We start from the raw sequence: 132,365 nt of genomic DNA, 5'->3' as shown, positions 1-132,365 counted from the left end.
TCCGTGTGGAAAGTGCTGTTTTATATTGCAATTTAAAGAGGTATGTTGGAAACAATCTTCTGATCTAATATTTAAAGCACCCACACAACCAGCAATTGGCCCACTTGCAGTGTACCGAAAAAAGCCATCCAGGTGAGCTGAAAGGTTGGAGCCAATGAGTTATTTTTTCAAATTATTTCTTAATCAGAATCAGCCTGCTAGCTTTTATGGGTAATAGTTCAAACTCCTTCCCCACTTTCAAAGGGAGAAGATGCCTGGGAGAAGGAAGTAATTTTTGGGTCAGACAGCATGTCATTTAGCTTGGGAACACAGCACCGGTAGAGCCTTCTGGAAAGATTCTATTGCATTAGCCTGGCTGGAGACCACAATGGTGAGTGATGGCTTCAGATCCTGTGCCAGGACCCTGTGAGTGTGGGTGTCAGACTGTGTGAGAGGAGCAGGAAGTAAGGGACGCTGGGGGCGTTCCAGGTCATAGGAGAGATGGTCCCCGCCCTCTGCCCTTTCCCCTGCCATAACCACAACGCCATGTGGACATGCACTTTATTCACGGATCTAATTGCCATGAAAGTGGACAGATTTTATTTATCTAAGACCACAGAAAGTGCTCAAGGCTGCACATCTCACTTTCCAAGCTGCGAATGTAGTGAAGCCAGAGGATATGTCCTTTGAGGTGGATGGGCCTTTCTTCCTTCTAGTTGGCACCTTTACTGCTCTGTGGACTCACCTGGCTGATTGTGACACAGTAAAAAAAATACATGTGGTCTTTGTCCCAGGTTTCTGGCACAAGGCTCCTAAAACCCTTAGATTCTCTGGAGTGATAAGGGAGTTTTTGCATGCTAATGAGATGACTGTCTAGATGGCTTCAGGATGGGGGTGGTGGCCAGAAAGACCAAGGCACAATGAGGGCGGTTGGAATTTTCAGGCTGCCCCCCCTCCCCCAGTCTCCAGGGAGAGGAGAGGGTCTGGAGATTGAGTTCAGTCAGTCACCAACGGTCAATGATTTAATCAATCGTGCCTGTGTAACGAGACCTCATGAAAACTCCTAAATGACAGTTAGGAGAGCTTCTGGTTGTTGAACTCATGAAGGTGCTGGGAGAGTGGGGAGTTCAGAGGGCCTGGAAGCTCTGGGCACCTCTTCCTTCTTACCGATAATAGCTCGTAAAGCACTTTTGAGTTCTGTGAGCTGTTCCAGCAAATTACTGAACCTGAAAGGGAGGAAATGGTGAGAACCCCTGACTTTGGAGCCACGTTGTACAGAAGAATGGGTACCCTGGGCACCCAGTACTTGCAACTGGCATGTGAAGTGGGGTAGTCTTCTGGGACCGAGCTCTTTACCTGTGGGGTCTGAGGTTAACTCCAGGTGGTTAGTGTCAGAATTGAATTGAATTGTGGGATACCGGTTGGTGTCAGAGAACTGGTTGTTGGTGTGGAAAAACCCCACACATTTGTTATCAAGTCTTGTAAGGAAAAACATTTCAGACGCATGTGGCCTGCTCACTCCACTTTGAGTCAATCCTGGGTAGAACCAGAACCGGGGACTCATGGCTGTCTTGTTTCTGTCCCCCGTTTGGTGAGCAGCCCTCTCAGACTGTTGTTGAATAATCCTGGGAACGTCTGTGCTTTCACTACCCATCAGAACCAGCTGACAAGAATCAGTGTCAATGTTTAAAACCTGAGTGTCTGTTTTTCCCTTCCAGAAGGGAGGGGACAGCCCAGGCAGGTGCACCCGAGAGATAAGAGTGGCAGGGACCAGTGGATTCGCTTAAGCACTGCTTCATGGCAGCCAGTACCTGTTGGGGCAGTGGGCTGGGGTAGTGGGACATGGCCCCCTGGCTTTCAGATGAGGAGGAAAGATGAGGTCTGACAATTAAGTTCGCGAACTTGCCACCATGCACTTACATTGGCAGCACTGTACCAAAGCTCGGTAAGGTTTCATAACCTTGGTATCTGAGTGTCTCACGGCTGTGTTTGTGTCGACATTTGGCGGTGTCTTGCTTAGTGGCATTCATTATTGTTGTTGCGTGTTTTTGTGTGCCGTTGCAATAATGTCTGAGCTTGAATTAGAGCAATGAACAAACATTAAATTTCTTATTAAACTTGGCAAGAGTGGAAATGAAATCAAGGACATGTTAGTCCAAGTTTATGGGGATACAACCATGAAGAAAACGGCAGTGCACAAATGGATTAAACATTTTTCTGAGGAAAGAGAACGCGTCACTGATGAAGAGAGGTCGGGGCTGCCAGTAACGAGCAGAACTGATGAAAACACTGCAAAAATTCATCAAATTGTGCGTCAAAATCGTCAGCTGACTATGAGAAGCATAGCAGACCACGTAAATATCCATAGAGAAACAGTTAGGAAAATCTTAACTGAAAATCTTGGCATGAGAAAGGTGTGTGCAAAAATGGTCCCAAGGAACTCACCAATGAACAAAAGCAAAGAAGAGTCGAAGTTTGCCAAGAACTTTTAGAGAGGCGAGATGATGTTTTGGTCCATGTTATCACTGGTGATGAAACATGGGTGTACCAATGCGACCCTGAAACAAAGCATCAAAGTGCACAATATAAGTCAGCCAATTCTCCATGACCAAGAAAGTTCCATCAATCCAAAGCAAGAGTCAAAACGATGTTGCTAACCTTTTTTGATATCAGAGGGATTATTCATTATGAATTTGTACCAACTGGAGAAAGGTTAACCAAGTTTACTATTTGGAAGTGCTGAAAAGACTGCATGAAAAAGTTAGAAAACCTGAACTTTTCGCCCACAATTCATGGCTCTTACATCATGACAATGCACCAGCTCACACAGCACTGTCTGTGAGGGAGTTTTTAGCCAGTAAACAAATAACTGATTGGAACACCCTCCCTACTCACCTGATCTGGCCCCCAGTGACTTTTTTCTTTACCCAAAGACAAAGGAAATATTGAAAGGAAGACAGTTTGATGACATTCAGGACATCAAGGGTAATACAACGACAGCTCTGATGGCCATTCCAGAAAAAGAGTTCCAAAATTGCTTTGAAGAGTGGACTAGGCACTGGTGTCAATGCATAGCTTCCCAAGGGAAGTACTTCGAAGGTGACCATAGTGATATTCAGCAATGAGGTATGGAGCACTTTTTCTAGGATGAGTTCATGAACTTAATTGTCTGACCTCCATATGAAGCAACTTTGAATTGAGAATATCCTCCCAAGCCCTACCAATAATACAGTATGAGGCACAGGAGCAAGTCATTTCATCGTTATTCACCACACTTTCAGTTGTGTCTCCTGACATTTCTGTTTCGTCTAATGGACAAGTAACACTGTTCCTATCCTGTGGCGCTCTTAGCACATCAGTGTTGTTTTTAAATCCAGCCTAATGACTAGACTCTCCAGGAAACTCCGAGGGTTGCCTAGCCAGGCCCCCGTTTTAGCATGGTCACTGGCAATAGCCTGATCTGGTGACCTGAGGTCCTGAGGACAGAGGTGCTCAAACTTGTGGGCAGGAGCGCAAGCTGGAGGGCTGCTTAAACAGACCGCTGGGCCTCCGTCCGTTTCTGATTCAGTGAGTCTAGCCAGGGTGAGGCCTGAGAATTTGCATTTCCAGCTAGGTTCCCAGGTGATACAGACGTTGCCAGTTCACCCAGTTGCAGGCTTGGAGAACCAGAGGTAAGTGGACCTCAGCTGTGAGGATGGCAAGGGAGGAACTAGATCAGACTCGGGAGCTTTTATCCAGGCCAGAAGCCACCCTTCTCCCCTGCATCCAACCTGGCTGAGTGCCTCCCTGCCCAGGCTCTTAGGGCAGGAGTGCCCAGGTTTTCCTAGTGCAGGCAGAAAACGGCCCCCTTCCAAGATTTCTTTTCTGGTTCATAGGCTGAAGGCTTTCATGCTTTCTCCAAAGGGAGGGTAACACTCAAAAAGAAGAGATCGGACATGCTTTATCCTCAGAAACAGGTTCTTACCACAGCCTTTCCTTAGCCAGCTATTAATATTTAGATATTTGCATTTTCCAGCCTTTCCTCTCTGATGATAGAATGTAAGGCTTTGTCTCCATTGAAGGGACTCCTGCCAAAGAAGGGGGCTGAGAACCTTTTGATGGGGGTCAGGGAACAGGTAGGAAAGAGCGGGTATGAAGGAAGAAGGAAGGAAGGAGGAGTACCTGGGGGCAGGACCCAGGGGGCCCATTATTTGACAGCCCCACCCAACCTCTGCCAGACTCCCTGGTGTGGAGAGTCCAAGGCTGTCCCGCTGCCCTGGCTCCCCTGCCTGGCATTCCCCCCTCTATGCCCCTCACAGTGGTATGATCCGGGTGGTTTAAGCTTCCCAGCTCCCTGGCCTTTGCCCAAGGACAGACCAACAGCCAGCCTTAGGAGAGGCAGGGAGCAGGAGTTGTGAGAAGGGACTGGATGAGAACCGCTGCTGTGTGGCTTCCTGTGCTAAGGGACAAACCCTCTCCAGCTTCAGTATTTTGTCTATAAAATGGGGATAATGCATTCTTCGTGGACTTCTGTAGGAGCTGATTAAATCACATTTGCCTGGAGCCCAAGTGCTCAATGAAAAGCAGCTGCCCTGAATAGTATTAATATTAGAGCTGGAAGCAGGGAGAGGCTACTTTCAGGGTCCCCTGGTAGTGACTGGGAAGGGTCCCAGAAGAGGAGAAGCGGTGGGAGCACCTGGGAGGAGGTCACAGGGTGGGGGCTGGACCAAGGAGACGCTGGGGCTGAGGTTCAGTGTGGCCGAGTGGGGCGAGAGAAATTCAGCTCCTTGATTGTGTCCTTTACCAAAATGTGTGTGTGTGTGTGTGTGTGTGTGTGTGTGTGTACAAGTGTGTAGCTGTGAAAGGCTTAATGATCCACAGTATCAAAGGAAGTTACACACACTAAGAGTAGTTCTATAGACACGTCTAACAGATCTTGGTTTCTAAATACCATTCTTCGATTAAAGGAACCAGGAAACCTTGCCGGGTGGGAGCAGTAAAGTACAAGATGAGCTCAGGACACCTTGTGAAGCCAGAAAATAAGTAAAATTTTGCTGAGGTGCCAACAAATGATGGGAGCGTGTCCAAAAGACACAGGGCTCAACTGGAAAGGGCTCCTCTGGAACAATCACAGAAGTAACAAATTGTGACCCACAGAATAAAGTAAGAACCCATGAGCCATACTGACATAAACAGATAAGCGCATAAACAGGGAAAGAAGGAAAGTTTTTCCTCACAAATTCTTGATTTATAGAAAGCATTCGAATTCTCGCTAATAAGTGTAGAAGGAATCACAGAACTAAAAAGGTCAGACACCAGAGCAATTAATAACTGTTTTGCACAAACCCAGTGGATGCTAAAATTAGTAAGCAAAAATATGAGAAACAGGATATTAACAGCTTCAAACCATCTCCCACAAGATAATTATCAATTACAAAGGGGAAAATGGTAACTTTACAGTGGAAAATCCTGGAAACCACCTTACCCAAGTGATCAAAGTCAATGTCACCAGTAACGGACCCATCAGCATCACGTGCTTCTTGACACAATGCACTGAGAAGGACATGTCACATCTGTAGTGTTCTTGCCCAAAACGCCTCACTTGAATTGTGTCATGATGAAACAGGAGACATCGAAAATAAGGGACATTCTGCAAAATAACTAGCAAGTACTTCTTCAAAAATGTCAAAATCAGGCAAGACAAACAAAGACTGAGGACATGCTCCAGACTGAAGGAGACTAAAGAGACATAATGACTAAATGGAACGTGTGATACTGGCCTGCATCCTGAACCACAAAAGGGACACTCATTCGTAGGACAGCTGGTAAAATTTGAGTAGTATTGTACCAATATTAATTTCTAGATTTTGATAATTGTGCTATGGTTATGTAACATTTGGGAAGTTGGCGTGAAGGGCCTATGAGAATCCTTTGTGCTCATTAGAACATTTTTGTAAGTCTGAAATGAATTCAAAATGAAAAGATTAAAAAAAATTAAAAAGTAATTGTAGATGCTGGAAAAGTCACTAAGTGAGAAAACTCCCAAATTCATCTGGCTGTGTAATCAGCTACTACTAATTACTGTTACTAATTTCCAGGCAGCGTAATGATGAGCATTACAAATTTAGTGGCTTAAAATAGTGCCCATTTATTAGTTCGCAATTCCGGGGGTCAGAAGTCACACAGTGCGACTGGGTTCTTTTCTCACAAGGCTGAAATCGAGGTGTTGCTGGGGCTGTTCCCATCAGGAGACTCTGGAGAAAAGCCCACTTCCAAGGTCATTCTCGTTGGCAGAATTCAGTTTCTGTGGTTGGAGGAATAAGGTACCCATTTCCTTGCTGGCTGTCAGCTGGGACTACTCTCAGCCTCCAGAGGCCGCCTGCACTCTTGGCCACACAGCCTTTCCATCTTCTAGTCAGCCAGGGCAGGCTGAGTGCTTCTCATGCTTTGAACACTGACTTCCTTTGGAACCAGCTGGAGAAAACTGTCTGCCTTAAGTCACCTGGGCATCTGATGTGGGACCTTAATTATATCTGCAAATCCCCTTCATGGCAGTACCTAGATTAGTGTTTGAATGAATGTGTGTACATCAGGCCTGGGAATCGCGGGGCCTTACAACAATCCTGCTTACCACAGAGAGTGATTTCTTAAACACATCGATATGAACTGGCACCAGGCTTATGGATGGGGGCGGGAAATGGGCTCCTGTAATGAGGATGTGAGCTGTCAAATGCCCCCCCAAGTCAGTCTGACCTGGCTCAGCTGAGGGATGATCCTCAGAGAGGGCCAACTTTCCCTAATAATCCTGTTTAAACTCTACTTCTGTGTACAGCCTCGACTGTGTTGGAATGTAATTAATTGTCCTCTCTTCCATCCTGTTGAAGTTTCAGAAATCAGGATTTAGTCTCTTTTCAAATCTTTGATGAATTAATGCCCCTGATGGAAGGAGAGTACCATTGTATTTAATGTTCCACTGTCCTTGCGACTTTGCACGTGCCATGCAATTCTAGCCAGGGCACTCGGGAATGTGTGCCTGAGCTGGACCAGCTCCCTGCCAGTCAGGGACAGTTACCCCTTTCTTCAGAAGGAAAGAGTAGCTGAACTGAGACTCCAAAGTCAGCGGGAGGCCTTTGAGAGCTGTTCACAGGGTTTAACTCGGGCCTCTGAAGCCCACTGAGTCCACAGCTGGCGTTGCCTTGAGGATGGAGCCATGGGAAATATCAGAGCCCTAAGTGACTGAGAACACAGCCAGCTTGCTCTTCTGAAGCCTACCCCCATCAATGTATAACCAGGCCAATTTTTTTGTGTTACCAAAAGCTTTCATCTATTTTTTCATAGCACCCTGGCACGTTTCTGACTGAAGCAGAGGCAAGCACTCACCTCCTTTCACTGACAACAAAGCTGGCCTCAGCTAGGGGAAGTGGCTTGCCCTGGTTGCTCGGCCAAAGGCAGAGCCGAGACCCAGATCCAGGCTTCTTGATCAATGCCACGGTTCTGTGTCACACTGTCCTTCTCCAGGGAGCTGTGTTCTCTCCTCCTGTCATTGTCGTACGAGTGGGACGTCACAGTCCTCAGAGGGTTAGCTGAGCTGGGGCTGAGGTCCTTTCAATCCCAGTGTCTTTAGTCTTAATAACCTATTTACGGCTAAGGAGCGAGGCTGCCTCTTTCCCAGAAATCAGACTAAACGTCTCAGGCCAACTGGTAGCTTTCCACGTCCATTATGGTCGTAGAATATGATGCTGAAGAGGAAAACAAGGAGTCTCAGAGATTTCAGCTGAGTCACATAATTACTCCTGAAGAGAAAGGGTCATTCTCCATTGTGGGGTTTCACTCCATCCGTAATAAGGACATGTTAGGTGGACAAGCCAGGCCGGTGGGGGCGAGGTGAGGTCATGTGACCAAGTCCAGTGCTGACTAGTTGTCTGCTGGTGCGTCCACTCTGGCCACCGCTTCCTTCCTCTGCCTCTGTTTCCCTACCTGTAAAATGCAGGGAATATTAGTTGTTGGCAGAATGGAAGGTGGAACTGACTCTTACAGAAAAGAAATACTGAATTCCTAACAGACAAACATGTATTTTTTTACTGTAACTGAGGGTGGCTTTTATAGATACAGAAGACTACTTGGAAGAATTTCTACTTTCCATTAATATTCATTTTACTAAAATTCAAAATTTTAGGTTTTCCTTAAACTTTTAAGTTGAACTTAAACAGCATTAATTGACATAACTTTATTTTATAAAATGTAGTAAAATTAAACAGTCACTGTTAAGGAAAACCTTGACAACTGGTCCCATTCAGAAATTTAGTTTTTAAAGTACCCTTAACAATTTTAAACTGCAATTATTAAATTAATATTTTTTACTACTTTAGTTTGCTCACAAGCCTTCCCAAGTTCTTAACCAACTAAAAATGGTGAATCTTAAGTTCACTAAAATGTTCCCATACCACTTACAATCTTAATAAAATTGTGTTGCACCTGTTAGCTTAAATCACAAGTCTACATCAATTACTCAATGACATTTTTAAAACTGGAATCACAAGGTCTATTAGATACTCAAATTTGCCACATTTTCTTAAAATTGCAAGTTCTTAAAATACCAAATAGATACAGATCACCCAATATCTCAACAGTCTGAGTTGAATTTGCTTCACATTCTGCTGCTTACATAGAAACTTTCTCAGGGTTAAAAGAAACTTACTCAAAAAGAAACAATTATGTCATTGTCAGCAAGTCGGGGGCGGGGGGGAAGTTACTTATAGACCAGAAAGCAATTAGGATGGCGAAAAACATGAAATAATGGTTTTCCAGACCTTCTGAATTGTGGGTTGTATTAATTTGTGCAATAAAATGTTGAAAGCTGAAAAGAAAGCTAAATTATAGATCTGCCACTGGGGAATTTCTCGATAGGGTCTGATAGGAGCTTTTAAGCGATTACAGAGTGTCTGCTGCTTACTTGAAGGTGGCTTCACGAATTAGTCAGGTGATTCATCTCTAAGTGGTGTCATGTTCTGGAGGCACCCAGTGGCTGTGTCCGGGGCTTTGCCAGGCCACCGTGCAGTTTCCTCCGGCACAGGGCTGCACAGATGGAAGGACAGCTAATGACTGGAGAAAAGGATAGGCCTGTGCATGGTTAAAGAGAAAGCAAGTCAAAATCAGTTCCCTGGGGCAAGGGTGCTTCACTGGCACCTTGGAGGTAATCAGAACCCTTGGCTCTGAAGGACAGATAGCTAACTCAATGGAACTACGGCAAAGGGGCAGTTTTCTAAAGAATACTGAGCTTACTCAGGAGGAAAGGCAGAGCATGCAAACCACAGGGTTAGACAACTAGCTGCTGCGGGAATAGCACCATCACTGAGGTCCTAAGGTACCAGGCAGTTCCGAGCTGGGGAGAGTAGTTTCCAAAGGAAGGAAGGGGGCGGCTGTGCAGGTCAAACCTGGTTCAGAAGAGCAGTTTGTCCCCAGGGCTCCCTCAACGCAGAACTAGTGCATTTCACCACACAGGCCAGGCATCAGGAGACCTGAGTGCTGACTAACTTGCCGATGTTGGGCAAGCCCCTTCCCTTCTCACTGACCTTGTGACTCTGAAGTGACCAAAAGGCCTTGAAAGGGCTGTGCCGGGCCTGAATTAGGGAAAGGCAGATCGTAGAGCAAAGGAGAGGGAATAAGAGCACCGAGCAGATGGACAGACATTTCGTACACAACTTTAGACAGAAGGTCACTGGCCATGGAAATTGGGTGGCCAGATACAAAACAAGGAAGAGAGAGGCTGGTAAGCCCAAGTTGCACTTGACTGCCTGGTTCCCCCACCCCACAGGGAGAGAGCCCCACCATTCATGCTGGCAGACCCACTGCAGTGCCGCAGGCCAGGTCCCCCACCCCTCATTTTATTCCTCCCTGAATCAAACTTCTGGCACCTATGATATTAGGTTGGTGCAAAAGTAATTGTGGTTCAAATGGGTAAAAATGGCAAAATCCGCAATTACTCATGCACCAACCTAATACTATTCGAAAGTGGAGTGATATTGTACATCAGCCTATTTATTTACTGGCGTTTCCCTCAAGACTGGAGCTCGGCGTCTGCCTGGTCATAGCAGGTCAACGAAGGTTTATTGGACGGATGACGGATGGATGTTTGGAAGACTGTGCTCCAAAAAGATTAGAGCTATGGCACTCCTCTGTCATCTTCAGCTCTGACACTGGTTCATGTAGATGCCACTAACTGTTTGTTAAATGAGTCAGCAGTTACCTTTGCTGCGGGACATGGATTCATTTTTCCATGTGGCTTGGACTCCAATTGTGTCTTGTCCCTCTTCGTGCCACTGGTTTTGTGAGGGCACAGGAAATGCTCAGTAGACATTCGTGAAAATGCCATCAAATACGCAATATGCTCTGTGTTCAATTACAAAAATGACCCTGGGAGCCACTCATTTTCAATTACCAAATCGTGTCATCAGTTAGGGATGCTTCTGTCCATAAGGAATAGAAAGCCTCATCTTCTGTGACTTAAACAAGCAAGGGCTTCGTTTCTGGTGTCAGCAGTCCAGGGCTGGTGCCATGCATGTTCTGTCCCACCAACCGCACCGTAGCAAGGAGGCTTCTTGCTCAGTCTGACCCCTGCTGCCATCACCAGGCAACACATCCCCATCGTTCAAGGTTGAACTGGGACAAAGGAGTAGCACCAGCTCATCCTTCCTTCACCAGGAAAGACCCCAGAAATGTCTACTTTCATCTCATTGGACAGAGGCCTAAGGTGGGTGCTGGGCAGCAGAACATGTGTTTCCTACAGTCGGGGCAGGGGATGGCTTGTCACCACAGCACTCCTGTAGCGAGGAGAGGGTCTGAGGGCCATTTAGCCCTGTTCAGAATGACTGGACCTTAGTTGGGAGAAGCATTCTCTCTGGTATATTTGAGGTGCTTCATTTCCCAGGCCTCAAAACTTACTCCAAGCAAATGTTTTAGACAAGCACCAGTCTTGTTGAAGGATTTTACTAAAATGAACTGTTTCAGATTCCCGAGATAAGCCTGAAGTTCACAGTTGACTTGCTGTCTTGTAGGTAAGTCCCACATCATGGCTTTGCCATCTGACTGAGGAGACTCAGTGGCCTGTCTCTGGTTGGCTGATGAGGACTGAGAACTGAAAGTGTCATCCGCCTCTGGCTGGGCAGGAGGAGTCTACTGGCCTTTCAAGGAAAGCTGTGTGAGCCGGTGAAACACCTGAAGTTTGGCTGTGGATAAGTGTTCAGTGACTTCAGTAAAGGGTTCATGCTCCAGAATTACTTATTTTAATATGGCTCTAAGAGCTAGAAAAAGAAAAAAGAACCTCTTTTCTCTAAGCCCTGCGTGTTTACCAGGCCAATTGTGCCTTCACTTGTTTACTAGCCTTATCGTTTGCGTAGTTTAAAACCTATTTGTGCCTATATTTTCAACATGATTTGGGCACAGCCTGTAGAGATATATTTTTACTTTAACATAGTGCCTAACAGAATGGTAAGCATTCACTAAATACTTCTTTAGTGGCTAACTGGTATGAAAATATGTAATTTCCTTCCTTTTTTTTGAAAATATGTAATTTCTGTGAATACTTTTCAGCCTGTCCCCATCAACAAATAAATTACTTGATCTGACTTAAATGATTACTCTGTGTAGGTAAGCAGAGACATGGCATCGTAACACTGGAAAAAGCAAGATATTTCGTTATTCCCCCCTTGCCCAATATTTCCAAATTGACTTGTTTCCAAAGAAAGTTCAATATCTTAATCCAGCCTTTTTTTCCCCTTCAAGCCCTGGGAAGATGAACTATTTCAACACAAATAAGCTCACTAAGGGCCATCAAATAGCACAGAGCATGGAAGGTACTGCCGAGATGGAAATGTTGTTTCAGTCTCTGGAAACAACTTCTGGGTCTGCCCGACAGGTTTGTCATTATGGAGGGGACCAGCTCTTCAGTGAGGGTTGTGTGGGTGATCAGTGGGAAACCTGAAAGGACATGTGAGGAGGAAGGTTTATTTTTGTCAGAAAACAGGCATTTGTCTAATCGCTTGGAGTTTTCCTCCAAGCAATGCCTTTATTCTTGCATAGTCATTGTTATAAAAAATAATATTGATGACATGTAGCAAAATGTGGAAGTTATAAAGTACCCTTGTTGCTGAGATGAATGATTCATGAGTTTTATAAGCAACTGTCCACTAAGAAGTCTACAGAGAATCTGAGTCTCTATTAAAGTGAGAATTATGTTTTTATTTCTTCAAGGAAAAGGATGAATTCTTTGGAGTCCTCAAGCAAAGGCCATCCTATACCATGCCCTGCCACTCAGAGTGTATTATACCCCAAGATAAGGAATATATGAGAAGACAGAGACCCATCACAGGTGTGCCCTACGTGCCATGGGCACCATTGCCATTCTCTTGCCCCAGTTCCGATTCCCTCCCCGACCCACCTCCCGAGTTCTGGACTTGAGCTGAGAAACGCCTACGCCCTTCCTACCGGGACGTCTTGACAAGGTACACGGAAATGCGTTCATTGGCAGGGCAGTGACGACTGTTCGTGCTAGGAAGTCTCAAAAGAAGACAGAAATATGAAGACAAACTTGAGAGGAACACAATTTTTGTGGGGAAGAAGCTCATCTCAGCAGGAACATTAAAAATAGGTGGACCGAGAAAAAGGCAAAGTGAGTCAGACTGTGAGTCAAAGTGAAGACGATGACTCACTGGACCAGGGGGGCTGAGGTGACAGGAAGGGAGAAAATCCTCCTCCTCCATCCTTGTCCCAGGCTCCTGAAGACTTCCTACAGGGCTACAGCTTTTATTTTTAGTGAATATAATGTTTTGACCAAAAAAGGTCTTCCCTTTGGTTTTCTCTGAAAACGTCCAGACTTATCAGATTGTTGCAGAAACCCTAACTCTTTTCATACCTTTGGATGCTTAACAAACGCTCTTAGGAAGGAGCATGAAAGAGAATGTACTTGGAAGAGCAGCACAGAGGAGACGGGAGGTGAGGGGCTCTGATTTCTGTGACCTGAGGGAATCTTGGGGCAGGGTACGGGAGGCTGGGGCTTATGCGTAACTATAACGTAAGCACATAGAGTGATGCTGGCCAAACAGCAGATGTTAAGCATCATAACCGCCCTTGAGCTTCTAACGTCACGCAGTAGCTCTGAATTTCATTAAATAAAAGTCAGTTCAGGAGGTCTTCAGCCACCTCTGATTCCTGCAAACATAGATCACTTCTTAAGAAAAAAAAAATGATCATGACATTTAGAAAATCATTTAATAAGCACCATAACCTTTGGAGATTCATTTAAGCAGCTACTTTCTTTACATGTTGTGAGGAAAAATAAGACAAGCCGCCCCGAGTGTGGAAGATTTCTGCGTGCCTAACTAATACCCACTCACCCTCTTTTCCTGAGGAAGAGAACTTGCAAGCTTTAGCAGGACACAAAGCTGTCTGAAATAAGGCTACCCCCAGCCTCAGGTGTGGCTAGCCATGCATTTGACAAAGTTCTGTCCAATGTGATATACGTAGAAACAGTGCATTGCAGGATTAAAGAACAGCTGGCATGTGACCGATTTTTCCTTCTTGTAGGTGGAAGGCAGATATGACGGATGGAACTTAAGCAGCCGTCACAGATCAGAAGTGGAAGGCACGTGCCAAGGATGGCAGAGCTTAGACAGATAGCATCTGGGTTCCCAATACCTTCACCTGTCCACCTCTGAACTGCTTATCCCGGAACTTTTCTGTGAGGGGCAGAAAACACTGTAATGTAAGCTACTGTACTGGGTTGAATAGTATACCCCCCACATTTCTGTCTTTTCCAGAACCTCAGAATGCAACCTTATTTGGAAACAGTGTCTTTGCAAATGTATTTAGTCAGGATGCGCTCTCACTGGGTTAGGGTGGGCCCTAATCCAATACGTCTGGTGTCCCTATGAGACAGAGACAGGACAGTATGTGATGACAATGGGAGCGATACATCTCTAAGCCACAAAGTGCCAAGGGTGGCCAGTAACCACCAGAAGCTGGGAAGAGGCAAGAAGTATCGTCTCCAGAGCCTTCAGAGAGCACGGCCCTGCTGACACCTGGATTTCAGACTTGCAGCTTCCAGAGCTGTAAGAGAATACATTTTTGTTGTGTTAAGCCACCTGGTTTGTGGCAATCTGCTATGGCGAGTCCAGAAAACAGTCACAGCTACGGTTATATTTTGCTGTCTTTGCTATGAGGCCGAACGTAACCTTTATATTTGAATCATGCAGAACACACTGCTTTCCTCTTGGACTCTAATGGCACTGTTCACTCAGGAACGGGAGATTTCACTGGCAAATGGCTGATATTCCCACTGACTCATAGGCGATAAGGAGTTTTACTACCAGCTCCACTCTGACTCTGCCCAGAACCTTCCTCTCTGCAGCTCCTGCAGAGATTCAGCAGTGACCACCTTTCTTCACAATTTGATAAAAATGCAGTATGAGGTAAGAATTGACAGATTACCCAGAGCTTTATTTCTCTTTCATTCTTGTTCCGTCTTCTCTCTTTACCCTTCTTCCTTCTCTATCTAACCCCTGACCCATCCATTCTGGGCAAGTAACCTTTGGGCCATCCCAGAAACGAATCTCAAAGCACTAACTGGGGAGATTTCAGACCTGGCTAGAGTCGCTATGGTAACGGGGTCTTCTATACTTCCAAATTTCAGATATATAATTGCATTAACTCAAAAAAAGAAAAGAAGAAAAGAAAAAAACCTAACAATGACAACCAGAGTTTTAGTTGGATAATTGCCATGTCTAGTGAACTAGGTAAAAGGTGCTTTCAAAGCAACTAACAAGGTCCTGGCTCTTTGCTTCGCCTCCGAATGTGAAGGCCAAGTGCAAACATGAAGAGCAAACAACCTTTGCTGACAGCCTAATCCTTCGATGCCTCTCTGTCGCAGCAGCAATGGACTGCCAAGAACACGTGGTCAAGTCTGTCCTTTTCCAACATTTATCTCTCAATGTTCAATCGCATTAATGCCTCAGATGAATCAATGACACACTTCAAATGTCCCCTTAGGTATGAAAACCCTTTTTTAGTGATGGCAGAGGTTAGAAGAGTCTGCAAAATTTTTCAAAAATAAAATCAAGTTTCCTTTAAGTGCATTGATGCGTATTATGAATTCCCTTAAACATCACAAGCCTTAACTTACTGATAAAAAGTCAAGAATAATTGTTTGTCCAAGAGTCACACCAAAAATATTCAGAGCTCCAAGAAATCGTCATCCATTCATTAAACAGATATTAGAGAGTCTACCATGTGCCAGTTGGTCCTGGGCATATTGGCAGGACAGATACTTGCTGTGCTTGTCATTTTTATGGCCTAGTGGGAACAGACATACAGCCACATAATCTCTGTGTCAAGTACTATGATACAGGCTGACAGAGGGTGTAACGGGAGCAGCGCCCACACCTACGGTGGATCATACTCACGTGTATGTGTGTACATACAGGTAGGCACAGGTGTTAGAAGGCATTAATAACCTAAGCACTAAAACCTGAAGAACAAGCAGAAATTACGTAGGGTGAGGTGGAGCAAGTGCCTGGAAGCCACACGAGGCAGAACTACGAGAAGGTCAGTGTGGCCGCCCTGGAGCAGGCCTGGGGGGTGGTGAGAAGTGAGAATGGAGAAGGGCACAGGCCATGAGATCAGGGGCTTTGTCCGGCATGTGAAGGATTCTCAGGGCAGCTCGGGCTGGGGGACCGACTCAACTAGGGGTAAAGCCTAGGCCTCAGGCTGAAATCACGGAGTTAAACAATGCATGCTGAATTAAATGGGGGTAACCCCAGCTCCCCCCCCCCCCCAGAACACCAGCTGGGGAAGGTAGCCTTTTAGCTTTGCATCCAGCTAAAACTTGGAAGTCTCTAAGGAAAGGATTTGTGAGTGAATATAAGTAGGCAACCAGAAGTCTTCCACACTCAGGGTGGCTTGTCTTATTATTTTCTTGCTGTTGTTTGTTTATCTTGGCCACATGTATATTTCAAGTGCTGAGACAATGCCTGTACATACTCGTAGTAGCTGCTCAATAATATTTGTTGAAATAATAAAACAAGAAACCGCGTTAATATTCGATATAAGGAAAGCATAGAGAAAAAAAGGAAAGACCAAGATGAGTATATCAAAGAGAAAGAAAGTATATCAAAATAACATTTCAACAAGAGTTTAAGATCCAATATTTGATTAACTGGAGTTTCAGAAAAGGAAAACAGAAAATTAAATGAAGAAGCAATAATAATACAATAATACATAATACAAGATTAATTTCCCAGACCTTAAAGACACAAGTCTCTAGATTGAAAGGACCAACCACATCATAACATTTCTGAATATTGGAAATAAACGTCCCTAAACGTCTCTAGAGAGAAAAAGACATGTCACATTTAAAGAAAAATCAGAATAGCACTACACTTCCCAACATCAACCATAATAACCAAAATAAAATGGAGTAATATCTCAGAAGTCTGATGGAATACAGTTTAAAACCCAGCCACATATGTAAGCATAGAAATTGAGGATGGGGGTAGACTAAAAACATTTTCGGATGTACAAAAACTAACAAAATTCTCATGAAGTTCCTGGGGGAATGTACTGTGTTTCCCCAAAAAGAAGACCGGATCTTATATTAATTTTTGCTCCAAAAGATGCATTAGGGCTTATGCTCAGGGGATGTCATCCTGAAAAATCATGCTAGGGCTTACTTTCTGATTAGGTCTTTTTTGGGGGGAAACATGGTATTTTGTGAATGTAAAAACACAGAAGACAGGAGACTCTAAAAATAAGGTACCCAACAGAGAACCACAGGGAAGTCTCAAGAGGCGACGTACAGTGGACCTAGAAAGTGACCATCCGGATTGGGGCAGAAGGCCAGAGCCTTCTGAGGGGGAAGTTAGGTCTCCAGGAAAATCCCAGAGCTAATAGGTTCATTGATATACCTGACCTGGGGAGAAAATACTGACTGGCAGATCAAAACCAATGGAAGAATGAGGAAAACTGAAAAATTTTAAATACATAACACTAAACAATTATTAAAAACTGGATTATTTATTATTATTCACTCTAGGATAACCTCTATTTATTATTATTCACAATTATTATTCACTCTAGGAAAACCGAAAAGTTATGTAAGGAAATAATCATAATATATTACCTCAATCATAAGGGACTTGTTTATATACTAGTAAGTTAGCAGTGACTATTGCTTTAACACATTTTGATGTAAATGTATTAGAAGAATCAGGGAGGAGAAATGGGACATGTGACTTGGGTTAAGAGGGCTTATCTTCATCTCCCATAACAGAAAATTACTAGAAAAATGTTCAAAAATAACGAATCAAGAAAGATTCATAAAGATTCATTATAGCAACTGAGTTAGAAATAGGGAAATAAAGGCCATAAAAAGACAGTTACCAGAGCTCAGTGTGTTTTCCTTTGGGGAACAGGACTGGGCGGGGGGAGGGCTGCTCTAATTTGCTGAGCTTTGGAGTACTTAGTTGACTTTATAATTATGTGCATGTATTACTTTGACAAAAATTAAAGTTAACAACTGAAAATACGAATGACAGCCCTGAAGTTACTTTTCAACCTAAATTTTGGTCATAATTATGTAAAATTCAGTTTAGAATGAATTAGAATCAACACAGTTGGCCCCTCATAAAATGCTCCTATCTATGCTTGTCTAGGGTGGTTTATTGACTTGCCATCAGTTTATTTCCGAAGTGATACAGCATCAGCCATGATTTTGTTATTGATCATGACCCTAAAAACAGTATTGTAAGTAACTGCAAAGTGTGTCTCCACTAGCTTAAGATTTTTTGCCAAATTATCACTTTGATTCCATTTGTTCCTTCTGTTTTCCCAAGATAAATCAGTAATAAAATTCCCTTGACAACTCCATAATTGGGGACCCATTTCCTCCACTTAGGTAACATCTGGTTTCAGCAAGCCACATACCTGCCCCACAGGCTGTTACAAACCCATCCACGTGGGACAGGGCCTTCGCTTATCAGAAACTTTCGAAACTTCATGTGTTCATTGCTGAGTCAGGACACTTAAGTGGTGGGAGAAAAGTCTAACAGGAAAAGGATAACAGAAGAGATGAAGAGGTATTTTTAATATCGTGTGAGAGTGCAGAGGGAAAAAGGTGGCCGCTAAAGAAAAAGCCCCAGCTGCTCCCAAATCCGGAAGTAGCCAGTATCCTGAAACAATTAAAAATATCTGCAGACCACATAACAAACTTGTGACAACTCTCTTTCTGTTATCACAGTTGTATGAACCCAAGGCATTCTACATGCAAAATATTTCCCTAAACTTCCCCTTTCTCACTCTTTAAAAAAAAGGTTTAGGTTACTTTTAAAACAATTCTATTTTGTGAATGTCTTGCTGATAACAGAAACAAAGGAAACTTAGTAAACAGCATCTCACAGAATAGGGTCTATGTGTTACTCTTCATTTAGCGAATATATCTTAACTGAGTACTGAGTAAGAGGAATACACTTCTAGAAAGAAAGTGCTAATTAGGAAATTACTAATTTTTCCATATTGTCACTATGTCCATTTATATCAAATATCATTATTAAATTCATTGGTCTTCAAAAGATCTAAACACCTTTAGAGTATCCTGCTTTAAAAAATAAAACCACACACACAGTTCCATAATTTAGATACAGCTAGACTCTTAAGGTTCTGGTCCAGAACTCACACACTTGTATATGTCACTGCTAGGGTTTCCGGGTGGGCATTCCTGCCCATTCTCAGGAATTTTTTTCACTTTTCCAGTTCCTGAATCCCGAGAAAAGTTGGTCGGAAAATAGGGGAAATGGGCTCCTTGAACCCAGGTGGTTGGTAGTATTGGCCGTCACTTTGTGGAAACGATTCATTGTGGAGAACAGAAAACAGTTTATATCTCGGGATTCACGAAAGGGAAAACGAAAAAAATTCCTGAGATCGGGTGGGAATTCCCGCCTGGAAACCCCTGTTATTGCGTTAGATCAGAGGTCAGCAAATAAAAAAGAAAGACTAATCCAGAAAACAAACTGATTAAGAAAGAGATACAACGAAGGAAGGAAATGAATGAAGAACTATCACATGAAAAATTTCCAGGATATGAATTCAAAGGACATGAATTTTCCAGACTGAAAAAGTCCATCCCCCATGCCCTGAATCACGAATGGAGATACTCACCAAGACACCTAATCACGAAACCTGACAACGGTGGCTCCAAAACCTTCCAGAGAGAAGAAAAGCAGATCATAAAGGATGATACTGATTTTCTCAAAAGCAATATAGGAAGAGGACAATGTAGCAATGCCTTCCAAATTCTGAGGGGAAAATGGGTTTTAATCAGGAATTTCATTATGTAGTCAAATTACCAATTAAGTACAATGACAGAATTAGGATATCTTCAGATGCAAGGTTCCAAGGAATGTTGTCTCCCATGTCTCTTTTCTCAGGAAACTTCTAGAGGATAAACACCACCAAAAATAGGAAATCAAGGAAATGAAGATGTAGGATCCAGCACAGAGGATCCAACATGGGAGAGACAAGGAGAATTTGAATAATCCACCGACTTCCTAGAAAATGACCCTTCCTATCCCCCTCTATTCTTTCAATTTGTTCATAAAGCAACATTAAAAAACAAATTGTTTACAGTATTATGACACTTTGTGTTATTCTCAGCGAAGCAGTTGTATACCTTGGTCTTCATTACACAACTTTTCCTGGAATTAAGTCAAGTTTTTCCTGGAACCAAGTCAGTACTCAAAAAACTGATTCCTTTTCCCTCATGGTGCCTTCTAAGAGCCTTCGTCTTCCTGCTCCCCTACGGACTGAGTTCTCTAGGCCTCTTGCACAGCTGCTGGACCAAAACGTCCTTTCACCATCATCTTGGGATTACTTTTCCGTCTCTCCTGTGTTGGGTGCCCTATGTCCCTGAATCGATCTCATCTTTTACTGGATTTACTCCTTGAGTGGCGGTGGTTTGAAGAGTGAATGAAAATGAAGGATGTGCGGACTGAGTTCAGAGTATTCTTCTTAGATACCTGCTTAGGAAAAGAAAGCTAAAGAATCGTGGCAGTGGGAGGGCGGAAGTAGCCTTATGAGGATGTATTTAGAAATATGGAGGCAGAGATTATAGGCAACCCAGCTAAAACAGTTACCATAGTTACTGCGAGGGCAGCAGAGGGCTGTTGTTTTCCATTGTAAGGCTTGGGGTGCCAATAAACCTTGCATGAGCAGCAATTCACTAGGTGCAAGGTTACTGTTGAAAAAATAGGGGGAAAGGGCGGATTCTCCAGGCACAGGGAAGAACCCGAGCAGAAAAACCTGCCAATGTTTCTACCTGCTGGAACGTAAGGAGAAGGCATGCTGGGATAAGAACAAGCACAAGGGGAAGGGACGGGACAATTCCCTGGCCTATTAGCTTCCAGTCTAGACGTGGCTACAGAGAACGACCAGAAGCTTCTTTTCGATGGGAGTAACTTGAAAAGTTGAGGTCTTACGCTGGCAGGTTAGAGGAGTGCAAGATCAGAGCAGGGAGACTAGTGGGAGACCAGTCTATTCTAGACAAGAGACGATAAGGGCCTGATATCAAGGAGTTCTGGGTTAATGTGAGAGAAAAGAAATAGATTGAACAGGTCTCAATTCAGATTGGGCTGGAATACGAGGCAAGGGGGAAAATCTAGGCTGATTCCTAGGTGTCTGACTTAGGTGATGATTTCCAAATTAGAGAGCGTAGCAGGTTTGAAACGGGAAGAGTGCAGTTTGGGACATGCCTTTGTGGCAGGGGGGAACCTCTAACAGACAGGTGTGTACAGACCTGAAGTTTTGTAACGAGGGCTGGCTGATAACGATTTGATGGGTGTTAGTCACAGCAGAAACCAAAGGCCAGGAGAGAAGGTAAACTCACCTGGGAGGAGGAGGAAGGGTGAGCGATAAAGAGAAACCTAACAGGAAAAGTGGTCAGGGCCTCAGGAAAGGCGTGGTTAAGTGTCAAATGCCATAAAAGGTCAAGAAAGAGAAGTGAATGGACTTCCTGTTAGATGTGGGTCACTGCTCTCTAACAGCAACTGAGGAAGCCTGATGGAAGTAACCTATAGGTCTAACTTGTAGTCAGTTACCATCCCCATTCCTTAAGATGCCTGGCTTGGAAAAGAAGAAAGAGTAGAGGCCCTGGAGAGAGAGAGACTGAGCTAAAAATCCAAGGGTTTGACTTTTTTCCTCTAGAGAAGGGAGCGATTTGAGAATGTTCATATGCTTTAGAAGTCAGTATAGGGAAAGTTTGAAAATATGGGAGAGGCCAAACTAAACAGTCTTATGATACAATCCAGCAATCACACTCCTACATATTTACCCAACTCATGTACAAACTGATGTCCACAAAAAACCAGCACATGGATGTTTACAGCAGCTTTATTCATGATTGCCAAAAACTGGACGTGACCAAGATATTAGTCATTGATTAAAAACGAGCTATCAAGCCACAAGAAGGTTTGGATGATTCTAAAAAACATGATGCTGAGGGAAGGAAGCCCGTCTGCAAAGGCCACATCCTGTATGATTCCAATTAGATGCCCTTCTGGAAAAGGCACAACTATGGAGACAGTCAACAGAGCAGTGGTTGCCGGGATGGGGGAAGGGAGAGATTTGAATAGAGATACAGCACAGGGGGCATTTTTTAGGGCAGTGAAACCATTCTGTATGACACAGTAATGGTGAATACAAGATATTAACACATTGGTTGAAACCCATAAAACTTCACAGCTGAAAGAGTAAACCTTAACATATATAAATTTTAAAAAACTCATTTAGGTTGGGGGATCCCAGGATGAAATGCAAAAAGTGACAAACAAATCTAAATGTTAACCTTACTGAAGGTTGGGGTGGGGAATAAAGTGTTGACTAATCACCTGAATTTCACTAAATGGCTACCGTGGCTTAACTGGGAAAGTAAAAAGCATTTCTAAAATTACCTAAAAAATACAGGCTGCATTGCCACTTGACAGCTCATTGGCTAGAAGTATCACATGGCCACCTCTAGCTCCACGTAAAAATTTAATTTTTCCAGACTTTAAAATAGAGTCATAGGAAAGAAAGGAAGAGTTTGGGAATAGGTGTTGCGGTGGGTGTCTGCCAGTCGACCTCTTTGGCTCCCCCCAAATATTCATTGTTCTTCCTATATGTACATTTTAAGTGCCCTGGCCCCCAAGAAATGACACCAAGTCTCTTCCAGTCCAAAATCTCTGGGTGAAATGCAGCTGTTGTGATCAGGTCCACAACATGTGGCCCGACGTGGTGCAGACCTACAGCCAAAAAAACAGGTCTATCTGCCCTTAACACAGGACTTAACACAGGACTTAACGTACAAAGGCAGAAAAGAACCAGGTGCCTGCATGTTCTGCGCTTGGGTCAGCACAAAGATCTTACCTAGATGGTCTTTAAACGGAACCTTTTAATTGAGCTGCTGGTCTCTGGGGCTCTGTTTGGTACCTTTCCCCCATCTCCACGGCTACCGTCTTGAGGCAATTCGAAGCAGCATCTTTAATTCCATTTCTGCAAGACCACAATCTCCAATCTGAACTCCAGCTAAGGCTGCTGCTGGGCCCCTTGGTACACTTTCAACAGCAGCAGGTTTTCCCAAATTAGCAGGACTCTAAGTCCTGCTCTCAATCACCTCTGACCACAATCTGCAAGCCCTGAAAGCTTTTAGCAAGGCTGTGCTTCTTCCCTCTGCTTTCAGAGCAGCTTCCTTTAGCCTGACTTTATTGCTCTTTTGCAGTACTTTGCAGCCTGCGTTTATTCAACACTTCTGTGATAATGCTTCCCATGTATGATTTGGTTAATCCTCCCAATTTATTCTAAGTAGGTGCAATCAGCTTTTCTATTTTCAGCCAAGGCACCTACCTAGGCACACAGCAAGTGAGCGGAACCAGGGTTTGACTCCATGCCGTCTGGCACCCACACAGCTGCCTAAGAAGTGACCAAACACGCTAACACCCGTCAGCTCCCGTTATTTCCCTCCACACCATTCTGCTCTGTACGCTGAAGGACAGTAACAGTTTGGCAAGATGTCTTGCTACCAAATAACTAGTTTCCCCAACTAACCCAGGACAGGGGAGCCTCCTGTCTTACCTCCTCCATCTTCTAGGATTTATCATTTGCAATTCCAGATTATCAACTTGTTTATCGGTCCGTTGCTCTTAGTTGCAAATGAAAGAACTCACTCCAGCCTGTCTAAACAGAAAGGGAACTTCTACAAAAAAAAAAAAAAAAAGAAAAAAATACCACCAAAAAACAAATAAACTAGATAGTAAACAGAATCACCAGACAGGTCCCAGTCTCACTTGGAGGTTTAATATAAAGCCAGACAACTCCGAAATCACACCTAGGAACTGCTCCAAAGACTGCCCTGCTACACAAGTGGCCCCTGAACACAGGCCAGTCCAGATGACAAGGTCTCCCACCACTGCCCCAATGTGCCCACCCCTTGCCAGCATGAGGACGGCCTGTACAAGCTCTGCTCCAAGCTGAAGCCTTGGGTTGGCATATCTGATGGGAACAGCCCAGGGTGGGGCCCCACCTTAGCTGTGACACAGGCAGGGAGAGCAAGTTCTAGTCTCTACCTTGGGTGGGGGGTGAATTTAAATGCAGGAAATTCCCCAAACACAGGAAGGGCTTTCTGAAGATCACAGGTGAGCCAAAGACAAATGTCCATTAGTCTGAATCTTTCTAGTTATGTTGTAGGTTTATTAATTTTTAATTTATATTGGTTTTTTTTTTTTTTTTTTTTTTTTTTAAAGAGAAGCCTCTATTTCCTTGTTTCACAAATAAAGCTGGCTGTGCTATATTGGAATTTTTGTACTGACGTTAATTTGAGTTAATATTTAAAATTAATTTCTAATTTCTCAAGCACTATCTTGCAGGAGATTTAGAAATTATTCCACTATCAGAAAATTCACTGCAAATAATGCACTACATGATGAATGCAGTTGTGGATAATTTGAAAAGTAATAATTAGAGTGGAGAGAAAGATATTCACTAAATTGTGCCCGTGCTACTGAAAATCACAGTGGAAGTTACTTGCATTTCTCTGGTTGCTGATCATAAGCATGTTGAAAAAAGCCACCTAAATGCAAATCAACAATGCTGTTACTATAAAGCAAAATAATAATGCAGGTATAATAGGCAGTTGGGAGCGCATACTTTGAGAACATTAGAGTTTACACAAATTCCACTAAGCCATCTTCATAAATACTCAGCACACGCACAGTTAGGTACTTGCAAGCCCAAGCATGGCACCCTCAGTGCTGCTGAGTCGCTAGCTCCACAGGAGACCTATTCAAGTTTCAGGGCTGCTTTTGGTTCTAATGTCCTGCAAAATGCTCAGTTATGTCATTCTTTAACCCAAGCTCATTTTACAGAATATGTGCACTTTTATCCCAAAAACCAAGTCTCCATTCAATTTTACTCAGTAAAATAATACCACAAAAGAGAAAATGTTATTCTTTTATTTATGTTAAATAAAAACATGAGAAAATCCTTTTTTAAAAAGGGTCAGAATATTCCTTATGTCTCCAAACCGAGTCCATGGATGCAAAGAAATGTTGAGTGCTTTCTTCCCCCGAAGGGTCACAACACACTTTCATGTCATAATAACCTAGAGAGACAACATCGGTGCATGGCCTTCAGCTGCCACCTCAGGAGAGTCACATGCAATATTTGGGCAAGCAGGGAACAGAACAGACAAAAGTATATTCTGGAAACACTTCCCCTCTGGCAATGAACCTCAGTATCAAATATTTTCACCTTTTTTTGCACGATCCTGCTAAAAGCCATACATACCACTGCACTTCAGTGGTACAATTTTTCATAATTCTGGAATTATATTAATTGGCAGTACAGTTTAAGTAGCTGATGTGGCTGTATTTTATAAATTTTAAAATTACATATAAGAACTAACACTACTGCAAATTTTGCCAGTAGAAATGTGACCCCAAGGAACTACCATTTCCAAAACATTATGAGCACACATTTACAATGTACCCGTGAGGTTCTGAATTAACTTGTCATTTCTGATCTACACTAAAAACTATGCTTGAATCTCTGAAAACAAATGCTAGATTCATGATTTCTATACCCTAAATCCATCACAAACCTTACAATCTGACTTAGCTTAATCAAAAATTATTCATCCATATAGGTCATGGTAGGTTCACAATTCTTCAACCTTAGCTCAGGTCGTAAAGAGTTTTCTATGATTGGAATCAATAATAAGAATTTCTCTGTTAGAGAAAGCAGACATTTTCACCTTTGGCAGAATGCCAAGATGATACTTTATTATAGAATTTATGAAGCTACAGTTTAGTAACTTGCAGATTTTATTAAAATGAATCAAAAAAGAATGAAAGAAAGAAAAGGATAACTTAATACAACCCCATACCCAAAACTTTCTAGGTTTTTGTAGTGCAAGAAATGCTGTTATCACTGAAGCACTTGAGAATCATCATGAAATCCTAGCAAAAAAAAGGTAATCACCTCAGAAGTGGTAATAAAAAAGAGAAACAACCAGAGAGGCACACAGATTGTTTTTTTTTTTTTTAAAGGATTTTTATACTATATTAAAAAACCACAAAATAAAAAAGGGATCAATCAACATATATCTTAGCAGTCCTTCTGCGAGTCTCTGTACCCAACAGCCAAACAGGCTGGCTGCCGCCTTTTTCTTCTCTGCTCAGCTTCAGCTTGCAGCTCGTGCTCTAGTTCTTAAAATCAAACTTGTTCCGCCAAATCCAAGACCCTGAATTTATCCAAATTGTAGAAACATGCTTTTACTACCCGTCCACCAAAATACCTCCCATTCAGATCAACGACAGCTAAAAGGCAAACAAGACAGTCAGTTAATACAGGAATCCTATGAGACATTACAAAAACATGTTTTAATTAGGACAAGATCACAAATTCAACTTTTTTATTCTTTATATTTAGCTGTATAACTTACCTTTAATTGCTGATTCAACCCTCTCAAATTCTAAAAATATTCGTACTGCTTCATCATCAGGGGCACCAGGAATCTGGGAAAGAAAGTACAATAGCTAGTTATCGTCTGAGATATCACTAAATGTGAGTTTTCTTCTCTAAATGATTTCTGTCAGAATAAGTATTCCAATTATCATCATATACGAACAGTAGTGGTCAAATACCAAGGAAATAAGTATAATTTGTCATCAGAATTTGTTGAACATCTGTTTACGATGGGCAGGGTGTTCGGTGCTGGGAACACACAGCTAAGCAGAGCAGTCCGGCCTTGTGGAGGCCCTGGGCCAGCTGGCACCCAAATAATTACGTGCTCAACAGCAGCGACATGATACAGAAAAGCAGCAGAAGCGAGAGCAGAAATTTAAGATAAAAAGATCTGTTTTCTAATTGTCTCTCATAATAGGTTAAATCCCTTTCTTGTGCTTCTAAGCCCTGCATAACACAGCCCCATTCCATCGGTGTAAGTACGTCTCCTGCTAATCCCCACCATGCCAACCACTTCGTTCTGCAGCCCTCCTCAGTCTCCCAGAAGCTGCGACCCTAATTGGAATATCCTTTCGTCCTATCAAGTCCTACCCATTCATTTCAAAACTCAGCGCCCATCTGATATTGTTCACAAAGCCTCTATTTGTTTTGTTGCTCTAACACTTTTCTCAACTCCTGTACTTAGTCACTACTACTGAGTCTAGCAATATTTTCTTTTACACGTGGATTGTTTTGTTGTTTCAACTGAACACAACATCCCAAATGCTCTCGATACAGTACTGGATATGTGGCAGGCACTAAGTGCACACTTGCCAAATGAATGGAACTTTCCAAAGGCATGTTCCAGTAACTAAACTATAATCGAAGTCTTTAATCACCAAATGAAACCTCAATCATAAAATGAAATTTTTATTTCTTCTCCAAATAAAATTTGAAGTCCTTCTTGTCTTTATGTTTAAAATTGTTATAACTAAGAGAAGTGTAACTAACCAACATCACCTTATATAGTGTGACAATGTTTCTTAGAGCACAGCATACCCTGTCTATTTATAGAAAATGTTTTCTAATCTGTCAATTATAATAGGTTACAAACATCAAAAGAAAACCCTCTTACTTCAAATATCACACATTTTCCAACTTTGCCATATTTTTCACACTCTTCCTTGGTTTCAACTTCCAAGTCTTCATCTACCTCTCCTGCACCAACCATGTTCTATAAACAAAAATAAATTCAAGTATCAAGTATAATTTACAAATACATGACATCGATGTGTGAATTTCATGGCTCCACCCCAAATGACAACAAAAATTTTCATCCCTGTAATACCCAAAAGTTGGTATTTCTTAAAATAAACAAAAGCATACATTAAGCTTCATAGAGTTACAAGAGCAATTATGCAAGTATCAAAATGCATACTTGTAAACTAAGCTTAATTTCTAACAATTTCAAATATTTTAAAGTAATGAATCACAGTAGTCTTAAATGTTATAGCTAGCAGAGAGACCTTAGTGAAAAGGGACTCTAAAATCAGTCTGATGTAGAGTCTATCCAAAAGTATCATTTGCAAAAGTATTATTTTCAGTTTTCTTTACCCGTCATGGTATCAGTGGGGTTGAAAGCATGCAGGGATAGGTTAAGGTGGAGTGACACACAAAAATCAAGGTAAGCAAACAGGGTTTCTTCCTTTTGCTTCTTACCCTTAGTAGGACCACTTTAGTAGGACACTTAAGTATTTCAGTTAATGGATTTGAATCTGACTTCTTGGATGCATCTGCAAGAAAACAAATCATCAGATGTGGATGCTTTAGAGTGCTGAGTCCGAGCTACAATGAATAATTTAATTTCATTAGCAACTCCCTTATGCCCCAGAGTCATATGCAAATCAGTCTCTGAGCAAAAAATGTAGCCTTTTCTGTGATGGAAGCATCGCTTTGCTTTGGTACAGGTTTTCACCATAATTTCTGGAACATTTTTGCTTTCCTGGTTATCACCTGAAAGCTTTGCTTAGTTCACCTCCTAAAAGGTTGACAGAGCACACCAATCACAAACTTTACAGGTGCAAGTCTTGGCTGAAGGTCACTAGCCCAATGCAACATGCAGTTCACTGGCCAGCCACTGGCTGACTAATTTCAGATCCTCCCACAAATCGGGGGGACTCTAGGCGGACTGGTTGCTTCCTAAAGATGTGTGCTGACAGGGCTGCCAGAAATGTTTTCTTCTTCTGTCAGGAAAGGGAGTTCAGCTAAGCTGACTCAAAGTGAACTCAATCCTGCTTAAAATGCTAAGACACGTTTGCGTCGTTCCGATATGTCCTCAGTACAGATCAGACTGTGATAATCAAATGAAAATAAAACACCAAGTTCAAATTATCTACCTCTAAGAACCCTTACAGGCTGGAAATACAGCAGCCATAACCATGGATATACTGTATAAGCCTGCGTCTTTCATGTTGTAAAAACATAACTACGATCATGTCAATTTAACACAGTTCTTTGCCTAGTAGAAGTAGGCGTGAAATTATTTTCTTGAATACTGTTCATCTTCTGCCAAAGTCTCTCATTGTCTTTTTCTCCTATGGGCCTTCCTGTCCCTACATCTGTTCTGAACAAATAAAGTGGAGCCACAGCACAGAACGGAGTGCATCACAATCAGGGAGTCTCTGATTCTGTTCAAGAGCGGGCCCCTGGGAAGACCCACCTTTCTCAATGGCCTCGCCCACAATGATCTTGCCTCCTCGCTTGCTCGTCTTCTCGACCGACAACGCCGTGCTCAGCCCCTGCTCGTGCTTCCCAAGACCCTGGCCTTCCCGAAAGCCGTACTTCTGCATGATTTTATGTGCTACTGTGCCACTGGGGGGAGGAAAAGAGGAAGATCCCTTACATCTGAAGTCATCAGCTATGGCATAACAGGACTTTATCAGCACAATCTCCTTCTGGGAAGCAGAGTGGAAATCCCACAAGCCTTTGATGAGGTCACATCTAATTAACAATGGGTCATTAGGTGGGCGCTGTGGGAATGTTAAGAATGAAGAAACACAAAAAGCTAATGCTGAAACCCTGGACACCCTGAGATTATCTTTAAGATAAGGGAAATATTAGTCTCCCTAATGAAATTTCCCCAGTACCCATTAGAAAACACTAGACTTGTGTATTTCAGCATCTGCGTCGTTATATAACTCATGACCACAGCTTATTTAAAAGTGTGCCTGTCAAAACTTAAGTATGGAGTTTCATAAAGAAGGTGATTGCATTTTTCTAAATAGTAGAGTATCCAATGACAGACTTTATAAATAGGGAGCTTTTAGAAATCCTCTATTTAATAGGTAGGAAAAGAAAGAAACTGAGGCCCAGATTGGCCGACTAGCTTAATGACGACCAGAAAAAAAGCAAGACATAGCATTTAATGGCAGAACGAAAGTGGAACCCACAACTCTTGATTCTCAGTCCCCTGTTCTATTTCTAACACCATGAGCCTTCAAACCGTACCCTCCGGATGGGCCTCACAGGTCTCAAAGGTGCCCCCCCAGCGACCACTGAGGGCTTGCACCACAAAACCCTGCTGATTCAACTAGCACTGCACTTACATTACTTCATGTATGCAAGGCCCTTAAAAAGTTCACTGGAACAAGCTATTCTAGGGCTACACAGCCTGAAAACTGCTCAACTGCAGCTCACTGCATCTTCCTTAGGCGTAAGTTAAAAGACTGAATCCCTGTTTAATAGGGGAGTCAGCAAAAAGTCAATTTTTATCATGAGCAGAAAAAAAAATGACAGCTTCATGTCTGGGTACCCCCTCGAGCATACACGCTAGGGCAGCTCAGCAAACCTTTGATGGAAACGTTGTTCCTGCCCTGCCCAATGCCGCAGCTGCTAGCCTTGTGCAGCCACGAGCATTTAGAGGAGACCAGCGTGGCGGAGGAAGTACATTTGAAGTTACAGTCATTTTAAATTAACTCAATAGCCACCTGTGGCTGGTAGCTACTACAGAGAACAGCCCAGGTTGGCAGATGGATACCACAGTCAGAAACTCAAAATCCTCTCCCAGTGCATGAACCCCAGCCACCTACTCCCAACTCTTAACTAGTCAGTGACCTTTCGAGGGCTCCAAGAATCAAAGCACAGGGAAACAGGCGAGGGCAGACTGTGTGATGACGAGGGCCCAGCATCTGTCACAGCCAGTATGCTTTTAAAGGCCACAGAACAAAGGCCACAGCGCAATGCTGCGTTATCTGATAGCCCTGCATAGCATGAAATCAACAGTAAACGACATGAAACATTGTCAAACAACATGCATGCCAACTCCAGTGTGGATTAAAAAAACAATTCCATAAGCCCCACCTGAAAGTCAACCTTAAAAGTGATGTTTACGTGTAGGCAGACAAATTTCTAATTATAGTTTGAAAGACTAAGAGTTTTTAGGCCAAAGGTAGAGAACCATGACCTAAAGCAAATGGCTGATTTTATCCAGAAAAAAAGATGTTGTTCACCCTTTGGGCCTAGTGTAAGTCCAGTCCATCTGAGCCATTTTACTTGCAAATATTATGAAAATAAGTGCAAGTAATTCTCAGAAACTACCACTACCTGGAGAGTATGTTCACCGTCTCAATCATTCCAAACTTACATTAGAAGGCTTTACGTTTTGCACAACACACACAGCACTGTGCTGGAACACCTTCCATGTGGTGCCCTCCCCATCCCCCAGCACGGACAATCAGGAAGGACGCTGTGACTGAACACACTGAGCCCCTCCCCACAAGCCCAAGAACACCCTCATTTTCCAACCAGCCACATCTACGGGAAGGGCAGCCACCACGTCCGTCACCCTTAGTCTTGCCCTTCTGACACCTGCTGAGAGGACAGCACCAGGCCCATTACCCCATGTTGGCAAGGAAGGAGTTGCCAGGTCCCGTCGGAGATCTGGGTCTGTCCTGTTCCTCGTACACCGGGGGAGGAATAGCAGCTTTGGAAGACTGGGAGCGAGGTCGTGAATCCTCTTCATAAGGAAATTCTCGGGGTACTGTTGGATGAAAACAAAACAGTTTTACCAAAATATAAAAGAATTCTGAACTGCACTCATATACATCAGTTGTCTTGAACTAATTTAACTGACATTTTTGGTTTACCACAAGGAGTGAGAAAACCAATTTGATAGCCTCTACGTGACTTTTTTAAATCACAGAGGTAGAACACTATTTTTCCGATTCTAGCTTGTTCCAGCTGTTTCTATCTCCTCCAATGTCCTTTTTACATCGTACTGAAATGTTACCCACTAGAAGTGTTCTTAAATGACAATTTTTGCCTGAATCCTTAAGATTTTTTTTATGTTCCAGGTAGATCTAATCGAACTCTCTCTTGATTCCCATAGCATCTTGTGTACCTGTCTTAAGACTAATCCTACTAGATGACTAGCATGGCACAGAATAAAGAAAGGTCTTTGAGGTTATGGACTATATTATATACCAGAACAGTGATTTTCGATCCTAGCTACCCAGTAGAATCAATAAGGAAGCTTTAAAATGATCGATGTGTGAGCCTCACTCCCAGAGGGTATATGGTTTGTCAGGTGCTTTTTAATACCTGTTGCACTGTTTCTGTAACAAGTTACAACAGTTTAAAGGTTATTAAAAAGCACCTGGGATGATTACATTTTCTTGGGATACTTTAGGCATGGTCCAATCCAGGACAGGAAAATGACCTAGATGAGATATAAAAATTCAATCCCAACCCCAAAGTTCTAGAATAGCTCACTGGGAGAAAAAACAGTGGGTAAGCATGTTTCGGCAATGTATGTGAATGAACACAACCTGTGCACTGAAATGGAAACTAACGGCAGAAAACTCTAATCAAGGAAGGCACTGCCACCTTGTGGAAGGTCATGGATTTAACAGCCTCTAACCCCTGAAGACAAATATTGTAAACTGAGGAGCTACTATTTGTTTTAACCTAACTCCAAATATGAAATGCTGGCGAAGGCCAAAGAATTTTTCAAAAAGCATCTCACTGTATAAAAATCCAGGCCTCAAAGCCTGGTACAAAAAAATCCCAGAGTACAGGGTGGAAGGGAGCAGCGGCCTCTGGACCCACACTGGGCCCTTGGATTGGAGCCAGAGGACGGGCTTTGGGGCCATTTTCCTTTACACTCAGGAAACCTGGTTGATGGAAGCTAAGATTGCCCATGACTGGGTTAAAGATCTGTATCAGAATAAAAAAGGGGAAGAAACAGATACATACACTCTTTGTCTTTCTCTACAAGAGAAGTAGGTGGTGCGATGGCAGCTCCGCCCATACCTGCAAAAACAAATTCCACTGGTTAGAGACATTGCAGACATCAGACTCCCAAGGACTGTGACAGATGCCATTTTTGTCACACCCTCCCCCACCCTCCCGTCAGAGAAGGAAAGAAATAAAAGACCTGCTACTTCATCTCTCCTGCTAACATCTAAAGAATTTAGTATCTGAATCTAGGATTGAAAATGCAGAAACCTGACAAAACCCAGAAAACAAAGTTATGTTTTTCATAGCAGGCATTCAAGAGCCCCGGAATGTAGTTAATAAATGCATTTTAAGGCTAAAGAACACAACCCAGAGAACCAGCAGTTACTTAAAAAACAGTAACGTAAGTATTTACTGACACATTACCCACCAGGCTCTTTCATACACGTTATCTCAGTCAGGCTTAGCAAAGCTCTGCAGTTGGTACTACTGTTTCCATTGCTCAGAGGAGAGAATGATCCCAGGCGAGTTAATGGGCAGAGAGAATAAAACGTGGCTCCCTGTGCTGCCCACACGATAGCACACTCATTTCCAGGATGCAAACCCCTGGAACTAACACCTGTTTGGAACTGTGGGTCTTCTGGCTCCTACAGAATTGATTTTGGGTTGTCACCACTCCCACTCACGTAGATACAAACAAACCAAAATGACTCCATTTGTTACCCGACAACCAGGGGGAGAACATGAATGCAGAGCCTAAGGAATTTTTCATTAGGAATAAACCCTCATGTATGTATTATAACTTAATCACCAACAAGACAGTCCAAAAAATAATAAAATGTACACAACAACAACAACAAAAAAAACTGATTCAAAATCATTGCTACACCAGCATGAAATGTTTCACAAAAGGAATCCCTTGAAAGGCGCTACACATGTATCATGATTAACAGGCCTGGACTGGACAAAACACTTAAGGAGAAACAGGAATAAAACTTTCTTACATTTCTTTTGAAATAGCTCCCGTTATCATTTTTTAATCTTGTCACTAAGACCAAAGTGATTATTGATTGATTCTGAAAAGATTAGCTCTAATGAGTTTAGTATAAAAAATTCAGGGTGATTACTGAAAATTTGCTACTAGTCAGGTTAAAATATAAACAGCTGTTTGTTAACAGCAGTACACATAGTGGATATAATGCCATTATTTCCCTAATATTCGATTGTATATCTCCTGCTAATGTTCAAGAAAATAAATGGCCTTCATATAGAAGGCACACTTCCTTACAAAAAAGGCAGTCCATTTGTAAGCTGAAATGATGAGACCAACAAATACTCAACCTATATATTGGATTCTGAAACAATAAAAAGCAAGCATTTGTCGATTAATGAGGTAGTGGACATGCAATGTTTAAGATAATGCCTGACACACAGAGCACACGCAAATGTTAATTCTACTCCCCAGTAAACAATGCACGTACTAAGTGTTCTTTTTCTACTGAGGCAAACTGACATATAACACTAGTTTCAGGTGTATAAAATAATGATTCAGTATTCACATGTGCTGTGAAATGATCAGCACAGTAAGTCTAGTTGACATCTGTCACCACATATAATTACAAAAATTTTTTTCTTGTGATGAGGACTTTTAGGATCTACTCTCTTAGGTCATTAACTATAGTCACCATGCTGTACATTACAGCCCCAGGTTTACTTATTTTATAACTGGAAGTCTGTACCTTTTGACCTTCATCCATTTCTCCTACCCCCGACCCCCGGCCTTTGGCCACCACCAATCTGTTCTGTTTCCATGAGCTTGGTTTTTTTTTGTTCTTGCGTAGTAAGTATTCCATAAATACATTTCATTTATATCTGCACTGAAAGATTAAGAATTCTAAATTATTATAGACTCCTTTCCACCTCAACTAGTATTTTTAAATTTAAATTAAACCCTAAATCAGCCTTGGCTATTCACTTGGGAAGACCAGGCTTGGCAAACTGCTCGTCATAGGAGTCCATGTGTGTGGAAATATACTCCGGCCTCCTAACTTTATTCTTAGGTCTTACGCTAAGGATGGCCACAGAACAACGAGGTTTTTCAGGCAAATGAAGGTCTTGGATAAGATGAACGGTGGACCTGTATTTTCTAAAGCATTTCTTCCCTCTGTGCCTCAGATGTGTCACCCTTAAAAATGGGATAATCACAGAGCCCACTCTGAGTTGCTGTGTGGCATAAAGGAGATAATATACGAAAGTGCTTAGAACAGCATCTTGTGTCTAGTAGACAAGTAGAGGATTTAAAATTTTCACTTACATCTCAGTTTGTCAACCCAACTGGTCAACTAAATCAAGGAAATCCCAGCAAGCAAAATAATGACGAAGCTAAAATAAGGAGCCTTCTATCCTCTCAAGAATGAACACTACTTAACTACTAGTGATCACTAAAGACTTCGCTCTAACACACTGACAGTTGTAGAGCTGGAAGGGGCCTTACGAAGAAACTGGTTCAAATCCTGGTCTTCCTGCTCTCAGATGACACTGGAAAAAAAAACCCCACAACGTCCCAGGAAGCTAAGTGATTTCCTCAAATTCATGCATGTTAGTGGCAAATGTTCTGGAAACGAGTACCCTGACTCTCCGTTCAGGGCTTAACAGAACTGCAGCTTAACAGAAATTCTACATTAGGATACATTGGATACAAACAACAGGTCAGTGTGGCTGTGCTGCAAGTAAAGAAAAGTGTGTGCGTGCATTTCAAGGTGCGCTCAAAAGTATCCACTTGATACATGTAAGTGGTTGGGAAGCTCCAAGGAGAATATATGTGAAAACACAACGTAAATGAAAGGTGTATGCAAATGTGGATTGCTGGGATTCCAGAAAGGAAATTACCTCTATCAATGTCAAGTGCACTATTTATCAAATTGAATATGAAAACCAATAGTGGAATTGCACCATGTTTGACACAGTATTTATGTCCATGCCTTACTTCTTTTCCTCCTCTCTCGCTCATAATCTTCATCTTCATCGGAGTCTGGATCTGGTCGCCTTGAAAACCCACTAGCTTCATGTCTGTCCTTACGCCTCCTGTGATAATAAAGGGAGCAAATGTTGATCACAGATGAAGCAAGTTAGAGATGTGAACCCAAGGACATCACTGTGACTTTCTCTTGGCTAGAAAATATCCAGATCTTCCCTTTCACACTAAACTATTATAGGAGGGGAATGTGTGTAAACAATTGGTTGAAGACTAAAGCAGGAAAAGTGTGAGAAGTGAGAAAAATCCAGAAGATAAACGAACACAATAGGTATACGAGTATAAGTAGCAACAAAAGTTTCCTTGGTATTTATCTCTTTCAATTTTAAAGCATATCAACACAGGTAATAATTTAATAATTTTGACTCTCTAGAACATGTCTTCACTTCATGAAATGATTCAATAAATAATAAGAATACATTAATATTTTATAAACTAACAATACTCGACATTTTTAAAAGAAAAAATACAAACAAATCCTTGTTACCCATATTTTTAAAAAACAAATAGTGCTCGCTTCGGCAGCACATATACTAAAAAAAAAAATAAAAGATGCATTATAAGTTTAAAAAATTCCATCTGGCTCAAAAATCATTAAAGAATAATTAAAAAAAAATTTTAAATAATTTATGATTCTAGTAGAGTCAGAGCATAGGGGAAAAATCTACTATTCTACATTAGAATTCTAAGTTACTTTCCTAACAACTCACCCAAAATGTATACTTTACATTTTCTGTGTCTATACATGAAATTTGCGCTAGAGTTTGTTTTCTAGAAATACAACAGCTACAAATTCTTAAAAACAATTTGATGACTGTTCAGATCAACCGTGAAAACGTGAGACTTACAGATGGCACTGAAGTTCATTCATTAGCATTCTAATAAGTATTTCAAACATAAATACCCCCAAATCCAAATGAAGCCTTACTTTTCTCTCTCTTCTATTTCCTTTTGTCTTTCCAGCTCCCGCTGTCTCTGTCGTTCTTCTCTTTGGCGCTTCACTACTTTCTCATAATCATTAGGAAACATAGGATCATATTCATCAGCTAAGGGAATCAAGACTTCTCCCGCAGAAAATCCACTGGGTACAGGATCCTGAGGAAGGTGAAAATGCCAAAGTAAGTGACATCCTCATGTCTTCAAATTTCATTCAGAGAATTAAGGTCAAAGAATCTAAGGGTTGGAAGGAGCCTTGATGACCATCTCTCTGCCTCCTTTGTTTTATAGACGAGGAAACAATATCTAAAGAGGTTTAGTGACTAGAAATGGCCACACACCCTCGCTAGGTGACAGCAGAACCATGACAAAGAACTCAGTTCAGTATTAATTCCATAAATACCCTATGGCATTTTCCTGAAATTCCTAAACAAGCTGTTAGCCACCTAAAATTTTAAGTGATACATTTGATATTTATAGTAAAAAACAAATACCTCTGGTGTTTAATGTATCAGTGAAAACTTCAAAAAACAAACAACCCACAAATAACACAATCACTCTTGTGGGCATTTAATAGAAAAACTTTAGATTCTGACTACATGCAGAGACATGTAATATTAAGACTTAAAAACACAAACACCATCCTCGTGGGCTTTTTGAAATCCTCTGGAATACACCCCTCTTCCCAGGTAGGCTGCCTCTCACGTGCTGAGTCTGGCACACGTGGATATAATTCCCTTCACACCGTCATTCATTTTTTTAAGGTCTACCAAGATCAGGTTCAGATGATACCATTTTGCATCTCTCTTCTATACATTTAGAAACTGGGGCTACTCTTCGAGAGGAAAGAGGCAGTCGTAACAAAGAAACCAGAAAAACAAAAGGCAACACAGAGTACAAGCAACTAGCAGACACGGGCTGGAAACGGGGTGTTCCCCTAGGTTGATGGTCGTGACCTCTACATGGATCTGGGAAGCCCTGATCTACCACATGGTGCAGCTTTCCCCAAGCGTCCATACTTTCTTCCTCCACATTTTCTCAGCGTAACTCTTCCTTATTATCTGTACAGATAAGAGGCCTTGGCTGCTGGCTGGTCTCCACAGGCGTCTTTAGACACGCAGAGGTTAGGACTGGTGTCCTTGGGTGCCCACTCTGCAGCTCCTTCAGGAGGTACACTGTCCACACTAGCAAAGGCAGGAAGGTTGTTTGGAAAATGTGTTTTGTATCCGAACCCCAAACTGATGTGATAAGGAGAGTGCATGTTCAACATCCACAGATCTAAACCCAACAATTGCTATATTACACTGTTCCGTCTGATATTTTGCATGGTGAAACAAACACTTCATCGTTTCCTTATAACTAAAAATCAGGAAACACTAGGATTCGATGAATAAAAGAAATTAGAAAAATAACTGTAATCACCTCCCTGGCCCCGTCACTGGCAAATTTATACAAATCTATTTAACACACCCAAAGGGTAGTTATGAACTTGTACTCGTATAAAAGACATTTTAAAAATGCAAAGGCACATGAACAAGATTGCCTTTTAGTTATTATTAAGACAGGAGAGGGACTAATAACCAGTCATTCAATTTATATAATACTATTATCACAAAGTTTCTGAGAGAACAAATTGTCAATACAAGAGTTAATTCTTTGTCATTTCAAAATTTGAAAGTAAACAACTTTTACTGCATAAGCCCTGCTAAGTTTAACAATGAGCCATCCTTCTCTAAATGCTATAAAAAATAAAACAGTTAGTTCGATTAAAAAAATTTTTAAAAAAATACCTCGATACTGGGGAAGGTGGGTAAAACTAAATAGTCATATATTTATATGTAGGTGAGATTGTATACTGACACAACTGCTGGAAACAAGGTGGCACTAAAACAAACTGGCCTCAGGAAATCTATTCTAAGAAAATAACTACATGCATACAGAGTTCTCTGTAGAGATGTATGTTCGAGTGCTATTTATAATGCCGACACAAAAGCAGATCTAGATGGTTCCACGCTTAGGGGGTGCTTGTGTAAATTATGATGCATTCATTTGATGGGAACATTTTACAATTAAAAATTGATTATGACAATAATGTTGTAAAGATTTTGTAGGGTATCCGATGGATACTTGTCTCATTAGGGAGACCACCTCAGGGATGATGTAGATGCCTGATCCCTGCACTGTGCACCTGAAGCTGAACAATAATCAATGTCAACTACAATTTGATATGTACATATAGTTACAAGAAGCGGAGTACAGCATTAGGAATAGAGACAGCGGAAATATAATGGCTGATGTCAAGAGGGATAGTGGATGGGGGGAGTGGGGTTATCAGTGTGTGAGGGATATAAATGATAAAAGTCTATTAAAAAAATTGATTATGAAAACTATAGAACAAGAAGGACCACGCTTATTAAATCTTGGGGCAGCAATATTACAGGTTCTGGAGTCAATACACAGTAAAGGAAGACAATGAACCAGTTTTTGAGTCAATGTAGTGAGAAAAAGTAGACAACTTATGGGGAAAAAATATGAAATGGCTAAGAATCCCCCCCCAAAACCCCTCCGCTGAGGGTGCCTGTCCCTCCTGACAGAGCATCACACAGGAGGAGTATCAGCTCCTCCAGCCAAGAAATTCTATCACGAGCTTCAGCTGTGCTCTGTCTGTCTTAGGATGGATGCGGTGGGGGAGCACGCAGATTCCAACGCACGACAGTGGAAAGACCGCAAAGGCCTACTGAAGAGACTGTGATCAGAATGACACGCATGACGTAAGACACACAGAGGGCAGGAAAGCCTTCGGGGTCAGGGGGGGCTCACCTTGAGGCCGGCTGCTGCGTGTGGCGGGGTGTCCACAATCTGCCGGTCGTCTGAAGAGCCACCTCGCTTTAGGTCGATTACTGGGGCAAGAACTGTACTCTGTTTTGTCCTCTGGCTCTAAAATCATTGACATACAAGAAAGCTGTACTAAAGCTTGAAATTAAAATTCATACTATTTGTAACAAAGTTTCTTTTTTTCGGTCTCTTATAACAAACCTTTCAGATATGTGAAAACCCTAATCTTAAAACAAACTTTTAATTCAATTATTACTACAACCACATACTAGTTTCATTAGCCTTTTTTTTTACAATACAAATTTCCTCCATTTTGTGACAGATTTATGGTAAACTTGGTCACTTTTATTTAAATTTCCATGTGAAATTAGCTCTGCCCTGGCTCTTCCCTTTGACCAGGAGGGTAAGTCTGTAACAGCACACTGCATGTGGACTAGTGTGGATCTTTCACAAGGAATGGGTGTTTTTATATCCTGTGCAAAAGATACTTGTGGACTAGAGTCCCCCACACCCCCTCAGTAGAATATAAAATCCCACTCAACCTCTTTTACTATGAACCTACAGAAAAAAAGTTTTTTGAAGGTAACAATGATCATATACCATCAACCACTGTTAACATTTTACCATATTTACTTTACCCTACACCTATATTTAATGCTGAACCATTTGAAATAAAGTTGAAGACACCAGAACACTTTATCCTTCACCTCCTAAAATTATGGACATTATCTTACAACCACAAAATACTATTACCACACCTAATAAAATCAAATAACTCCCTGTATCACTGCCTATGCAATTCATGTTCAGATTTTTCAAGCTGTCCCCAAAATATCTTTTAAATAGCCGATTTTACTTTGAACCAGGATTCTACCAAAGTTCTGCAATACATTTGGTTTCTTTAAGTCTCTTGATTTACAAGGTCCCTTTCCCTGCTGTCATCGCCGTCACCATCATCATCATCACCACCAGTATCATCACCTTTGTCTCCTTCCCTTTTTTCTCTGACACTGTCTTATAAAATGCTGCACATTCTAGATCTGCCTCCTTACTTCCTGGTGGTTTCGTTTCTTATTCCTCTATGCCCTGCAATTCTTGAAAAGTGAGTTAAATCCTGATTATATTAGTGCTTTGGAAGGGGTGGGGGTCCACGGCTAGAATACAGCGTCGGCGAGGTGGTGTGCTTCACCCTGCATCACCCCAGCAGGCACACAGGTCGGGGTGTCTGCCAGTAATGCCAAGCGTGACCAGGTGGGTACAGTGGTGACCACTTGATCTTCTATACATACCTAGTTTGCCCCACTTTGCAATTTAAAGTGTTAACATTTTCATTGTTATCGCTGCAAAAGGCTCAAAATAAGTCACCGTCCCTCTTGAATTTAACAGTATTTATTATTATTAAACTTATTAATATTAAATATTATTATTATTTTAAACACATTTAATCCAATCATTAGATATACAATTCACAAGGTGTATACCAAAGTTTAAAGGATAATGGAGGGAATTATCAAAATCGTGTATTTTTCTATTCAGTATATGTATTTTAAATCAGATACAGATGAAACCACAGCTCCATCTTTTAATTGTAGGCAATGGTTTCTCTACCAAATACCTTTACAGATTTGTGTAGGCCAACCTGGTACTGAGTAATTAATTAGTAAATTAAACAGCCTTAGAGGCTCAATGAAACATATCTTCATTTCCCTTCAAGAAAAACACATTAAATTCATATATAATAGCAATCTCAAAAAATGTTAGAAAGTTGGCAGAAATTATTTCACAATTAACTTTTTACTTTGACCAGTTAAAAAAAGCTATTTGAAATCTCAACAGATTTCCTAGTAGCTGAAATTAATATATTTGGAGAAGTGAGAAGATAATAAATAAGCATAAACAGACTGAAGCAGGTACTGGAGAGGATGTCTACGAGCCAAGGTTTCATATAAAAACCTAATTCCTTGCTTATCAGCATCCAACTCATTACTTTTCATGTGAATAAAATAATGGTACAGAAAACCAGTACATGATTCATAAGTTTTATTGGACTTTTTAACATATTTTTTGAAAGGATCTATTTTCTCAATTGTATTTTATATACACTGGGTTTTAACCTATAGTTTATAATTAGGCAACAGCTGGATAGAGAAAGTGATCCTGAAGTACACTGGACAGAAATAAACAAATTATTTATGATTTTAAAAAATGGGCAAGTAATCCATAAAGCTGAGAATTTAAAAACTGGTGATAAAGAATTGTCCCAAACAGCTTTTAATCTGTGTATCTCTAGAATACTTTGACTTCTGCCTTTTTTAAAAAAATTATTTCATTTGTAGACTTCTACCCATTTTTTTCTGTTTTAATTTTATTGGGGAATATTGGGGGACAGTGTGTTTCTCCAGGGCCCATCAGCTCCAAGTCGTTGTCCTTCAATCTAGTTGTGGAGGGCGCACGCAGCTCAGCTCCAAGGCCAGTCGCCATTTTCAATCTTTAGTTTGGGGGCGCAGCCCACCATCCCATGAGGGAATTGAACCGGCAACGCTGTTGAGAGCTTGCGCTCGAACCAACTGAGCCATCCGGCCACCCCGACTTCTGATTTTCTATTTTGTTTTGTTATCTTCCACTGAACTAAACTGCCCACTAATTATGTGTACCTAACATTTAATTGAGTTTATGTTATTAAACATAAGAATTGCTCCTTGGAGCCAGTCATTTTATAAAAGTGAAGATTAGGCCTTTAACAATAAAATACATTAAAAAAAAAGGAATAAAATACATGAAATAGTATTGACATTGGAATATAAAACTGTATTTATAAACCTTATGTGCAAATCAAGTTACATGAAACTCACAAGAATTTAAAAAAATTAAACAAATTTTTAAATGTTAAAAGGAAAAACAAGAAGTTTTGCTAATAATCTTCCTTTCATGGGGGGATGAAAGCTTGTTTTTAAAAAGGACAAAATTCTCTTTAAAAAGAAAACCTGGCATAAAAAATTTTCAACTTAGTAATGATGAATATGAAAAAGACAAAACCTCTGATCAACAGAACTGACAAAACTAATTTAAATTTTAGGACAGTATTGGTATCCTATACCTAAAACTCATTTATAATATTGACTCATCCAAAGGTAAGGACGTCAATGTAAGTATCTACTGATGATGTAGTAAAGAGAAAGGAAAATAATTCCAACTTAAAAAACCATTTATTATGGAAAATGTCAAACATAAAATTACAGAGAACAGATGAAAGAATTCTTAAGTCTCTATCCCTCGGCTTCTCTACCACCTCGTGGCCAGACCTGTTTCATGCATATCCCTATGTCCCCTGCCCCAGACTGGATTATTTGAAAGGAAACCCCAGAGATCACATCATTTTATCAGTCAATACTTCCCTCTGTATCTCTAAAGCAGTTTTTTCCAACTTCTTTTTCATTATAGCCTCCCTCCTCCACTAACCTTTTAATACATTTTTCTCCATCCATGAAACTTTAATACCACAAGATACACTACACCGGGGTGCCAAAAAAAATGTGTGCACGTGACTTTTATTCATCTATTGTTATCGGTGTACGAGTATATTGAGTATTACAATTTTCATAGTGTTTTCCTTGCTTAAAATGTGTATACATTTTTTTGGCACCCTCTGTATATCTGTTTATGTTTTTATGCGTATTTGTGCATTATACATAAAAAGAGCAAGATGTTTTTCACCCTTTCGGCCCAATATTCACCCCTTTGGGAGGATACAGCCTCCACTGGGGACACATGCTCTAAAACATAAGGGCCCTTAAAACAGGAAGTGCACCACACTGCCATTCTCATTCCTGCGAGTATTCAGCAGTGACATTTTACTATCAAATATCCAGTGGACAACTGTATTTTTAATGTTTTACATGTTGTATGATTTCCAGGATGATGCCAATGCCCGACCTGTCTACAACAGGGACAAAAACGATGCCCCGTGACTACGTACGTCTGACGGTCACAACCAAGCACGCACGTTATTAGAGTTTAGTAATTACTGCACAGCTTCCCACCTACAACAGCAGGAATGCTCCCCAAAGTGCAGACTCCCGGGGCCCCAGCCCAGAGCCAGAATTCACCAGCACATCAGGAATATGGCTACGGAAGCACCATTTTAACCAGATCTTCAGTCAATCTTACACGTACTGAAGTTTGAAAACCTGGATCACTGCTGGAAACTGAGAGCGCTGCCTGTCTTCATTGGAATCCCGGAAATAGTTCTATGCCCAGGAGTCAGGAGAAGAAAATGACCTTAAGCTCCTCACTCCTCTCTACTCAAAAGCTCTCTCTCCATAAATGTTTAACCCTACGTAGTCAATAAAAAGGCAGAAGAGTTCGCTAAAATCACATCACTTGTAACCGAGGGTGGACCCTGCTTCTGCTTCACTCCGCGGGCTTATCTTACCTTTGCTTGAGTGAGAGCTGCCTTCTTCACCTGAAGCTGAGACTGCAGAAGTTTGAAGTTTTTGGACCAGCCTTCCGTTTTTGAGTCACTGGTCTCCACTCCCAGGTCGTCATACAGGGACATCTTTTCAGTTTAATGCTGAAAGGCAATGCGGGGGGTGAAAGAATGCAAAATATAGTCAAGATTTCAAATCTTTTCGTGTTAAAATAACTCAGTGTTACAGAATTTTAGAGACCCCCTAGCTGGAACCTTCCGCGACAGAAACGGTCTGCCATCACCAATGAGCACCCTTTCTAACACATGGAGCCATACCATGTATTAGTTTTTAAATAAACCCCTAGGACGAATTTTCCTATGTATAAGATCATGTGGTCAAGTAATTCGTGAGTGAAACTGCTCTGCTCTATAGCATATAACAAGCTACAGATGGAAGTTCTAGATTCAGGACATTATTAATTATATATATCCAATTTAAAAAAATTCTATTTTGTCTCAACAGCAAAAAATAGAAACCTTACAAAAAACACCAATTACTAGCTAGGTTCCTTTAGCACAATTAGCTACTCTTATAAAAAAAAAAATTTAAACATCTGCCTAGAAATTAAAAAACAAAACAAAACAGAAATGACCTCACAGATGCTGCTATTTTATGATCGCTTGTTGAGGGGACAGTGAAAGGTTAGACCTTAAATATCCTGACTTCCTATCCTACCTCGTAGAAACTGGTAATTTTTAATGACGTTGGTTACAAGAGATAATCAACAATCCACATGTGAACGACTGACACCTAATATCCCCGCAGAATAGAGGGGGACAAGACAACAGTAGTTACCACTTATGAAGCCTCAGCTGGCCAGAGCCCTGGCACATGCAGGATCCACTGTAGATCCCGAGCACTTGGCTACACACGGGGAACGGTCTTCAGGACACAGATGTGCCCAAGGTTGTGGTGGGAAGACCCATCTCAAAGCCAGTCAGGTGAACTTCACAGCCCATGCTAGACAAGCCTACGGCCACCTTTAGAAGACCTCAACATTCTGAAACCCACAACACGGCCCACTTCTCAAAATAAGAAATCAACCTTTCTCATAGGTATCAAGAAAATAAATGATTGAAATCCCTAAATTGCAAATAAATGCTCAGCACAGGTAGCTTCTGATTTATGGACACATTCCCCAAGTCTGTGAGTCCCTGGGCCCGGACAGCATTTTGCCACAGACACCGTGTGATACAAACCCTGTTCCGCCTGGGTCTGTGTCTGAGGAAGGGAAGGTGAGACAGGCAAGAAGGAAAATATTTCATTTCCCCCCAGGGTTACCTCTGACTCGGCAAAAACTTCTCCCTGGTGTATGCTTGCTTCTCCGCTCTCCGATGACTGGTGTTCTAAGACCTGCGGCCCCAACGCCTTGGCTGGCCTGGGTTCCACGTTGTGTGGCGTGCGGGGGATGGAGGTAATGCCAACCTTACTCCCTCAGAATAACTGCTCTGGTTTTGAGCAACGTAGCTCTCTACCTGGGAGTCAGTGCCCCACTAAGCGGTTGCTGTTTCTTAGTATTTGAACCCTCAAATTACCTAAAAGCCCTCCATTTTGATTTCTACATGAAAGGCCCCCAAAGTAGCACAGAAGCAGGGTGAGTAAAGCAGGGCGCAGGGTACTGGTGGCTGACTGCTCCAATGAATGACTTAAAAATCGAGGCATGCCTACAGGTTCTCCTCATTAAGGCTTCTTTGATAAATCACCCACTTAGCTGACAGCACAGACAGAATTTCCTAGAGAGCATATCCAACAGGGAAATGCCCACTGCCTTCCGTGCCAAAGTGAACATTTTATTCAAGAACTTGGCAATGCCTTGTCACGGTAAGCTTGAGTCACTGAAACCAAATGAAGAAAAAGTAATGAACTCCATTTCTTAACTACGTATGGCCGACATACAACCGTATCTCCAGACTTTTAAACATGGGAAATGCCCCTAGGGTCTACTTCAGAACCTACTTTAATCCACGCTGTTGTAAACTCCACGAAAACCTAGGTCTAGTTGGTGGAGATCACTGTTCTATCCTCAGACTGATCAATATCCGTCCCAGAGCTGAAATAGGAAGTTAGGCCAACTGCACAGTGAACCCTCTATTTGCAAACCCCTCCCAATCCATCTTTTCCGAGTTTTCTGGCCAACTCTGACTTTGGCCAGAAGGAAGACCTCTGCACCAAAGAGCTTCAGAAGCTTTCATGTACTTTTCTCCCAGCCTACCTGGTATTCAAAACTAATCGTTCTGATCTAAATTAAAATTCAGATATCCTTAAACTTTAAATTTAACCTCAAAAACTCAGAGCAACAGCAAGAAAAACAATGCTGAATATCCAGCTTAATATTGTGGTTCTCAAAAAAAACTACTTCAGAAGTGACCACGCATCTTTTATCTAACCTAATTTGTTGAGCCCTCTTCACCCAATTGGTCACCAAACTAAAATCTAGTAAAAACTATGGGTTCATTTGTTCTTTATTCTTATAGAGCCAAGGGAAAACGAACACAGCCTGCGAAATTACAAACATAAATTATCAAAATTTGGTTGTAACCCAAACTCTCCTTTACTTCTCCCAGGATCTCTTCATAAGGAACTTGAGAACTTCAGCAAAGAAGGTATTCACAAATGTTAGAGCCCATGGAAGTGGGTTAGCCCACTGAACTCTGAAAAGATTAGCTTACTCATTTTTGCATCTCCAGTTTCAGGCACAGAGTAGGCATTCAATAAACATTTGCTGAAATATTCATCACCGAATAAAGTCTATTTGGCCATGTAAATCAGCAGTGAAACAACACAGACAATGCCCACGAGTTTCACGAGAAACTTGAAGAGCAGGCAATGGGTTCTGAGACGGTGGTAGTGGTTGCACCGTGTGTACTCAATGCCATCGTACCGTGCACTTACACACGGTGAAAACGGCAAATTCTATGTTATATATATTTAACCATAATAATAATTGTAAAAAAGAACAGGTAAAAGGGAAGGGAGAAGCAGCACTGGGAGAGGGGTGTGAGGTGACAAGCTGCTGTTTAACTCTCATACACCTCCCCACCCAGAAGAGGAAACTCACTGGAGTATTTTCCCAAATTTGGGGGTGAAAAAAAAAAAATCAAGCTGTGTAGAGGATCTCTGCCTCCACCAGAGTTCTTTCATCGAAGAATCCAACACTTAACAAGGATTCCAGGGCTGGATGAATGCGGTTTCATGAGCCCATACTTCCTCTGATTCCATTTCTAACTTGAAAATGGTTTGTTGACAGTTCCATTTGTTTTGCTTCGATCTGAAAGCTTCAGAAATCATGACTTCTGTTCTCAAAACCTTCAAAAATGCACTTTAAATATTAGAAACTGATGTCATCTTATCATCACCTGTGAGTTTTCTGTAGCAAAGTGCTTGTAAGTCAGATTTCTGCATCAGAATAAATGCAGACGAGCTTTCTTCACTTTTCTCCTTTTCATCGAATTTGAACTTCACAGGACTGCATTAGTCACAGCAACGACACATTCATCATCCACCCTCGCACGTGTGGCCTGCTGTTAATTAACCTCCGCAATGGTGCACGCACCAGTGACTTCTCGACCCAGAACAAGAGACAGGATTTGGCAGAAAACCCACCCTCAACCCATGCGACCCCCCCACCCCCACCCTTCAAGTGGTCTCCCCGGCCCAGGGTAAGCAGCAACTCGAACCCCATTCTCATTAATCCTTTGCTTTCCTCTTTTTACATAACTTTATTTACATAGCTTTATTGCATCTATTCCTTAAAAGGTGTGTATATTCTTATTTTGGCTGTTTTAAGCAGTTATGAACATACCAGTCAATTCATTCCCCTCTCCACTGTTACCGCAGAAATGAAACAAGTGCACTGACAAGAAGGCAGGACCTGAGCTTAATTCATGCTGAGATGTTTCTTAGATGGTATAACTCATGTATTTCATGAAGTCTTGTGTCATGTAATAAAAAGTAGCACTTTCTAACATTGGATATACCTTAAGAAGCCAAATCAAATGCAAATACAAACAGCTGATTTTTATAACTTAAAATACCTATTTACTTTTTTATTGTAACATCACCTTTTGATCAACACATCTTTCACGTACCAGGGGTGCCAAAAAAATGTATACACATGACTTGTGTTCATTTTTTGTTATCCGTATATATTGAGTACCCGATCTGACAATTGAGTTTGCAAATGTGTTGCAACGAAGTTGCTAACCTTTTTTGATATCAGAGGGATTATTCATTATGAATTTGTACCAAGTGGATAAAAGTTGACTATTTGGAAGTGCTGAAAAGGCTGCATGAAGTTAGAAGACTTCAACTTTTTGCCCACAATTCATGGCTCCTGCATCACGACAATGCACCAGCTCACACGGCACTGTCTGTGAGGGAGTTTTTAGCCAGTAAACAAATAACTGTATTGGAACATCCTCCCTAATCACCTGATCTGGCCTCCAATGACTTCTTTCTTTACCTGAAGATAAAGGAAATATTGAAAGGAAGACATTTTGATGACATTCAGGACATCAAGGGTAATACAACGACAGCTCTGATGGCCATTCCATAAAAAAAGTTCCAAAACTGCTTTGAAGGGGGGACTAGGCGCTGGCATCGATGCATAGCTTCCCAATGGGAGTACTTCGAAGGTGACCACAGTGATATTCACCAATGATGTATGTAGCACTTTTTCTAAGATGAGTTCACAAACTTAATTGTCAGACCTGTATTATAATTTTCATAGTTTTTTCCTTTGTTACAATGTGTATACTTTTTTTGGCACCCTCTATATGCTCCACTTAAGAAGAAACACAGTGAACATGGTTCTGGCAGCGACGTTTCAAGTGTCCACCTATGATGGCGAAGTATTTTTTTAAACACGGGCAGAAGAAGAACATGGAAGAAGTCTTCTCAGAAGTATCCCACCTACTCATCTTTCAAGTGCGTCTTTGAAGCCCTTGGTGCCTACTGCCCCCACGTAAAACTATCTCCAATTTGTTTCCCCTGAACACACTTGGATCAGAGCAACTTTTACATGTTATGCTCCCTATTGGTTGACACATCTGTCTCCCGTGAGCCCTAAAGGTAAGGGCTGATTTTATCTTCTTTGTGTCTTTAGCTTAGCACCATGCTTGGAACATTATAAGCACTTTATATTTTCTAAATGTATCTGTGAATGGATGGAAAATTTTAACTAACGTACCCACTTAAATCCCATTATGAAACAATGAGATCTGCAGAAATGCCCTTTAAGAACATAACTTATGATAAGTGGGATTCGATGTGAGTATGGTTAATTTTAAATAATATACTATTATTAACGGGAGAAAGAAATACTACAACTGTACAACTAATCATGAGTCACGGTCTGAGTTCTGAGCACCTGAAGAAGCAAGTTTGGTAAGAAGAGACCTTCTTATCACTAAATAAGTATTCATGCACCATAAAGTGAAAATGAAGCTTACGGACTATGGGAAATATGTATGGACAGAAAGGAACGGGAAGGGAACGATGAGGGGAAGTGGAAATTGGTGTCCACAAAAAAAATGTAGGTAATAAAAGGCATCTGCCTCACGTGTAAGATTTATAATGACTTTTTAAAGAATTAAAAAATCTTTTCCCTCACCTCTGACACTCTTGCCATAGTTTATAGTATTTCCATCCATTCTCACAGACTCTATTATTACCAAAATACCATCAGCTGGAGTGTATTCCAAAGTCCACACTCACCTGTAATTTAGGTGTATAAACAACATCCCTCATGGTTTACTATTATGAAAGACTTGAGGGATTATTAATTCTGGATCATTTGTTCCCTGAAGGTGATTTAAAACAAACCAGGTAAGAAGAAATGCACTTCATCAAGTTACATCTGGGGATACACAACAATTCTCCCTAAGGGTTTTATCTTTAGTGACCACAGAACTCCCCAATCAGAATAGCTCTTCACTGGTAACAATTCTTTTACACCATTGTTTTTGTCTATCTCACAATCTACTCTCTCTAAACTACACAGCATGCAGCACATTCGTTAATACAATTCGAAAAATGAAACACCCTCCGCTTGTTACCCCACAGTTCCTGAATTTCTTTATCATGGTCAAACTGTCTGTGGCCTTTATCCTATAAAAACGTGGCAACTGTTTTTGTTGCCACAAAAGGATGAGTTGCATCCTTTAAAAACTCCTCCTGCTGCTGGGAGTTACGGTCCTCATCCACCTGCATATATGCCAAATTTTGCCCTTATTCGGAATATTTTCCATCCGTATCCCTGGTTCTAGCAGTAAGTACCCTCAAGGGCTCTCATTAACCGACTAATCAAAAAACCTTCCTGATCTGACCTGACTACCTCTCCTGAACCTCTTGCCCTTCCTTACCTGTGGTTTCCAGAATGCACTATGGTTCTTCACCTCGGCTACCTTTACACTTCTTTCCTCTGCAGGGAACCTTTTCCCCAACTTGCAGGGCTAACAATACACCTCGGAGACTCGGTTGTAAGCATCACTCCCTCTTGGAAGCCTTTCCAGACCACCCTCGAAGTCCCTCGGATCAACCCAGCAGCGGTTTTTAGGATTGTTCCCCTAGAGGCCAAACTCTTGAGGGCAGGGACAGAATCTTATTTATCTCGTATATGCTGTTCATAACTCACAGTCTGGGCGAGAAGAGATGCTCAAAAAAAAAAAAAAAAAAAAAAAAAAAAAAAAAAAAAGGGTCGATGACTGGTCACCACAGCTGAAAACACCGCTTTAAAAGGACAAGAACTGGGGAACGCCCGAGTCAGGTCTTCCTTCACCTGTCCAGGTAAACCCCTCGTCTCTGTGAGATAACCAACATCTGAACTTCTGCGGTCCGGGAAGGAAACAGCTTCTTTCCTCTCCCCTCCCTGGGCCTCGGAGGAGTGCAAGTTGCTAGGCCACAGGTGACAGGCCTGGCTACCGGGGTTTAGGAACGGAGCAACTTTTTCAAAACACGACCAAGAGGGGAGAGAAACACGCTGTCGGGTCCAAAAGAAACAGAAACAGACAGACGAGAAAAAGGAAGACTGAGAAGTAAAGAGGAAGAGTTCGAGGCCCCGATGACCCGAGGCAAATAAAGGAACGTGGCGGCGGGGTGCGAAGGGAAACAGGTAGGGTCTCCGGGGTCGGGGGCCCGCCTGGCGTCCGACGGCGCCGGCGGCTCCGGGGGCCGGCCCGAGACCTCCCGCCCCATGGCGGCGCGGCCTAAAGCCACGGCCTCGCGTCCAGAGCCCCCCGGGGATGCGCTCCCGCCCTCACTCCCCACCACGCCGCCCGGCCCGCGCCCCTCGGGGCGCCACTTACCCGGCCCGCCAGGCCGACTCTCCCCATGAGCCGCGGCGGCGCTCCAGGGCCAAGGCACCGCGGGAAGGGCGCGCTGGGCGCACTCGGCGTAAGCCTGTGACGGCCGCTCCTGCAGCCGGCGCCAACCCCTACGCCGAGTCCGCAGGGCGCGCGCCGGCGCGGGGTCAAGGAGCGCGTGCGGCCGGGAGAGAGACTCGCCTGCGCTGCAGTCGCCTCGCCGCGGTGCCCCCTGCCGCCTGGAGGACCGCATTGCACGCATCTCCCCTCCGCCCGTGTTTCTCTTTCGCCAAGAGGTGTCGCAGTGGGGCAATTTGTGAAATTTCAGAATCTTAGGAGAGCCCGGCAGAGACCCCAGATGGTGAGAAGGAGAAATGGTCCAAGGCTGCAAAGATGTCTTTGGCAGCCAACTGCATTCTAATAGGAAAGAGGGAAAGAATCCTACCTAGATCTTCGTTCTCATTCATTCAAAACCATTCATATATATGCACAAAGCTGAAAATAAATCACCATAGGCGAGATGAATGGGAAAATTGCTGCAAAAGAAATGGAAAAAACACTGACATAAGTGTATGATTAAGGAAACAATAGATATGGAGTTTAGGGCTATGTAAGTGTTAAAGCCTCACAATTTAAAAATGATATAACAAGGGCTGCTGGTTGGCTCAGTTGATTAAAGCACAGTGCTCATAACACCCAGGTTGCAGGTTCCATTCCCACATGGGCCAGTGAGCTGAGCCCTCCACAACTGGATTGTAAACAAATACTTGACTTGGAGCTGATGAGTCCTGGAAAAACACAGTGTTTCCCAGTATTCCCCCATAATAATTTAAAAAAAAAACACACTATAACAAAAGTTGGGAGAAAAAGAGAAAATGCGATGTTATGTAAATATGATTTTCATATCTATAATTGGGGGTAAAAATATTTCACACTGATAAATCAAATAGTAGAGATTTAAGTATACATCTTAGTACAAAGGAGCATACTAAGAAAGAATATAATCAACTAAAATTTGGTGATTAAGAAAAAGGAGAAAAGAAAGAAATATAGTAAGGAGCCAATAGACAATCTAAAGAAATAGATGATTAAGGACATCATGTAATATTAAAATTATTGTGGTAACCCAGAACAAAAATACAAATCTTTCAAATAATCAAAACACATACACACAACTACAACCCATCAAACAAAAGCACATAGTGAAATATTTGAAAAAGTTACAAAACAGAAAGCATAACAAAACAATATGACAGAACTAAGATCAAACATGTGAATAAATGTAAATGAGCTAAACTTAACTATTTAAAAAAAATACAACTTCAGATTGGAGCACAAATCATAACACAACTTGTTGTGTTGTGTACAAGAAAATATATAAAATAGAGTGATTCTGAAAGTTAAAAAATATAAGAACAGAAAAGCTATACTAGGAATAAGCAAACATAAAGAAATCAGGGACCACAAACTTACAATTACATGGTTGATTTCATGGTAGAAAGCATTCAAGGAGAGTAAGAAGGGCATTTTATAATCATAAGAGTTACAATTCACAATGAAGAAAAAAATAGATATATCTACTCACATGCATTGAATAACACAATTTCATTATTCATAGCAAACATTATAGGAGATATAAAGAGAATGAATAGACAGAAATATTTAGTAAAGTCCTTGCCAGCTTAAGGGCACAGAGGTAAATGAGAATAGAGAAGACCTAAAAATATAATTAATTTGGTAGCTCTAATATATCAAACTCTGTACCCTAACACGAGATTACATCTTTTTAAGTGTCCTTGGAACATTCACAACAACTGGCCATATTTTAAGCCACAGATAAAATCTTAATATATTCCAATAAGTAGAACCATATGAATAATATTACCTGATCACAATTCAGTAAAACTAGAAATTATGACAAAACAGAAAATAAAACATTCTTACTCCTTGGAAGTTTTTAAGTGCTTAGATAACATTTGGATCAAAAAGGAAAACAAAAAACAAAATAGGTAATACTTAGAAAAGTATGAAAATGATATATCTGAACCCAAGCAATTTTGCTAAAATAGTACCACGAGGAAAATTCATGGTTTTAATGATTGTATTAATTAAAAAGTTAGAATAAACTAAATAAAATAAGCACCCATGTAAAAAGATAGAAATAGAACAGGATAAACCTTCGAAAAGCAGAGGATATAATTAATAGAAATAAAAGCCTAAAATGATGGTGCATAAAACAGAAAAATACAGAAGTAAAAAAATAAATTCAAGAGCTGATTCTTTGAAAATAAATAGGTGAGCTGTTAACTAAACAAGAAAAAGGGGAGAAAGTACAACTATACGAAATACAGAATAAGGGAAATGAACTCCAGATGCGAGGAAATTAAAATTATCTTAAGAGATGACTTTGTTTAGTTTTATCAAATCAGTTAGAAAAATCTCGGTGAAATATATCATTTTTAGGACAACATAATTTCTCAAAATGGACTTTAGATGAGTTATGAAATTTAAACAGACAGACAATCACAGGAGAAACAGAGAAGAAGAGCAAAGAACTACTCCCTGCAAGAGCTACTCCCTGCAAGAGCTACTCCCTGCAAATCCCTGTTTTGGGAATATTACCAGGACTGTAGGGCCAATGAATTCTGATACACTGTTTCAGAGCCTAGGAAAAGAAGGAAAGCTTAAAATTTCTTTTGTGGAGATGGCACAGTAGTGATACCCAACAAATATAGCCCAAAGAAAACTGTAGGCCATTCTCTTATGAATCTCAATCCAAAGATTCTAAATAGAATATTAGTATAGGGCCAGCCCAGTGGCTCAGGCGGTTGGAGCTCCATGCTCTTAATGCCATAGGCTGCCGGTTTGATTCCCACATGGGCCAGTGGGCTCTCGACCACAGGGTTACCGGTTAGACTCCTGCAAAGGATGGTGGGCTGTGCCCCCTGCAACTAACAACGGCAACTGCACCTGGAGCTGAGCTGCACCCTCCACAACTAAGATTGAAAGGACAACAACTTGACTTGGAAAAAGTCCTGGAAGTACACACAGTTCCCCAATAAAGTCCTGTTCCCCTTCCCCAATAAAATATTAAAAAAAAAAATTAGTATAGCATTAGGACAGAAATCCTGAGTCCTAGTATAAGGTATTCCTAGCATTTGGGGATCAGCCCTCCCAGCACCCCCTCCCCCCACCCATAAGAAGAAAACCCACTGTGCTTGGGGCTGGAATGCTGGGCTTTCAGCCAGACTTAAAATGTGGTTAATGGAAAAGGAGAGGGAAAAGGGGAAAGTCATTCTTGAAATAAGATATGTTCATTGAACATTTAAGAGATCAAATGCATTTACCAAATGCCTCTGATAATTTCTGGCTCTCTATCGAGCTCAGAGGAGAAAGGGCCTGGAAAGCAAAGACAGAAGGTGTCTGGACTAGGTCTCCCTAACCCCTGATCAAAGCAAAGGTGGATGGGCAAAAGCTCTGATGCTGAGGCCCAGAGCCTTGGGGACTTTCCAAGTGGAATCTGCTGTCTACCAAGCCGCCCTCATCCACAGGACATCTCTAGTTTGCAGCCTGGTTATTATCTCCTCCCTTTGTGGCTGGAGATTTGTGCATTTCCAAATCATTAAATCACACATTAACGGACAACTTTTTGGTTTACAGAGCATAGATGCAGTCACCTCCATTGTTGAGAAATTTTCTAGTTTAATCCTTAGGAACTCTTTCCCGCCCTCCACCTCCCATCTCTGAGAACATTAGAAACTTCATTCTTGCTTCCATTTCCTGTCAAAGGTAACTAATATTACTTTTATTTTAATGAGATGGAGGACTGTAACCCTGGCCATGCAATGAGCAGACAGGATAAACAAATTGTGGCGATTCAGAAGAAAGGAAACGACAAGAGGCTCATGGGGCCAGTCCAGGCTGGAGAGCAAACATACCTAGTGACACTAGAGAAAAAACTTGTATGATTTTTCTCCATCAGTGCTCAGCCGCCTGGAGGGAGGAGGGCAGAAAGTAGATGGTAGAATTGACCAAAAACCAGAAATTAGCATGGCAGATGTTCTAGAAAGAAAGGAGATGAGGGAGGTGCTTAGGCCAGCGGAAAATGGCTAGAATGAAACCAAAGTACACAGGGTACGTCAGACAGAGACTGAAGGAGGGCAAGAGGAGTGAAAAATAAAGGGTAGAAGGAAAACATGTTAGTTAAGATGACAGTTTGAACACAATTATAATTTGATCAAAAATGGTTATTCCCAGGGACTCTGTGTTGTGACACTTTTGACGTAACATAAAGGATGATTTTTGTTCGTTTTTATATAACTCTAAGCAGCTGTGTCAATTTTTCAGAATTTTTCCCCCCTACATTTTCTTCCTTTCTAAGTCATTCTCTACAGTTACTCCTGCTCTGTATTGTTTATAGTAAAATTTAGACACAAACTAAATAGTCGATAATAAAGACTTAGTGCAATTTTTTTATGTTGGGTGACAATTTATATGGAAGAATTCCATTTTTGTTTTAGAAGTATATAAATACACACAGAAAACATATGTAAGAGATATTTGCCAATATGGTTTTCTCTGGATAGGTAGGATGATAGCAGTTTTGCATTTATCTTTTTTCGCTTATTTGTACTTTTTGCCAGTAATTTTTTTTGTTTGTTTTAGGAGGGCTTAGCTCACAGTGGCCCATGCAGTGTTCGAACCTGCAACCTTGGTGTTACCAGCACCACGCTCTAACCAACTGAGCTAAGCAGCTACGCCCCAAATTTTTTAAGTATGTAAAATTTTCTGAACTTTAAAAAAGTGTTCAATAATTTTTACCCATTGATGTCTGTTCTGCTTGTTCGACAAGATTTTCCATAAGTTTGGAATTGTTGGATTGATTGAAAACTAATCCGTTCAGTAAGAAATTTACTTTTTTAAAAACATAATTTTGGTGCATGTTTTATGACTTTCATGTGAATAGTTTTTTAGATGCCAAGTTTACATATGCACACACCTAAAATGGTCAATAAAATTATAAAACCTTTTTATCACTTTCCAGCAGTGATGTTCCCACTCGTGGAGCATTGAGGCCAAGAGCTTGATCTGAGAGCAATGACTCCGTGGGGGTCTGTTATCTTTTCATCATGTTGTTTGGGGCCATCCCCAGAGTGTGTAGGAAGAAGCAAACCTTTTTCCAGAACTTTGATCGTGAGTACAGCTTTGAGTTACACCCTTAATGTGGTCCTCAATGTGTGATCAGGTCATCAAAGCCAGATCAGTGGCTTACGTGGCAGGATTGGGAAATGAGTTATTTTGTGAACAGAGGGTTTCGAGGGATTAGTAACCCTTTCAAGTTACACTCTCTCCCTCCGTGGAGCAAAAGCGTTGCAGAGAATCATGGTGACAGTTCAGCACAGAGGTAAAACATTCATATTAGGTTGGTGCAAAAGTCATTGCGGTTTAAAAGGTTAGAAATAATTGCAAAACGCGCAATTACTTTTGCACCAACCTAATAGAATGGTAGAGAAGTAGTGCCAACTGAATGCTGGGAATTTCAACATAAATCATCTCAGTTATCCCTATCTAGCCAATGACACACAGGTGTCATTATGAACAGGAAACTGAGGCTCAGAGAGGTCAAGTCATCTGCTGAAGTTATGCAAATTAGTAAATGGCTGAACTGTGATGAGAACCCAGGTCTGCCTGACTGTCTGAAATGAGTGTGCTTTTTAATGTCTTAAGCTGCCTCCTGATGAGAAAGCAATGTCAATAAGAGCAGGAGAGTGATGTTACACCCAGATCTATCTCCAGCACTCTACAGTTTATGAGACTTTAAACTTTAGTCTCCACACTGCCATAGGAACTGCCCTGTTCTTCCCACTCTGACAAATCATACCATTTATAACATCAAGCCCTTTCTATGTACCAGCCCTGGACTGAGTGATTTACATACATGTCATCTAACTTATTCTTCTTATAAGTTATTCTCCTTATATCTACTTATAAGAGCCCTATAAGGTAGCTGTCATCATCCCCATTTACAGATGAAAAAGGGGCAGCTTAGAGAAATGATTTGCCCAACGTCCCAACTACCTGAACCCAAAGTTTCCTAATTCCAAAGCCTAGTCTCTGAAACTTGATGCCTTATTCCACTAATCAAACATGAGCAGAGACCAAGCTCACTGTGCTAAAGTGAAAAAACATTTGTAAGTCCGAGATAACATTTTTTTTCTAACAACATTGCAGTAGGACTTAACATTCTTAAATGCTTCCTTAGATTTATTGAGTTCCATCTTGGAATCTCTGAGCCCAATTTCTTAGAAACTTGCCCAAGATCAGTACTGCAGTTCAGAAAGTTAAGAACTTTGATTTTGAACATCAAAGCCCAGGCCGAACGAACCCTCCAGTTTTAACAAGGACAGGGAGAGTTGCACAGCCTTTCATCAGGTGTCACCTAAAGACACAGATAGGATCAGAAACAGAAGTGGAAACTCCATCTTTAACCAGAATGCATCTCGGACTCTGGACTCGGGAAGGGCTGTCCCTATGCAGGGAAAGAAAAACAGCACAGGCCCTGCAGCCGAATGTCTCAGACACAGGGAGAACACAGCTCTCCAGAGGAAGAGGCTTACACTGGACTGGTGGGAATGAAATAAAAGAGATGCAGAATAGGGTGGATGAGGGGAAGTGCTTTTGTGGGAAGCTGTCTATAACTGAGGCTGGGTAGAGGAGAGAAACTGCATTGTAAGTATCCTTGCAGCTGCTGATGGAGAGAAACAAAGGCTAGAAGAGAAAAACAGATTCCAACACATATGAGGTCTGACAATTAAGTTTGTGAACTTGTTGCAACGATATTGCTAAACTTTTTTGACATCAGAGAGATTACTCATTAGGAATTTGTACCAACTGGACAAACAGTTAACCAAGTTTACTATTTAGAAGTAAAGGCTGTGTGTAAAAGTTAAACGACCTGAACTTTTCGCCCACAATTCATGGCTTTTGCATCACGACAATGCACCAGCTCACAGGGCACTGTCTGTGAGGGACTTTTTAGCCAGTAAACAAATAACTGTATTGGAACACCCTCCCTACTCACCTGATCTGGCCCCCAATGACTTCTGTATTTACCCAGAGGTAAAGGAAATATTGATAGGAAGACATTTTGATAACATTCAGGACATCAAGGGTAATACGACGACAGCTCTGATGGCCATTCCAGAAAAAGAGTTACAAAATTGCTTTGAAGGGTGGACTAGGCGCTGGCATCAGTGCATAGCTTCCCAAGGGGAGTACTTCGAAGGTGACCGTAGTAATATTCAGCAATGAGGTACGTAGCACTTTTTCTAGGATGAGTTCACGAACTTAATTGTCTGACCTCGTATACCCTAAAAATATTCTGGAGTATTCTATGAGTTTGGACAAATGTGTGATGATATATATATATATATATATATATATATATATATATATATATACATCATTACAGTATCATACAGAGTAATTTCATTGCCTTAAATATCCTCTGTGCTCTGCCTTTTCATCTCCTTCCCACCCGCAACCGCTGGCAACCACTGCTCTTTTGTCTCCATAATTTTGCCTCTTCCAAAATGTCTTAGAGCTAGAATCATATAGTATGTAGCCTTTACAGATTGGCTTCTTTCATTTAGTAATGTGCATTTAAAGTTCTTCCATATTTTTTCATGATTTGATGGCTCTTTTTAGTGTCAAATAATATTCCATTGTCTGGATGGACCAGTTTATTTATCCATTCAGCTCCTGAAGGACATCTTGGTTGCTTCCACGTTGTGGCAATTATGAGTAAAACTGCTATAAACATTTGTGTGCAGGTTTTTGTGTGGACATAGTTCTTGAACTCCTTTGGGTAAATACCAAGGAACATGATTGCTGGATTGTATAATAAGAGTACGTTTAGTTTTGTGTTAGTTTTGGCAGATTGTTTCTTTCAAGGAAGTGGTCCATTTAATCTAGGGTGTGGGCATAGAGTCGTTCATGGTATTCCTTTATCATTCTATTAATGTCTATAGGATATGTAGTGATGTCCCCTCTTTCATTTGCGATATTAATATTTTTTTCTCTTCTCTCTCTTTTTTTCTTAGTTAGCCTGTCTAGAGCATTATTAATTTTATTGATCTTTTCAAAGAACCAGGTTTTGGTTTAATTGATTTTGTCTATTGATATCTTGTTTTCAATTTTATTAACTTTTATTCTATCTCGTATTACTTCCTTTCTTCTTACTTTAGGCTTAAGTTGTTCTTCTTTCTCTAGGTTCCTAAGAGGGAACTTGGAAGATTGATTTTAGATTTTTCTTCTTTTCTAATATATTCATGCAATGCTATAAATTAATATCTAAGCACTGCTTTCTCTGCATCCCACAAATTTTGATAAGTTGTGTTTTCATTTTCATTTAGTTCAAAATACTTTTTAATTTCTCTTGAGATTTCTTTTTTGACCCATGTGTTAATTAGAAGTGTGTTGTTCAATCTCCACATATTTGGGGAATTTCCATTTATCTTTCTGTTATTTATTTCTAGTTTAATTCCACTGTGGTCTGAGAGCAGATGGTGCATGATATCTATTTTAAATTTGTTAAGGTGTGTTGGATGGCCCAGAATGTGGTCTACTTTGGTGAATGTTTCACGTGAGCTTGAGAAAAACGTGCATATTGTTGTTGTCAAATGAAGTGGTCAGCAAATCCATTATACCCTGTTGATTGAAGGTGTTAAGTTCAGCTACATCTTTACTGATTTTCTGCCTGCTGAATCTGTCCATTTCTGAGAGAGGTGTTAAAGTCTGCAGCTGTGATAGATGATTCATTTATTTTCTCCTTGCAGTTCTATCAGTTTTTGGGTCACGTAGTTTGATGCTGTTGTTAGGTAAATACACATTAAAAAACTGATGTCTTTTTAGAAACTTGACCTCTTAATCATTATATAATGTCCTGCTTTATCCCCGATAACTTGCCTTGCTTTGAGGTCTGTTCTGTTTGAAGTTAGTATAGCTACTCCTGCTTTCTTTGGACTAGTGCTAGCTTGGTGTATTTTTCTTCATCCATTTACTTTGTACATATATATACATATATATATGTATCTTTACATTTAAACTGGGTGTCTTATAGACAACAGAGTTGGAAGACTTTTGATCTACTGTTATAAACTTCAAAGGGGACGGTATTGGAAATATTTAGGAACTAAGAAGAAAGCTGTAGGCTGTCACCTTTGAGCTCTCCTGGTGAGCAGGCAGTAGGTCTTAAAATGGCTTCTGATGCTATTAAAATGGCCTATACTGCTATTGCCATTTTAAGACAGTATGCACACCTTCCAACTTTCCAGGATTTCATCACCATCAATAGTAACTTATCTGCACTATGCATATGACTCAGCTCTGGGCTGAATAAAGAAAGGGAACTTGCAAATGGGTTTGAGGTGCACAAAGTGGACTATGAGGTAGAGGAAGCCCAAGCGCATCACAAGGGTCACTGACTTGCGTGTGTAGTGACACACATGAAGCACACCATCAACTACCCAGGGTAGATTTACAGGAATGGGTACCAGCTGCAATTTCACTCACTTTCCTCTCAAAAGAATAGCCATGCACAGGTCAGTTGGAATGAAGTTCAAAGGCTAACTGTAGTCTAATTTATGAAGGTGGTGGATCCTGGGATGTTTGTGACTCCTTAGTTGCCACAGTCATCGCTACATGTAAAGCCCCACCAGTGTGTCAGGACACCGCCATTTCAAATCCTGGACTAGATGACCGTAAGACCCCTTTTACTTCTGAGGCTGTACTTCTGATTCCCTTTTAAGGGACTGGAAGTCGGATGGAGTCTGGAAGAAAGACTTTTGTAACCTGGGAGGATACGGTAAAGCCAAGCAGCAGACATGTTATCTTGAGCTGATTCCTACAATATCATCTGTGTCCATCCTCAGCCACAAAGAAAGCACACGTGTCGGATGAACTGAGCACTCTCTCTCCTTGGATGAAAAAATCTTGTTCTTTGGGCTCCCTTTCAAAAACTCTCTGGAGACAGTCTTCCTTCTGTTCGCATATTCTTTCAATGGGCAACCAAAATGTTATCAGATTTAAAATTTTTAAAATTACATTCATGTTCCAATCTGCCCACTTCTTACACATACATTATCTTCATTGGACATGTGTTTCAGACATTCATGGCAATAATTTTTGTCTTATTTCTACGTAGCTCACATTCCCTTGTTAATTTTCAGTTCAGAAGGTAATTTATTTCTAAGCTCTAGGGTTTTGTGTACTGGCCACATGCATCCTATTTAGCATCTTACATAAAAATGTCTTTTGTAATAAAGATTTCCAAAAATTACCTCCTATCATTTCTTATATATTTAACTACATACTCAGTGATGGACTATTGATTTGTTCAATGGCTTATTTATGATCCTACTTGAAGTTCTTTTTCTAGTCTAATACCTCCAAATAAGATTCCCCACAGTCCACTCTCATATTCCAAAACACACATTTTTAAACCAGAGGGTTGTTTCCTAACAGGGAGCCTGAAAATCAAGATGAAGCATGGAGCGCACATGTATGTGTGGTTAGAAAAATGATGGCGAAGACTTTGGGGCAAATGAGAGTCTTTTCTCCTGTTCCCCTCACTTCTACCTTCCATCACATTTCAAGGTAAGGTGGCAGCTCTGTTACTAAATAGTACCTGCCCTATCATGCGAAAAGATGGCAAGCATTAAGGAGGATGTCTTTATCTGAGCTGAGTATCTGTAATTGTGACCGTCAAAGAAACAGAACAAGAAGTACTAGTGAATTTTTGTCTTTTTTCACCTGTATCCCTCCTTCCTTCCTTGCCTTCATTTTCTTTATATCTAAGATTTCTTCCTTAAAAGCAAAAACATAGTTTCTCTCTATTACAAAACAGAATTTCATGTGTTTCCATCCATTTGTTTCCCATTTCTGTGAGAGTTGGTTTTTCTCTGCTCTGAGAAGAAACATTCTGTTTAGACTTGAATATCATCCTGGAAAGAAAGAAAATCTGAAACATATTCTTTAAGCCTGTACTCCTGTTAAAGACTATAAGGTGACTCTCCTGCATGCCTTTATGCTTTCTTGAGTGAGACAAGGGGATGAAATGAAACAGTCATTATAGAGTCATATAACCTCAGGGTTCAAAGAAACTATACCCCCCCCCAACCTTATTCAATGATTAAAGTTTTTCTATTATACCCCACAATGTTGGGATTTCGGGGTGCAAATTAATTTTATCTCTCTCCCCTCTGAGTTCTGAAACTGTTGTGAAATAAAAGGAGTGTCACATTGTAATTTATAGTAAATACATATTTGGTCTTTGTCCTTGGCTCTAGCACACAGCTCCTATAACCCTTGGAATTTCCTAAGTGATGAGAGCGATATAGGTGTCTTTTGTTATGTTAACGAGGTGACTTTCGGAAAGCACCTAGGGATGGAGACTGGTAACCAGGGGAACCAAGCACGTCATTGAGGGTTGGAACTTTCAGTACCCGCCCTGACCTCTGGGGAGGGGAGGGGGCTGGAGATTGAGTTCAGTCACCAACGGCCAATACTTGAATCAATCATGCCTGTGTAATGAAGCCTCCATAAAACCCCAAAGCATGGGGTTCGGAGAACTTCCAGGTTGCTGAATACGTGGAGATTCAGAAGAGTGGCGTGCTCAGAGAGCACCACCCCTACCTCAACTAGAGTGACGCTGCTTTTGTTGATTTTAACATTGGGTTTCCATATATATATATATATATATATATATATATATATATATTTTTTTTTTTTTTTTTAAGATGAACCAAGTTTTCCGACTTTAAAAATAATGTTTGAAATGAAAGCTGAGATCTGGGAATGCAGAAGACGAAGACTGAGCAGAGTTTTAGACCACCGTCGCCTGGAGAGACCCACAGCACATGGCACAGCTGTAGCCCACCCCCAGTTGACAAGCAGCATGGGCGAAACTTTTTTTGCTGTAAGCCGTTGAAACTTTGGAGTCATTCTTTACTGCACCAAAACTAATACTTACTCTCATACCTTCTCAAATCTACTAGAACATAAATTCTGTGAAAAGAAGGACATGATTTTGTTCACTGCTGTTTCCCTAAGGTCCAAAAATGGTGAGTGGCACATAATAGTTAATAAAATGTGTTGCATGAGACCTCTCATCTAATAACACTTGTCCCCCACCCCTTTCCCTCAGATGATGACCCTGCTTCTCATTTCACTGAGGAAATAAAGCAATCAAAAGAGATTCATCTCACTTCCCACGACATTTACCAGCAGATCTACTTATGACCTATGACTCACTACCTTCCCCAATTATACTAGAAGGACTGTCTGCTGGGATCTCAGGCTGGTTCTTCTATGTGCCAAATCTTCCGGCCTTTCTCTTACTCAAAAACTTTGTGCCTGTAATAATAATAATAATAATAGTAATAGTAATAATAATAATAACACTTGTTTTTGTCCTATCTCTCTCTTAAAAAACAAACAAAATATTTTTTTAAAAAAACCCTTACTAATTACAGGAGTTGGGGGGTGGGAGGGAGAGATAAGTAGGATTTTTAGGGCAGTGACACTACTATATATGATATTCTAATGGTGAATACATGTCATTTTTCCAAACCCATAGAATGGACAGCACCAAGTGTCCCTAATGTCAATTACGGACTCTGAGTGATAGTGATGTCATGTCAGTGTAGGGTCATCACTTGTCACAAATGTCCCATCTGGTGGGGGATGCTGACAGTGGAGGAGGCTGCAAGTGTGTGGGGGCGGGGCATATGGGAAACCTCTGTACCACTCTCTCAAGTGGTCAACAAAACTACATAAATTATCAGATGTACAATTCTGTAATACATCATCTGTATATCACATTGTGTGCTCACCACCCAGAGTCAGTTCTCCTTCCATCACCGTATATTGGATCCTCTTTACCCTCATCTACTACCTCCCTCCCCCCTCACCTTCTGGTAACCACAAAACTATTGTTTGTGTCTATGAGTATTTGTTTGTTTGTTTGTTTGTCTTGTTTGTTGCTTTCAGTTTTATATCCCACATATCAGTGAAGTCATAGGGTTCTCGACTTTTTCCAAAACAGAACTCTTTTCCAAACAGAGATTCCACGTCTCCATCATAACCCTACACCAATTCCTCTTCACCTCCCTCATCTTGGGGACATCTTTCACTGAGGACTCAAGCCAAAGACCTCAGTCACTCTCTTTTCTATTTTCCTTACATTCCTCAACCAACCAATCAAGCAAGCTCTTTGGGCTCTACTTTTAAAGCAGACCCCCAAAGTGGGCATTTCTCTCCATCTTCACTGCTATCCCCTGAGACCAAGCCACCAACATCTCATTTAGGTAAATGCAATAACCTGATTGCTTTCTTCCCCTGCATCTCTTCCCTCTGTCTTCTGGTTCATCCACTCACACCGGCCTGCTTGTGGGTCCTAAGACATTGAGCTCATTTGTGCCACAGGGATGCTCTTTCCCCCAAATAACTACGTGTCTTGTTCTCTCACTTCACGTGGGTCTCTGGCTGAATGTCAGTCACCTTCTCAAAGGGGCTTTTTCTTGACCTCTCAACCTAACAAAGCATCCTTTTCACCCCTACCCCTGGTATGTTTTACTTACCTGCATTATTTTCCTTTGTAACACTTCTCCCTATGGAACATTACACTATATATTCCTTTGCTCATTTGCTCATTTGCTTATGGTCTGTCTGCTGCACCAGAACTTAAGTACCATAATAATGGCAAGGGTTTTGTCTGTTTTGTTCTGAATATAATGCCCGTGCAAAGTGGCTGGCACGTAGTAGGTACTCAATAAATAGTAGTGCTAACAGAACATCAAACATGAACTCAGTAGAAAACGAATAATTCCCCTCTTTGTACAAAATAGATGAGTCACCAATGTGGGGAAATATAGGTCATAAGAGGAGAAATGTGAGTTTTTCGGTAAAAGGTAAGTGAGAAAGTTAGAAATTAGTCTTGTCTCCACCATGGATGAAATTAACCTAGTCTCAACAGATCTCAATCTCTTCACTTATCAAATCAGAAACAGAATATTTCACAGTAGTTTGGGGAGAAAAAAATGAGGTAACTCAAACAAAGTTTCGAACTTCTCAGAAAAAAATAAATTTCATCAATTCAAGGTATTGTTAATATGCCATCTGGCCATGACTGATGAACTTGGATTCCATGAATTTAACCACTTGCTAATGTCACTCTGTCACTTCTAGTTTCTTCAGACAGGCTCCTCCTTTGTTCTATTTTAATCCTCCGGGTGTCGTAAAAAAAAAAGTTTCCCTGTTATGAAATACTCCTCTGGCTCCATTACCCAGAAATTCCCTGTTTTGTTTCTGTTTGTTTATTTATTTTTGTTGTGTTTCATTTCGTTTTCTCAAGCTCTGAAACTAGAAGTTGCTGGAAAGAATTGTGGGGAAAGCTGTGAGTTTTTATGGAGGGGCAAAGTTGCTCAAAACCTAAATAAGAAAAATGTTATCCTCTTTCCTCCTTACCCTCCTTTGGTCCACACCCTCAGAAGACAAGGCTACCCAGCTCAGTTTAACCAGCCCTTAAGGAGAGGCAAGTACAGACCCAAAGAGAACACGCTCTGTTCCTAAAAGAAAGAATCTTACATCAGCTGGCTAATTGCATCCAATTCTCTGGATTCACGATTGAGAATATTGACCATCGTGTCTGCTGAAACAGAAGGTGTGAGTACAATAAACCCGTTACAAAATATTGCAGCATTGTGGACTCAGATATACCCCAATTAAATGACTTCTCCTCAGATGCAATTCCATGAAGAAAAAGCCTGATGAAAACCAGCTGAGGCTGATACCATATTAATCTTGTGTCCCCAGACCAGAACTCTTAAAGGGTTCTCCATGCCATCATTCCTTCAACAGAGACTTGCTGTGTGTTGATTATATGCAAGGAACTGCACGAGGCACTGGGCATCAAAAGGTGATTTAGAGGCATTTCCTGCCTCTGAATACACGTAGAGTCTAGTTGGAATGATCAGTTATGTCTCCAGAGACCTATAATACAGTTATAAATTTTAAAATGCCGAATGTGATGGAATAGTGGCATGGTTTAAGAGGTAGATAGACCTGAGATCTCAACATGACACCACTCCTAAATAATTGTGTGAGTGTGGGCATTACACAACCACAACGAGACTTGAAGTCTTCATGTGTAAAATGGACATTGGGATAGTACAGTGACCTCATGCAATTGCTGTGAGAAGTCAATGAGCTAATACATGAAATGCTTAGCGCAGTGCCTGCCATGTAGTATATGTTTAATCAATGCTAGTGATTTTTACCGGCATTACTGAGATGCGGAGGAGAGAGGACACTTCCACATGGAGGGATAAGGTGAGGTTTCTTTTAGGATGTGGCATTCGAGCTGGACCTTAAAGGATGAGTTAGATTTGGACTTATGGGTTTGGCAGAGACAACCAAGAAAAGAGGAGTTCAGGTTGGGGGATTAGTGAATAGTTGATGATTTTGTTTGTTTGTTTTGTTGTTTTCCTGTAGCAAAGACAGCATGAAGGAGAATAGTGGAGAATTCATGTTGACAAGATAGGCTAGGGCAAACTATGAAGGATCTTGAGTGCCAGGCTACGGAATCGGGGCTTAATTTCAAGGACATTACGGATATTCTTAAGACTCTAAGTTTTGGATAAGGGAAGGGAAAAAATGACAGTGTTCTTCAGGAAGATTAAACTTGAAGCAATGTGTAAGAATGATGGACGTGTGGGGAGATACATCTGAGTTGGGGAAGCCACCTGGAAAGCTAAGTAGACGTCTAGACAAAAAATGAACCAGGCATGCCTACACGCCGTCTCCGGATACCTAGAGCCCACTGAGATGGAGCCCCAGGACCTGCCTAGGCAGCCGGGGTAATTGATCAGTGCTGGTTCGAAAGACAAAATTTATTAGTATCCATTCCTAAACTAGAGTCACAATGGAAGAGGCAGGGGAGCTTTTGCTGATATGCATCCAGCACACACATCCTGCTCTCAAATAGAAAGCAGGAAAGGAATCTGACTTTTTGACAATCTCTGTGAGATCCAACAGGAATAGTCATCATAAGCTGCAAAATGACAGCAAAGTCAATTTTCCACTGTCAGAGACGGCGGTGTTTGTTTTTGATTCATACGAGCCAACTCTTCTCTCCCAGTGTTTTATAGGCATGGCAGTTCACACCAGTCAAGCAGTTCCTTGGGAGCAGACATGTGAGTAGGGGAGAGTGATGTGATTCACCGTGGAGTTTGGTTTTCCACAGTGCCCCTGTGCCCCATGTAGCAAAACTGGGTGGAAATTACAAGCTGTAGAAATTCAACTCAGTGTCACAATAACAGGATGCACCTGTACATTTCGTAGAATTAGCAGCAGCATACTCTCAACACCAATTTGAGAGAAATAAGACTGCTTGCATAGCACCAACAGGCCAAAATCTCAAGTAGTAGTAGTACCCTTCTGTCAATGGTGGAAGGCATCAATCATGGCAGATACGGTCCATCCCTCCACCACAGATGTGCACTGCAGACCTCCATGCTCCACTTCTCTTCATTGGTTGATTTGCTGTTGGGGGGATTATCAATTTGACATGTGGTTTGCAGCTAGTTGGGGACTTTTCTGCTCCCCCACCCCCATCATTAGATTGTTGCCTCCTTGAGAGCAGGAACCCTGTTTTTATTTGTCTTTGCATCTCCAGACCGTGGGCCGAATGCCTTATTCCTTAATCTGTCCTCATTCAATTGAATTATATACTAAAGGATGCATCTAAGAGTGCATGAACTATAAAGAAGGTAAATTATGTGAACTTAAATGGAGATTTCAGGCCCATATTTAAAAGCTAAAGGTCAGAAAGGCCTGGGACACCACTGGTCTGGGAAAAGCTCTTACCGGACTGAACATCAGCTATGTAAACGACAGGCTCTGAGCACCACCTCTGGTCATTACCCTGCTACCTCTCCAAGATAGCAACGAGTTCTCTTCTTTTGGATTGTGACTCTGAAAACACAGCTCAGCACATCATTTTGCTAGAGAAAGTAGAGTGTGAGATGAGAGAGCAAGGCTGCTTTTATGTGGTACAACTGGGTAAGGCAGGGCTGAGTGTTTAAAGGATCCATGCAAAACCCAGCCATCATTTCCCTTGTCAAGGGCCCATCTCTTTTCCTCATTGAGTAGACTGGGAGCATCCTCAGAGCAGGACATGTCTTAAGTTCTTAGATCTCCCTAATATCCTAGAGTAATGCCTCAATTGTAGGTGTTCAGTCAACATTTGTTGATGGATTACTTGACAGAAGTGAAATTCTTTTTCCGAGTTTCACCTTTCCCTTCCTTCAACTTCCCTGGTGAAGATGCTAGTAAACAATGAAATGGTAAAGAAGACAGCAGCAGGGAAGAAAAGGAAAGAAACCACAGGATCCCTCTTCCTCGGTGCTGCCTACAAAGGTGGCAGCCATCTCCCGCTAGGCATCACGGCTGCCCTGAAGCCAAAGATCATCACAAAGAGGACGAGGAAGTTCATGTCGCACCAGTCAGACCGATATGTCAAAAGTAAGTGTAACTGGCGGAAACCCAGAGGCACTGACAATAGGGTGCGCAAAGATTCAAGGGCCAGATAGTGATGCCCAATATTGGTTATGGGAGTAACAAGAAACAAAACATGTGCTGCTCAGAGGCTTTCAGGAGCTCCTGGTCCACAACGTCAAGGAACTTGAACTGCTGCTGATGGGCAACGAGTCTTATGGTGCTAAGACTGTCACAGGTCTCCTCAAAGAACAAGAAGAGCAGCCCAGCTGGCTATCGTCACCAGTCCCAGTGCCAGCTGCACAGCGAAGGAAATGAATAGACAGCTTGTGTGCACATTGTATTCAATAAAACCATAAAATTCTGCCAAAAAAAAAAAAAAAGGAAATCACATGATTCCTGAGCTGCATAGGCTTTCCTCTCGACCCTATTTCACAGAGAAAGCTGTGCTCAGCATTTTAACACACTCTCAAAGCTAATTCAACTCCAGAAGTCATGAACAAAGTCAAGATTTTGTGGAATGTTGGGGAAAAGGGTTAACACTGCAAAGCAAATTGCAAACTATTATCTTCCAGTGATTTTGGAATATCTCTTTCACGATCTTTGTTTTTTCCCCAAAGTTCCCCCTAGTTTTTCACTCTGTCCTAACCTCTTCTCACTCAATGCTACTTCTCCATCGGCCATCCAACATTTCTTTTTTTTTCTGTAGAGCAATTTTCCTCACTCTTGGCATCTCTAATGTGCATACTCAAGCCCAACTTATCAACCATGTCTTGGAGACCTAGTGTGTTAATACCTGAAAACAGTAATAAGTGGATTCAACATAGAGCTCATCTTAGCAATCTGTAGTCTCCAGTTTGACACCCTCCTCATCGATCAGCAGTTAGCAAGCATGGTACCCCATCATCAAGTGGGACTCACCATCTCTCACTGTGTTCACCTCTTTCTTTCTTATCTCTTTCTTCCTTAGCCCATCCTTTCCCCTTACTTTTTATTTCTGCATTCAATCATCATAATCCATTTCTTCTGTCTTCCTTTCAGAGGAGAATCTGTGCCACTTGGGACCAGAGGCGTTATCGACATTACCACTGACAAGCTGTAACGATGCAAGTGGAAGATGGTGATTCATTTCTCACTACCTCTTCCCCTTTTGCCTGCTACTCCTTTCCCCTCCTTTCCCCCATCGAGACTCTGATAAATAGAAAGTTTCTGTTACAAGCTAACTATTCATTAGTGGAGTATAGGGAGAGATTGGGGAACCAAGGTTTAGCACAGTCTGGATGATAAACGCCAAAAATAAAGTTCCTGTCTCCAAGGACCATCCAATTGAGTGGGAATGAGAGAACAACCAAAAGTGAACAACTAACTCCTTTCTGTTAATGGTACCACCTTTCTGCCATTCACCTAACCTCAGCCTCATGCACCTGGATTTAATCCTTTGTTGTCTTCTTCGATTTCCTCTGCTGCTCTCTTCATTTTGTTTACTACCATCTTCACCAGGGAGTGTTCAAGGCAAGGAAAAGATGAAACTCCAAACAGTGAATTTTACCTCTGCCAAAGCTCACAAATTCCATTCTCTATATACCAGGTGTTAAAAAAACTGCATTTTTCCTTTGCAAGATATCGCATTCTGCCATCAGTCCTCCTTGCCACTCCCATTTACATCACCTCATTCAGAGCCTTACTATTTCATTCCTGGAGAGCATTTTAGCATCTCTATGCATTCAATCTACCCTGCACCTTTCCTCTCTCCTGCACACTGTACCAGCTCAGGCTAATTATGATGTCAGTTGGATTATATCTTGCCTCTGTTTAGACATCTTCAGTGTCTAAAGTCCAAACATCTTATTCTGTCCTTCAAGTTTCACCCCCCTTTAAACCCACCTGACGTTTTACCCTTAGCTTCCACTCCTTGTATGCACAACTCCACTTCTGGTCGACCATAGACCATGCCGTGCTAGCACGGTATCCACCTACCAAGGCTACACCCACCCTTCCAGGACAGTTCCTAGACCTTTCCTGAGCGTATCAACCTGGTAAACTTTTCTCTTTCAGAATTTCTATTGCTCTCCTTATAATGATCATTAGTGTTTGTCAATTTTTTACTGTTAGAAAATTGTCTCAAGCCAGAGAGAAGGCAGCCTGTGTTAGAAATTTGTTGTCGATGTGAAGACCAGTTTCTTCTGGGAAGTACCAAGCATTTCTAATAGTAGAGTTGAGCAGCTTCCTGATAAACATAGACTCAGCTTGTACAGTTGATCATCTGTCCTGTGAGGAACTTAGTTACCTTTACCCAAATGTTCCTTTCTTGAACCTAATCTATCAATGTTATCTAGCTACTCTTTCTTCCTAAGAAAAATACGTATCTACCAGGAAAGAAGTCTTTGAATTAGATTTCCTGGAAAGTACCTCCTTGTCAGAGGTTTGCAAGAAAACTTTGACATGTGCTCATAAATAATTTGTCTGAAATTACTTTAATGTATGCTAGAAGCTGCTCAGTTCTATTATATTTTTATGCATATGTATCTTAACAAATAGCATTTGGACACCCACATGTATTATGCACTGTGTTAGGTGATATTAGTTCAAAAATATATTGGGTGTAGGCCTGCCCTCTGAAGGCCCACAGTTTGGCACGGAGTATTTAATCTGTGGTCCTCAGATGCTTGGAGTTCAAAGTGCTCAATACCTCTTCTGAGACAGCCTGCCAACATACTTGGTATGTGCTGGTGTACATTTTTTTCCAAGGGAAGAAACCACAGACTCCATCAGATCCTCAAAATGGTTGTTAACCCCTCAAAAGATTAACCACCAGGCTAGAGGAAGAAAAGGCACATAAATAGTGAGTTACAATGCAGTGTGTCATATGCTATGATAGAGTGAATATAAAGGATTAGAAAAGACCTCCTGGAGGAAGTGATATTCAAGTGTCTTTCCTTCTCAACTGTAAATTCATTAAGGGCAGCAGCTTTGATATATATATCAGTATAGACGTAAGCTATAGATATAGATATACTAATATATATATATATATATATATATATATATATATATATATATAGTGCCAAAAATGTATACACCTTTTAAGAAAGGAAAATTGTATTAAAATTGTAATAAAATATACCGATGACAAAGATGAATACAAGTCACGTTTGACTTCTGCAATTACAAGAGGTGCTCAAAGTGGTTACCATCAGTGTCCAGACTCTTTTGATTGTGGTGAACTACTGCTTGAGTAACGTTGACCAGTGTCCACTTGTATTCATTTTATTTTTTGGCATCCCTGGTATAATATATTTATCATATATATATATTCAGGATAAGATTTTATACAGTTCAGGACAAAATAGATCTACTTTCTTCTCCTCGCCTTCCATCTTGTCTCCGCATGACACAGTCAAATACCAACTAGAAAGATCAAGGTCAATAAGGACTGAGAACTGAGACTGAAAGTTCAGCTCAGTGCAAACTGTAAAAGTCAACTAAGTTATTTGTTTTACATTAGTCCATCTTAGTACCAAGAATTGATCCTCTATTTTTGTCAGAAAAATTTTTTTTGGGGGGGCTTTGTGATATGGTATTTAAATTTTTTTCATTAATATAAATATTTTAGAATTATAATCAATTAAATATTAAAGTTATTTGTTCTGCTTTAGGACCGAATTGTTCAGAACTGGAAGGAGAAGAGGAAGGGTCTACCACTAGCCCTAGGTGTTGCTTAGCTCCTTGAATGTCAGGCAGTATCTTGGCTCAAATATCAACATAATTTTTATTGGAAACTTAAAAATAGTACTTGGAAGAAACCTTGAACAACAACATGTGAAGCAATTGAATCACTTAGCTACATTTATTGATTAAAGCAAAATGGCAGAACCCTTATATTTTGTAAAGATAGGGTAAAACATTTTTTATTAGAAGCTCAAAAAAAATGGTGGGTTTTTTTCCACTTATGATGCATCGGACTGAAGCTATTATATTATTATGGCTGTTTTTATGTGATTGAGATTTGTTGAGCCATTCCTAAGCGAGCCTGTTCTTCCATGGGAGATCACTGATACAGGAACATATGATGTTTCATCTGTCCACTAAGACTAATTATATTAGTTAGGGTAAGCCAAGCTGCTGTAACAAAAGACCAAACAATAATGTGGCTTAACACGCAAAAAAGTTTACTGTTTTCTTACACAGCAATTTGAGGTACAGTTTCCAGGTCATAGGTATCTGCGCTCCAGAAACTCAGGAACCCAGGCAGGCACGTTGCTACCATTTTCAACACCCAGCTTCCAAGAATCCCTTCATCATAGCGTTCCAGCCATCAGGAAAGAAGAAATGCCAGGGTTTCCAGCTAAACAAATGAGACAGAAGAGCTAAACATCACTTCCGTTTTTTAACATTTCTTGGCAAGACCTTCATCACAGAACCACACTTAGCTACGGGAGGCTGGGGAATGTATTCTGTTCCTTTGCCCAAGAAGAAGGGAAGAATGACTTTTTTTGGTGGACTACTGGTAATCTCAATCACACCATCATAGGTGGTTGTTGGTTTGTCGGTCTCTGGTCTCTGTCACATAACTTGAGTTTTCATTTCATCACGTGTTTATGATCATTATTCAGTTTGATGAATACCCAATATTTACACCACACAATCATGTTGACTTCGCTGTGTGACTAAAAGTCTTTTACATGGTGTTTCAACCGGGACGGATGTAAATGAGCAACGAGTCCTAACATTCAAAGAAAAAAATGAAAAAAATCCAACCTGAAATTTCTTAAAAATGGAGAAGTGAGCTTCCCATGGTAAACCAACTGGTGATTTTTTGGAGCAGTGTGAAATTTCTATGTTCCTCCTGTTTCCCCAATATACCAGTGCAGGATAGGATGTAAGAATTGTCAAATGTGGCCTCTGATATGGGGCTCTAACTTAGCAACACTCTTCATAAAAATTATAGTTGTTTGATTAAAAAGACCCCCCCAAAATCACTATTTTCATTTTAATGACTTGTATTTAGTTTTTAATAATAAAAGTGTAAAATAAAATATTTACTCTATTTTGCTAATATTTTGTTACTTTGTTACTAATAAAATAAAATGGATTTGGCTCTTCTAACTATTATGAGGACGGGTTGGGGGAAGTTCTATTCTAAAGTAAAAAAAATTATGATTCAAATTTTGATTGTTTTATATAGCAATGAATTAATATGTGAGATTAATTTTTGCTGTCTACTTTAATCCATAAGTATACCTTATGAGTCCTGGTTAATATTTCTTTGATCCTCAAAAAATTTGTAAATACATAACACTAAATTTAATTTTAGTTTAACTTCATAGAAGAAAAAGAAACTGATATAAAACTGAAGATATTAATGAACTTTAGGTAATTATTACTTTCCAACAAGAAATATTAATTCCTAAGATGTTCTAGAGTTTTAAAAGGCTTGGAAGTCATTGTGGCTTTGTTTGCTTCTTTAGTACATCTGTGCTCATTCTCTAAGGTTGTCTGGATTTCACATTTTGGCCTCATTTTCCTTTTACCGCCTTACTCTTGAATAGTGGCCACGAGCCTTCCTCTTCTCCTTCCATTTCTGAACAATTCGGTCCTAAAGCTAGGGAGGCAACTGTGGTGTCAGTGGAAGGTAACACAGTAACCCAGAGTGGGGGGTCACAGCCCAAGGGGGTGAGAAGGGTGTCACCATGGGGAGACGATCTAGAATGAGGAGTCAGGGTCCAAACAGAGTGGAACAGGGGAACCCAAAGGGAGCAGTCCAGTGGAGGAAGTCAGAATTTGATCAGGTTGAAATGGGGGCCACAAAGACAGGCAGATACACAAGGGCTATCTAAGTCCAGGTGGAGCGGGGAGGGGGTTCACACATGGAGCTGGTAGCAAGGGGTGTCAGAACCAAGCAAGTGGAGGGGGTCGTCCCCAAGAGGCATAACCCAGCATGAGCTTGCAACACCCAAGCAGGGTCAGAATGACATCCATGGGAGCATGGGTGCTAGATTGGTGAGGGGTGTCAGAGCCTGACCAGGATGAGGAGGCCATTTCCTCAGAGTCTGGGGGTTGGCTCAGAATGGGGATTCATAGCCTGTGCAGGGAGAAGAAGGTGCCCTGTGAGAAAGGGGGTGGAGGGAAAGATGAAAGACTGGGCACATACAAGGGGACTGGTGAAAAAGTAAATAGGCGAGGGATAATGAAAAGCAAATCTCCCACAGTCAGGGAAGGGAGTTACAAATACAGGAAAAGACAAAATGAGATTTTAGCCCTATGGTGTTAGGTTGGAATTGGGATGTTGGGATGGATCAGTGTAAACTTGTGGTTTTCCATATGTGTAGGTGGACATAGAAATATAGATACAAAGGTGTGTGTGTGTGTGGGGGGGGGGGTGCCGCATACATACATACACACACACACACACACACACACACACACACACACACACACACATTTATTCCCTAGCTCTGTCCATTGGGAGAGCCTGGGAATAGTGCCAGCCCAATAGCAATGAGCACATCGTGGCTTCTAAGACTATTTTCCTCTAAAGGAATTGGGGCTTTTTGGCTACATGGCTGATTCCAGGGATTGACAGAGAAAGAACAACATGAGTCAGGAAAATATTTTTATGCCCCCACAGCAAGGAGGTACTCAAAGAATAATGAGGACATATCAAAAGGACTCAGAAGCCAGTCTGAATGGATTCCCAATGGAAACATAGGAGACAATCTGGGCATTGAAGTAAATGACAATAATAGATTAGAACTCATTGAATGAAACAGAAAATCATGAGTCCATATAGACACAAGTCAATGACTAAATTGCAAGTTTGATGTGTAATGGGATATTAACATCGTATCACAACACATTTATTAGAAACAGGAAAACAGTGACTTTGAAGTTGGAGCACCTGGCAGAGATGCCTCTTTAATCAAGTGATCGGAGAGATTGTCATCCGTAACGGGATACAAGGGTGCGATAGGAAGAACGCAGCACCACCTTTGTGCTATTCCCGCCAAAGATGCAAACCCTGAATCTAACCGTGAGGAAACAATAAAGAAATCCAAACTACAAAATAATTCGCCTGTGTTCCTCAAAGGTGTCAGGTCATGAAATAAAAAAAAGACAAAGGACCTGCGAAAGACACATGACAACGACATGGAACAAGGGGTCCTGAACAGGATCCTTTCGCTGTGAAGGACACTGATGAGACAACTAGAGAAACTTGGGTCTGAGGATTGAATGGTGGGAATGCATCAATGTCATGTCCTGATGTTGACGAGCGTAGTGATGTTGGAGAAAGTCCTTGTTCATAGGAAATAAGAAACCTCATGTTGGCAACTATTCTTAAATGGTTTGAAGGAAAAGTTAGTTGTACTGTACTTCCAATTTTTCTGTCAGTTTGTTTCAAGACTATATGATGCTAACCATAGCTAACAAACTCTCCAACTTACTAACTAGAACAGACCCTGGGGACCACAGGAATTGCTGCACTCCTCCGTACAGCTGAAAATGTTTCTAGAAATGAGGTCAAGCTTGCTCTGGAATCTTAAAAGACAATCTTTTCACATTTGGATAAACATCCCACTCTGAGAAAGAGGTCAGCTCACTATTTTTCTCTGCAAACTCTGGTACTTGGCATGGAAACCATTCTTAGTTCATTTGTAGAATTCCCAAGGCTCTTCTCAGAGTTAGTTGACTTTCTGAGAGAACATCGGGGGTAGAGAGAACACAATTGGAACCATGAACTGCTTTGGCTTGTCCAGATGGTCTTCCTTTTGTCAACATCTTTGCTTTCGTTCTAATATTTTTTAAATTATTATTTTTCTCTAACAAGATGATTGCTAATGGACATGAGTTTCTAAATAGCAAAACGGCCAATCATTTTGTGAAAATCAGAAGATAGCTCTCTGAGAATTCAACACAGAAGCAAAATTTAATTTTGCCAAACAAAAAGCCCAAAGTTTAAAACCAAAGCCCACCTTTTAGTATGGTACTTTAAAAGAAAGACAAATCTGGAGACAACATATCTTGCAAAACAACAACTCACATTCAGCAACTCAGGACATCCTGGTAAAATGACTATGGCTAGTACCAATTGTCAATCTTGGGAGATTATTCACGAATTCTGGGTATGGAGCAGTCTGCTGCGTCCTCTTCAAATACCTGAATATTGGAGACCCCATCTTAACACTCACTAGACTTTATAAAGGGATCGCTGGTCACACAGCTGGAGGAAACTGCCATGTATGGCTGAGGCTGCCCCACTTGTGGGGCCCCTGCTGACTCCTCAGGGAGCTGCAAGTCTGGGGGAGGACCTCAGTTTCACGGTGACGTCCGTTTAAACGCTAGATAAGACCACTGCCAAGAAGTGCTTGCTCACCTTCCTTCAACAGCAGGGGATCTCCCTTTCCTGTTCTGGGTGAGGCTGAAGAAAGAACGGAATCCAATCCTCACCCACTCCAGCCCACACCTCTCAGCAATTAACCTTGAAAAAACCTGGTTAAAACCACTTCCTATATTTGAGACAAGAGAAGAGACTGTTAGGCACAATTTCCTGGCTGAATAAAGCTTTTAGAAAGCAAGTCCTGAGTATCACAGAGACTGGAGGGGCCAGCGGGGACGACACCCCGGATGGATGGATCGTTTCATCCCGTCCTTCCAGCACAATGCTAACAAGAGGCTGACAGGAAACCCAGCACTCTGAAGAGAAAGACCTTCTCTTCACTGCCCCTGAGGAGGCAGCCTATCCCAGGTGCCTGGAAGATGGAGCCGAGCTTACTGATGTGGAGATTCTTCACTCTCTTTTTGGTAACTGACTGCCTGGAAGGTAAGGCGTCATGGGTGCCCTCAGAGTCTTGGGAAGGCTAACAGATGTCACCCCTCCCCAGCCACAGAATCACAGAGGGCACTTCAGTAGAAGGTGCAGAGAAGGAGGTTGAATCCTGGGTTCTACCTCTTGTCCATGACCCGCAAAGCCCTCCTTTTATGCCTCAACGGTGCCCAGTCTATACAGAGAGCTTGGATTGGTGGGCTCTCCTGTCACTCAAAGTCTTTGACAGTTTATTCTGGGAAGAATAGAGTAGCCTGACGTTTGAACGTTAACAGGATACTAACGAACAGATTCATCAAGAAATTTTCTTTTATTTTCTAATGGATTTAGTTTTCTACTGTACCTACCAGCTGTTAAGATAATACTAAAACTCTGCTGGGAATCTCTCAAAGACCAGGTACATGTGCCTGAGATGTCAGTAACTCATATATGAAACATTGGGATAATTAAAGATCTCAGAAAAGTTTAGCTTCAAAGATGTATACTTTGGTTTTTACTGCCTCAGCGAATAATAACTAGGACGCTTCTTATATGTGCAACTTTATAGAAATTTTGGAAATATAAGCACGCTGACTTTCAGAACACTACTTTTTCTTATGTTCTTATTTGTATATATGCATGTCCTATATGTATGTGTATGTGATATTTATATATATGCAAATTTTGAATTTCATTCATCCTTTCAAAGGGGTTTTGTCACAGTTTTTTTTTTTTTTAAGAAATAAGAAACCACCAACTTCTACCTCAAACCACCCTAATTGAGTGTGAATTTTCTAATGACTTCTTCCCTTGCTTACCCAGGAAGACAGATAAGATAGCAAAGCCTATAATGTCATATCCTTAATTGTAGTATATAGTAATGCTAAATGGCCACAGAAAGATATGTTAAGAAGTGAAACACGATCATTTTGCCTATTTGGGAGAAGTGGCCAAGTTGTGCTGGGCTGTGCAGTGAACCAGGTGTAGGAATTTCTTCATTTTGGAACTAACGTGGCCATGATTTTAGGAAAGCTTATAACGTGATTTCTGTTTCAGCAGGGTCTTTGCCAAGTGGGAGGTCAGTCCAAGCCAGGCCAGAGACATCTGTAGAATTAATCATGGCCTCTCTCTGGGAAATTTCAAGTAAACCTGTGTTATTGCTAGCAAGCGGTGACTTATCTGAGGATATGAATGGTCTTGATGGCAGTGGGGGCAAGTGGAAGTATTATGAGCACTCTTTCATTCACTCCAAAAATCTATCCAATATCTCTCTGGCTCTTTTCAGCACTGTAGGAAATACAAAAATGAATAAGACAGTCTCGATCCTTAGGAGACTTATAGCTAGTAAGAGGAAGAAAGTCATAGATATAACAACAATAATACAAATCAGAATGTGGTAAGATCTATGGGAACACAAGGCTATCATAGAAAGCTTCATGAAGGTGCCATGCAAGAAGAGGCCCAAGGGACTAGTAAATTTTCATAAGTGGAGATTCCAGATTGAGAGGATCTTATGAGCAAAAACACAGAAAAGCACTAGGGAACAGCAAGTGGCCTGCTGTGGCCCCCAGCACTGGACGGGGATGTAAGGATATTGGCCATTAAGACTGGAAAGGTAGGATGAGGTCAAATGAATGATCCAAGGCCTTGGATAACAAGTTAAAATTTTTTCACTTCATTCAGTAGTCAATAAAAGACGATTAGAAAATAGAAATTCCCATTTACAAGTCCAGAGTACTTTTGATATGCCAGATATATGTCTTATTTTAATCTTCACAGTGGCTTTGCTATGTGGATGTCACAAACCCACTAGACGGGGAAGAACCCAAAACTCAGAAGTCACACAGGCAGTGACAGAGCAGGGGCTCAAACTCAGGTCTCAGGGCTTCTGCCTTGCTGTTCCTTTCCCTACAGACGGGGCAGAGCTCTATGAGAGGCCCCTAGCTCACAGTGGAGACGGCTTAGGTGCACACACAGCTGTCGTGAGGATCTTGAAACAGTCCAACCCAGAGGCCAGTGAGGATGCAATGAGAATGCCAAAGAGAATGCAATGTGCTGAGTGTCTGGGATCAACATACAGTTTAGGAACTCCTCCAGAGTAAGAAATAATTCTTGTCTCAGACTTTTTCCTCCAAGAATCCAGTCTTGAAACACACGAGTCTTTTTATTCCTCAGGGGTGAGAGGTCTCTAACGAAATGAAACAGACTGTCAACAGATGCAATTTCTAGCTGATTCATAAGGCAGATTTTCATTCTGAAAATTTCCTAAGCCACGAGTTTAAAATTGTGCTGGGTTACAGGGGATGTATTAATCAACTTGGGTATTTTTAGTTTCTATATTACTAGGTTCTGGGATGTGATTAAAAAGATAATTCTCCTCATGGTGCCAACAAGGCACGTTATTGAAGGCACCTTTCTCAGAATTGTGGAAATTCTGAGAGTTTATCTATGCCTTGATCATCTTTCTTTCATTCTAGGAATTCTATGATCAAATCTTCAACCCCTAGACTAAGAAAAAACAAAAAACAAAAAAACAAAAAACAAAACCAAAACAAAGAAAAACAAAGTGCGGAAACCCATTAAGATGATATTTCGGTCTAATTATCCCTTCTTGTAAAGACTACTGCCCACAGTGGAATTTCCCGTCTTCACCTTTGTCATTAAAACACAAAAAGTTTAACTCTTCATATTTCATCATTCAATTTCTCTAGACCCCAAAATGTTATTAACACAAGGTAACAATGTAAGCTTGCTCATCTTTAAGATATACCTTGGAGAGACAGGACTGTGATAAGCAGGGGAGCATTGCATGAAACAGTCGCTGCTTTCTTTAAAACCACATGTCTTAAATAGGCAGTGCTGCCTATATCCTGTATATATGCTTCATTTTAGACGTGAGGAAACCGAGGCATGGAAGCATTGACTTCAGTAATGGTCAGTTAGAGATGGCAGTAAAGAACTGTGGATAAGCTCTACAACCCATCCTTTGACCCCACTTGTCTCAAAGAGAAGCACTCTTAGACTTTGTTGGCTAAAGCCTTGAGTAGTCTGGATACTTCTGTGTAATTTCTTGTTGAAGTCATTCCTATAATAACTAGACTCTAGACTCACCCTTAAGTCAGGCTTTCCCTCAACATGTGGCCATTCAAGTTAATTTCAAGTTCATTAGTAGAAATCTTAAAACTAAACAGTGCCCTGAGGAAGTGAGACCTGTCACCTGAGGTCAGTGGAGAGAAGAGTTAGGGGGAAATTGAACTTTGCAGGGATAGAAAGCCAAGGCACCTCCTAACAAACATTGTTGGAGGACTCAAGAGAAGATATGTGATGGGTATGGCTTTTGACAAGTTTCTATACCTCCCTGGGCCTGTTTCTCTCTGTAAAATGAGAAGGGTGAAAGAGATCATTTTGAGACCTCCCCCCTTCCAGTTTTATCACTCTATGTCAAGAATTCTGGTAAGGATTCTTGTAAGAATTCTGATAAGGATTCTAAAATCAGCTCTGCTTAAAAGGCATTTTCAAACCGGGGAACTTTGGGATGAAAAAAGTTTCCAAACTGAAGACATACACAACAGGGTCTGGGTTAAGAGAACTTTGAGTGTCAAAGTACCAAAATTGACATCTCATTGTAGGTTATTTCCAACCCTCTCCGCTGCCCTCAAGTGTGAATTGTTGCAGTTGTGAGAGTCAAGGCAAAAAACACCACTAACTGTTGGTGAGGCCTTTTGTGTGTTTGCTTATTTAAGGAATTGTTGCCTGAAACCATTTCCTTGTTTCTCACAGGAGAGGTCTTCCATTAGTGGGAACCTGTTTTTCTCCTCTTTATCCCAGAATATTCCCTGTGAGAAAAGGAGACTATCTTAATTCAACTGATCGCTTCCAAAAGTTCTATGACTTTCATCCCTGAAAATGTTCAAATAGAGGCTATCTGTCCATCGCTGAGGAATGACATAGAGGGGTGCATATGCTGGCTGGGAAAATGAACTGGGTGGCATTCTGGCTCTTCCCAACCTATCCATTCTGGTTCTCTTCTGCCGCCTTCCAGCCTCTAGTTTTTACTTCCTCTCCCAGGAAATGAAATTAGGGATATGTGGTTTTCATACTTTTCAAATCCAAAAGCACCCAGATCACATATAAGTGTGGATTTGTGGTTTTAATCCACTGTTTGCCCCCCAACCCCAAATGTGGGGCAGCAGTGAGAAACATGAAAGGAAGGAGAATTTGTGTGGGAAGGTGACTGAGGCTGGGGGAGGGGAAGCCACTGAAAAGGTAACATTTGAACCCTGGGAAGACCTCTGATTATATTATTTGATATCGTAACATCTATAGTCATGAACAGAGAGAATGAGACACAGGAAGTTACCCTTCCCAGTAAGGGAGCTGTAATTGGCTTGGTAAGGGCAACCTTGCTAGAGAAGAGAGCAAGAAAAAGGGTACCAAGGACAAACCAAGGACACCAGGCAAGCAAGGAAAGTGGTAAAGCCAGGACTGGAATCCAGACCTCTTAAATTCCAGTCCAATATTCCCTAAATGTCTTTACATTGACTCTCAGTGATATGTATCCATCCAGCCACTCACGCATCAGGATTACCAAGATGAGAAAGGTTACCGTCCTTGCCCTCAAACCACTTTTGGCTTAACAACAGAGATGAAACATCTGCTGAAAGGTTCTTGTCTTGAAGACGGACAAGGGAAGCCAACAGGGTTTGCCAATGAGTCAACAACCCATCACTGAATCCCCCCAGCAGGCCTTCGAATAAGTCACCCATTTAGGGGAAAAGAGTAACATAATTGTCCCTAGGTATTTTAGGTATTTTCCACTCTAAAATTACTCAGACAGTGTTTGGCTATTTGACTTGTTTTAGGTTACTCTGGGATTTGCTTCCATAAGAAAACACAAGTCCCACCAGGAAATGTATTTAGAGTGGTGGTTCCCAGCACCAACTGCACATTAAGTGTACATGTGGGATGCTTTAACACAGGATGTCCAAGCCCCACCCAAGACTAGTTAAGACCAATTAGTCTTAATTAGTTCAGATTCTCTGGGGATGCGAATTGGATATATATATATATATGCGCATGTGTGTGTGTGCTGAGCAAAAGGAGGCCCCAAGGGCTAGCAATTATCTGATTTAAAAAACCACAAATATTTTTGCTCATAGGAAAAGCACCTGAGCGGTCCTCATCTCACTTGAATCCTCTAGTGTCTACACGCATCAGTGGGGCCTGGTAGACTTCATTCACACAATACATCACTGGATCAGTGTCACCAGGGCCACATGCCACCTCTGGGTAACAGTCAGGAAGTCCAAGGTCTTATTTCCCCCCATCCAAATTTGCCCAGCTAACCAGCATGCCAGGGACTAGAATCCCGGGGCTCCCTCCTGACAGCCTATACCCCCATCACCCACCCAATTCACGGGGCTTTTGATCAGCAGCTCTGCCTGCAGCCCAGCGCCAGGCATCCTGCTTACAGGAGGATTAGAGGAGGGAGAAAACTCTAAGGCATCCAAGTGTGGGTGGCATGGGTGGGGGTGACCAGAAGGTCACCGTGCCAGGAGGAGGACGAAGGGAAGGAGTGAGGTGCTGATGAGAAGCCTGTGCCTCTGGCCAGGCCTGCCCCACGTAGAAGGAGAGGGTCAGGTTAGTCAGATGTGCTTTCTAGGCTGCTTTCTCCCTTTCCAAGGCGTCCTCACACCCTTGTTCCAGATGCACTGAAAGAATAGGCTGGTGTCAGAGCAGGAGCGGTTCCCCCACCAAGCAGAGTACTTCCCCCACCAAAAAAAGAAGAACAAGCAGCATGTTTCTAAAGAATGAAAAAGATGTTCCATGGAGGCAATTCGTTCCTTTACATTGAAGAGCATGGAACACTGACTAGTTTCTGGTAGGCCCCGATCGCTCGTAGTGACAGAGAAAGGTGAGCTGGACAGAGAGGCTGTGAACAGGAAAACAGATGGCTGATTAAGGCAAGCCCTGCATGAGTACTGATGTCAATACTGGATTTTTCCTTTCAACCTTATTTGCTGGCAGCCTGTTGTTCCAAGAAACGTTTTAAATTGTAATGATAATAACACGAGCGAACATTGATAGCCTATATCTTTCAGTATTATGTGAAAACATAGTGATACGTCATTTGGTCCTCAAAAGGAGGCAGGCCTGTTTAATATCCCCATTTTACACCTGGCACGCTGAGCCTCATGGAGGTTAAACGAACGAGTTGCCGAGTGGAACACAACTAGGATTTGAGCCAGGCAGTCTCGTTCCAGAGCCTGCTTTCTTTACTGTTTTCCTAAACTGCTGCTAAAGGTCAAAGATACATGCTGTGTTAATAAAGAGATTTATTTTTACTGTTTAAACAATTAAGTATGTGATGGGGTATGTTCCGCTGCTCCTGTGGCCATGCATAAATTAGCGTGCCTGTGCCTGTAGACTCCAGACCCTGATGCCACAGAGGCGTCCCTTCATCTATTTGAGGGGCTGACGGCTTAAGGCCCATTGAGTCCTTGGAGTCGTACATTCTCTGACTTTTGCTGTTCCCTTCCAGTGCTCCTCCTACCCACCCTGCAAGAGCAGTTTGGGATGTCTTTCTTGCATTTGTGCTTCAAAGAAAGCACTTCAGTCGGGCTAAGTCTGGCCCAGCCGCCCACAAAACAGAGGAAATTCTGAGCACCTCCTGGCATGAGTCAACCGCACCGTGTTCAGGAATTGCCATCTCTGCCCACGGAATCACCCACTCTTTTCTGTTTGGGACCGAAATAGATACCTCCTTCAGAAACCTCGCTGCTTTCTGTACTCTCAGCAATAAAAAACAAAGGCATGGATAGGTGGGTGGCAATAAGGCAACATGGGGGAGTTTCCTCTGTTGTGAAGGTTTTCAGAGTGAAAACATTGCTGTCAAGGTAGAATCAACAGACAGGACAGGTGGGAGAGGTGGAAGAGGGAAGCCATTGGGTGGTGGGGACAGTCTTGACGGTGGTAGGACTTCCAATGATTTGTTCATTGCTTTGTTTATTCATTCACTCAGCAAATATGTATTGAGCAACTACGCGTCGGGTATAGGGTTAGAGATGGATGCAACCCAGTCCTGGCTCTCCTGGAGCTCATCATGGGGCAGGAGGGAACTACATTGCACAGATAACTAATCATGACACAAGATCTAAGGCACAAGTGCAAAGAAAGAGTGGATGGAACACACAGATAGATGTTCATTCACCATATTTAAACACGTTGCCGGTTCCAACATCTTAGGTCAACAACTGCCTCCTGTTTATGCCAGCATTTGGGACAGAAAGGAAGGCCGAGGGCCTATTAATTACTACAATTATTAAAAACAAAGACCACTAATTTTGAATTTGGAATCATATAGAGAGAGGATGTGCAGAAGCTTTCTTTGGCTCCAGAAATTCCTTTCCAGGAAAACAGGAACATTTCATGTGGGAATAGTTACAGCGCTTTAAGAAGAAGCTGTGGGATTGCACCCACAACTCCCAAGCACATAGTTCCGAAGCTCTGTTCACAGACTGCGCTGACCATCTGCCAGGGCCCGGGCTGCGTGCGGACCATTTCCCCATCCGCAGGCCCAGAAAGAACATTCCTCTCCAAGGAAGGAATGAAAGGAACCTAATCAGTCCAGTTTCTGTCATTATGTACCTAAAAACAAAGCAACAGCTTTTCCTTAGGAAAAAAAAACAAAAAAGTTTTTTGTTTCGTGAAGTTAGCTCTTTGGGGCAAACTGGCCCATCTCCTTAGCAAAGATCAGTTTATGATGTTACCATGTAAAGGGCAAAGGAATCATTTCTAAGAGGTTTGCTTGAAGTCCCCCAAACATAAGTTGACGTCAGCTTCTTCCTGTCTCAGAGCTCGGTGAGTTTTCTGGGAGTTTTCGGAGGGGATGACTTCACATGAGGTTGAGCCTCTGACATCTTTCCTGGCCATCACCACAGCTATCTCAGCTTCCTCTGCTCACAAAACCGAGCAGAGCCTTCAACCCCAGCTGAGCACCTGTGTGGTATCTGTTTCCGGTCCCTTGGGTAGTGACACCTCTGGTGAGAGCTTGATTTAGAATAAAAGGATCTCTGTAAAAAGAAAACTCTTTATTTTAAGTGGAAAGCAAAACAAACAACTACAAAAGCAAAACAAAAAAACCCCTAAACCTTTGTAAAATAAAAGGGCAGTTTCCTCAGACATCCTGCTAACACCCAGGAGAGCACAGAGACCGCAAAGCATTAGCATTTCAGCTCTCCGCGCTCAATCATTTTGTCATTTATTTCACTTTTGGCTTGCACTGCCTTTCACTCACCCGGCCATGAATTTCACTTTCCCTCTCCCAGGGTTTCTTGAGTTTCGCTCCTCTTGGCCTCAGTTTGCCATGGGCTAGTGCAGGAGGAACTTCGAGTCAGAGCAAGCCAGGCCACCTGAGCATACTACCTTCCTCCTCCTCGTGTGATCGTCATGGAGGCTCCAGATCCTTTTCGTGGGCCAGCCAGTCACCAAGCTGCATACTCTGCATCTATTATCTCTCAGAATCCTCACTACAACCCTCTGAGATGGGTACTGTTAGTATCATTTCCATTTAACAGATGAGAAAATTGAGGTCACAAGGCAGTAATTCGTATGCCCAAGAAAGCGGTGGAGTTGGGCCATCTGCTCCATCCTTGCACAAAGAAAGCAAGCTCTCAGCAGGTGTCGTCACTTCCCATGGGCTTCTTAGCCAGCCTTCAGTCTCTCACTTGAAGTTATACCTTGATCCATCCTCAAATTAATCTCCCCAGAAAGCAAATTTCATGATGACTTTTCCCTGATCAAAGAGCTCAAATCATGTCCCACTGCCTACGGGATGCATTTCCTCTGCCTGGCATCTAATACTCTAACCTGGATGTCTGCATGTCCTCTACACAGGGGCACCCCAGCTCCATGCACCCCAGCCACCAGCTCTTCTCCTATCCCGCAAGCACAGCTTCTTCACCTGTGACTTCAAAGCTTGGCTGCTTCCCCCCTTACTGGAATAAACTTCCACGTCTCACCTGCCTACTTGGAATTCTGCCTGACTGGAAAGCCCCTTGGGAGAGCAGAAAGAGCTCATGAATTAGGGAGTCTCCAGGCTTGGACTTGCGTGACTCCACTTGCCTTTAAAGCAATCATTGCGTGCCATTCTACGGGCACTAGCAAGGTGGTGGGATCTGATGGGCACAGTGAGGTGACCACTGCCTGAAGAAGGGCAGGGTAATCTGGGAGGGCAGAGCAATGCCACAAAACCAAGGCTGGGCAGGCTCCAGCAGGCTTCCTAGAGAAAAATGACCATGAGGGAGGCTGCAGGGCGAGCAGGAGCCACGAAGTTAGGAGCGAAGTCTTCAGCACAGCATGAGCAAGGCCAAAGGCAAGAGGCACAGTGAGTTCCACCAGCCCAGAGCGTCCAGGTGTGGAGACCTGTGAGGCTGAGTGTGAGCTATACCGAAGAGTCTTGCCAAGTACAGGGGTGTGGCTTCTATCCTGCGAGGAGCAGAATACCACAGAGTGGTCTTAGGCAAGGGAAGAATGCAGGACGTGATCTGGGCTTTGGAAAGTTGGCACTGGTTTCACTGCGAATGACTAATGGCAGACAGGAGGAGAGGCAGGGAGTGGCAGACCCCAACAATGCTGAGTCAGGCTGCTAGATTGTTAGGTGAGAGTGGACGGAGGGCAGCTTCTTTAAACCTCTGAGGGCTTCAGTTGCTGTGGATATACGAGGTGTGATCAAAAAACATGGTGAATGTTTAAATTTTTAAAATGTATTATTACAGCAAAAGACACATTGCCATTAATTCCCCTCAAAATACTCCCCCTCACTTCGAACACATTTAGCTCATCATTCTTGCCACTTTCTGAAGCAGTTCTGGAAGTCCTCTTCCCTGAGTGTCTTTAGTTGCGGCTTTTGTTGTGGCTGCCTCAATGTCCTGAATCGATTCAAAATGTTTTCCTTTCTTGGTCATTTTGACTTTGGGGAAGAGCCAGAAGTCACACGGTGCCAGATCTGGTGAATAAGACGGATGAGGACACACTGTAATGTTTTTATTTGACAGAAATTGCCATACCAGAAGCGATGTGTGACACAAAATATGGTGAATGCTGCTGCCACGTGCAATCCAACGGAAAAGCAAGGATCTTCAATACAGTTTGTTCCGTGCTGTCAGTTGGGTGTGAGCTATGGCTGAGAGAAGATGTGTTTTAAAGTGTGCCGCAAATCATCCTCCGTCATGACAACGCTCCATGTCACACATCACTTCTGGTGCAGCAATTTCTGTCAAATAAAAACATTATAGTTTTTATCCACCTTATTCACTGGATCTGGTACCACATGACTTCTGGTTCTTCCCCAAAGTCAAAATGATTCAGGACATCGAGGCAGACATGACAGTGCAACTAAAGACACTCATGAAAGAGGACTTCCAGAACTGCTTCAGAAAGTGACAAAAATTATGGGATAAGTGTGTTCGAAGTGTGGGGGAGTATTTTGAGGGGGATTAATGGCAATATGTCTTTTACTGTAATAAAATTTTTTCATTTGAACGTTCACCATACTGTTTGATCACACCTTGTAAATGCGAATACCATACCTACCCCCCTAGGTGGCTGTAGGCTATGTGAGGCAGCCTGAATAAAGTAATCAGGGTGTCATAGGTGCTCAGGAAACATGACTTGCTGGACTTCTAATCTGCATAGACCAAAGCCCAACGGCCCTTTCCACATGGATAGCTCACAAGCTTCTCAAACTCAGATGCACCCAGAATTGTCCCCTCAGGCCTGTTCTTTCTCCCCATTTCCTCTATCAATGACAAACACCATCATCCATGCAACAGCTCTGGAAACCTAGGCAAAACCCTGTTTCTTTCCTTTCACTGGTCCCATGTACCCAATGAAGTCCCCATCCCCAGAAATTCCCACCTTTACAACCTCTGAACATTAGCGACCTGTCTGTCATCACCCCCATCGAGAAGGCCTACCATAAACTTCCCACAATGCAGGACAGACGCCAGACGCGGCAGTGAGAGGTCAGAGGCTACAGTGGCAACAGGAACAGATGCAGCCACGACACAAGGGAGGAAAGGGGGCAGCACAGCGGTTCTGAGCGCATCGTACTCCTGTTAGGCTGCCAGATCCAAATGCTGCCTTCCGCCCTGGCTGGCTGTGTGACTCCAGGAAGGTCACTGAACCTATTGGTGTCTCACTTCTACCATCTAGAAGATGCAGATGATGAAAAGCACACAGACAATAACTAATTTTTAAATGAGTCTTATTTATAGTTCTATTAATTACACTATAGTATTTTATATTGATTATTTACCCTATATTTAATTATATTTTAATAATATAATAACTGTATTAATCAGCATTACTGCTCATAATAGCCTACTTCATAGGGGCTGTGAGGATTAGAGGAGTCGATATGTGTAAGGTGCCTAGAGCAGCACCTGGCACACGGTAATTCTAAGACGCCTTGGACAAAGCGTGCCCTCTATGCAAGCAAGGAGCTTGATAGAGTGGGTCTGTAAGCCCCCTTTCCGTCCTGACACTCTGTGGCTTAATAAATACGTGCTCTATCGTGGCCCCACCCTGACCATTTCACCTCCCAGGGGGACAGCAAGCTTCCCACCTGCGCTGGGTCCGTTTATAAGCAGGACTGACGTATTGGTCCCAGGCCAGGAAGGAAGTATGAGCATCTAGTACATGCTGTAATTACCGCTTCCTTGATGAGCTCCATTTGCTACTTTTTAGCATAAAGCAGTTCCCCGTGAATCATGGCAACAGATCTTAAATTCCCACGGCACCTTGGATTTAAAATCTGTAAGAAGCCCAATATTATTGCCCGTGGCAGGATCCTCGTCTGTAATCACACCTACTAACTGAGGTCTTGACAAGAATAGCACCTGGTTGCTGAAATGATCAGAGCCCCCGAATTCGTGTGTTAACTAAGCATTTATGTAAGGCAAGGACGGTGTAGAGGCAATGCTTTAAAGGGAGCTCTGAGGAACACAGAGACTGTGTTTCTTTCAGCGCTGGCTGAGGGACAGCGGCTCACTCTGAGTCCACAGACTGAACTCAACAAAAAGCCTTGGCGGTTTTCAGCCTTTAAGACCAGACTGGAGTATGGGAGAGGGGCTTTGGTGCCATTTAATTGATAACCTTAAGGTAACCTCCTTCCTACCCCGTGTCGCCCGCCCCCGCACGGTGGGGTTCTGCTGAGGACCTGCTTCCTGTTTGCAGATGGCCTCTTCTCTCTGTGTCCTCACATGGCACAGAGCAGAGACAGAAAGCCATCTCTCTCGTGACTCTTACAAGGGCACGAATCCCACTCACGAGGCTTCACCCTCATGACCTCGTCTAATCCTAAAGGGCCCACCACTTAACACCCTCACATTGGACAGTAGAGTTTCGACATATGAATTTGGGGGATCCAGTCCAAACAGTATATATTTGTGTCTTGTTTAAAACTGAGTGTGCTTCTTGACAGCAGGAAGGGAGAGTACGTCAGAGTGGGGGGTCCAAGCGGCACTCCCAGGAGATGGGTGTGGAGATGACATTTGACCCAGGGTCATCCCAGGTTCTGGACACGTGGGTTTGGTGTGCCAGACACTGTTAGGGCCTGTGTCAGCATAGCTGGGCCCTACCTGACACCTGGGCTGGCCTACCGTCTTGAGAAGTACTTTGTTCCGGAACTCTCCATTGTTTCACCTGCCTTTTTCCTTTTTCCTTCTTCTCTTTGTTTCCCTTCTGGTCTTAAGTTTCTACCCAGCATCGTGCTTACCTATCTGGTATTCTTTAATATCTCAGTGGAAATTCTGTTGTTACCCAGTTGAAAAATCTCCTCAACCGTGCGGTCTAATTTCGCAGAAGACTGTCCTTGCAGAAGACTGTGGGTGGGATTCAGCGATGTAGCATATTTCTACTAAAAATATTATTCCATCTCAAGAAACAGGTTTTGAAGATTTGAAGGAAAACTGCTTGTAGATTTCAGAGAAAGAATAAGAGCATGTTTCTACCCCTTATCTGATAACCCTTTAATTTTTATCAGGTTGACATTCTGTGGTGAACTTGTGGTTAATTCTTTCATGTACAGAAGCTTGTTATCAACTGAAAAGACTTCCAGGGGCAGAAAAACACCAGTCCCAACACTGCACTTGCAGAAGCATTTGAAATACTGAAACATGACAGTTTTGATTTAGAGACAGTTGCCAGGAGGAATATTTTGGGTTCCCTGTCTCCTTTTTCCCTTCCAAAGTAAAGAGAAAATAACTGGACCCCCCCAACCCCTTTTATTCTTAGTAATAAGTGCTAATGAAGGCACAAGTTGTTCTCCAGAAGTCTTACCCCATGAGTCACTCATTCTTGGAAGCTGGAAACTCAGACTATTTGGCCCACCAGGCCCAGCCAGGCCTCAGAAGCTGTGGGTCAGACAACGCACATCACTCCCAGATGATCGATGTGAATTACAGCAGAACGTGCCCAACTGCACTGAGATTTCCTCCCTCGGAGCACATAGCCTCCCCTCTCGTTCCCCCGGGGAATCAGATGACAGTCATTTCCCTTGATCCCATTGCCCCGAGCCCCTAGCCCCATGACACCAAACTTTGCTTCTGCTACATTCCCCTCAGCATTTGTCCTTCTAAACAAAGATAGATATTTGTTTGAATGAATGAATGAATGAATAAACAATATTGCTACTGCCAATAATCCCAATCATTTATTCAGGCCTACTGCTGCCCCTGTTGATGAAATAGTTTAAATCAATAATAGGTGATGTGTGCAGTCAACAACAATCAAAAGTGATTGGAAGTATTCAAACTAACCCGAGTTGGTGACGGAGTTGGCAGTGATTGGGAAACTGACCATATTTTAATCGATTTGAAAGCCATCGTAAGCTCTTCATGTGAATATAGGTGGGAGGAAGGAAACTGATTAGAATTCATAAATAGTTCTTAGAAAATGAATTCAAAAGAAACTTCATTTCCTTGTTCTGACACAATCAAGCTGTAACTAATTAACATTTTAAACACCTTTTTCCAGCTCACAAAGTAACCTATATTTTATCATTTGGTCCTAAAAACTACACTGCTCGAGGGGTAATAACAGCAACAAACAGGATCTGAGGGGCATTTTATACATTTCGAGAACTTTTCGCTTACATTATTTCCACTGATACGTTTCTGTCATTCATAACCTTGCAATTCATACTCCAGAAAACATTCTACGTATATCCCCCTGAACACAGCATGCCCTCTGCCAGGTGAGCTATTCTGCTGAACCTGCCAGATGAACCCTTAATTCACCTTTTAAAAACACAGCACAGTTAAGAGCAGCCTTCCTCCTTACCTGGCTCATGAACACAGGGAGGATTCCCCGTCAGGGGCTCCATGTCAGGAGGCCCAGAGGACCATTCGGCGTGGCCAAAGTCAAAGACTTGGGTTGTCTGAGAAGCTCCTAGAGTCACATGCTGGTTAATGCCTCTGAGGAATCTGCCATCAGCTCTTTGATTGGCAAACTTGATCCCAAAAGTAAAGCAACGAAGTGTGGTCAGTACCGCCCAACAGAAACTTAATCCATGTTAGACAAACCCACTTCCTGGGTCGAAAGGAAAACAAGGGAGGCTTGTTACTGTTGCAACCCGTGATGAATCACACAGGTGGAGAAGACGTGAGACCTCACCTCTAGGTCATTTCTCATGCTACTAGTGCAGTCAGTTCTATGCTTTAGGAGGCTCCATTGGACGATATTTTAAAGACACATTGGAGCAGTAGAGATGAAAAGTAGAAATAATAAGATGCTATTGATATGTCAGGTGAGCAATTAGGAGGGTGGTGAAAGTAATTTGAGATGAGAGGAGATGTGTGCAAGAGGATTGCACAGGTACAAATAATGAGTCTTGGGAAGAGACTTGATGCAACGGCCAAGGAGAGGAGGAATTTCAAGACGATGCTGAAGATTCGAGCTCGGGTGACAGAGAGGGTGGGGATGTGAGGGTCATTAAGAGAAACAAGGCCCAGAAGAAGAACAGGGGGCTGTTTGTGCATTTGTTTGTTTTTAACTTTTAATTTTGAGGTAATGATACATTCACATGCAGTTATAAACAATAAAAGAGATCTGATATATCCTTCATTCAGGTTCCCGCATAACTGTATCACAGTATCACAACCAGGAAATCAGCATTGATACGACCTGCCAATCTTATTTAGATTTCACCAATTTTCTATGAACTCAATGGTGTATGTATATATTTAGTTCTGTGCAACTTTGTCACATGTGTAGATTCATGAGACCAGCACCACAGTTAAGATACACAACACTTTCCATGACAAGGACCCCTCATGCTACCCTCTGGTGACCACAACCCCCTACCTCCTTTCTTTAAACTATTCTCCATTTCTGTAATTTGTCATTTTAAGAATGCTATATAAATGGAATCATATAATATGTAACCCTTGAAATTGGCTTTTTTCGTTCAACATGAGTCCCCTGAGGTCCACCTTTCTGCATTCCTTAGCTGGCATTATCCTGTAAAGGAGACTTTTCTCCCCTCTCCCACCTGCCCCCTTCTTTTCTAGTATCACTATAGATTGCTATCTTTTAAAAACTATTTTATTAATTGATTAATTTCATCATGGATTCTCTTGGGTTTACTAGATATAGTATCATATAATTTGCAAACAGATAGTTTTATTTCCAATTTGTATGTCTCTATGTTCTTTTATCTGATTGCACTGGCTAAAACCTCAAAGGTAATGACAAGTAGAAGAAGAAATAGTATCTTTACCTAGAAACAAAGTTTTGAACACAGTTGCAGTCCCAGAGGATAGCCAGGTGGAAAGGTAGGAGGCACAGCATGCGTCTAGACTAGAGCTCAGAGCTAGAGATACGGATCTGGAGGGGACTGCATGGCATCACTGCTAAGAACATGGGCTCTGAAGCCAAGATGAGACTCCCAGCTCCATTACTGTGTGACCTCAGACAATTTATCAAACCTCTTGATACCTCAGTCTCTCATTTGAAAAAATGGCAATAATAATTATAATATTGATTTCATAGTATAGTTTCCAGAATCAAATTAGTTAATATGTGTAAAGGGCTTAGAACAGCTCTTGGAACTTGGTAAGAGCTCAATAAATGTTAGATTTCTTTTATCATTTGGAAGCCATCAGCATAGAGGTCAGAACCGAAGTGATGAAACTTCTGAGAAAGAACAGCATGAACAAGAGCCAAGGTCAGATCATTGGGAAACTCCCACACTGAACCCTTCTTCACCATTTTTTGGTCATGGATTCCTCTGAGAATCTTATTAAAGCTATCGTCCTCCTAATCCCGGTGTAATCATGACAAGAACATCAGACAAATTCCAATAGTGGGTCAAAACACCTGACCAGTATTCTTCAAAACCGTCAAGGTCATCAAAAACAAGGAAAGTGAGAAACTGCTATATCATCTTTTTCATAGCCAAGGGGAGCCTAAGGAGACATGACAACTCAGTGTACTTTGGAATTCTGGGTAGAATCCTGCAACAGAAAAAGGACATTAGGGGAAAACTGAGGAAATCTGAATTAACTATAAACTTCAGTGAATAATAATGTATCCATTTTGGTTCATTAGCTGTGACACATGTACCATACTAAAGTAAGATATCAATAATAGGGAAATCTTGGGTCAGAGAATTTATAAAACGAGAGTAAAGTGAGCACTCAGAGAAAGACAGCCAAAGAGATGAGGACCCATGGGGTCGTGATGTCTTACCAGGATACCCAAAGTGAAATTTCAAAAAGATGCTAAACAAACTTCGAGGAGAATGGGAGCCATTAGACTTGCCAACTAGTAGCATTTGGTGTTCTCTGAAAAAAATAGTTCCAGTGGAAGCAGAACACACGGAATAGAGTGGGTGGGTAAGGAGGAGCTAGGAACAAGGAGTTGAACTACTCTTATGAGACACTGAACTGGGAAGAAAAGAAATAAGGATTGACGTCGGGGGCAGCTGTAAGTAACCGGGGTGCTCGTAGGCTGAGGAGGGGATGTGGTGAGATGGGAGACGCGAGAGCAGGGCCAGCTGGCCGGGCACAACTACAGAGGCATAGAGAGGCAGTGATCCCAGGACAATGGTGGCAGCTTTAGAGAGATCAGGAGTATGTTTTATGTGGAAAGACAGAACAGAGGAAATGATAAGTACAGATGGAGCAGTTGTGAAGTATGAAAAGGGAAGTTGAGTAAGTTCAGAAATAAGGGAGAATGTAGAAGTGAGAAAGGGCAATGAAGCAAATACTTCCCCTGACCAAATTCTCAGTATCACCTAGGGTTGGGGTGGCGGCAGCAGAAATGCACAAATGGAGCCTAATCTTTTGATTTCTGGCACTGGCTCTGTGCCCCTACCTGTGTGACTTTGTACAAGCTACCCAGACTCTTAACCTACATTTCCTCATCTATGAGCGAGACAGGGATTCCTTCCCAAGGCAAGTCATGAATAATCTTGGATAAACTTAAAAAAATAATCTGTGTGCCAAAAGATAACATTACAATTTTCAAACGAGTAAATTCCATCCAAGAATCCTCAAGTTCTCATAAACTTTACCCAACTGTCAAAGATAGCCTCTGGTCCCAATGTCCTTTTATCTAGCCTCTCACTGGGATTTCCTGCAGGGGGTAGATGAGCTTAAGGCTCTGTGAAATTTGACAAGGAATCTAGGAGGAATTCTTACTACTCTATCTTTTTTTTTTTTAAATTAAATTTAGTGGGGTGACACTGGTTAGTAAAATCATATAGGTTCCAAATATACAATTCTATGATACATCATCTGCATATTGCATTGTGTGTTCACCACCCAAAGGCAAATCTCCTTCTGTCTTAAGGACAGAGCATCCGAGGTGAGGAGGGACCACAGAGAACCAGAGAGTGGAACAGGAAGTAAACTCAGGTCTCTGACACTCAGCTGATTTGCTTTTCCCCAACATTTAGGTGGTAGACTCAATTCGGCCAATGGACTCTCAATCCGAGGTCATGGTGCTAAACACCTGATGTTTCAGAAGGAGGACAAATGTGTTTTTTTTTTTTTAATTAAAGTTTATTGGGGTGACAATTGTTAGTAAAGTTACAGAAGTTTCAGGTGTACAATTCTGTAATACATCATCTATATATCCCATTGTGTGTTCACCACCCAGAGTCAGTTCTCCTTCCATCACCATGTATTTGATCAAGGTGTTCACATTTCTTACCTCACCAATATCCACTTCCATTGACTGCACCTGCAGTTCTCCTTGCCCCTCGGGGCTGGGTTGCTTGGTGTCATCTCCTAGCCTTCCTCTCCCTTTGCTCCCCACCTGCCAGCGGTTGTCCAGTTAAACTGATCGTCCCTTCTCTCCCATCTCCACAGTCTACCTATCCCCTTTACTCTTCCCCATTCCCAAGGCTTCTCTTAGCTCTCACTCGGCCTGTTGCAATGGTCCACTAATTCCTACACCTCAAAGTGTGGTTAGAACAGCATCAGCAACCCCAGGGAGGATGCAGCTTCTCAGGCCCCACTCCAGACCTGCTGGATCAGAATTTGCATTTTAATAAATTCCCCCATGTGACTCATATGCACACCAAACTTTGAGAAGCCCTAGCCTAATTGGTCACCTTACCTCCTCCCTGTCTGCCCTGCTGCTGTCCCCAGCTAGCCATCTGTACATGACTGCTAAAAAATGTTCTTTCTAAAGAATAAATCAGAGTACAGCATCCCATGGTATAAACCTTCAAATGGCTCCTTGGTGCCTCATAAATGAAGTTCACGCAAATTCCTCCATGATTTTGTCCTAACCATAGAATCTTCTAGCTTTCTCTTCTAAGTATCCTGAGTGCTGAGACTCGATGCTGAACTGAACGAGTCCGCTCTTGGTTCCTCGTACATACACGGTATTTCCCCAACACGCCCCCTTGTCTCTCTCATGCTGCTCCCTTTCTTCTACCAATCCGTGCCTGGGAAATGCTTCTTATCCCTCCAGACACCGTTTATAGAGTCATTATTTCCATAACACAACTTTCCACCATCCTACCTACGTCATACACAAGTAACTGCTTCCTTCTGGGAGCTCACATCACTTTGTGTTTGTTCTTTTCTTCCCACCAGGTTATCATTTTCTGCTTTGCCTTAAAATTGCATTCCTGTCCTTTCCCTTTTACTAAATTATAAAGATCTCGGGGTCAGAGATCACAGCTTCGTGTTTTTTAGGTATCCTCTTGGGTCATGAATACTTAGAAAATAGTCATTGGGTGAATTGTCCATAAGGGACCAAAATTAATTCACATCATCAATCATGAACAGAATGCTATCATCAAATAAAGCAAAAGGGAAAAATGTCAATATAAATACACTCTGAGGGTAGCTTATACATATCTTTGTAGCATTTTACATCTTTGTAACTATTTGCTTATTTGTAAAATTTAATTAATATCTATCTTAATATAGTATCTGCCTAGAATGTAAGTTTCACGAGGGCAAGGGGTCCATCTTGGTTGTTCACTCTAATTCCCAGTCCTCAGCAAGGGCTTGGCACATAGTATGTGCTGTCAGTGGTCTACTTCAGAATATAGTCTACTATCAGTTGTAAAGTCAAGTCATATCTATAATGCTGTTTGAAGGGTGACACTGTCACAAATCCATCAGGAACTGAATGTGCTATTAATCACCTCTTTCTTCTTGGGTTTCAAAGAACTTGTGTTTCTTTTTTAAATAACCACAAGCAAATTCGCTCCCGGGGGGGAAAATTTTTTTCCTTCTTTTCCCCACTTTTCTATCACAATCTCTCAGGAAAAGGCCTTTTGAGCAAGTCTTTCTTCTTCAGAGCCGGAGCAAATTATTAGAGACAACCATCCCTGGATGCTAGAATAGAAAAATCTCTCCTTGTTTTTTCTTGAGCTGCTCTTACTATGCTCTGGAGACCCATTGATTTTTATATTAAACCTTTGTTTTGGTTTTGATTTTATTTATTCATTCATTCATTGATTTTACATTTAGATCAAGAGTTAATCATTATAATCTGTTCATGGTGCACTGTCCTCATGGGTCTATACAACATGCCTCTCTTATTATTTCCTTCTCTTTATTCTTTATCTAGACTTCCATTTTCCCCATAAACCCCCTCTTTTATGTCTCTAGTTTGCCTTCAACTCCTCTACTACCATGTAAATGTTCCATGTGTGTTTGGAAAAAAAAAGTGGATTTTGCTTTTGTTGGAGTTTTCTATAGTTGTCCATTATATCAACTTTGTTGATTATGTTGATCAATTTTTGTACATTCTTACTGATTTTTTTTTGTCTTCTTGTTTTATCAACCCCAAAGGAAGACTTTGTTAAAAATCTCTCATTCTGATGGTAGATTTGTAAATTTATCCCTGTCTGTCAATATTTGCTCTGTATGTTTTAAAGCTATGTTACTTGGTACATACAAGTAAAGAATTTTTGTTTTCTTGGTGTTTGCTTTGTATATTTTGAAGCTCTGTTTCCTTCAACAATTTGTACTGACTTCTGGATTTCCATTACTGCTTTTGCCCTTAAGTCTGATATAAATTAGTACAACGTTTTTTGTTTCGCTTGTAATTGCCTATTCATTTCTAGGTTCACACATTCAGAGCCCTTATGCTTTAAGCATGTCTCTTATAAACATCATATAACTTTATCTTTTTTTAAAAAATTGTCTTTTCTTTACCTGCAGAGTTAGTCCATTTACGTTGGTTCTCATTGCTGATATATTTGGATTGAGTCCTTCTATCTTGTTTGTTTTATTTTTGCCCTTCTCTTTCTATGCATTTGTTCTCCCTTCTTTCGTCTTAAGTAAGTTTTTACTCGATTCCATTCTTTTCTTTTTACTAGTTTTTAAAATATTCGCTTTATTCTGTCATTTTAGATGTCATTTTCAAAATTTTAACATGAACCCAGATTTTACAAAGTTCAAATTTAATCAATGTCATAACCCTCCTTCCAAATAATCAGTAATCTTAGAATGCTTTAAGTCCACTCACCGTGCTGACTGCCAGGATTTTAGTTCTATGTTGATACCTTTAAACCCCACAAAATAGACTCTTTGATTGACAGTCAATACTGATTTATTTATATTCATTCGTAAGTTTACCTTTACCTTTGCTTACCATCTCTTCCTGCAACTCATACTTTCCTTCTGGGCTCATTACCTTGCTTTTTGAAATACGTCAATAGAACAAAATAAGGTAGTAGAAATCAATCCAAATGCATTAGTTATAATCACGTAAGTCGACCAAACACTGCAGTTAAAAAAATTAATAAAAATCCAAAGGTCAATTAATATTGATAAAATTTCAATACACCAGGAAGATATATCCTTGTATGCAACTAATAACATGGCTTCAAAATATATAAAACAAAAATTGACAAAATTAGGACAAGTTTACAAATCCAGGGATGCTGACATATCTAGTTCTAGTCTCTAGAACTATTACCTGCGTCTTTTGGAGCAAAAATTAATATAAGACCCAGTTTTATCTTATATTAAAAGAAGAACAGGTCTCATATTAGTTTTTGCTCCAAAAGACGCATTAGATCTCATGGTCCGGCTAGGACTTATTTTCAGGGAAACACGGTAGGTTGGTGCAAAAGTAATTGTGGTTTTTGCAATTATTTTTAATCTTTTAAACTGCAATTACTTTTGCACCAACCTAATAGTTCTAGTTCTAGCTCTAGTTCACATCACCTGATTTATCATTATTACCCCTACTTGATGCTTTTTGAAAGTTTCTCAATCCGCTCTGCCAAATTCCTAATTCACATTTCTGCTATTTATGTTCAATCCATCTGCTGACTCCCTTAGTTCAGCTATGCTAACCAATCCCCAGGTTTTCTTATTCCTGCCTCGTGTCTCCTATATCCTTCCTCATCCCTTTTAGGACATTAAAAGCTTAAAATTTTTTTATTTTATTTTTTTTTTACTTTTTCTTGTCTGTTGATTCTGCTCTGGCAGATATAGGCTCTTCAGTTTGTTGTTCTTTCTTATCTAATGGTGACATTCCTCACTTGTTTTGTTATTTTCTGTTTTGAGATCATTCCTCCTGGGGATATCAACCTCCTGGAGAAGGGACAAAGTCTGGGTCCCAGATGTGGCCAGCTGGAGAATTTGGGACTGAGCGGGGCAGCACATTCTTCAGGCAGGAAGTCTGTTGTTACAATCTGTGCCTCCCCCGCCCTCACTGGCCACGCTCACCTTCTGGCAGCCTCTCTGAAGAGAAGAGCACTGCTCTTCCCTAAGAGCTTTTCTTCTCAGTGGTAATCACCCAGCCTTGGAGGCAAAAAGGAGAACAGCAGGAGGAGAGATGCCCAGGGATCAGCCAGGCCCGTGTCTGCCACTATCTCTCATTCCGCCCAGGATTCTTTTTTTTTTTTTAATTAATTTCAGGTGTACAGAACAATGTAATAGTTAGATATTTGCACTCCTCACAATGAGATAACCCCAGTCTGCTACCCCTCTGACATCGTATACACCTGTTGCAATTCCACTGACTCTATTCCTTATGCTGTACTCCACATCCTGTGACTATATGTATATTAAATTATAGTTGACATTCATTACTATTCAGCTTCGGTTTCAGGTGTACACTGCAGTGGTCAGGGATCTGCACCGTCTATGAAGTGGTCTCCCTAATAAGACAAGTGCCCATCTGATATAGAGAAAAAACTGATGGTTGCTAGATGGGAGGGAGGTGGGGATGAGGGAGAAGGTGAGAGGATTAGACGGCATAAATTGGTATCCACCCAGTCTTCTTAAGGTTGCGTGTGGTAAAGCCACTCCCCACTGCTGCTGCTGGGCTGGTTGCTGGTTTTCTGCTTTAGAGAGGTGATAGAGAAGGAAGTGTAAGGGAGAGATAAGGACGCAGTTAAAAATTCTGCATCCCCCGCCCCCAAGCATGGCTGCCCATTCCCCCACATCTTGGCTGTCTCATGTTTCCTAACACACAAACACGTACAGAAGGAAAGACCCAACCACCTTCCATATCATGTTTATGCACGTTTCTCAGTTCTCTAAACAGCCCTTTTGCTCCTGTGACACTCCAGGTTGGGTCTGTGGGAGGAAGCTGGAATTTCAGGCTGATTTGCTACTACGTCAGGCAGCATACCGTGTTTCCCCGAAAATAAGACCGGGTCTTATATTAAGGTTTGCTCCAAAAGACGCATTAGGGCTTACGTTCAGGGGATGTCATCCTGAAAAATCATGCTAGAGCTTATTTTCCAGTTAGGTCTTATTTTCGGGGAAACAAGGTAGATCACTTTACAGGGGCCAAACTTGTATTTATATATAATCCACATAGATTCTAGAGAAGTTTACTGAACCAAACACATAATAGAACAGATTTTTTTTAAACAAACTGCTATACCTGAACCTTGGAAGTAGTCCTAGTCCTATGCCATTTCCAGCAAATGCAGAAGGATGTAACATTCTAGAAGCTGAGGAGCATGACCAAGATTCATCTGGTACACCCTAGTCTCCAGAGTTCTCAAAGTACACAGTCGGCAGGCATTTCTTGAAATTGGACAGTGAGCTGCCACGTCAAGGAAAAGAACACATAGTATTTATTATGATAAATCTTGAGGTTTGATAATGATAAAATGATCAAATTTGAGCAAAATTAGAATTTTGAAAAACTTGTATTGCAACTGTGAACTTGACTACTTCTCAGTACTTAAAGAATTTTCTGATGAGATTACAGGTGACATTAACAAATCTGAATTTTTGGCATTATATGATGAGTGTGCCGGTATTTGGAAGATCCCTGTAACTCAGTGAACCATTTTTTTTCCCCCAAATGACCGATACAAAATCAGGTATGGGCACAAGACCCATTCAAAATGCAAGACAGATCACGGATCTGTAACTCACAATGCAAAAACGACCTCCTGCTGAGTTAGGATCAAAGGAGAATACCCACAATTATCCTCAAGGCTATTAAAATACTTTCCCCTTTTAATAGTAAGAGGCTGAATTTTCTTCATATACTTCAATTAAAAAAAAAAAAACAGATTGCAGTAGCTTGACTGCAGAAACAAATGTGAGAATCCACCTTCCAGTAAGCCAGACATTTATTTAAAAGTTTGCAAAAACGTGAAACAGTGTCACTCTTCTCACCAAATATTTTTGTTTTGGAAAATTTAGTCATTTTCATAAAAATTATTGATGTTAGTGTAATAGCTTGTTACCTTTATTTTTAAAAGCATTAATAAATGCATACTTTTAAATGTTCTCAGATTTCTAATATGGCAAATAATAATTGATACAACCCACAAAAAACAAAAGCTTTCCAGGGTCCTCAATAATTCTTAAGAGTGTAAAAGGGTCCTGGTACCAAAAGGTTTGAGAATCTCTGCCCTAGTCATATTAGTTGTTAAAAAACTGAAATACTTCCAAGCTCATTCATAATTATCTGCTTCCTTGAGCCTCTCAAAAGACGCTTCCATACTCATTACCCTGGCCCCTCCCACACATCAGCAACTAAAGGGTTAATACTTGGCCCAGGGGCTGGAGGGCCCTCTCCCTCACCGTCCACTGACATCCCTTCACATTGGTTCCTGACCCTGCTATTCTGCTTGTTTAATATCTTGAATCCACTCCTGCAGAGAAGCCAACAGCATCACCCTCAGAGTTTTGACCCTGACCTAAGTTCAAGGCAAACCTTTTCTTCACACTTCTGTCCTCTTCATCCTTTCTTCTTCTTGACACATTTAAGTTTGCTATTTGAAAGAGTTTCCTAAAAGTAAAAGTGAGATTTTTTTCAAAGGCAGAAAAGAGGGCAGCGTTAGAAGGCTTTCTTGTGATACCTATGCCACTGTCTTGGGCTGTGTAGTTTGGGCAACTGAATCTCTCTGAACCTCAGCCTCCTGCTATGTAAAGGGAGGATGACAATATCTACCTTTCCCGGGTGTAGTGAGCATTAATGGAGATCTATGCAAAGGAGCAGCAAACAGGCAGGGCTCCGATAGCATAGTTACTGTTACATAAATGACCCTATGGAGGACCTGAGCTTTCTGACTTCTTCAAAGATAACGATCTGAATTAAACCACAACATTTCACAAACATTTCCCAGTGACCCAGATAGTTTAGACATAGATGTACTTTTCGGTGAGAGGCAACCTTCCACAGTTCAGTAGAAAGCACACTCATTCCTGAAGGTTATGATTCTACGTGATGGAAAAGCATCGAAGTGGGAATCAGGTTTGCCACAACTCCAGGAATGACACACAACCTCAGTTTCCTTACCCACAAAATGTGGCGATTGACCTAAATGACCGTTAGGGTCTCTCCTAGTTCTCAGATCCTAGGATTCTATTAAGACTTACATTCAACTTACCCTATGGTATTTACTTTTGCACTTGCTTTTTGCTGGTTGGGTTTCCCAAGGAAGTTGGAAACTGTCTTTGACATTAGGTATATTTTTGTGGTTCTTCTTAGGTCTGAGATAGAAGGTGAATGGCTTTAGGTAAAAAACCAGATCATTTCTTTATCAGGTGCCCCAAACTCTTGATGTACTTCTATAGCCTTTGTGTGTAAAGCTTCGTAAATCATCATTTAGAAGTTTCTGTGCTTAGTGAGTTATTCTCATATTCATCCCCAATCTCTATAGTACAGATGGAGAAGAGGAGAGGCACAAAGATGAAGCCATTTACTCAGTTTTGGAAACCGACTGCCGGCTGGGCTGTGGGGAAAGATAACGTGACCTTGATTCACCTATAGAGCAAAGACTCTTATCTCAGATTCTGTCCACATCCTTTTGAAGCCCCTTCCTTTTCCTATCTTTCATGTTGCTTACATGGTCACAAGGGTCAGATGAGTTCTTTCTCATTTTGAACAACATCACAGAAAAAACAACAACACTTAGCCCACAAACCGTTTTTCACACACCCATCTTTCCTCCAGCCAAAGAAATTTTCACTGCACCCTCTTCGATTCGGAGTCAAGCGCCTGGGAACGAAGTGCTCTGTAAGCAGATTCCGCAGCGCCTGGGGCCCCGCCTGCTGTCTGCTGGGGTCGGGGTGGGAGGGAAGGGGACAGACGGAGCGGAAAGCTGCAGCAGCCACTGCTACTCCAAGTGTGGCTGCAGCACCAGCAGCGCTGGGGAGCTTGTCAGAAGTTGTCTTAGCCTCCGCACTCGCTGACTGAATCCAAATCCGCATTTTATCAAGGTCCCCAGTTACACACGTGCGCACATGAAAGTTTGAGACATACGGCTGTGAGCACCTTAAGCGTTAAGTCCTGCTGGTTAGAGCGAGTCCAACTTAGACATCATTCTCTCAGATCAAATGACTCACTGCCTTCCAAGCGTGATATTTCTGGTTAACTCAAGGGGCACAAGAATATCTCAGCACAAAACTCATTTTAGTTCTACTTCCTTTCTAAAAACAAAAGGGTAAAAAAAAAAGGGGGGGGATAGCTTTACATAGGAGGAGTGGAGTTGAGCGCATATGGCGAAACAAAATAACGGGGTGTCAGTATTCCAAATCCAGTTAACAACCCCTGGGTCTCTCGCTCCTGTCCTTCCTGTGTGATGGGGCCACTTACAGGAAAAAAAGAGAGTACCTCATTTCACCGTGTTTCTCACCTTTTATTTGAAACCCAAGCAGTAGAAGCTGCACGTTTGTTTTTCTGGGACTAGTGATGGGTGGTTGGTGTACGGTCTAATACTCTAGAGGAGAGAGCAGTTGCCTGGGACACAGAAAGGCTGGTTTGAATTTGTTGCTGTGTGTTCTGCAAATGCCTAATCTTTCGCTACCTAGCACGGGCTCGGGCTCGGTGAGTGACATGAAGGAGTTGAGTCTCCACAGGAGGGCAAACGAAACAACAGTGAAAAGAGAAGCGTGCCCTAGAGTCCCTCACCCTCACCCACCTTTGTCCCCAGACCTGTGTGGTGATATAGTCCAGAGGAAGGTGGCTGTCTGTGTCACCACGTAGCATTAGCCCAAAGCACTAAAGGGGTGTTACCCATCAGTTGACTAGAAGGCAACAAGTCCACAAATATCCCAAGGGAAGATGAACCCGTGATAGTATTTCAGGGACAGTGATGGAGGTCGGTTGTGAGAAGGCGTGGAACACCTGGGGTCCTGCCTGTGTCTTTCTAATTACCATTCAGAGCAAAAACCTGAAATAAGACATGAAACACTGCCAACATCGGAAGAGCTCAGTTTACCGTTCTCTTAGTGGATGCTGGAGCCCTTAGGGTTTTTAGGGTTAATAATAAGTGCTGGATGTCTCTTTTACCCTCTACTCACATAAAAGGTACAGGAGCTAAGAGGCAAAGCCACATCGATGTATCCCTGAGATTATGGTAGGATTCCCCTCCTGGGAGCCCCCCTTTCCAAGCTCTGAGCACTTCCTTTACCCGCACCTCCCAACACCAGGTCAGTAATCTAACCTTTTACTCCAGTCCATATGCAGTAGATACTTAAACTCCACTCAGAAGAGAAAATGACATCTAAATCCAGAACTGTACCAATACTTAAAATAACAGAGAGAAAAATATTTCCTTTCCCACCTTCTAAAGAAAATTCTGAGTTTGCCTCCTGAGCTCCCAGGCCCCTTGTGGTGGGAGCCACGGGATGGGTAGAGCGGAGAGCACAGAAGGATTTCTGTTAAAAAGTCAGAGCCATGGGGAGAAACGAGAAAGAGGTGCAAGAGTGAAGGCAGAGAAAAGCCCCTCCCTGTAAGCTGGATTTCAAGAAAGGATTTTAGGAGTTTTTAGTGAGTAAAAGTAGAGAATGAGCAAAGCGGCCATATGCTGTGGGGGAAGAAATTTTGAAGTGATAATGTAGGGAAAGAGGATTTAAAGACATTTTGCAGAGTCATGTCAATGGAATTCTTTGTTATTTCTCTGCAAGACTTCAGGGTAGACAAAGTATTTTCAATTCTTTTCTTAAGATGTTGTACTACTGTTTCTTTTATGGCACCCTACTGACAAGGGCCACACATATTCCAGATTTTTTTCTATTAGAATAAAAAGAAACAAATCTCCAGGGCTACCTTTCCCACACACCTCCCATGTTCTTCAAATGGTATTTGGAACACCCCTGGCAAAGCACTGCCGAGAAAAGGATTATAGCGAAGCTCTTGACTGGTTCCTAGTGAGAGACCAGGAAAGTTTCAGTGTTTCCAAATTCCAGGAAAGATGCTTTTATGGAAGGCAAGTCTGTGATAGTTAAGAAGTTCTGGAACTTTTCCTTGTCCCCACATGACCTCCTCAGATACTCAGGCTAATTTATGATGACTCTGGAAATTTCCATGGCCTCATTTAGAAAAGCATACGATAACAGTTTTTAAGGACACCAAGTGGCCCCAAAGGCAATTTGTCCGCCTTTTTTTTTTCAAATTTATGTGTTTAGAAACTTTCTGGGTTTGTGGTTATCAGATTCCAAATGCATCTGAGGTCAATCCTTGATTATTTGTGCTAATTAACAATTACAAGAGTTGCTAAGTATAGTTCTTAATGATTTTTGAGGTAAAATTACCTACAGTGAAATGCACAGTTCTTAATTGTACAATTTTGAGTTTTGGCAACTATGTACACCCATATAATCAACAACGTCCGTCACCTCACTTCCAGTCAAAACCACCCGCCACAAGCAACCACTACTCATTTCTTTCTGTATACTCGTTTTGTCTTTTCTTGAACTTCATTCATACAAATGGAATCAAACAGCATGTTCTATTTTGTGTCTATCTTCTTTTGTTCAACATAATGCTTTTGAGATTATTTAAAGCTACTTAAATATTTTGTATAAGTCTTTTTGTAGATAAATGTGTTCACTCTTCTTAGGTAAATACCCAGGAGTGGAGTGGCTGGATCGTAGGGTAGATACATATTTAATTTCGCTTAAAAAAAACTTTCAGTTTTCCAAAGTCATGTTATTATTTTATACTCCCACCAGTAGTGTCAGAGAGTTCCAGTAGCTCTGCTTCCTCTCCAGCATTTGGTGGTGTCACTCTTTTATCCATTTTATCCGTTCTAATGAACTAAATATTTCATGGTGATTTCCAATTTGCTTTTTCTTGATGTCTAAAGATGCTGAACACCCATTCTGAGAACTTATTGATAATCATGAATTGAGAAGTGATCCTTCAAGTCTTTGCCCATTTATTTTCTCAGTTGTCTTTTGGTATTGATTTGTAGTTCTTTATATAATATAGACTCAAGCCTTTCTATCAGATATATGTGTCCCAAATATTTTCTCCAAGCCTCTCTTTATCTTTTATTTTTGTTCATTTTCTTAATGTCTAAGGATGAGTAGAAGTTTCTAATTTACTTTTCGTTTATGGTTAATGCTTTTCATGTCCTCTCTGGAAACTCTGCCTGTCCCTAGCTAGCAAAGCTGTTTACCTTTATTTTCTCTTAGAAGTATAATAGCTTATATTTTTATGTTTACATTTACAATGTGTAGATCTAAGGTATAGATTTTTTTTTTAATAAATTTTTTTTGGGAACATTAGGGGACAGTGTGTTTTTCAAGGGCCCATCAGCTCCAAGTCAGGTCGTTGTCCTTCAGTCTAGTTGTGGAGAGCAGCTCAGCTCCAAGTCTAGTTGCCATTTTCAATCTTTAGTTGCAAGGAGCGCAGCCCACCATCCCATACGGGAATTGAACCGGCAACCCTGTTGCTCAGAGCTCACGCTCTAACCAACTGAGCCATCCAGCCATCCCCTAAGGTATAGATATTTTATATTTATATATAACAAAACAAATTTTTGTATGTGGAGTGAGGTTCTTTTCCCCCCATACATTTATCCATTTGTTCCAGAAGACTTTGTTGAGGAGATTTTCCTTCCTTTGTTGAATCACCATGGTGTATTCGTAAAACAATCAACTGAATGTCCATGTGAGGCTATTCGTGGACTTTGTGTGCTGTTCCTTTACTCTGCTTGTCTATCCTTTACCAATATATACTGTCTTGGTTACTTGGTTTTATAGAAAGTCTTGACATCAAATGATGTGAATCCTTCAAATTTGTACCTCTTTTCAAGACTGAGAAAATCTAGGTCTTTTGTGTTTCCAAAGAAGTTTTAGAATCAACTTGCCAAATTTCTATTAAACAGTGTGCCAGATTTTTTAAAATTGTAATTAAATTGAATTTAATGGTCAAGCTAAGGTGCACTGACATCATTTTTTTAAAAAACAGAATCTTCCAACCCATAAACATTGTATACATTTCTCCATTTATATAGTTCTTTCATTTATGTTAGCAATATCTCAGTTTTCAGTTTAGAAGTCTTGCAAGTTTTGGGTAAATTTATTAATGAATATTTTATGGTTTTCATACTATTGTAAATGGAATTGTTTTTAATTTTTTTATTTTCTGATTGGTTGCTTCCCATATATAGAACTAACCACAAGTGATTGTTGTATATTGAGGTTGTTAAATTTGCTAAGTTCCAGTAGTTATTTTGTAGATTTCTTACTAATTTTATGTAAACAATCTAGTCATCTGTGGGTAATGTTTCTTATTTTAAAATCTACTTTCTGATATTTATATAGCCACACCAACTTTCTTATGTACATCTTTTTATAATATATCTTCTCACATCTTTTATTTTCAACCTATCATTGCCCTTATATTTCAAGTGTGTTCTCTTGGAGACAGCATGTAGTTGGGCCTGCTGTTTTATCCAATCTGAAAGTTTCTATCTTTTAATGTATGTGTTTCATTTATGTTTCATGTAATTGCTGATATGGTTGACTTTAAGTCTACCTTCTGGCTATTTGTTCCTTAGTTGTTATATTGATAAACTACATTGACACATCATTATCATCCAGAGTCCATAGCTGACACTCTTGGTGTTATATATTGTATGGGTTTGGACAAATGTATAATGACATGTGTCCATCATTATAGTATCATACAGTTATTTTCATTGCCCTAAAATTCCTCTGTGCTGTTCCTTTACTCTGCTTGTCTATCCTTTACCAATATATACTGTCTTTGTTACTGCAGCTTCATAGAAAGTTTTGACACCTGTGTCCCTCTCTCCTCCCTAACCTCTCACAACCACTGATCGACTTAGTATCTCCATAGTTTTGCCTTTTCCAGAATATCATATAGTTGGAATCATACAATTTGAAGCCTTTTCACATTGGCTTCTTTCACTTAGTCATATGCATTTAAGTTTCCTCCATATCTTTTCATGGCTTGACAACTCACGTCTTTTTAGCTCTGGATAATATTCCATTGTATGAAGGACCACAGTTTATTTATCCATTTACGTACTAAAGGACATCTTGGTTGCTTCCAAGTTTTGGAAATTATGAATAAAGCTGCTATAAACATCCATGTACAAGTTTTTTTGTGGACTTCACTTCAACTTCTTTGGGTAAATACCAAGAAGCATGATTGTTGGATTATACGGTAAGAATATGTTTAGTTTTGTAAGAAACTGCCAAATTGTGTTCCAAAGTGACTGCACCATTCTGCATTTCCACCAGCGATATATAAGGGTTCCTGTTGCTCCACATCCTCACCAGCATTTGGTGTTGTAGAGTTGTCGGAAGGTGTGCAGTGGGATCTCACTGTTGTTTTAAATTGCAGTTCCCTGATGACATAGGATCTGGAACATCTTTTCATGTGCTTATTTGCCACCCGTATATTTTCTTCGGTGAGGTGGCTGTTATGGTCTTTGGCCCATTTTAAAAATCAGGTTAATTTTCTTATTGTTTAGTTTTAAGCATTCTTTGCATATTCTGGATAACAGTCCTTTATCACACATGTCTTTTGCAAATATTTTCTTCCAGTCTGTGGCTTGTCTTTTCATTCTCTTGACAGTGTTTTCTGAGAGCAGAAATACTTTATTTTAATGAAGTCCAGTTTCTCAATGCTTTCTTTCATGGATCATGCCTTTGGTGTTGCATCTAAAAAGTCATCACCAAACCCAAGGTCATCTCGACTTTCTCCTATGTTATCGTCTAGGAGTTTTATAGTTTCACGTTTTACATTTAGGTCTGTGATTCATTTTGAGTTAATTTTTGTGAAAGATATAAGGTCTGTGTCTAGATCCATTTTTTTTTTTTGCATGTGAATGTCCAAGTTGTTCCAGCATCATTTGTTGAAAAGACTATCTGTTCTCCTTTGTCAAAGATCAGTTGACTATATTTATGTGGGTTTATTTATGGACTCTCTATTCTGTTATATTAATCTATTTGTCTATTGTTTCACCAATACCACTCTGTCTTAAGTAATGTAGCTTTATAATAAGTCTTGAAGTCAGGTACCCTTTTTCCCCCAAAATAAGACCCATCCAGACCATCAGCTCTAATGGGTCTTTTGGAGCAAAAATTAATATAAGACCTGGTCTTATTTTACTATAATATAAGACCGGGTCTTTAATATAATATAATATAATATAATATAATATAATATAATATAATATAATATAATATAATATAATATAATATAATAATACCGGGTTATTTTTTGCTCCAAAAGACGCATTAGAGCTGATGGTCTAGCTAGGTCTTATTTTCGGGGAAACATGGTAGGGTCAGACTTCCAGCTTTGTCCTTTTTCAATATTGTGTTGGCGATTCTGGGTCTTTTGTCTCTCCATATAAACTTGGGAATCAGTTTGTTGACATCCACAAAAGAAGTTGCTGGAGTTTTAATTGGAATTGCATTGAATCTATAGATCAAATTGAGAAGATTCAATATTCAACATAGCGACAATATTGAATCTTCCTATCCATGAACATAGAATACCTCTCCATTTATTAAGTTTTTGTTTGATTTGTTTCATCACAGTTTTATAGTTTTCCTCATATAGATCTTATACATTTTTTTTGTTAGATTTATACCCAAGTACTTTATTTGGGGGGTGTTGCTAATGTAAATGGTGTTGTGTTTTTAATTTCAATTTTCACTTGTTCATTGCTGGTAGATAGCCAAGCAATTGACTTCTGTACATTAGCTTCATATCCTGTAACCCTGCTATAATCACTTACCAGTACAAAGAGGTTTGGGAGGGGGTTATATTCTTTCAGATTTTCTACATACAAAATCACATCATCTGCAAACACAGTTTTATTTCTTCCTTCCCAATCTGTATACATTTTATTCCCTTTTCTTTTCTGATTGTATTAGCTAGGACTTCCAGTAGAAAGTTGTAAAGCAGTGGTGAGAGGAAACATTCTTGTCTTGTTCTTCCATTGTTTTTTTCTGATTACTATGCATATCTTGTTTTAGTAACAGATTTACCTTCTGATTCTTAAAACGTTGGTTGGTATTGATGTACAATAAGTGACAGTGGATAGTACTGATAATATGGGCTGTAGAGAGAGATTACCTTTTGCAGGAGTTAAGGGTTAAGGTAAACTTCAGTCTAGTCTCTATACAAATTACCTTTTTTTTTTTTCTGGACAGAGTTAAAAATGAAAAAAAGCAGAATTAACATCTATTTTGTGCCTATTATGGGCCAGGTAGTCTGAAAGTTACCATGTATTCTTTAAACAAATTAGTAAACTAATTATGACACCCACTTTACAGAAAAGGAAGCCAAGTCTTAGATAAGTAAAAACAATAAAGATATAGAGCTAGTGAGCTGGTAGACCTAGAATTTAGAAAACCATCTTTCTCCCTTTCCTGCCATACTGCCTTTCTTGCCTTATTATTGTAACTGCCAGAATTTATTGAGTGTTTGTGATACATGTTCCTCTACAACTGCTGGCCCACTGAGTGATTCAAATTACTTTGTTCAGTCCCTTCTTGGTTAGAGGTGGAACAAACTGTCCATGTTCCCCTCACCCTCTGTTCTCAGGGGTAACAGGAGTGTCCTAAGTCTTGGATGGGGGTGGTCTCCCGGATGACAATATGCTGGGCAGCGTAGCAGGGCAGAGAAGCTTCACTACAATCTGAGTGATTAATAAGCAATTGGCAGATCATCCTCTGCCACCAATGAGCGTGGTAACCAGGCCGGATTTGGCACCTGTTCCAGTGGTGGGAGAGGCTGCCTGGGATAGAGGCCCCTGCTTTCTCACCTTTTCCACTTCCTGTGATCCTTCGTATCCACTTCTTTTATCGAGCATGTGGCTTTTTCCCAGAAATCTAGTTTCTTGAAGCAGGAGAACATGTTGCAAGATATGCAATGGAATCATCTTTCGGATTAGACCAGCGCCCTTTTCCCCTTAATAGTTGGGCATTTGGCCACTACTTCAAGTGTCTTTAATGGGAAACCTGTGTCCATTTTTGGTGGGCCGAGGGAGGGCCAGGTTTCACAGTGTGAGAAGGAATTTGGAAAACTCAGAGATGGATAGGTGAGTGAGAAACACATAATTCCTACTAGCCAGACATTGAGTGAACGACTTTACATAGACTTCTTTTTTAAAAAAAATTGTACAGAATCATTAATTATAGAAAGTCTGACAATCCTTATTTCCTGAAAAGTATTTCTCACACACACATTTTGTCCCTTAATTGAACTTGCGTGGCTTTCTTCTCTTCCTTTCCTCGTATCCCTTGGTCTTCCTCTCTTTTTCTACTTGCTCAGCATGAGGCATTTCCAGAATGAAATCTCATTAATTTCTATTCATTTACTTTGAAGTGTATCACAGTTTTGAGAGGACTTTGGTTGAAGTTAAATTTTGAACTCTTTCTGACAGAAAGGTTTCTAAAGAACACTGGCATCAGTCTTAGTTTCTTTCGAGGAACTAGAAGTGGGGTATCTATACGTCCTTTAACTACAAGGAAGAAATGTGTGATTAAATCACCACATGGTTTGACCATGTGGTTGTTTGACTGGAACCTCCAGAACTCCTAATTTTCTTTTTCTTTGCAGAGTTTTGTATTTCTAAACCACCGAAGCTCAGACATGCCACTTTCAAAGCCCTCACGTACAAAATGGGCACCCTCGTCAACTGTGAATGCAAGAAAGGCTTCCGCAGAATGAAGAGAGGGTCGCTTTTTCTGCAGTGTATGGGAAACTCTAGCCACTCTTCCTGGAAAAACCAGTGTCAGTGCAAAAGCACTTGTAAGTGTTTCCTTTTGTGAACACCAAGGGGAAGAGAAGAACTGTAGCAACGAATGACACAGAACTTCAGCTTTTGTTCACTCAGCCCTGTAGACAAAAATTGGCCAGTCTAAACTATACTATAACGAATTTTAGGGGGTCCTGGAATATTTGTTCACTAAACAGATATTGAAAGAGTGTCTTCCAGTTCCCAGGACTGGTCTAGACATGAAAGATAGCCAGCACTCAAGGAACTTACATTCCAGGGGCAGGGAGAGAACAGACATTACGCTAATAATTACTGTACAATTGAAACATAATTCTAGTTCACAACAATGTCAATGTACTTAATGCCACTGAACTGTACACTTAAAAATAACTGATACGGTAAATTTTATGGTATGTCTATTTTATCACAATTTTTTTTTTAAATTTAAAAAAGAATAGTCCAAATGAGCCTATATAAAGAATAATAAAAAATAAACAATTCCAGTGGGCAATATCTACCTGTAAGGCTGAACTAACTCTTTTGTGTTCTGGTTTCCAAGTTTACACCTCATACCACCAGTATCTTGGTGGATGAAATATACTGATCCTAGTTCTACCTCCAGAAACACAGCAGTGTCAATTCTCAAGAACGCCCCATGATCCCTTCCCCTGCTCTCCTTTTCAGTGACCATCTCTGTAACCCTAAGGAAAAAGTTCTGGATACAAAAACGGGGACAATGGGAGAGGCATTTCCTCCCCTGACAAGGGTAAAAAGGAAATAGAAACTTGTGCTACTGAATTCTAAGTCTTACCTATTACCTACATTTTTCACTCTGGGTGCCATGGGGCCCTTAGGGGACCTCTTTGGAGGGGAATTACATTGTCAAGCAGAAAGTATTGGGGGTCCAGGGCCTTCCCCAGCCCAGTGTCAGAAGTTGGCTGAGGCCCCGATCAGTGCCAGGGAAGCAGAGAGGCAGAAGAAGCTTTTCACTTAGAATTTCTTCACCTCTGAGTTTCAAAACATGGCTTGAGAGCTCGTGGCCCCCAGTGCCGGACGGGATTGGAATCATCTAAGGGTCCCCAACCTCATCATTGCTGGGAAGGGCAAGCTGAGATGGCAGTCTCTGGCTCAGATGCTATAGGCAGATCCTCTCCCTTAAGTGCAATTTTGAGGGAACGACCCCCCAAGAGGCTTTCTCTGCCTAAGTTGATCTGATACCATGATTTTGCCATTGAACTTTCTGCTTTGACTCCCCAGGAGCCTCATTTCACTATGAGGTCGTTTACCCACCCAGTGACATGAGAACGTGACCAACACTGGGGGGTTCATTTGTCTTTTTACTTCTTCACCCTGGAGATGGTGCCGTGGAGCCACGTGATTTTTGTCCCACTCGAACCATGTGTGGACCACACAGTCTGGAGATCGCCGCTCTGTTAAAGCCCCTCATTGGCTTTTCCCCCAGGAGATCCCTTTTGACCCTCAGAATCCTGATCCCCCGTCATTTTGGTGCCTTGACGCAACTCCTTTCAAACTCTTCACAATAGAGATGAGCGTTGTCGGAGAGATTTTCTTGTCATTGCTTTAAGATTGCCTCTCTGGAACTTTTAAATGAAGAACTTGAGGGGAACAAAGGGGTCAATGGGCTGTTGAGTTTAATCACTCCTCACTACGGTCACACGCAGACACACACACACACACACACGGGCACGCTGTTGGCAGGGCTGCTGGCCAGAGGAGAGTCCCTTTTGAGGAGACCCACATACACACAAAATTCTACCAGAGAATCATCCAGTCCTTTCAGAAACATGCTGTAGGCCACGGTCATCACACACCAGTGACCGGCCAGTGCTCTCCTAGGCTGGACGTGAGCAGGCTCTACTGAGAGCGCCCCACGGGCGGGGCTTGTGTGTGGCTCATCTCTGTAACCCCCGCTCCTTAGTATTTTTGGCATGTTGGGAACACTAGAGAGACACTCTTTCTGAGTAAATGAATACATGAAGACTGTTTTCTATTTTAAGCATTTGTGAAGTTAATTGGCTTCATTCCATCCATATTCTCTAGCCTCTACAGACAAAGGAAAACAAGTAACTCCTAAACCTGAAGAACAGAAGGAAAGAAACACCACAGACATGCAAAGCCAAATGCAGCCCACGGACCAAGTTCCCTTTCTAGGTAAGAGGTGAATCCAAACGACTGTTGTCTGGCAGACTCCTAGGGGCCAACCCTTTCCTTGCAGGTGTATGATGTGTTCCCCAAAGGAAGAAAGTCTGTGCCCCTAGCCTCTCCTCTAAGGATATCACACAGACAAGAATATTGCACAGCAATTGCAGGCTATTTGCTCAGCATTTCAAATCACTCTCACAGCAGCACACCTGGGCTCTGGGTTTCCTCCTGGTTTGGGAACTGGCTGAATAGAATTCGACTCAATTCAACTCAGCTCAATTCAATTCCAAAACCATTTATTGGGGCTAAAGGTGCCAGGCACCGCAACAGACGACACAAACCTGAGTAGAAAACAGTCCCTGCTCTCAATGAAATACTCTGTGTTTTTCCCCTAAGTACAAGATAATGAACTGCCAGCAAAGCAATTTACTTCAAGATGTTTCTTACCTCGGGGTCGTAAAATGTGCTGGGCCATCCTGGTGAGTCTTGAAGCTGCAGACAAATACCTTTGAGCTAATGGGCCGTGCATGAGCGAGCCACTTGCTGCCGCAACTTTCCACAGTGAATCATGCTGAAGTCAAGTCACAATGTCAGGAGGAAGTAGAGCCCAGTAGGAAAGCCTCAGCGTTTGGGGGAACAGCTGACCTTCAAAACCCTATGGTTCCATCCTGCTTTTATAACCTTACAAAGAATTGTATTATACTGCATATAATCTCACTTGAACCTCATAACCAAGTGAGTCAGGGAGCAGGAGTATTACTTCAGCATACTGAAGAAATTGTGACATGGAGAAGGTAGAAGAGTTGGCTGAACTCAAATTTAGGCATAAGATCTCAGGTCTCCTGAAGTAGACCAGGGATCTTTCCATGGATTACTTATTTTAAACTAGTTTGAATTTATTTGCAGCTTCAATTATTAAAAAAAAAAAAAAAAAGACTAATCCAGGGGCATTGTGGCAACATGTTGTTATCCATTTACACCTCCAACTTTGTCCCGGCATGGTGTTTCCAAACACATTTCATTGTTTATTTTTCTCTACTTCTCCCATATTACCCTCCACAAGTATTGAAAGCTTTCTCAAAAGGTCAGTGTTTGTTGTCCTTACTCAAGAGAGGACCACCTGGTTAGGGCTAGAGGATATTTCACAGATTGTCTTGATTAGAATGTTTTCGTTTGAAAGAAGTAAACCCAATTCAAACAGGTTCAGAAAGTTTATGGATGGCACTGACTGTAAAAGAAAGTTTTTGAGACTACAACGTAATTGCAGTAATGATTTGCAAGGTGCTACCCTAGAGCAGTGCACCCAGTACAGGGTTTCCTGCTGGGGCAGACGGGTTGTATAGAGGATCTGTAGAGGGTATACTGAGTCCTCGGGTTGCGGAAGGTCTGCAAGGGGAACAGAGGGTATCTGTGATTCCATATGTCCAGATTGGGGTGGGGGGGAGTGGAAAACCCAGAGAGTAAATCAGAGCAGGACATGATGTTTGGGGTTGAAGGTCAGTCAGGCGTGGGTTATAGTTGGGTGAGTGGAAAGTTACCGGACATGGGGAATTTTCAGAGGTCTTGACAGGGATCACACAGGGCAAGCTTCAGGCACAGCTTGATCAGAGATCAGGTTACATTTCTCCAAGATTCTCTCAGTCCTTCTCTCCTCCTGGCTTTGGCTTTGTCCCCAGTCCTTCTGCCATGGTCCAAGGTGACCATTAGCTGCAACCCAAGGATGTAGCTTCCTCACTTTGCAGAGGAGATCCAGGGTAGTCTTCACATTTCAGTGACCCAAATTGGCTGGAGTCTGCCCTGATTCCGCAGCTGAGACCTCGCTTCGCACTCCCGTCCACTTACCAAAACCCTCACTATCATCAGAAGTAATTACTCATTCCTCTGTGTCCCCATCGCAAGCATCTGTCCCTCAGCTATAATTCTCGGCACATTCTGCCTTCATATGTCTTTCTCACCCCATTGATTGACGCCTCCTTGCAGGATTGACTGGGTCTTTGTGCCTTCCCACAACATGCCTGGCAAAGTTCCTGATACACAAACATTCTCAATGCATATTGGTTGAATGAAAGAATGAATGAACGAATAAAAGAATAAGAACCAAGTTCCAGTCTCCAGGGAGAGGCAACTTGGATTTACTCACAACGCTTTCCCCAACTTGCCTTTGGGATTTTATTGCCCTCTTCCAGGTCACTGCAGGGAGCCTCCACCGTGGGAACATGAAGCTTCGGAGAGAATTTACCATTTCATGGTGGGGCAGACAATTCACTACGAGTGCGTCCAGGGGTTCAGGGCCCTCCAGGGAGGTCCTGCCAAGAGCATCTGCAAAATGATCTGTGGGAAGGTGGAGTGGACACAGCCCCAGCTCAAGTGCATAAATGAAAGTCAGTTCCCAGGTATGGCGGCACCTTCGTGGGTCCACAACCTTGCTTTTTCCACCCGGCCGACCAGGGTGGGATTCCTGACCCACCAGCTTTGTGACCTTGGGCTAGCCACTTAATCTCCTTGGATCTCTGTTTCTTCTCATTCTAGAAAAAAGACTAGATTAAACTCTAAGGTCTCTATCACCTAAGGTCCTCTGTACCCTGAGTGGGGATAAATAGCAGGAGATGGAAGAGGAGGACAGGTCTTCTGAGTGCTCCAAAGAACCACAGATCACTCCCTGGTGATAATGCTCCCCGCTTCCTACCTGCTCCTGAAATTCTACTTCTTCCTCCAAGCTGCCCAAACTTCCTCTCATTCAAAAAGGAAAGCTCAGCCTGCCACGTACACATTTCTCGTTTACTGATATGCAATGTAGATTCATTATTTGTACAGTACTATACTGGTGGCCTGCAACTTCCCCTGGTATAATTCCCACCTGAGCTTTGATAAAAGTACAAACGTGCAGGGAAGGGACTTATTCAAGCACAAAGACACGCACACACGCACACACTCACTCACACATACACTCAACCCACCTATGTTGATATCTTCCACTATTTTCCTTCTGAAATCCTATTACCATTTCTACAATCAAAAGTTACTTACATTTAAACATGTGTTATTTGTTTCTTTACTCACCACCCTTTCCCATACCCCCAGTTTTCCTCTTGGATTCTTTGGGGATTCTGTGTTTCTTTCCCATAGCCCAGTGAGACACACTGCAGGCCAGGGCCTGTCCCTGGCTTCCTTTGTAAAAGGATCATGAGAAGGGCAGTATGCTAAGTAACTGACAACACCCACAAAGTATGGGGGACCTGTCACAGAGAAAAGTTATCCTTTTGTGCGTTTCTACTTCTACTTCGTTCAGTGGTCTTTGTGTCATTATGACCTGTTTCCAGGCTAAGTAGGAAGATTGGGGCCAAAGAGTTTCCCAGAATTCCATGGAAAACTAGCATCAGACTTAGAATTCCCTCTCCCATGTCTCTTTTGTGGCCACTTACCCACTTCCCTGTGACTCTGATGTAGAGCCATGTGACGTGGCACCCACAGATAATGTGCCCATAACCGAGATTCACACCCATATGTCTGGAGTAAGCTGAGGAGGACGGATGTGGGCAGATGTGTAACCCCACTGGCCCCCACCTTCAGTTCCACGAGCATTGCTTACTCTCTCCTCCAGGTGACCAAGAGCCTCAAGCAAGCATGGATACTCCTTCTGGGAGTGAAACTTCCTGTCCCTTAACAACAACAGGCACTACTACAGGTATGGCTAGAGTTTGTCTCTATGAAGAGAAAAGCTTGGCTAGTAAGTCATGATGGGAGAAAGAGCAGACGGTGTGCCTGGAGCAGCCCCTCTAGCAGCTGAGTGGGTGTTGAAGAACCCGCAAGCATTCCATGGGACTTCCCAGGCCTTCTCACACCAGGGAAAGCAAGTGTCAGAAAGAGGAGGAAGTGGCTGTGAGTGGAGTCTTGACACAGAAGAATAAAAAGCTTGCACGTGTGGCCTCCCCTCGTCTTTACATCCCTTCCATCAGTGTCCAAGGTTCTAGCTCATAGAGAAGCCGGAACACTCTCCAGATGGACCGTCCAATAATTAGCATACACCCAGCATCTTCTCCTGTCTCTTTCGTACAGATTTTCAAAAACATACAGAAGTGGCTACGACCATGGAGCCAGTCATATTCACCATTGAGTATCAGATGACAGGTGGGTAGGGGTCGCTTTTGTTATGGACAAAACGTACACCAGAGACTGGGGCACATGTTGCTTGGTGGGTGGGTGAGTGGGTGGGTTGGTTGGTTCATTGTAAATGACCCCCTACTTATACAATGTTTATAAGAGTAAAAGACTAATCCAGATATTAACATAACTCAGCATCACAGTAATCAGTTATAACGAGTTGTGAGTGAAGTCTCACACCCGCCCCAACCAGTTGCTCCTGAATGGATCCTAAACGATAAAACACCCCATGCTTGTGTGAGAGGGGTGAGGCGAAGGAGGAGGGAGGCAGTATAACCAGGGAAAGAGAAAAACACATTCCATGAACACTCGAGTTGTTTCCTGGTAGGGGGAAAATCCAGGCTTTGCAGCAAGAAAAAAATGAAAAAGAGCTCATGGAAACAGAGTAGAATGGTGGTCACCACAGATGAGCTAGGAGATGGTGGTCAGAGGGCACACACTTCCAGTTAGAAGATAAATCCTGGGATGTCATGTACAGGGTGGAGATTACAGTTCGCAATACTGTATTGCATGTGTGGAAGTTGCTAAGAGACTAGATTTTCAATGTTCTCACCACAAAAAAAAAAAAATAGATAACTATGTGACCGGATGCGGGTGTTACTTGATACTATGGCGGTTATCAGATGGCAATATGTGAGCATATGAAATCAACATGTTGTCTGCCTTAAACGTACACAATGTTACCGTGTTTCCCCGAAAATAAGACCTAGCCACACAATCAACTCTAATGCATCTTTTGGAGCAAAAATTAATATAAGACCCAGTCTTACTTTACTATAATATAATACTGAGTCTTATATGGTATAATGTAATATAATATAATATAATATAATATAATATAATATAATATAATATAATACAATACAATACCGGGTCTTATATTAATTTTTGCTCCAAAGGACGCATTAGAGCTGATTGTCCGGCTAGGTCTTATTTTCGGGAAAACACGGTTGGTAGCTCGTTCCAGTTTGGGAAATATTAACACTTTCAAGAGATGCTAAAGTGTTTATCATTATCTTTATATTTACCTGTCACAGGCCTCACCCCTCGCCTCCTTAACTGAGGCCTGGCCTTTGAACCTTTCTGAACACAGTACCTGTCAGTTTGATCTCCCCAGAAAGAGCCAGCCCTTTGAGGAAAGGCGCCATGCCACACCAGCTCACGCAGCCCTTGCCCTCATCCTTAAGCCCCCTAAGAAATCCTGTCGGAAGAGGGAGCTGCATTCTGGGAGGGGACAGTGGGATCTCCAGGAAGTCCTTCTTGTGGAGGAGGGACTTTCTCAGCCTGCTCTGTGACCTCGCGCAGGGCGTGCCTTTGCTGACCTGCTTCTCTGTTCACAGTGGCCTTCTGCGTTCTCCTGCTGATCAGTGTCCTCCTTCTGAGTGGGCTCTCCTGGCAGCGGAGATGGTGAGTCCAAGGAAGCCCTTGTCCAAACGAGTGGGTGAAGCCCAGCAGAGGAAAAGCACCTGGGCAGAGAGCCCCTCACCCCCAGCCCACCCCATCCTTCCACTACCCACCAGCAGTTTGGGGAGCAGTAGAGGGAGAACTGGCTAATGTCTGCACATCCCAAGAGTCAACCAATAATAATGAACACTGCAGAGAAAGGGGAGAGCAAAGGAAACTAACATTTGTTGAGCACCTACTGGAGGCCAGCATGGATGCTTATCTAATAAGCATGTCACAACCTTGCTTCTCAGAAACCCTTGGAATAGCTACAGCTTAGGCAGGTTAAGTAGCGTGAACAAGATTGCACAGCCGAGGCCCAAACTGCAACCTGAATCAAGAGCCCAAGACCTTCTGCCCCGTCACCTGGCTAGATGGGAACCCTCTCCTCTCCTACACACCCCTCCTTTGCCTCCTGCAGACACTCACACCTGAGCTGCCTGGACCAGGAACGTGGTCCACGTGTGGCCTTATTTGCAAGAACTCAGATTCTCAATCCTGGCTACGGTTTAGAACAACCAGGAGAGATGTTTAAAAATAACAATGCTTGGGTCCCAACTGCAATCTCTGGGGGTGGGCCCCAGACATCAGTATTACTTTTTTCAATTTTAAAATTCGTCATTTTCACCATGTTAAAGTGCGTAATTCAGTGATTTTTAGCAATATTGTGTGTATACCACCACTATCTAATTACACATTAGGACTCTTCCATCACCCCAAAAAGAAACCCTGTACTTCCCAATTCCCCATTTCCCCCAGTCCCTGGCAACCACTAATCTATTTTCCATCTCCATGGATTTACCTGTTCTGGACATTTCACAGAAACAGAATCATACCATATGTGACCTTGCATGACTAGGAAACAAGTACTTTTTAAAAGCTCCTCAGATGCATCGAATATACGCCTCCAGTTTTGACAGCTCTGCACTAAGCCAGTAGTTCTCAAACTTGAGTGGGTGTCAGAATCTCCTGGGGGGCTTCTTCCAATGCAGACTGTGGGCTCCACCCCCAGCTTCTGAGTCACAGGTCTGGGATGGGGCCTGAAAATGTACATTTCTAACAAAATTCCTAGGGGATACTGATGATGCTGTCCCAGAGACCAAACTCTGAGAGACACTATACTGACCGTATTAAAAATTAAGGGGGTGAAATCATCTCTCTCTCTCTCTCTCTCTCTCTCTCTCTCTCACACACACACACACACACACACACACGCACACGACCAGCTTCTCCGTTCCTTTAGACAGTAGACCATAGAGACCGATTATGTCACTCTTTTGACTATCCAAGTTTTCCCTACTCCGATATAAACTACCCCGTAAGACCCTAAGGAGACATAGATTCACCCCAAAAACCAAAGCTCTCAGATCCTACCGTTAGCCCAGCCAGAGAGAAATCCTCAGATTTCTTCTGTTTTTATATTGCTCATCAGGCCACAATAGACTTCTGATTTTCCTCGTGTGGATTACAAAGTACAAATCATTGCAATGCAAAGAAGAAGCCCTCTTATTCACCTAGCTGGCAGTCTACCCATTTTTCCACCATGTTAGCTAATTCCTAAGGTTTAAGATTACAGGAGCTGGAGGATGTACAGTACCCAGTCCATTGCAGGCACTCCATACTTGTTAGATTCTCTCCTTCCCTCACTGACAAGACTTAAAACCTCTCAAGGATCTTTTCATTTTGGTAGCTTAAAAACCAAAAGCCTTAAGACACGAAGGGATTAAGTGATTTGGGAGTGGAAAAGGTTTGGAGTTTATGTTGCGAAACAAAGAACAGCCTGAAGTTATATGAGTTCCCACAAGCTCTTCTAGAATTACAACCTTCCGGGAGACTCAAACATACCGTGTTTCCCCCAAAATAAGACCTAGCCGGACCATAAGCTCTAATGTGTCTTTTGGAGCAAAAATTAATATAAGACCCAGTCTTATTTTACTATAAGACCCAGTATAATATAATATAATATAATATAATATAATATAATATAATATAATATAATATAATATAATATAATATATAATACTGAGTCTTATATTAATTTTTGCTCCAAAAGATGCATTAGAGCTGATTGTCCGGTGTCATGCAGGGTGTCATGCGGGGTCTCTGGTCCCGCTCCCCATATAAGAATGCAGGACATGGTGAGGCCAAAAAGGAACACCCACGGAGCCTTAGTTAGGGGAGTCATACCACTATATTCTCACCGGCAGCCAGGCGAGACACACGAAGTAGGATCCACATGATCCACAATCTGCCGTCCACTTCTCTGCCTGCTAACCAACCTCACTTGCTAACTGCAATCTGCCTCTCTGCAATCCACAATCCGCACTTGCCACTATCCGCTGCTAGCGTAGCCACGGCAGGTATATTAGTGGCCAGTGGCTCACTGGTTACAGCTGACGGCCAACTAGCCACAGCTGATGGTCATTTATTACCCGAGCCAGCACCTTTCCACGTGAGCCTGAGAGCCTGGAAACTGCACTCCTAGCTCTGTCCCCACATCCGGCTACGTCTCATTTTCGGGGAAATAGGGTATATCTCAAACTGACCCATGTGTCAGAGACTAGGTCAAAATCCTTCCTAAGAATCCAATTTCATCTGATAGTGCCCTCTTGTGGCCAAACAGGAATCTTACATTTGATGTTTTTATTTTTTATTTATTTTTTTGAGCAATTACTATGAGCTAGTGATGAGCAGAGCTGGCTTACACTGGCTCCTGAGAGCCGAAGTCAAATTTTCAGGAGTTTTCTAATTATTTTATTACATTTTACTACTTTCTTTGTTCTCAGGGTTATTTACATCTGTTCCATCGGTACCAAGGAAATACTATATGATGGTTTATTCTACATATGTCTTCCCAACTCTGTATTCAGTGATGTCACATTGGTAGCTTGAAACTGGGCATGGTAGTATTTACATGGAATAGGCATGTAAATATGCAAGCTTTTTCAGAGAGCTGGTTGGTAAACATTTACCAGCACACCAGTTCTCTCTCTCTCTCTCTCCCTCCCTCACTCCCTCCCTCCCTCCCTCTCAGAACCTTCCCCATGAGAGTTCTAAGCAAGGCAGGAAGTAACCAAATGTTACTAAGTAGGGGTTGGGGAAAGTCTAGGACTATCTATTGTCCAGTCCAGTAGCCACTAGTCACACGTGGATATTTAAGTTTAAACTTACATAAATTAAACATAACTCAAAATTCAGCGAATTAGTCGCACTCGCCACATTTCAAGGGTCCCACAGTCCCGGGTGACTACCTTATCGGACAACACAGACACAAAATGTTCCCATCGTCACAGAAAGTTCTTGTAGCACAGTGCTGACTAGAAACTAAGAGTTTTCAATTCATGAAAATCATTTAGTACAGTTAGTGGCTATTATTATTTCTTTTCTACAACTGTCCTCCATATAGTTAAAAAAAATTTACAGAGTATCACCTATGTAGATGGCTGGTCAAAGAGCACAAGCTTCCAGTTAGAAAAATGAATGAATCTGGGGATCAAATGCACAGCATTGTGGTTATAATAAACAACACTATTATATATTTCCAAGTACATAAGACACTAGATCTTAAATGTTCTCATCACAAAAAAAGAAATGATTATTATGTGACATGAGGGAGGTGTTAGCTGAACCTATGGTGTTAATCATATTGCAATATATTAATGTATCAGATCAACATGTTGTACACATTAAACTCACACATAAACTGTTATATGTCAGTTATATCTCAAAAAAAAACAAACTATTACAAGAATATCACCAGTGGCCCAAAGATGAATATAAATGTCTCCCACTCTCAGGAGAACAGAAAAAAATAGACTTCAAATATAATCTGCTAAAGCCTAAGACTGAGGTGTCGTAGGGAAAAAGAAAAGGGGGTACTTAATTCTACACGGGAGCGCCAAGAAGGCTTTTGGAGTTGACGGTGCCTGAGATACCGGAGGCCAGATAAAGAAAGGCAGGAGATGGCTGCTGGGCAGAGGGAGTGCTGGGAGCGGGAAGGCGGGGGGAAGGGGCATGATCACCTTTAAAGTGCCTGTGGCCGTGGGGACCTCGATATTCTGGGGATGGACAATGATCAAGTCATGGACGATCTGGCCAGACTGAGGGACTGAGGGCTGTCCCGGAGGAAGCCGAGAGCAGCACAGACACTTTCCTTAGGGGACAAATGGTAGCATTGGCCCTCTGAACGGTCCGCGACAAGAGGCTGGATTTCAGGTGGGAAACGGTGGTGGCATTTTGATTATGTTATGATGGAATAAATCCACATAGGAGATGATGGCAGCATGAACTACATCAGTGGGCATAAGTTAAAAAGGAGCAAAAGAATCAAGAACTTTATGAAGGAGGTCAAGGTAGCAGGATTTAGTAGTTGCTTAGAAGTGAGGGTTAAGGAAGAGGGATGACTTCCGGTTTTAGAGTAGGATCGTGGAACCCTGTAGTCACTACACACTGGGATGAAATATAAAGTGAGAATCTGAAGTCGTACACCCATTGGGGATTAAACCCCAAGCAGAGCCCACCTCTCAGTCCATTACGTGGGACACGCTCAATCTCCACACCTTTAACTGCCCAGCCCTGGAGGTGACGGGGAAATAGAAGGGTTTTCTAGGACTCTTTCTCAGATGTACTCACTGCACAGTGATTGAATTTTCATGCCATAAAAGCCACGGGGCAGCCATCTTGGCCTCTGGAGGCATGGAGAGCCCTTGAGGTCAGATTTCAGCATGTGGGAAGGTAACAGTATCCTGGGGTGGATTTAAAGTTAGCAGGTCAGTGTGGGCTTAGTTGAATGCTCATTGGTTTAGGGAGGGACCACATTTTTCTTGGTGCAGTGTTATACCTATGACTATGACTTAGTTATATCACTACAGGAGGAAGAGTAGAAGAACAATCTAGAAAGCCAAGAATGGCAAGAAGCCAAGAACAGCCCAAAGAAGTCATGAAGCAGCAGCAAAATCAAAGAAGTTAAACACTCACCCAAATGGCATTTCGTGTGACACCCTTGGGTTTTGGAAAGCTCTGAAGTCACATCACAGAACACCAGGCAACTGCAGCCCGCTCTGTAGAATCAATGCGTGAGCGCAACCTACTTCTAAGTAGCAATTCCAAGGTCACTGGAAGAACAAGGAGGAACAATCAGAATTCTCAGTCTTATTTTCGTGTACCTGTGTTTATTAAAGCTTGACCAACAAGGAACTCTCTCCACACCCTATAGACTATAAAGAAAATAACTGAATGTTAATTTCATCCCAACTCCCCGGTTTAGAAATCCTAAAGAAACCCCACTACTAAGGTAAACAGACTGCCTCTCTCTCTCTCTCTCTCTCTCTCTCTCTCTCCCCATCCCTCTCCTTCTCCTGTGTGATGGGACCTTGTACCTTGATCCACACAGATCCTATCCCAGACTCTGGTAGACTCCCCCATTCTCCTGGTCGTGTTCCTTAATGAATGCCCTCTGAGAATTCTAGACGGGTAATTTAAAGGGATCTTTCTGTCCTTAGCTCAGTCCTCTAAACTAGCCCCATTCCACTGAACCTTAAATTTTGAATTTCTAAAGAACGGAGGCCACGGCAGAATTATGTTTGGATGACACCCAAACAGGGCAACCAAACCCTTGGAATTGTAGAGCTTCAATATTTGAATGGATTTTACTGAATTTAATGTCGGGAAAAGAAGGATAAACTATCGTAGGTCCCAGGTAACGAATTACACCTATGAAAAAGCTTCACTTACCCATTACTACATAACAGGCTCTTTAAGAGTTAGTTTCTTTGCAGTTGCTGTAAATGATACTCTGAACTTAGCTTGCATGTATTTGATGTTTATAGACAGATACATGATGTGCAAATTTGTACATTTCCAAGTAAGTGTCATAAAAACACCAGTAAGGGATCAACGCATTCAATGTTTATGGAAAGGAAAGAAAGAAGAAAGCGAGGAGAGTATGCTGACCAGCTGTAACCAGGGAAAAGATCCCACCAGTGGTCCTCACACTTAGCAAAATGTTTAACAAATCAGAATCACCTGGAGGCCTCGTTAAAACACATGTGGCTGGACCCATCTCCAGAGTTTCTGAGTCAGCAGGTCTGGGCTGGGCCTGAGAATTTATGTCTCTGACAAGTTTAGGTGATGCTGATGGTTCTGGTCCCAGTAACATACTTTGAGAACCACTGCGTTATACTTCTCCATTCCCACCGACCCTCAAGTCCTACTGGAAAACTCAGCTTGAGTGCTGGGATTTCAATGAAGGTTCTTGTACAGCCTCTAGCAGAAGATCTCTGTTCTCAAATCAGCTGACTCAGACATCCCAGTTGAACAAAACCACATGACGAGGATATTAATGAAAAGTTTAAACCAGCAGCCAGTTTTCATTTCTGAAAGGACAGGAAAGTGTTATGAAAAAAATGGGCAGGTGTCAGCAGGTTCATATCCAGATTAAAGAACCATTTTCTGTCCTTTCTACGGCCAACCAAGTAAAATCCAGATTCCATTGTCAACAGCCCCCGACAACCTGCCCCAACTGTATGTTTTCCAGTTAAAGAAAAGTTGAGAGGAATCTCAGACCAGAAAAAAACTTTTTCAAAAACCTCACTTGAGTAAAACGGAATTGAATTATCATTACTCATTTTGGGGGAGGAAGGACTATGACATCAATCTTGTTTTAATAGGATGTTTATTTACCTTTTTCACTCTCATTCTTTTACAAGTGTATGGTGTTTTCCAGAAGCCACACGATATGTAATTTTTGACATTTCTCTGATGTTAACATACAATGAGTTTGTTACTATTGCCCATAAAGGAATTAATAAATCGTATTTTTTAAATTTCCTGGTTTTAGTGTCTAAATGCAGTCAGTATCACTAGATGTAACTATATAAACAAAAGATCTTTGGGATTCTCAATACTTTTTCATAACATACAGAGGTCCTGACAAATAGCTACCAAATGATCATCATTGGTCATTTCAGAAACGCAAATCAAAACCACAATGAGATACCATATCATACCCACTAAGATGAATTTAAGAAATAAATAAGTAACAAAATGTTAGCAAGGATAGAAAAGAAGGAACCCTCAAACATTGCTGGTAGGGATGTAAAATGTTGCAGCCGCTGTGGAAAACAGGCTGGTGGTTCCTCAAAAAGTTAAACATAGAATTAATCATGTGACAGCAATTCTACTCCTAGGTATACACCCAAGAGAGACGAAAACTTATGTCCATACAGAAACTTGTACATGTGTCATGCAGGGTCTCTGGTCCCGCTCCCTGCACAAGAATGCAGGATATGGTGAGGCCCAAAAGGAACACCCACGGAGCCACAGATAGGGGAGTCATACCACTATATTATCGCTGGCAGCTGGGTTGGAGACAAAGGAAGCAGGAGCCACACGATCCACAATCCGCCATCCGCTTCTCTGCCAACCAACCAACAAACAACCAACCCACTACTTAGCTGCAATCCGCGCTTGCTAGCTCAGCCATGGCAGTTACATCAGTGGCCAGTGGCTAACTGGTTACAGCTGATGGCCAACTAGTTACAGCTGATGGCCATCCAATCACAGTTGATGGCCATTTACTACCTGAGCCCGCACCTTTCCACGTGAGGCCGAGAGCCTGGAAACTGCTCTCAGGGACTCTGTCCCCACTACATGACTGTAACAACACTATAGCTAAATAGCCAGGAGGTGGAAACAACCCAAATACCCATCGATGGATGCATATCTAAGCAAATGGCAGAATATACTGCACTGTGCTTCAGGTATAAGAAAGAATGAAGTGCTGATACATACAACAATGTAGCTGAGCCTCAAAAACATTATGATAGGCGAAAGAAGCCATAGACAAAAGGTCACACGTGGTATGATTCCTTTTATACGATATATCCAGGACAGGCAGCTCCATAGAGACAGAGAGTACATTAGTGTTTACCAGGGTCTAGAGACAGTGATTACTTAATGGGTATGGAGTTTTTCCTGGGATGATAAACACAACAACATCGTGAATACACTAAGAGCCATGGAACAGTACAGTCTGTAATGATTAATTGTATATTATGTAAATCCCACCTCAATTAACACAAACAGAAAAAGAGGTCCTGAGACCAAAATATTTGACTACTGCTGGTTTCATTCTTGATTCTCAAAGAAGGATCCTCAGCTCACAATGGAGGGCCAGGGTCTTCCTGAAGTTTTTATGGTGACTTACTTCCTGGTATTTTATTATGAAGAGACTCTGAATTTTTTTTTCAAAAACTAAAATGAACATATTACTGAAGTGTACTGAAGACTCTCTGATTTGGTATCCTACTGACAAGAAATTTGCATGGCGTCCAGGATAAATGTTGCTCTTGATAAGCTACTAAAACTGTCTTGGTTGGGTTTTGGTCTTGAATTGCTGGCATTCTCTCAGCTAAATTATAATATTGCCAGTACTTTTCATACAGGGGTTGTGTTTGATGGCCTCCAACATGTATTCATCATAATCAATCTAATTTGTGGGTTTTCTGACTTATCTACAATGTACAGGGGTAGATCTTTAAATCGATTGTGTTGCTAGCTTGTAACTTTCAAAGAACCAGGCGTTAAAGCATGAATGTGTTCTTGTTTAAAAATAATCATTTTGATGTCCAGTTTCCAGTCTGGTATATAAAGAATTTGGAAGCCATCATTCCCCTCCTAACAACAAGAAAACTCCGAATGAATTGAAAATCAGCAACTCTTCTCAGATCCATCAGAGAATTGAAGTCACAGGGAAAATCTCTGCCCCAAAGTGAAGATACAGACATGTACATACAGAGAATCACAGCTTTCCAGGGCAGATGCCGAGGGACAGACTCTAAAGCAGTGCTGGGTAGGGAAACCTAAACTGACAGATTGCTGGGGGCTCAGTGTGTTCAAGTCTGAGAGTTAAAAACTCCCGGGGGGGCCCAGTCATAGAGACCTCCTCCCCCACTTTCATGAGTCTTACCTCCAGGAAGTGTACCATGTTCTCATGGTGACGATCAGCGAAAACCCCACTCCTGCTTTCAGCAGAGAGAGGGGAAAGGCACCATTCTGAAATATACCAGAACACTCTGTTCTCCTTAACAAGGCCAGTCATCAGGAGAAACTGTTTCCTAACTACCGTGGGTTTTACCAGAATCTAACCCACCAGAGGGGAGGGAAATACCAACTCCAACCTGCTCCAGTCTTCCATATGGGGGAAGGGAAATACGCTACTCTCGCCCCCGCTAGCCTTCCTATCCCACCTGAGGGTTGGGGGCAGAGGGGCAGAGGCACGGGCTCACTAACAGACTGAGACCGAATCCCTAATCCTTGCACAAGAGTGCAGCTTTCTCCCCCACACTTCACCACCACATCAGTAGCACTCCTGAATGGTAATGGGAACACAGCTGAACGATCCACACATCTCAGACACTATTTAAGAAGTCTCTAGAGGAAACCAGGGACAACAGGAGAGACAAAAACAAGGACACTAGAGGAGATTTTAGCTCTGACACCACAGCAACAGCCAAGAGTAAACTCAGCCTAACTCTTAGCCAGATAAGCACAAAGCCTCACACCAAAGGCCTACTTACCTCAGTTCCTTTTACCTACTACATCACATCCAGCTTTCAACAAAAAATTACAAGGTACACCAAAAGCCAAAAAACAGTTTGAAGAGACCAAGCCAGCATCAGAATCAAATTCAGTTAAGGCAGAGATATTGGAATTATCAGACTTGGAATTTAAAACCACTATGGCAAATAAACCATTCTGACACAGAGTGCTATGTTCCCCTAAACCTATTATTCCATTGGTAATAAAAGCCCCAGATTTCAATGGAACACATCCCTCTCCTCAGCTAAGCATAATGTTTGCTAGCCTCTCTTGCAGCTAAGTGTGGTCATCTGACTAAGTTCTGATCAATGAGACATGAACAGAAATAAAGTGCATAATTTTAAGGATATGTCTTTGAAGAGAATGGATGTGTCTTTCCTCTTCATTTCTTCTACTGGCTGGTAGGTGGTCTTGATTGTGGGAATTAGAACTACCAGTGGGATAGAAACTGTATATTATGTTTGACTGGGAAACAAAACCAAAGGAGCCTGGGTGTCTGACACCATAGAGATACCACTTGGTACTACTTACACCTGAACTGTACATGAGATATAAATACCCTCCCATTTAGGTACTGTGACTTTTGCCCTTGTCAGAGCTGCTCTACCAGCATCCTCTAACAATCATCTACCCCTATTGATATCTGACATATACGTGCCCCTCCCCCAAATTTGGCTTATAGAGTCATATTAGCATCAAAATATTTTCAATAGAAAATGGGACAAGCTTTCAATGGGACAAGCAGATTATCAAGTAAATACATGTTTTTTGATCTATAAATATATCTAAAAATTTTTCCCTCCAGGAGGTAAATAAGTGTATCAGAGAAAATGGTGTCAATTCTTTGTACTAATTTGACTATTCCCTTACTCATCTTTAGAGAATGATTGCAGTTAATTTATGATGTCCTGGAGGCTTTCTAAAAATGTTGGCTCACATAAGTTGTTTCCATCTGATGGGGCTTTCTGGCTAAGTCAGGAATCAGACGGAGAGAGCTGCTGAGATTTTCAAAGCCAATCCCTGTTACTTCCATCCCTCCTTTGAAGGTAAGAAAACCCATGTCCTCTTCTTTTACCTTTGGAGTTATAATACTGATATGGGGGTAGAGACAAGAAGAAATCTGTGGTCACAAGATAAGAATTATTAAGCACAGTATTAGGATATATAGTCACTTAGGATTCTAAGTAGCAAATAATAAAAAATCCAAACCAACTTTTCACAAAATTGCATACTTCTCACTGGTGGTTTCCTTCATAGCTCAATAACCTTACCAAGAACCTAGGTTTTGGTTTTTTTCTTCTCTCTTCTTTATTTCCTGTGATGTCAGTTTTATCCAAGAACCACCCTAACTTCATGGCGGTAAATAGGCTGTAAATATTCCAGAACTTTTATCAGATCATCAACCAAATCTTGTTGGCTCAAATGAGGCCTGCACTATGGCCAGAGGATATAAGATGACACTTACTTCCTTAGGCCTGACACACATATCTCATCCCTAAAACTAAGAGTGCAATCAGCTTCCCTAATTGGCTACTTGGAATGGGGAGAATGGTGAAACCCAAATGAAAAGTAGGTTGTTACCAAGAGAAGGGAGAATTCATGTAGGCAGAAGCAAACATACTTTATGGCTTATTAAGAAAGTGTTATTCTATTTAAATAAACTAAATTTTCACATCAATCATACTATTATAAAGTTTAGAAAGGGCTAGGTCAAAGCTCAGTCATGGGAATAGGAAAGAAAATGTAGACAAAAGATTAGTTAGGGCTGGCATATGGGGATGTTTAAGGGTGTAGAAAGACGTCTTTGATGTTCTTCCATGGACAGTGTGCTGGACTGTCCAAGGAACGCTGGGCCTCAGATCTGAGATGCAGTATTAAGTACTGGAATGGAATTTGGGTGGGAGTGTTGAGTTGGGTGGAAGAGGAGAGGGGACTCAGAACCACTTGGGTCTTGATATTAAAAAGCAGGCACGAGCAGACTGTAGTGACTGGAGATGGGGATGGAGGAGGGAAAAGGACTGAAATGGGCTAAAAAAGAAATTGTCTCCTCTTCTTACATCTGAGTGTGCATGGTCTGGGATATAGCTCTGTGCCCCTCAGAGAGCACCGTGACAGAATCTATGATGAAAGAGTAGATGTATGCCCAAATCTATTTATGCTCTATGATTCTACATCAGTGATTCTTTCCTCTCCTCCATGAATCTCTTGCTCAAAATGTTCAAAGACCCCACCAGCTACAAGACAAAGTACATAATCTTCAGTCTGCCATTTAAACGGTTCCATGAGATGCACCCAACCTACCTCTGCAGCCATGTCTTGTCTACACACACCCTCCACTCTGACCAAACTGGTGTATTACGTGTAGTCCTCTGAATACCAGTGGCATCGATTGTTAGTGCTCTTCCCCTTATTTCACTTCTGCCTATCCCTCCAGAGTCATTAGTAAAAGGCTGTGGGAACAGGGCCAGGAGTGCAGTTTCCAGGCTCTCGGCCTCACGTGGAAAGGTGCTGGCTCAGGTAGTAAATGGCCATCAAGTGTGATTGGATGGCCATCAGCTGTGGCTAGTTGGCCGTCAGCTGTAACCAGTGAGCCGTTGGCCACTAATATAACTGCCGTGGCTACACTAGCAGAAAATGGGGGCTAGCAAGAAGATGGTGGCTGGCAAGCGCGTAGTGTGGCGGAGTGTGGATTGCGGACCGTGTGGCTCCTGCCTCCTGTGTCTCCAACCCAGCCTCCAGTGAGACTATAGTGGTGTGACTCCCCTACCTATGGCTCCGTGGGTGTTCCTTTATGGCCTCACTGTGTCCTGCGTTCTTATGTGGGGAGCAGGACCAGAGATCCCACAGGCCGCCCAAAATGACAAAGGCCATTTCAAGTCCCATTGCCTGAGCACTCAGC

At 41.8% G+C, this 132,365-nt stretch overlaps 2 protein-coding genes across 3 annotated transcripts; one reads left to right on the top strand and one right to left on the bottom strand.

The window, feature by feature from the left end:
• Window positions 1-24,468: 24,468 nt before the first annotated feature.
• On the bottom strand, window positions 24,469-114,729 carry RBM17 (RNA binding motif protein 17). Of its 2 annotated transcripts, none has more exons than XM_033100746.1 (12): window positions 114,710-114,729; window positions 43,446-43,583; window positions 38,999-39,115; window positions 36,171-36,337; window positions 35,195-35,292; window positions 32,227-32,283; window positions 30,871-31,012; window positions 28,694-28,845; window positions 27,694-27,767; window positions 27,110-27,208; window positions 25,973-26,045; window positions 24,469-25,847 (listed from the first exon to the last, which is right to left on the bottom strand). In XM_033100746.1, the coding sequence occupies exons 2-12, from the start codon at window positions 43,566-43,568 to the stop codon at window positions 25,744-25,746; spliced, it is 1,206 nt and encodes a 401-aa protein (XP_032956637.1). In that variant the 5' UTR covers window positions 43,569-43,583; window positions 114,710-114,729; the 3' UTR covers window positions 24,469-25,743. The 2 variants fall into 2 exon arrangements, with proteins under 2 accessions (XP_032956637.1, XP_032956636.1); XM_033100745.1 differs by lacking the exon at window positions 114,710-114,729 and adding an exon at window positions 50,787-50,952.
• On the top strand, window positions 76,813-126,592 carry IL2RA (interleukin 2 receptor subunit alpha). Its single transcript, XM_033100747.1, has 8 exons — window positions 76,813-77,157; window positions 111,940-112,131; window positions 114,161-114,271; window positions 116,449-116,655; window positions 117,864-117,947; window positions 118,319-118,390; window positions 119,764-119,830; window positions 124,738-126,592. The coding sequence occupies exons 1-8, from the start codon at window positions 77,094-77,096 to the stop codon at window positions 124,760-124,762; spliced, it is 822 nt and encodes a 273-aa protein (XP_032956638.1). The 5' UTR covers window positions 76,813-77,093; the 3' UTR covers window positions 124,763-126,592.
• Window positions 126,593-132,365: the final 5,773 nt, after the last annotated feature.

The sequence above is a fragment of the Rhinolophus ferrumequinum genome, assembly GCF_004115265.2.
Source record: "Rhinolophus ferrumequinum isolate MPI-CBG mRhiFer1 chromosome 5 unlocalized genomic scaffold, mRhiFer1_v1.p scaffold_110_arrow_ctg1, whole genome shotgun sequence".
Lineage (NCBI taxonomy): Eukaryota > Metazoa > Chordata > Mammalia > Chiroptera > Rhinolophidae > Rhinolophus > Rhinolophus ferrumequinum.
Note: the sequence above shows the minus strand (reverse complement) of the source record. Positions and strands in the feature narration are given on the sequence as shown.

Bases quoted from the DNA above. Each gene is read 5' to 3' on its own strand.
- RBM17 (XM_033100746.1), bottom strand. From the start codon at position 43,568: ATGTCCCTGTATGACGACCTGGGAGTGGAGACCAGTGACTCAAAAACG. The intron at 36,338-38,998 runs GTGAGCCCCCCC...CACCTTCCTCAG, and splicing joins ACGCAGCAGCCGGCCTCAAG to GATCCTGTACCCAGTGGATT. The intron at 27,209-27,693 runs GTAAGAAGCAAA...TTTTGTTTATAG, and splicing joins CTAAAGTGGTCCTACTAAGG to AACATGGTTGGTGCAGGAGA.
- IL2RA (XM_033100747.1), top strand. From the start codon at position 77,094: ATGGAGCCGAGCTTACTGATGTGGAGATTCTTCACTCTCTTTTTGGTA. The intron at 77,158-111,939 runs GTAAGGCGTCAT...TTTTCTTTGCAG, and splicing joins GGTAACTGACTGCCTGGAAG to AGTTTTGTATTTCTAAACCA. The intron at 117,948-118,318 runs GTATGGCTAGAG...TCTTTCGTACAG, and splicing joins AACAACAGGCACTACTACAG to ATTTTCAAAAACATACAGAA.